This window comes from Lagopus leucura, unplaced genomic scaffold (assembly GCF_019238085.1).
Source record: "Lagopus leucura isolate 7727_CA_CO unplaced genomic scaffold, USGS_WTPT01 Super-Scaffold_100157, whole genome shotgun sequence".
NCBI lineage: Eukaryota > Metazoa > Chordata > Aves > Galliformes > Phasianidae > Lagopus > Lagopus leucura.
This window is the reverse complement of record NW_024962334.1, coordinates 5,280,932-5,405,430: the sequence shown is the minus strand read 5'-3', so window position 1 is coordinate 5,405,430 and position 124,499 is coordinate 5,280,932. Positions and strand designations below refer to the sequence as shown.

Below are 124,499 nucleotides of genomic sequence, written 5' to 3'. Positions count from 1 at the left end.
AGGGAAGGGAAGGGAAGGGAAGGGAAGGGAAGGGAAGGGAAGGGAAGGGAAGGGAAGGGAAGGGAAGGGAAGGAACATGTGCAGAGACTTGGACACAACAGGATAGATAAATACCCAGTGCTAACTGTGATCTCCTTTCGTAAGGTGATCATTTCATATTCCAAGGGAGTGTCTCCCATCTTCAGCCAGTCACTCCCTGCTCCTGACAGATGATATACTGATGTTTATTTGTCCTGTTTCAGAGCCTCAAGTGAGTATTTTACATCCCCTTTTCTTTTCATGGTTTTTTTCAGTGTGTCAGCCATGTACATAAACAGGTCCTGAGGGACCCATTACCAAAAGCAACACTGAGAATAACTCCATTCTTGCATCTCATTTCACACTTTTAGTAGCAACCAGAAAGCATCCCCTTTGGGGAAAGGGTGACTGTTTCCTTTGGGAGTGCTGGCAGTGCTGGCAATGCTGCCTAAGCCCTCATTCAGATCAGAAGCCTAACTGTTTCATTGCATCTCTATCAGGAATGGAGGCTGAAACTTTACCCATCCCCAAGCTCATTTCTCACCACCACCCAAGCTATTTTCCATTAGTTGTCAGGAACTAATATTGAAGTACATGCAATGAAGGAGACTTATATGTCCTTCAGATCCCAAACCCTTGATCTCAGCGCCTGCTCCAGGATCACATTTGTTCACGGGGTGCACACATGCACTGCTGCCTTGTCCTCTGCACTCATGTAAATTCAGACTGGGCTCTGTTCTGTTCCACCTGCTTTGCTTTGGGTTTTTTGGCCTGATCCTGCCATACTGCTCAAGGCAGAGGACACCCCAGTCTGCTGGCAAGCAGCAGGTGTATCTCAGGTATACCTTTCCTGGCTCAGATGTTGCATGTAAGCAAAATGGAAGTGTTTATGGTCAAATCCTTTTCTTTAGGACATATCTAATGCTTTATTTATTTATTTATTTATTTATTTATTTATTTATTATTTTTCACCTCCCATTTACATCGTTTATGTGCTTATCAAGAAGGTACATCACCACATGTTCCTTCACTGCTCTACTCAGGCACCATTAGGCCTCACTGTCTTTGGGACTTGAAAGCCATACAAAACCGATTTGGCAAAAGGCAGAACCAGCTATGTGATTTGAGTGGGAGGAATTAAAACTCAGCATCGGCAGGGGGGCACCTTGCCAGCTGGCCTCTAAATCTGTACATGTAGATCCCTTGTTTGTCCGACCAGATTGCGTGTTCTAAAGGCTTTGGGGTTTTCTTTAATTGGGTAAAGAGCATCATGAATGCGTAAGATCTCGTGAAATTCGCAGTTACATGCGATTCCAGGTAATCTCACTGCTCTTTCCAGCCTCAAATGCAAGACAGTAATCCCACTGATGACGGGACAGAGCTGTGTGCTCTGCAGCTCACCTCGCCGGGGAGCAGCCTTGGAGATATCTATATGCTTTCTAAGCTCTGTTGTGTAGATTCATGTTTTGCTACAGAGATAAATTGGAAACTATTCTCCAGACCTCAGTGCTAGGAAGATTTTCTCCTTGCCTATTATTAGCACTCTGCTTTTGCAGCAAGCACTCAATATGCACAGTTTTAAAGGACTTCAAAGTGTCATCGGGAACCAAGTGATATGTATGTTAAAGAGGGTTTAATGGAGCTGCAGTCACCGTAGCACAGCAACTTTTTATAGCAAGTTTCTACAGCGTTAAGAAAAACATCCTGCAGATTTCAGCAGGGCTGGCATATGGATAAGATACTTTGCACTATGATTTTTGTTTATCTGCTATTAAAAATAGCAGAAAGAGAGAGCCGCTCTGAACAGTGCTATCTATATGAGGAATGATAAGCAGGAACTGTAAAGCTCAGGCAACAGCTATTACCCCTACTTAAAGTTTGTTTGTTTGTTTGCTTGTTTGTTTGTTTGCCTAGAAAAGGAAAAACATGCATTTGCAAGTGGATTAGAATAAAGAATGAATGTGCCACAATATGCATTTACAATGATGCTTTTAATAGTCTTTTTATTTTCCGGAGCCACTACATTACAGAACCATGGATGATGAGACAAATTCTGCTTCCCAGAGCTGAGGCAGACTTTCAAGGACCCACTCCCAAGACAAAATAGGTGGGATTCCCACAGAGGGGAAGCTGTAAGAAGCAGTTCGCAAAATAAACATGTTAAACACTGGAGCTGACGTGATCCCACTGGGGTCACACTGATCCGCAGGAATAGCTGAGGGTTTTATGGGGAATTATTGATTTTAAAGTCAAGAAAATACTGATTTATATTGTCTATATTTCCTTCACAGCACCATTCATGATCCTGCTTTAATTACACACAAGAAGCACACTTTCATGCTGGACAACACAGGCTCCTCACAGCATCTCAGCACATCTGAGTGAAGCCTTCCCACACCCGGGAGACCATGATCATCTGGGACAGGGAGCAGCTGGCAGCAGTTTCTTTGCAGCAACCCAAACGAAGTGGGGAAGCCTTTAGCTGTGGGAGTGGTCAGGGTGTCCCCATCCCTGGCGAGGTCAGGGATGCACATTGAGGCAGCTGCGCCCATTCCAGATGTGCCACTCACTCGGCTTCCGCTGTTCCCATCCCACTGGCAGCTGCCCGCCCATCCCCTGGCTCAGTCTCCACCGCCTGCAGCCTCTTTCTTCTTTTTTTTCTCTATTTTATTTTTATCCCATCTGCCCAAATGGAAACCCTGCTCTAAAGGAACAGAAGGAGATCTTCTTCTTTTCTTTTTCATTTATCTGAACGGAGGAAGGCTGGGGGGAAGGGTTTTGTCGGCTTTTTCTTTATGCAACACGAGTTGCTCAGGGGAGTGTCTTGCGTTATTAATGCTGAGTGGCTCCGGCAGCTACTGTGGTTTAAGGTCGTTAGTCACTCGCTGCAGGCGCGCCGTGCAGAGCTGCTCACAGCACCCTCCTGGTCCCACCAGGCCAGTAGGTTGGGAACAGCTGCAACGGGGTCAGTGGGGCACGGGGGGAGCTGGGGGCTGTGGTCAGCATCTAACCAGGGTCATGGGGTGAGCACGGATGCTCCTTGGAGCAGCCCTGCACCAGCTCTTACCCACAGAGGAGCAATGAGGATGCAGGATGCTCTCCGTGCATTAGAGCAATGCAGGCCTGCTTGCGCTCTGCTTTTCTGATTGTTGTTTTTCTGTTGCTTTCCTTAGGATGAGGGCCTCTAGGCAGGTATTTCCGAACTGGTTCTGCATCCTCTGGCTGCCATTCCTGCTGAGGGCTATCTCCTGCTCCCCGCTGCCCGCTGCAGAGCTCCCACCGCCCGCTGCGCTCCCCTCCGGGCTGTCCCAGGGACAGACCTGTGTCGGTATGTACAGGCTGTCTGTCCTGCTGGCTGTTCTTTTGTTACTGCACCGGTGAGCAGAGAACTGCTGCACACATCATAAATCACTCCGTTATCTGCTCCTGTGGCTGTACTGCAAAACACTCAGTGTTGTTGGTGAAATAATCGTTCGGGATGTTGCAAGGCCAGCATGGGGCCTGGAACTACTTTATGATTTTGTTTTTGAGTGACTGCTTCCCAAAGTTCATGTTTTTTGCTCTGCTGAGAGAGGAACGCTGAATGATCTGGCTTTGGTGTTCCCAGGGAGCTGGGAAGCAGTTCTCAGTACTGCTGGTGAGAGGATGTGTTGTCCCCCAGCTCATGTAGAGTCTGCGTGGTTATTCCCAGTCCTAGGAAATACTATTAAGGATAGCTGGCCCTCTTGGCTATGGAGCAAGGCCTGAGTGGTAACTGCCAAAGGTGCTCACCTGCTGCTAATGAAGTTTTCCAGGGACCTGGCAGTAAGGCTGGTCCCTGTCCTGGGCAATGGGGCCACATGGGGTGGGTGCCTGCAAAGGGGCACTGAGGTGATCCCATCTCCAGCCATGGCCTTGCTGGTAGCCACCAAAGCTGACAGGGTGCTTCTCCTCTTCTGGTGAGGGTGTGCAGCTGGACTTTCCACATACTCCCAGGTGGAACTGTGGGGTGCATTTTCATAGAATCATAGAACTGTCTGAGTTGGAAGGGATCTTTAAAGGTCATTTAGTCCTAGTCCCCTGCAATGAACAGGGACATCTACAGCTAGATCAGGCTGCTCAGAGCCTGGTCCAGCCACTATAGTTTTGGCAACTCTCTCTACTGTAGGTAGTGTTACAAGCAGTTAGGACATCATGCATTCTCACTGCTTTTGCCAAATGTATTCCCAAAGCAAAGCTGGTCATACCAATGCCAGCACAAGTGTGGATATCTGTGCATCAGAAATGCTGTAGGTGTGATTCTCAGTTCCCAGAGGGATGTACTGCCTTGCATTTATTATGTGCACAAATGTACAGAGCATAGCCACCATTTAACTTTATGATTCAATATTCTACTTCATCTTCTTTTAGCTTTTGAGCCATGTTAGTGCTGTAAACAGAAATTGTGTTGCCTTAGATGGCAATATTTCAACCAATACTTCAATCAGTATTTCAACCAATATTTCAATCAAAAGTATTTTCTCTGTGTCAATTAGGACAGTTAGATGTAACAACTCTAAGCTTGATTGAAACGGGACTTTGACACACAACCACGTCATTCACAGTGCAGATTTCAGTGGTGAGGAAGTGAGCCAAGTCACACTGCAGAGGCTGCTCAAGTCAGCCCTTGGTCACCAGATGGAAAATGAAAGCAATGGCAAAAAGCAGAAATGGCCATCAGGATAACTGCTGGGGCAGGCAATGAGAGGGAAGTGGTACTTCATAATGCTGTGCTTTGAATGAAACAGGGAAGGCAGGGAGCATGCTTTCGCATAGCTTTTTTACAGCTGAATATTGAGGGGTAGCATTGATTCTGGCTGCTGGTTCAGTGCAGCCCTCCTCTGCATGGAAACGAAGGTGAGATGCGCTCATCACAAGGAGAATGAGTGCAATTTCCTTTCAGCAGCCCAACCACAGAGCATTCTAGCCTTGCCTTTCTGTCTGGGAAGACATCAGACGAGAGCCATGGGAACTTCCCCTGACTTTTCGGCCATGTAGATCTAAGCAGCATTTATAACATTAGACTTGCCTGCTGTGAAGCATACAGGAGGTTTTCTTGAAGACATGAACTCTCTCAAGCAGGTTAAAGTTTGGTCAGGGGACTAATGTTTTGAAGGCATTTGCCTCAGGTTTTTAAGGGAAATGAGGTGTCTGCATATGAAACAGTCATTTCTGAGCACTGCTATGCATATGTGACCTGCATGCTGGAGATTGCTATATAGCAGCTGATGCTGGTTAGAAAATAGATGGTCTTTCAGTAACAAAACACAGGAAATATTTTCTGCCATATCTTTCCACTAAAAATAGCATCCTTCTGGAAGAAATAACATGGAAATGATATGATGGGGGAGCAAAGTGCAATTTTGGTGTGCCCGCTGAGCGCATTATAGCTTGGTGATGTCCTTTTCATGCTCCCCTTGCCTGCAGTACTCCCTTATAGGCAACGTCTATCTGCCCCAGTAGGTTCTGGTCATACTGGAAACACACCTAGGTCATTTTTGCTGCAATTTCTTGAAAAATGTGGCTGCTTCATTCAAATAAAGTTTTTTTCACAACTGGTTTGCTGTAAAAATGAAGCAATTGGAAAGTGTTCCCACCTAGAAAGGGACTTAATGCTTCTCCTTGTAGAATTAAGGAAAAGAGGAGGAAAGAATCTAGCGATAAACATCTTGATCACGGGATCACTTTCAGTACCTAAACAGTTCCTTACCATTTCCTACATGCTTTTAAATAGATGCTAGATAGTGGAGCTTCCACATGGGCTTTCTTTGGCCCTGCTTTTGGAAAAGACTTCCCAGCACCTGGCAGTCTCTTTTCTTCAACCATGAAAGCTGCCTCCTGTCTCCCCAGGTGGGGGAAATGCTTCCCTTCTGCATACAGTGAAATCAGCCAGGCTCTCTCCCAGGTTTTTTGCAGGCTTTGTGTGCAATACATTCTTCTGCTTCATCCCTATGGTAAATGAAAGGGCTTTGGTAAGTTTTCCTGTATGCAAATACCCATGGAGCTGCTGTTTCTCTTTGTGCATTGACAGTTGAGTAATGGTCATTGCACAGCTCTGGGAGCTGGATCATAGATTTGGCTGTGGTTTCTAGGTTTGTTACTAACCAGCAGTATAGCTTAGGGGATTTCTTCAGAACAAGAAACCTTTTTGCTGGGAGTAGCCTGAGAATATCAGTGGGGCATCTAGATGACAAGATGCTGTGTATTTCTGTCTCAAGAATTAAGTATGAATGAGCACTTTGAACAGCCATACCTTTGACTTTCCCCAAGTTAAGTGAGGAAAATACTGTCCATTTCACAGGGCAAGTACATATTCCAAGACAGTGCAGTAACCCCAGTAACTAGAAACAGCAATGTTAATATTTCATTGTATGTAAGGTCTTCATTGAGGTATTTCTGAAAGACTGTTAAAGGTTTTATTCTCCATCCAAACTGTGAAAGATCCCTTAAGGGGTCTCTGCAAATTGACCAGTACTCCAGCAAAGGCAGCTTCATCCATAAGTGTCTGAAGCAACCTGAGGAGAGGCAAAAGCTGTCCTAGAAAAAAAAGTGAGACATGGAAAGACAGGAAGGAGCTGCTGTGTTCATTTCTTCAAAATGGTGAAAAAAAGGAAAACTGAGTAAATATAGGTCAGTTAGTTAAACATCAATACCTGGAAAAATCGTGTGATAGTTAATCCATTTTTGTTCAGATTCTTTTCAAAAGTAAATAAGAGAGATTTCTCAAGGAGGAACAGTGTCAGACCAGCCTACTTGTCTTTGATGATGAGATAACGTCATGTAGATAGGAAGAAGCAGCAGATGCTATAGCTTGACTTAAGCAAGGCTCCTGGCACCACCTCAACACTCATCTAGTGGCTGAGAGTTATGTGGCACTGATCGCTGAGGGCATGACAAAACTGGTAGGTGGCCTTCAGAGATAACTGCACATGACTCACTCTTTGAGTGGAAAGATGTACAAAATCAGGTCTTTGTTAGTCTTCAACTTGGAATGTAGTATCATTCCCTATTTTCATTAGCCTGGATGATAGTGTGCTGTTAAATTGGTAACTCATAAAACACTGAGAATCATAGAATCATTGAATCATAGAATGGTTTGGGTTGGAAGGGACCTTAAAGGGACCCATCCAGTTCCAATGGCCCGCTGTGGGCACGTTGCCACCCACTGGATTGGGCTGCCCCATCCAACCTGGCCTTGAGCACCTCTGGGGATGGGGCAAGCACAGTGTAGGGCAGGATTAGACTCAAAACAAACGTGGAGTAGTTGCCTCTCGAAAAGACCATTTCCACATGGGTGTGTTGAAGGCATTTTGGGACAAGTAGTCAGTGCCACATAGAGCAGATGGGAAAGTCCCCAGGGAGGATCAGCTGGGCTTGTAGCAGCACAACAACGGCATGCTGTCAGGAAGAGCACTCGCCCTGCAGACACCCAGATGTGCAAACTGGAGTTAGCTCATGAGATGTGAAGTAACCTGCTGCCTTTCCCAGTGCTGACAATTCTCTGAGGAATTTCTGTGTGACAAGAGGTTCAGAGAAAGATAAGCATAAGCTATAAAGTATGACTGAATAAACTGAAGTTAATTAGTCTGGAGAAGAAAAACTTGAGAAAGGATTTGATATCTGCCCTCAAAATTATTAAAGGGGCCATCTATCCTATCTACAGATAGACTTATGCTGTCTGTAACAGAAACAGCAAGAAATAACAGAAATAAACACTATTCAGACTAGGGAAGGGACACCACAGATCACTGCTAGGACAGAGGTATGTGCTGGATGGCCTCTTCCCAGCCAGCTCTCCTGGCTTTTTGTCTGTCTTGCAGTGCTGTGACTGCAAGCATTATTTGCAAATAGCAGTTTATTTAATTCCTCCCAGCAGCAGACTGCTCTCTTCCTTTTGCTGATTATCTTTGGCTGCCCTTTTGGAACAAAGTGATCAGACAGGGAGAGCTCAAGGTACCCAGGCAGCAGTACATCTCTGCCAGCAAACTGGGATCCTGTGAATCAGCAGCCAGGGAAGCAGGGTCTCTGTGCTCAATATAATGTCATTCTGAGTAGCCTCTGTAGGTCACCCCTGTCATTCGTCCATGAGAACGTAATTCCTAATGTATGAGGAAGCATGCTCTTGAAACATATTTCTAGTTCTTGTCACACTAACAAATACGTGGTATGGAGCTGCCAGTTTCTGCCTGTGCTTACAGCTGTAATGTACAGCTCAGTGAGCCCTGTCAAAAGGCCGTGCATCAACACAGCACCACAACGTGATGCAGTCTGAAAGTCTGAGATCAGATACACTAGGGCTCTGTTCACTTTGCTGACAGTGCTCAGTTAACACAGCAGCAAAACTCAGTCTGATGATCAGCAATAAACAGCAAATTTCACCACAGCTTTTTCTTTGTTTTTTTTTCCCTATGGCTTTAGATAGAAAAATCCCAGGTATGAGTAGTGCAGTAAACACGAAAGCCACTCTGAAAACAGAAATATTTCCTACAGGGATTTGTATTTTTCAACAGCTGATGGTAAAAATTTCATTTTCAAGGTCAGCCCACATCTTACTGAAAATTTATGACTGTGAAATGCAAACACAGATCGCAGTGAGGTTTGCCTCACGTTCCTAACTACCTGTAGGCATGTGTGTGTGCAAATCACACTCATGGATGTGCATATGCATCAGGCATGGTGTGTTTTACATCACCAATACTTGCTTTTAAGCTCAATCTCATTTGTCTTTGATAGCCTTATTTATTAGTATCGATTGTCTGATCAGTTGCTGAATGCCACTCCTGTTCACACGTTCGCCCTATACAGAGCTTCAAAACAACCTGCTTACATTTCAGGCAATCATTTTAAATGCTTTTAGGAACTGTACACTTAAAACAAGTTCTGTGCATCCAGAATCTTGAAATGGACAATTCTGTGCAATCAGGGTGAGACTATGCTTGTGCTTGAAGAGCTTATGGTTTGTTGGACAAGGAAACAGTAGCAGAGATAGCGAGTCCCTCTGCCACTATCCTTGCTTCAGCAAATTTTTAATACCCTTCCTTGATTTGGAAACGAAAAAATATGTTAATTGTGTATACATACACACTTTTCCTACTAATTAGTGTAAAAAGCATTTCCATTGCAGGTGCCTGGGGTTATAGATTTTGTTAAAGAGGGTTCTTTAAAGTGTAATGACAGAAACATTAGGGATACATTTGGCTGGCAGGTATGGATACCGGAGTCTTCCACAGATGAAAATTGAATTTTTTGTACCAGCACATGCAGAACTGTATACAACCATAACAGACACCTCACAGGGTGTCTTAAGGAAGTAGTAACAAATGAACAGAGCTCTGAACCTCGGGCCTGAAACGTCTCACTGCTGCAGCATGAACTGCATGAGCAAAAAAATGCTAACTGATATTAAACTTAAAATACTGCTATATTGACATTAACATTTTAAAAAAATGTTAGCCAGTATTCTACGTGTAATTTTATGCCCAGTGACAGGTACAGTAGTACTGTACCTTTGAACATTTCCAGGATATTTCATGAACTTGGCAAAATTTAGGGCAAAGAAGTTCTTGTACATGCCAATATACTTGAATATAATTATATTCCATCACACTGCTATCTCTGTGAAATACAGAAATGCTAGCTTCAAATGGCATAAGAAAAATGGCATCAGAAAAAGACTGAATTTAAAAACTTGTATACTCAGATCCCTTTCTCAAAGCAACAAATTATTCAGATGCAGGGAAAACAACGGTCCCACCTTTGCATAAGCAGTTGCACCTGTTGAACTCACAATTTCCATGCTGGAAAAAAAATCTTGACATTACAGTGGGTTTTTCTTTGATGGCATCACCGCAGCGTTCAGAAGCAGAAGGCAAAGCAGATACTGGGAAGTATTAGAAAAGGTACATATCGTGAAAAACAAATCTTTCCTGTTTTGAAATATTGCATACCCATGGTCTGCCTGTACTTTGTGCAGTTCTGGCCCCCACCTCAGGGGAGAAAACAGTAGACATGTTGATTTTTTGCTTGCTCCCGATATAAACACTCTTATTTTCAAACAAGAATGTCTTGTTCTGTGTTGAACTGTGAAGAACGGGGCAGGCAACCACAGTCTGAAAAGCAGGGTTTGTGGAGAGCTATCTGTGCCCCAGGCCACTTTCCTTGGCTTATTTCTTCCTTGTGGTACAGCTAATTTGTGGATGTGGAATGGCGATGTGGCTGGAGGCACGAGAAAGGGCCCCAGCACCCATCAACGTGAACAAAAAGTGGCAAAGAAGGATGCTCCAGGTGCCAGAAATCCCATGTAACAGGACAAAAATATCTACAAATCTGCAATGTGGAGTGGCAACTCTCAATGTCCAGGCACTCCTTTACATCCACAGGTATCATTCTAAGTACAGATCTTTTCAAACATGCAGCAGAAGTGGATTAAGTTTAATAGTCTGCTCAAACTGCCAGGGGCTCCAGGGCTAGGAAGTGAATCTCTAGCTCTGACTTTATTACTGGGGTATGAATTTCTCCCAAGCCTATTGGAAATGTCATTTTATTATTACATGCTACTCTGAAATACGTGAGGACAAGCGCTTCCTGACATGGGCTTCCAGACTCTGCTTCTGAGCAAAATGGTTGTGGTTTTCTCTTATCTCTTCAGAAATTAATAGCAGATAGGACAAAACATCACTAAAAGAGACAAGCATTTTATTAGTTCCAGAGTCTAGTTTCTAATGGCTGGTAGGCATCATACCACCAATGAATTTCTTCCTCTGCCTGACAAGGTATTGAAACCTATTATTACAGTGCAACAGCAAAGTCAATTTCTTGAGACTTGTTTCTAAAGCAAATCACATGCAATCACGAAAAAAATGCAGAGCTTTTTTTAACCTTTAATTTGGAAGCTTATCTAGATTGCCTTCAATGTGCCCTGCTCATGATGAGAAATAAATCACACGTAAATAGCTGCTTAATTAAAAGCAAGCAGCCATTGCTAAAGGCTGTCCAAATCTGGAAGTGTTTTTTCTACTGATTTCAGAGTATTCAAAAGTTTATAATCTTACTTAGAAGTGATCATAGATAGTTATAGCAGTGAGATTCCCCCAGCTGAAGGCAGCTGTCCTTTTCAGCTATTTTCCATTTTTAGCCAACATGATTTAGACCTGTTAGAGGTAAGATAACTTGTTAGTATTTCTGATAATTATCATATTTTTCAGGGATATTTTTGTTGATTTTTTGGGGGGGGAGAGGGGGAGGTGTTGGTGCAGAATAGTGGCTTCTTGTGCTGCAGCCAAGCATCAATTATTTCCCTGCCACTGAATCCAAGAAGAAGTTGATCTACATGATGAAAAATAGAGATTTCTAGCAGGAGCAAGGATCAACTTCCAATGTGACTGTACCTATAGCCAAACACAAGAATCAATTATCCTAGAAAATAAATTACTAACTGGAGGTAACATGTTTTTATCCCCAAACTAGCACCGAGGCTGAGGACGCCTCTAATTGTCCCGCTGAAAATCAGTCATGTCTTTCTCTGTCTAATTGTCTTGACAAGATCTGTGTTTCATCTGGAGCAAGTGCATTTGGGAGAGCATTCAAACGATCACGGTGGGGCCAGTGGGTGTCTGCAACACAGAGAGGGTAACAGCACCCTCTGTGTGACAGTGAAGACTGGTTTATGAGAGCAAACGCCCTGGGGTTCAGCTCTGTGGGTTTTTCGGAGCTGCCAGGCTGTTATTATTGTTATTTATATTCATGTAGCATCCAGTAGCCCAAGGCACTGTGTTAAGTACTTCAGCATCTCAGCGATGACTCTGTTAATTCTCAGGCAAAGCAAATCTCCCTTTGGGCCTGGTTCAGTAGGCACAGAAGGGTCTGACTGGCTTAATAACGTGAAAAATTTCCATTTAATCACCAAGAGACCTCTCCCTCAGTAGGGTTACCTGAAAGATTGTTTTTGTGATTAAGAATTCTGTTTCTGTTTGGCAAAGCTGAATTAAAAATAGCTATTTTTCCTCCCTTCTGCCATGCTTTGACAAACATGAGAGAGAAACTCTCTTACATCTTCAGCGGAGTCTGTTTTTTGTATTCCAGAGGAAAGTGAAGCACTGGGGGTATTTTTATCCTCAGGATAATTTTAGGGATTGTGAACACAGTCTGTAGCACCATGCAGCTGTGCATCCATCAGCTCCTTTCCCTGTGCTCACCCCAGCAGAGGAGAGAAGACCTGGCTGTGACCATGTCTGACAAAGCAGAGATTAACCTCTTTGCATCCCCGCCAGGAGGCCAAGTACTGCCATGTTTGTCTTTCTGCTTGGACTCCTTTCTGTCTTTCTGACTTCTAGACAGCCAGATATTTTGACCTTGATAATAGAATGAAGGAGCACATGGAAGGAGTATGTGTGTTTTGTTGTTAAGGCACCATTCTGGTCGGTTAGTTTTTTTCTGAGCCTCCAGCCTCATGAATAAAACAAACAGTAAGAAGGCAGGGGAAGGGTAATTTTGTTTATATGTAGGCTGTTTGCCTGTGTTAATAACATGGCCTTGTAAACACCAGAAAAGGCAGCCCTTTTACAGGTGCTTACAGTGTGTCTGAGGGACCTGCACCACCATCTCAACACTAAGTGGTGGAGCTGGAACACTGCGGCTATGCCCATGTTACCATCACAAATAAGCCAAGGTCTGTTTTCTATCTCTGGAGCCATTGCAGGACTTGTTTTCCAGTCATACAGTTGAAGTTTTTTGAGAACCACTGTGTTTTAATCAACTGTTAATTCTTTGGACTAGCTTCTGTTTTGAAGGTGGAGAGAGAAGAGTGAATGATTTGTTTCAGGGTTTTCTCTTGGTGCCAGCAGTCTCCATATACTCATCTTTTCTTCTAGAATGACTAGAGGTAATGGCTTTTAGCATGCCTTATCAATCACTCTGCAGAGGACTTTGGGTGAGAGTTCTATTTAATAAGTATGGAGAAGTGGGCTGTTATCCCAGCAGAAGAGGTGGCAAGTTCACTGTAATTTCCACTGGATTACTGTAGTTGGTGTAGGAAAAGTATTAGACAATTCAAAGATATTGGTCTTACAGCAAGTTCCAATGGTATTGCTTCATCTTTTATTTGTCACTTGGTTCATAGGAGCATCAAAGTTTTTTTTGTATAGAAGAATGTCAGTTTGATTTAATAGCACATAGGCAGGGGTACTTGGAAGGAATGTAATAGCTCACATTGAGGAGTCGTGCCAGTCTAGAAGCCTCAACATTAATGCTCCTGAGCTCTGCAAAAAGATGCATCTGTATCCACATCCAAACCTTGCAGCTCACCTTCATTTCTAGACTGCCTCAGAGCAAATTCTGAGAACTTAGATTTCTTGTAGCTGAGAAGTGGGATTTTTTTAAGCTTTGATAGCTCTCTGTGAGCTCCGAATGGTACAAGAGGTACATCCAGCACAGACATGAGGGTTGCTAAGAGGACAGAGTTCCTCTGATGTTGGTATCCATTCTGTATAACTCACAGGTTTTGACTAAAGACAGAAATTTTCAAATATTTCCCCCCAAGCTCTCATCTACTGTGGAGCATCCTAAGGTATGAAATGCCCAGCAATGCCCCAAGTTCTCCTATTGCACGAGGTGCTTCCCTACATACTAGAGATAACCTCATTCACTCTGTTTATTTGTTTGTTTGAAGGATGTGTGCTTGTGGTCTCTGTGATTGAACAGCTTGCACAGTGGCACAACAGTACAGTAAAGGCAGCCGTGGAGAGACTGTGCAACTACATACCTGGTAAGTATCAAATAATGTGCCATATGTTTCATTGGTGCTGCCGTACTTCTCTGTTAATTAAAAATTCACACATTGAGACTGAAAAAGCCCTCACCACATCTCATGCGGCACCTAAAATTAACGTGGCTGAAAGATAGCCAGGTGCTTTCTGCAGGAAAGATGTAGCTGCTGCAGAGCTGGGATTTCATCCCAGAGTTACAGTGGATGGGGTTGTGTGAAGCCCAGAAGCCTGTGAGCCCCCTTTCCCCTGCTCTTTGTCTCCACTTTGTCTCTTTGTCAGCAGCTTTGCTGCATGTCCAGACACTCCTCTTCCTTGTCAATACGGGTCTTTATATCAACTGAGGAGATGAAAAGGCTTTCAATGGGGACAGGAAGCCATTATTGTAAAATCATTAAAATTATCTGAGGTTGACAGTGATGCGAATGGAAAAGTAAGTGATGAGAAAAATTTCAAAAGTGAAAGCTATTCCATATGAGCAAATGTGGACTCCCCCTTTTCTGCCTTGTATTTTATCAGCCCAAAGGAGCCTAGCTGTCCAAGCACACGTCTCTAAATAGAGAACAGTCTGAATACCAAAATAGCTTTGTGCTTCACAGACTCTTCCTACAACTGCTTAAGTAGCTAGATCTCACGTTCATTATATCGTTTTAGCTTTACGAATGCAGAAGGGTGGCTTTATGATTCTTCATTATACAGCCTTTTATATAGGCCTTCATGAATTGTATCTCTGAGAACCATATTACTATACAGACCTCAGCATCACGGAAGATGCATGCAGAATATTAATTCCTTTCTTTCCAAGACATTATTTTCTGAGATAGGATGGAGCAGGAAGGAAATTGCTGGAATTCATTCATTGACAGAATGATGCTTATCTGATCTCTATTCCATAAGTAGTATCCTTGGTGTTTTAAATTACTGGCACATCACCATGAAGTTGCAATTAGAAGCAGGGATCCTGCTGTTAAAATACAATTTTCCTCTTTAAAATATGACATGCTAGATCTACGATCATGATTCACTCCATGGACCTTGTTCAGCTGTTGTACAAGGATATTTCTTTTCAGCTGCCATTCTTTACACACATAAAATCCTATTATCCCTCTAGTTAAATCTGTATAATCCAGTTACCTTTTATGAGATGCGTGGATACACCCAATAGAAAAAAACTGACCCTGAACATGAAAGGAGTGAAAAATCCTAGGGATTGTGCAGGAGCTACAGTGTAACCCAATTTATCCTCCCCCAGGAGGTGAACCCCACATCCCAGCAGCACTCTGCAGCTTCCTCTTACTCCCTGGAACAAAAGGAGGTCTTTGGATCCTCATGAGGAGCAGCCTATTAAATCAGGCAGTGCCATTTCTGCTGAAGGAACCGTTTCATTATTTGACACATGCCTACAATTGCTTGCAAGACTGACTGTGACAAATCGATGACAATGAGGCTTTTCCTAAGGACAAAAAAGAGAATGAACGCTTTTTTTTTTTTAATGGGCCTCCTATTGTTTTACTTGCGATAAGAGGGGTTGTATCAGACTGCAGTGAAGTCACACATTGTTTAAAACCAAAAATATTTAAAGAAAAAGAGAGAAATTCAGTATCGGTCAGTCCCATTTAGTCCCATAGATTGTGCAGAAAACACAGTCATGTTCTTGTATGGAAATGTTTGCCACGGCTGTGATCAGAGAGACAATAAAGCACAGCAGCATTATGAATGAAGGCAGCTCTGGAGTAGACAGAAATGCCACATCTGGGGAAGTGAGCAGTATTTGTGAGGTACAAAATGCTGTTAGCAAGAATGCATATCTGTCTTGATTCTGCCTGTCTATCTGATAGACAAGATGTGCCCAGTTCCTTAGACGTGCTTTGAGATGGTCTGTCTCAGCACAGCCTCCGAGTCAGGCTCTGCTTCTGTAAGCCACTGCTGTGCAAACACCTTAGCTCAAGTGGAAATGGCAACGTGATTAATGCCATCTTTCCTGCAAATATTTGTCTCCTGGGTTTCAGCCAGCATTTGTGTTTCTAGGACTACGAATAGAGAAAAAATCGTGTAAGAAGAGGGCAATTAGGGGACCTCTTGCCTGAAATAGGGCAAAAGGAAACATTCTCACTTCTGGTCATGCACTTCAAAGCTTTCCTCTAAACTTAAAGTGTTTAGTTAGAATTAAGTTCTTATCTTGGCCCTGAACGCTCACCATAATTATCATCATAATCTCTCTCTCTCTCTTTTCCCCTCCTTTGTCACTTGCACAGCTTCTTCCCACCAGAGCTTTCTCTCTGCACTGTCTTGCATGTGTTCAGCAGGCAAGATGTTTGTGGGTGCCAAAACATGGGGGGTGTCCTACAAACACTGCTTATGGCTTCTGTCTGTTTTGGCATTGGCATCTTCTAAGATGACTCTGCTTGCCCAATATTTTATGTATTTGCCACTCTCACCACCCACTTTTATCCCTGCATCAGGCAGTTGGAAGCCCAACTTCCCCCGCACACCAGCAAACCAGCACACAGAAGTCCCTGCTGGGGATGAGCTGGGGAAGCAACCACCCTCTGTTGGCTGCAACAGGGAGCCAGGAGCTTCCTTCAAGGCTTGCTCCAAGATTCAGACACCAGACCGAAGGCAGCACTAGTGGTGCCTGCAATGCTTTCCCTTTAGGCGAACAAGAATCCAATCTAATTCCCAAAGACCAATTTTTAACTCATACATTTCTCCTGAAAAGCGGATAGAGAGGAATTATGGCAGAGGTGGCTAAGAGATGAAGCTAATAGCTTGATTGAAGTAAAATATATGGTATGAGAAAATCATCTACTGCAGCTACAGGAGCTGCCTGCAACACAGAGTGGGAGGTTGGTGGAGTATCACGCTTCCTTTTGGCCGTTCCCTTTTTCTCTGGGGTGAGAGCAGCCTGGCCATGGAGGTGTGAGAGAAAGCAAAGTCCTAGGAATTCTCCCAGGGAATTTGGTAGCTGCCAGTTTTGTGGGTGCAATTCTGCCTCTTGGCATCTTCCAAGGCCCAGCACTGCACCTTCTCTGCAGGGCAAGTGCAGCTCTTCCCTTGCATAAAATCTCAGAGCCACTGAGGCAGGCCAAGCAGAAGCATGAAGTCCTTCATCACTTGCTACACTCCATTTATTTCTTTTCTTTCTTCTCACAAGCCTACCTCCATTTGAGCAGCTCAAAACATGCTGTGGCATGCATGATTTCTTTCAGCTTTCACATGAGACAATATTCAGAACACTTAGCAAATGCCAGTTATCCATGCTCTCAGTCTTTCCCAACTACTTGCCTAAAGCTAGAGGAGAGCTTCACATCCCAGCCTAGGTTAGAAATTCAGGTTTCCCTTCTCTGATGCTATGCTGAAATCTCAGACGTACATGCATTTATCTCAGATAAATCAGCATTCACCTGAAGTTGCTCCTGCTGTGTTCTGACAGTTATAAAATGAGTTTCACTGATCTGAGTCACTTAAAAAATGTATGTTTTCTAGAAAAACTGCAAGGTTTCTGTTACGTCCTTGCTGAAGTGTATGGACCACACATAGCTGAACTGTAAGTACCGCTGTGTTTTCTCAAGCTTTGCTTTAGTTCATGCTTCGGAAGTATGGATGTATTATCAGACTGAAGTTCAGGGTTCTCATTCAGAAAATCACATGGTTTCTAAAGCCAGGATGCCAGCTTGGCATTTGGCACAGCTCTCTCTGAGTGAATAAATGCAGCCTGCCACCGTGACCACTTCCATGCGACATTTGCCTCTCAGATCAGGCCCACCTGATGTAATTACCTTTTGAAATTCAGCTCTTCTGGTGGAGAGAGGAATTTGAATAACTCATGTGCACGAGGCAGCCCTGACACGGTCCCACTGTGTTAATACTTGTCTCTGGCTTTCCCTTTTACCTTTAATCAAGCTTTCTAATTGTCAGCCCCTACATGCTCCCAGCCCTGACCTTGATACACGCTGCTGGGGAAGGCTGTTAGGTAATGTTGGTGATTAAAGAAATAACATGTAGGCCACTTTATGTCCTTTGAAAGTTCTTAGTTTAATTAACAGAGCTGTTGCTGCACCTTTTTCCTCCCTCGGGTTTTTATTTTTATTTTTATAACTAGCCAAGGGACTGCAAAGTGCTTACAGGACTAAGAAGTGCTATAATCCAACATTTTAATTTAATTCTTCATCAGCCCAGAAGTGCATCCCAAAAAAGAAGGAAACAGCCCTAGCACTTGTGCTTGGTGATTAAATGCTAAGGATCTTTGAAGGCTTTCTGGTTATTTTCCTGAGTTAATGACTGAAGATGTGTGCCAAATTGCATATGTATTAACTTTAACCTTTAAGTCTTTGTCAGGCTTGTGATTGATTAAAAAATGCAGCTTAACACATTTGATTCAGGTCCTGCACATCAAGTGCAGTGCTTTTTCATCATCCTGGTATCCAATTCTACATGCTGAGTAGGATGCTATGACAGAAAGTCATTTGAGTCTGACAACATGCTGAGCAGGGGCTATGGACCATGGCAAAGCATGCTGAGGTTATCTGGTAGTGCTGGGGAGATTTAGCTTCCCATGGAAATTTCTCCTGCTTCCAAATACCTAGAAGAATGTGTTGGTCTCTGTTTTAACACCATTTCCTTCAGCATAGACAGGGAAATGAATGCCGATGTGGTCTGCCATTCCTTGAGGCTGTGCAAACAGGATCCAGGACAACCCCTTTGTCATCTCTACCCTGCTCCCAAGGTGAGTTACTTTTCAACTTCTTTCAAAGCTGCAGGCTGTGGATGGCCCCTCAGGCTGGGAGCAAGCATGCAGAGGTTCCCAGGCCATGTGAGTTTTTTGGGAAAAACAACAGCATTCAGAAAGTGGACACTTTCAGGCAGTGTCTGTTTAAGCAGAAGGTACACAGCATACTGTTTGATGTATCGGCAACGTGGTTGCTGGAGAGTGGGAATAACAGGGCCAGGCTCCCTTGTGCCAGCCTGAGCCAGAGAGAAAGAATATACAAGTATCTCATTTTCTCCAGACTTTATTGTTAAGCAGACAAATAACTCCCAACCCAAAGCTCAACAGCAGTTCACCTACAGCCCCGTGTTACCACGGCACAACATGTTATCCTTCATCTCTGTGACAACATACATAGGGCCAAGCTTCCCATGCAGATGGGGGTTATTTGACTTGGCTTGGTCTGCCATGGGAGAGGGTTAAGCTAACTTGCATGGCCTTTGGCCACGGGCTGGAAACAGGCAGTTAGCAAGGCTTTGGGGATGTACTCGTTACACCATGGTAACTTAATTGCCTGTCAGACTATATTAATTCAATAAAGGTGTCTAAACAGGTATACTTGGTTTTGGGGGTAACAGCTATTGTTTTCAATGCCCATGCAGACACCCTGCACAGAAACCTGTGATCAATAATGGCTGTATGGCAATGTCAAAAAGCAAGTGATTCATTGTGGCATCTACTTTTTGGAAATATTTTCCTTGCATCTTGGTAATGTCTCACTTGATTTCTAAAGGTTGGCACAAGATGTTTTACACAGAGCCTCATCCAGTACCTGGTAAAGTCAGTGGGTTTTAATGGGTTCATCTCCAGATTGGATTTAGCTCTCCTGGTATTAAGAGCTGCAAATATACCTGCCTTCCAAGAATGACAGTATCTTTTATTTTACAAGAAGCATGTGCCCCATGTGACTATGCTCCATGATAGTCACAGTGGAGGTATCTGGGTGTGCAACCAGATCAGGGATCAGGGAAGAAGATGAGTGCAGGAGAAAAGAGGGCCCACACCTATCTATCTCTACCAGGACACTGCCCAAACGTCATCTGACCTCTTCTTTCAGAAATTCTGCATCTGAACTTGTGGAAGGGTTTATAGATCCTTCCACCTTTCCCGAGCACACCAGAGCTACCCACTGGAGGTGCTCTCTTAGTGATGGCCAGGTCTTTCCTCACTTTTGTTTGCCTCTGGCACTTTCAGCCCTGGTAGTTGCATGAATTTTTTCTTTTCCTTCACTTGCAATAGCAGCGGAGGCCCTGTCAGTGACTGTGGGGCCTCATAGTTTGCTGTTTTATTTTAATTAGGAGTGCTGAAGGTGGAGGTGAGAGGCCGTCAGGCTTGCCAGTGTTGCAAAGCACCCAGAGGACAGCTGTGGGAGTGGTGGCTGCATTTTCACCACAGTACAAGCCCCAGACACAGATTTTCATGTGGGCTTCCTTTCCAAAGTGAAGGAATAAAGAGTAGAGACCAACCCGCGCCTGGCTTCTCTATTAAAGAAAATGATTACTGTGCTCAGACTTCAACCTCCATTTTAGCACCTCTTGTATCACAGACAGCACAGGGAGATGGGAGGAGAAGAGCGCTGCCCCAGATTCATGCTCAAGTGGTTGATAAATTGCCCACAGTAGCTCTGTGACAAGTCGTACTGAGTGAAGATGAATTATGGGTGAAAAAAATTAATATACGGTTAGAGACAGAGATGCATAAAATGCAGTTTACCTCACATTTGCTCCTGCGGTTTGTAATTTGATCGATCACTTCAGTTATATGAGCCTGCAAATGTTGGCTCAGTCCCCTGCCAAGTGTTTGGACAAGACTTAAATACTAATGACTATTTTGTTCGACCGTATCGATTTTCAGGTACTTCGTTTATTCATTTAGACTTTTGGATGCACATTTTCCCAGAATTATTATTGTGTTTGTACTGGCAAAGAGACTGATATATAAAAGCAGAATGGTTTGCCCTTACAAACCCGTATGATGTATTTTTCATTGTCTTTAAGTGGCATATATCAGTACAGAGCTGCTTTTTCAGTCAGTCGTTTTTGCTCATTCTCTGTAAGGTTGCTGTAGTGAGATCATGTGTACCAAAGAAGAGCCAAGGCTTCAGAGACCCAGCAGGTTACCTGCACGATTTAAGTGTGGCACACCAAGTATATGCAATATGCTCTATATTACATATTTTCCCTGTCTCTGACAAACTACTCAAAATCAATATGCTTTGTGGCTTAACATATATCAGCACAGGACAGATCTAATGTTGGCTCCAGTACAGCCAATGGCTACAGTTATCCAAGCTACCTGGCTTAGGATGACTAGATATTGCTTTAGGAAAACAAATTTGTTGGCAGACATTCTGCACCGAGGCTCATGGCAAGGGTGCATAAGAAATCACCACAAGAAAATGACAGAAATAGGACAAGGGGTTCAGGCTGCTGAGCTCCTTTTCCAGCTCTTGGGAGAGAGCAGGTTTGCAGGAGGTTCATCTCAGTCTCAATCTCGGATGTTTTAAGCCAGTCAGCCTGTTCAGTTAAATGGAAATACTTTAATTGATTTTATTGGGCCAAAATAATGGCTTGACTTCAGGACTGGCATCCTGCTGCCACCAATCTCTTTAACAATCACTGTTGGAAGGAGCATTTACTGTTATTTCTGCCTTTTGGAGGACCTATTCTGCTCCTCATCACTTCTCTGTTCCATGTTATTAGAGGCCTTCTGGCTGCAGGCTTCAGCTTAATTGCAACTAGCAGGATTTTACTGGGAGTCATCTTGTATGAGCAAAGATACATGTATTTATGCTAATGTCATTTTATCTTACCAAAGTAAGCTTCATAGGCACAAGCACTGATGCTGGCTCCCGTCCCTGATACCATCAAGCCTTTCACTGACTTTGTGTGAAACCAGAACCGCGTTCTTCATGGATATTACAGTGGGAACTCTTAGGAATGAGCCTGGACTTGCCTGAGTGCTGTGGTTGAGATTCTGGATGGCATAAACTGACTGAACGTTTTGATCATGCGTATGGAAATGTTGAGTCCTGGCCTGAGCCACTGATTGCTCACCTGAGGCAAGCACTGAGTCAGCCATGGGAGCACAGGTGAAGGCGATTCAGCTGTGTGATGAAGGGTGGAGCCTGGCTGCACCTCTCCTAGACCCATTGAAGGGCTGACTGCCAGTGGGGAAGGGTCTCTTGTTGGAGGACCCTTGTTTTGGAGTTTTTCTGTGAGCCTAGGACATGGGTGAGCATTTCATTTTTGATTATGTCTTTCCACCACGGTGATCTTTCTAACTACGAGACCTGTAAAATACCAGCCTAACTACACTGCTCTGCTAACTGTACATTTGTTGTTTGTGCATCATGTTACAGAGCAAGCGCACCAGTGTTAACAAAAGTGTTATTTCTAGAGAACAAGGACTAAAACTAAGGTGTTTCACACAGTTGAATGTGTGCCTCTGGAATCCTTAGGGGACAGCCTGAGCAAATTTGACCCAATGAAGCAAAGCTATGAGAGTCCAAGTCCAAAAGAATGAAGTGGAGTAAAATAGAACCCAGAGTCCTTGCCCAGGGAGAAGAAAGAACCAAGCCAAGCCTGGCATGTTTTAGAGCAGGGCTTGCAGGGAAGGTCCCTATTTTGGGCCCAGAGCATGTATCGTATGGTTTGGCTGTCCTGTGTGCTCCTCGTGATTCCCCTAAGGACTTTACTTTGCACCTGTGGGTCTCCACCTGTAATACTGTGTCCCAGCCCCCAGTGCCCCCAGCACAAAAAGGATACAGAGCTATTGGAGCAGGTCCAGAAGAGAGGGCCGGTGTCGGTAGGCCTCTCCTATTAAGAAAGGCTGAGGGAGCTGGGCTTATTCAGTTTAGAGAAGAGAAGGCTCTAGGGAGACCTTCCAGTACTTGAAGGGAACTTATAAGCAGGAGGGGGAGTGACTTTTTACATGATCTGATAGTGATAGAACAAAGGGCAATGGTTTTAAAGTAAGTGAGTTTTAGGTTAGGAAGAAATTTTCTAGTCAGATGGCAGTGAGGCATTGGCGAAGGATGCCCAGAGAAGCTGTAGATGCCTCATGCCTGGGAGGAGTTCAAGACCAGGTTAGCTGGGGCCCTGGGCAGCCTGATCTGATGGGTGGCCCTGTCTATGGCAGGAGGTTGGTTGCTCGTGCACTGCTGCTGTGAGCAAGAAAGGGTCCTCCTCTCCTGCTCAGCAGAAGAGGACTGACAAATCTTACCTTGTTGGAAATTCTTCATGTGTCATATGCAAATTTAAAGCCATTTTGCTCATCTAAACCTTGAGATATTATATTGGAGAAATAATAGCACTTGGAAACATAAGCAGTATGCAGATGCAAGATGCATGTTTGGTTTAGAACTTGCCCAGTGGGAAGAGAACAGGAAATGTTATCTTGGTTCCTTCCTAGCATCTCTCATTTATTGTTTGCAACGTGTCCAGATTTTTATGAGATTATCAACACAAATGCATAATATATGCAAGTATCTATATATGTAAACACGTAGACACCTCTGTTCCTTGTTTCTTGTTCTTATTCTTCCTTATCTCTTTATATTAACTACAAATTTTTGAGCCTTGAATCTCTCAATTAATTTGCTTTGACTGCCTCAATCAATTACAACGAGATGCTAAATTTTATCCCCAGTAAAAAATGTTGATAACAATTCATTGAAATGCAATTATATGCTGCTTTAATATCCCAAGCTGGTATATGCACTGTTCAGGAAGGTGCTGTGACTTAAGGGATACTTTCTGCCTTTTTCCAAACACGTTAGTACTTCAGGCTGGGCATTGTCAGAACAATTTGTTCTTACTAACCATGTTGATCAGAAGCAAGGTACTAATGTACTCGTTACATACCAGTGGGATTTCTCTTTCCATGTGAAACATTTTCAAAAGTAGATTTAAATACATATAATTCTATATAAAAATAATATGTATAGTATATAATAGATACATATATTATGAGTGTGGACTTCAGGCATCCCCAGCGCGTTTATATTTAAGCAGTCATGAAAGCCCATGGAACAGAAGCAGTTATTTCTTCTGAAAGAGGGCAAATGAGCAATATTTTCAGCCTTGCTTGAGGTCAATTATTTCCAGAATAAAGAGCTAGCCTTCCTAGAATCCAAATAGAAGACTTACCTTTGAGTTATTATTCTCTCCTTTGCATGTTCCCACATGCCAACTATTCCCCTGCTGGCAAGTATAGCCCCCAGATGTACAACATCAAATGTTGCCTTTATGCCTGGCACAGTATGTCAGACTGGCATTGCAAATCTATTCCCTGACCATCTAATGAATGGTTTGTTTTTCTGCAGAGCTCGTGGAGCAGTCAGTGCTCTGCAGCTCACGTGCTGCATTCAGGATATGAATCTCAGCTCTTAAACTGATCTGGACTTTCTCTCAGGAAATAAATGATGCCCTGGGGCAAAATAAATGAACTCTCGCCACTGGAGCTTCATATGGGGTGATCAGATAATTGATTGTTCATCCAATAAAAAGTAGCTGATGATGATGATGACCTACATCATTTTTGTGCTATGACTGATATTAAAAAAAAAAAAAAAAGTTTAAAATGGGAAAGAAAAATTTGTAATTTACTATGATGCTGATCTGTTTGGTTTTTTTGTGTGTGTTTTGTTCTTACTCTCCTAGGTGGGGTTGAGTGCTGCAATACGGAAAGCAAAAAGGATTTTGAAGAATTCCAAGGACCTGGTAAGATATTGGTGGTGTTGTGGTGTTTTACAATGTATTTGCTTACTGGGAGTGAGTCCTCACTCACTTTGCCCAGTCGTGAGCCATCTTGATCATCATAGAGTTGGATGGCTGAATCACTCCTACCATGCTCCTCAAGTGAGACTAGAAAGAACAGAGAAATAACAGAAACAAAATGTGAAATAAAGGGAGAACAGATAAAACCTAATGGAAAATGCAGACTAGTTGAGTAGGGATAATTGTTGATATCTAACCAAGATATTCATGGAGCAGCTGACATCATAGTGCAGATCCACACTGGAATACCTGCTTTACCTGCTGTAAAAAGTACAATAGTATAGATACTTTGTTTAGATTTTTTACAGGGCAGGGATTTCCCCACTCATCCTTTCCCTGTGCCCTTCCTCCTAGAGATGTTCTTCCTTCAAACTTCTTGATTTATTTATCATTGCTGGGCCTCAGCTCCTCCTTGTCTCATGCATCCTCCATATCCCTAGCCATCCCTGCTTTGCCCTTGTAGACGTGTAGGAGGAAGCCTCATGAACGAAGTTGCTGTCTCAGAGCACAGAGAGTACCCTTGGGGGTTGTCTGAAATTCAAGCAAAAGCCTAAATGCAAATTCTGCTTGTTTTTTTTTTGTTTTTTTTTTTTTTTCCCTTTATGTCCCTCTTAAGTTGAAAGCTGGGGTTGGAAATCTTCCACCTCCACCAGTTTTCAGATTTACAGTGGATCTCTACTCAGTTGCAGAGAAGGGAAGGGTAGCTTTTATTCTGCTGGGTTCACTTATGAGCTCAGCCATGGAGTTTGCTTCCAGTTGTCTTCAGGCATTTAATTCAGAGCAAATGTTTTTGCTGTTTGTGAAGAAATTATTGATATTGCTTCTTCCTGAACCCTCACTGTGATGCTACTCTCAAAAGTGAAAATGAAGGTGCCTAATTAGCCTTTGGGCAATTGCCAAATTGTGAAGCCAGGGAAATAAACAATGCGCTGGAGAGATGGGTCTCAGCTCCTACAGAACAGCAACCAGCAGGATCTTATTCATTTTCCTCCCTATTCAGTGCTGTTCTCCTGATAGCCTGAGATTTCCTCTCAAATTACATGCAATACCCAATTCCCTTCCCAGGGTGCAAGCCCACAGTCTAATGCTTGCAGAAAGACTCTCTGAGTGAAGGAGGTCCTCTCTGTTAGACTGAGCTCCAGAGGAGCAGGTGTGGGATGGAGAGGGATTGATGAGCAACTGCTGTCTCTTAGGATGCAGAGCTCTTTACCTCCCTTGCATGGGCTTTACAAACTGAAATGAGGAGTCTGATCCTTTTATTTCTTTTCCTCCTGTTTGCACATCACGATGTGTCCCTTGTGTGGCAAGCCATACCTGACCTCCACAGAACATGGCATGTCCTTTTGAGGTCTCCAAAGTAGGTTGGCATGGTTGGCAACAGTCCTCGGTGCAGTGGGGTCTCTTTCCAATGTATCAGTGCTCTACCATGAATTCAAATCGGCTACACAAAGCTCCTGTACCTCCTCATCCTCCATCACTATGCCCTTGGCTTCTTTCAGCCCTGAATTGCCTGTTCATCAATGAAAAGGGCACTTAGGAACTACCCTGGCTAAGAGCAGCAAGACCCCGTTATACCTGGCTTTCTCCAGTCAGTGGATTTCTAAGCCTGCACGAGGCCATATCAAATTAAAACAAGTATCACCTCAGTGGTTGCACTTTGGCAGTTATATCTAGTGTGTGTCTTGTAATGATACTTTAAGAAAAACATATTAAAGGCAGAAAACTAATAATAGCAACACTTCTAGGGGCATAACAGGACCTCTTTAAAGTTTTGACCTATGTTGGAGGGAGACAGCAAGTTATCTTTTTTTCCTCATAGCCACCATTTTGGGTGCCTTTGCTTTGTGGTGTGTTCGGAGAAAGAACTCCCCAGCCTTCTGGAGAGGTTCTTGCATGTTAACTGCCCCCATCTTGGCTCAGCTACTGTGCATGACTGAGTATAAGACAGAGGTGATTAAAGCTGGTGCTAAGGAGATTGCAAGGTCTGCCTGGCTGACAGGGGATTGTATTTACTGAGCATTTCTTAGGGTTGCTGTGGGTTTGGGAAAAAGAGCAGGTATCTTCCAGATGTGGAAATGTGGTGAAAAATACTAAACCCAAAATATCGAGTAAGCTTCTCCATTCACTAAATGTAGTAAGCCATCTGTGAGCAACTCATTTAAACCCAGCACCAACAAACATCAGGGGCTTTTTCTTTGTTTTCATAAAACCAATTAAAATAATTACTGGAATGTCATTATGGAACGCTAACAAGCCATGAATTAAATATTATTGGTTGTTATGAGCATTTCTAGCACTAACTTTTCTTATGAATGGCGAGGCATCTTTGAGTAACAGCAGAAGAAAAAATTACTTCAGCAGAAGAGAGTTGTGCCTTTAGTATTTAATGAGAGTAAGCTGTATGTGTGCAATCTAGTAGCCACTACATGTTGCCTATAACTCACATCCCTGCAGCAGGAGAAGCAGAAAGCCACAGAAAGGAGACAGAGGGCTGCAAGGTAGAGCAGGGCACGAACCAGTCTCCTGCCCACTAACTGCTGCAATCATGGCATGGCTCTGCTGGGAAGATGCCTGCAATTCCAACCAGAGCTGAGCAGTGTGCTGGGGCTGCAGGCCTGCCTTCTTTTGAAGCTCATGAAGCTCCAGTGGGCAGCACTTTTCACAACGAGCTGAGAAAAATGCAGGAAAGGTTTTATTCTATTTGCAGCAAATGATAAACTTTAAATGAAGTCTGAAAGCAGAATAAAAGAAGACCTGCTTTATTAACTTATTTCTTGGAAAATTTTGTCTTTCTGGCACAGTTTGGACTCCGGGTGCCTTAACTTCAAAGGCTTTGCGTGCTGTGATTTAGGCTGAAGTAAGAAGCCAACAGCTTAGATGAAGACAGCACAAATCTTAGCACAATGGAAAGTTTTCAGAGCCTCCAGTGCTTTTGCAGGCAGCATTGAGATTAGTCCCACATGGAGGAGGTGGGGAGAATGTTGTATTTTTTTTTTTTTTAATCCTTTCCAGGAAGCTGTACAGAGGTCTGCAAAGCTTTTGGTCCCCAGTGCAATGCCAGCTTTGCCATATGAGTCTGACAGAACTGGGGAGAGTTAGCTGGGGATTTTTTTTGTTAGTTTTTTTGCAGGTTTCTTGTTTCTTGGCTCCCTAATTTTTCTCCTTTTGTTTCTTTGATTTCTCTGTGGTGTCCATCAGAGAGTGCATTGTCACTGCCCTACTTCCAGCGCTGCAAAGCTTCTACAAGCACAGCACAACTTTTTTTTTTCCATCTTCTGCTCCTGCTGGTGGTGCAAGCATTACCTACTGTCTTTACACTGGGGGCTTCCTCATCTCTTCAGTACTCCCTTCCCTCCATGTTGAAATCCTAGCTGTGACTTTCTGCTGAGGATGGCCTCTGCTCTTACTGCTGTGTAGCTTGTCTCCATTGCACCTTGCAATGCCCTAGCCCAAAGCAAAAGCCTGCCTTCACAAGAGCTGTGGGGCAGTGCCCAACACACTGATGAAACCCTGCCTCACTGCCCTTCAGCAACCTCTAGGAGTTGCAGAATCACAGAATGGCCAGGGTTGGAAGGGACCTCAAGGATCATGAATCTCCAACCCCCTGCCACATGCAGGGCCACCAACCTCCCCATTTAATACCAGACCAGGCTGCCCAGGGCCCCATCCAACCTGGCCTTGAACACCTCCAGGGATGGGGCATCCACAGCCTCTTTGGGCAGCTGTTCCAGCACCTCACCACTCTCATAGTAAAGAACTTCCTCCTGACATCCAACCTAAATCTTCCCTCCCTCAACTTAAAACCATTTCCCCTCATTCTGGGAGTTCTCCATCACTCAGAGCTTTGCATGCTATGGTTGCTGCCCTTTGTGGTGATTAATAGCTATTTCTTGTCCTCTCCCAAGGTGTACACAGTACTTACCTTCTGTTTTATGTGAGGTTGGGGGCTGTAATCTCATTAGTGAGAGGCTATCTTACTTTTCTTCTGTGTAAGTAAAGTGTGTAACATGAGGGAGTTGGTCCAAGGACAGAGGAGCTATAGCAAAGCTCCCCACCAAGTGTGCAGAAGTCACCTTTTTAGCCTGCAGTGTGCGTTGCTTTCACTAGTTCTGTGCTAAGTACAAGATACTGTCGTGTTTATTCGAGATGAGAATAGGTGATCTTACAAAGAGTGGAAAAAAAAATAACTTTGGTGCATGACAGGAGGCAGTTTGATGAGAGCTTCTTCCTTCCTTTCAATTTTACAGCTCTCTGAAAGTAAATGTATTTGGTTTAGAAAATGTTCAGTTGTAATCCCCAAGTTGACTGCTGCGTCAGGTCTAAATCCTCAAATCCTCTGGCATGTGGCATCTTTAATGGAGTTGTTGGTGTTTTCAGATGCTGGTGGGCAGAAAATACATGGTTTAGCTCTGGACTTGACTGACACAGTGTCTCTATGAACTAATGTATTCATCTTTTTTCATTTTCTTGCCCTCCAGAAAAGGACCATGGGGTTCCCAAATGTATGTGCGTTTCCTCTTCTGGCGGACCTGTGTGAGAGGATTAAATAGTATGTATAAAGTTTTCAGCCCTTCCCCAGAAACAGAGTGTGGTACATCTGTTTCTTTCAAAGGAGAAAAATAATCCTCACCTTTTAACAAATCTCCCTGTACTTCACTGCTGTTTCTTTCCTTCCTAAAACCACTGCCCAGGCAGTGCGCGTGGAAGCTGCGTAGAGTTTTCAGGTGGGTGAGATTGCTCGGAGGGATGCCTGTGCTTTTGCAGTACTTAAAATATTTGTGTGCATTCAGCAGGTCCAAGAGGACAAACGTGCTCTGTCACAGAACGGAGCTCTCTGCTACACAGTGGTATGACACCTTAGGAGGTGCTGGCTTTTTCCTGAGATTTCTGGAGTCCCAGAGACATCTCCATTGTGTTGCTCAGTGCCAAAACCCATATTCTGCCAGGCTTCAGGCAAACTAGGGATATGTGAAGAATAGGAACGAAGCAGTGCTTGCAAGTGTAGGAAACTCGCTAAGTATTTAAGAAAACTGGGTGGTTAATGGACAGGAAGAACAGCTTAGCGTCATTGCTAACTTTGAGGCAGAGCCTTGAAAGGCTGAGGATATTAGACAGGTCATTTCTTCAGAATCTGACTTTTACCCAATAAAATAAACATGTGTTTGTGTATCTACAACTTGGTATGGAAACTGCAAGTCTCTAGGCTAAACGTAACAGAAGATGTGGTGTAAAGTCTTCTGGGATGCTCATGAGAATGAGTACATGCCATTTGTTTTTGAGAGAGGAAGAAGGTTTCCACCAGCTAAGACTCCATTCTGCAGCTCTTCTGCAGGTAGAATATTGCTGCCACTATTTCCTGTCTGGCAGATTTATAAGATGTGCCACGCTGAGTGTGGTGTTCACTTCCAAAAGTGATAGTTACTTCTACCACTGATGTGGTGCCCCAGTTTGTGCTGGAGGCTGAGGGTTTGCTATTGCAGTCTCACGCTAGTCCCTCAGTCAGCAGATATTGAAGGAGGTCAGAATTTGCTCCTGTAGGCAGAGTCACTTTGAAATACAAGCAGAGAACTAAAATTGAGCATGGATCTGCAAACAACATGCCAGCTGTTTTCTGTTCTGAACGCTACACTTCTCCTTCTGAATAGGTTTCCTTTCTTATGTTAACGCTGCATTTGTTGTTTTTGTTTTTCATAGTGTCCTAGGAAGTAAACTGCCTTTTGAAGATTTTGATGGAGATAAATTTAGTACTTTCCCAGTAAGCAAAACCTTTCCTTCGGTACAATAATCCCTTAATACTGAGAACGTCAGTGGGTTTCGTCACGCTTTCGGCAGAGCCTTATTAATTCATGTGAGAATGGTATAGAAGGGAAGCAGAGAAAAAGTTTGTTGTAAAAGACTTGTTTGCTTCTGGATGAAATCACAGTCATTCATTTATGGCAGCTGATGCAGATGCACACGTGGAGCTGTGCTCCCAGCAGAAGCAAATTGCTCTGCTGCTAAGTGGTCTGTTTACTGAATTTAGAAGAGGTAAAGGACCAACACGTTAAGAAAAAAAAAAATAATGCCCAGCTTATTTCTTCACCAAAGTGTGCAAGGTGTCATTTATTAAAGCTCAGTAAAAGCCGCCCTGAAATGCAACTCATTTACTGGGCTTTATTCCTGCACTTGGTGTTAGATTCTCATTTTAGATATTTTAAGTTAAAAGCACCAGAGTAACGAGTGTTCTATCTGCGTGTTCCTCCTGCCTTGTAGACGCTGAGGGGCTATCACTGGCGCGGCAGAGACTGTGATGACAAAAACACCACCGTGTACCCTGGCAGACGGTAAAGCTTTTAATTATTTCAGATAATTTAGTTGCTTGTAACAATTGTGGCTCTGTAAAGGACAAGCTCCATATTTGTTTTTAGGCAATCTGTGAGAGGGCACAGCGTTTCTCATTGCCTTTGAGTGAGGTGCCCTTCCGCGCAGGAAGGAAATTCTAATTATTTTACATTCTTCATGGAAAATAGCACAAAGCTTCTGATTTCCTCCCCTTCTTTCCCTTATTTTCTGTAACACTGTATAACCCTTTCTAATTCTGTTTTAGTCCTGATAACTGGGATGCGAAAAGCGACTCTAACTGCAATGGCATATGGGTAAGTAAATGAAGTTACATCTTAGAATTCCCTCCTGATTGCTTTTTCTCTTTTTTTTTTTTCTCCTCCTTTTGAAATAGTCCATAAATGTTGGGGTTTTACTATTCTGGTTTATTAACTGGTTTGGATTATTCCGTTTCTTTACTTCCTCAAATAAAATTGCATTTATTAAAAAACAAGGGAACACAGAGGAAGCAGTTATGAGTGTTTGTTTATTGATGATTATGATTATTTAAATTATAGCTATTATAATTAATTGAAATGTACGTAAACTTATTAGAATAATTTAGTGCAAGGTGTCATTATTACCATGCAGTGCTTCCGGCAGGCAAACATTCAAGACCTAAATTCTAAGCTTCCATTTTGTGTTACCATTTTTCGAGCACTGGATAGAGACGTTCATCTGCCCTTTCCCTCCTTTAACAGGGCCTGGATCCAAAAGATGGAATTCCCTACGAGGAAAAGTTCTGCAAAGGTGAGGCTTTAAAGCTGGTACAAGGAACAATGTCTATTTTGTGTTCATTTTGTATTTTAGTGTTTTTCTAATCATTGTCAATGTAGGGGGATGACAGTTCTCCCCTGTCTTCATGAGCAAGGCAAAATGGTGCATGTTCTTTTTCCTTTTTTGTAATCATGTAGATGTTGCTCTGCAAGCCTTGCTCTCCATGCTCTGCCTCCTTACTCTATAAGGAGGGCTTTACGTGCTGGGAGCATTTCATGCCATTAACCAAGTGTGTTAATTAGGTGCGGACTCTCAGGGGGTGGTGCTGCTGGGAGACTCGGCTGGCGCTCATTTCCACATCCCACCTGAGTGGATGACTGTCACGCAGATGTCCGCGGTGAGAAACTGCACCTGGCCTGCCAAAATCACTGCTTGCTTTCCCCCTGCTTTTGTAATGTGTCCTGGATTGTTTTCCCTCATCTGTGGCATACGTGTAATAGGACAGGGGGCTCCAGTGCGCAGATTCTGTAGCTTGTTGCACAAATACGTCTGCAGGCATGTAGGGATCACCAGGGGTTTGCACTGGACTTGTCCTAAAGGGAACAGTTTCTGTAATGAGTGCAGAGCATCACTAGCACACTGATATCTGTCTTTAGGCAGCGCTTCTATTTTTTTTAACAGACATATAATTCACGTAGCTCTGAATTACACCGAGATTCAGCTCTTGCAGGTCACTAATTTGAATGAGACAACAGGAGAAAAGGTCATCTAAGCAAGCAGTAATTAGAAGGGGGGGATAAATTTGCAGGCATGCTCCTGTCCTTCGTTGCTGTGTGCTTCCACAAGCTGCTGCAGCTCCCTGGCCTGTGTCACGTCCTCTGCACATCTCCTCCATCCCTGCAGATCTCCCACTACTCCTCCACTGACCTCTGTGCAATATGAAAAATTTCTGGAGAACCACCTTTGTCCTGAAACTTCTGCAGTTATTGTGCTTTTGTAGGTCCGTAGGTCTGAGAGTTCCATGCGTTTTTCCCTCTTCTGCTCCCAGAGCTGAGCTGATTTAAATGTTGCCAATTAGCTGTTGTTTTTCTTTGTTAAACGTTTATGAGCAATTATTAGATGAATGACACTGATGACAAAGTTGATGATGAGCATAATAAATTAGCACTAATGGTAATTGAGATTATCTTGTCTAATAAAGATGGTAATAACACTGATGGTGATGATGATTCTGGCAGTAACGCTGGTGGCAGAGCTATGCAGGCAAGAACAGTTTTAGACTACGTCAGCATTTTATTGCTACTGACATGAGGGTTTAGAAAGTGTTTCTCTGCTAGCTAGATGGCATGCTGAGGCACAAGTATCAGGGCCTGGTGCTGGAGTGCAGATGATGTTCAGGTTGCCTGTTGTTACTGTCTGGTGCCTGTGGAGCAACTTGCGTGGTCCTCTCTATGTAAAGTAGAGAATTGATGTTCTCAGAACTGAACTCCAGCTCCATGATGTGCTGGAAAGAGCAAGGGCTGGTTGGAAAGGGAGAAATGGTTCTTCTCCCATAGAGTCACTCACTGCCTCAAGTTGTATCGGGGGAGACTTAGACTGCAGATCAGGAAGAATTTATTCATGGAAGGGAGTGGTCAGGCACTGGAATGGGCTGTCCAGAGAGGTGGTGAAATCCCCATCCCTGGAGGTGTTTATGAGACATGTGGATGTGGTGCTTAGGGACGTGGCTTAGTGGTGGAACTGGTTGTGTTTTGAGATGGTTGGACCTGGTGATCTTATGGGTCTTTTCCAACATAAATGATTCCATTATTCTAAGTCAGAGCATGAGCCCTGCACTGGGGGAACAAGGACGAAGGCACATTCACTCTGGCCTTTCATAGTCATTCCATTCACCCATAGTGTAGGAAATAAAAGGAATTAAGGGATTGCTGGAACTGAAGAAGCTAAATACAACCGTATTCAAGCATTTCTACTGAACAAACATACAACAGATATATTGATGCAGAGATAGAGTTCAGTGCTGTGAACTAACAAGTGTTTAAACACTAGCAGTGCTAAAATGTTTAATTAGCAGCTACCCCTAACTAAGGAAAGTGTCACCTGTGAATGAAATTACTAGTAAAAAACACTTGGAGCTAATTCAGAAGTTGATGCTGCTTATCCCTCTTTGTTGCTGCCTATTCCTCTTTCTTGCCTTTCTACATCTTACTCTGTCTGTATGTAGAAAGCCTGTAGCAGCAGCTTACCTTGCTTCGGGGTCAAGAAAGTGCAATATGTTTCTTGAGAAATAGTGTTACATCCTGTTGGTAAATGTCCTTCCTGTGTAGGTCTAATTACGAAGTGAAAAACAGTCATTTTGAGCTTTTAAAAGTTCTGGATGTTTCTGCAAAGGGAGAGAAGAATAAAAGCATGTGTAGTTGCATGCTACCTGAGAACTTTGCAGAGAGATACCTGACCAAGAAATATCCCTTCTTTCCTCTCATCTTCCTTTCCTCGTCTCTCTCTCCCTCTTTCAAATGCAAAAATGAAAAGGTTAAAACAGTAGGCCATGTTTCTCCATTCCTGTAAAAGCCAAAAAATAGCAGTGTGCTCTGGGGCTGGTCACAATATGCATTTCATGGCCAGCAGGCACTTTCTTTATGCTCTCTTCCTTGTGAAGAATTTCTGAGCACACCTAGGGCTGGTTCTGTGACTAGAGAGGGTGCAGAGGGTCTAAATCGTGCTCTCACAGAACCATCCATAATTTTGGGACCACAGCAAGAAGAACCTGACATCTGGGCTCTGCAAGGAGGGGAAAGTGCATTGACTTTGTCTACCTGCTGCCAATCTTAAGGCATTTCACTCAGATTCTGACAAAATTTCTTTGATAGGACATGTTGGAAAATTAGTTGATAAAATGGTTTCTTTTGTAGTCAATAGTAGAGGGAGTTCAAAGCTTTAATTTCCATTTCAATGGTGATTCAGTCCTCTACATAGAATTCCAAGTAGGGCTTTTCCCCCCCAAGAGTTTTACTACTTTCCAAGGAAAACGTTATGTGCCTCTTAACTCAAATTCACGAAATTCAGTTTTTTATTACCTCACCAATTTTCTGTATTTTACATATTTATTTTGTATGCTTTATATATTTAATGTATTTCATATTTATCCTTACATGTGTTCGCATACACATATGCAAGGGTAAAGTAAAATTTACACTTTAACAACTCTGTGGGCCCTCTTGTTAATCAGCACCACATCAGCAGCAGCTGTTAATTCCTGCGTTAGAGCTAATTATGTGGGGAAATAATTTTAGAGGAGAGGTGCTGAGAATTCAGTTAAGAGGCTCGGCAGCTCTGGTGCTTTGTCTGATTATGCTACCATGCCAAGGAGCAGCAAAGTTGAGTGAGGAAAGAATGAGAATATTAAAGAGAAACTTCTACACTGAGGTGGGCTCAGATTGTCATTCAGATCATTGGATGACCAGCAGAGGGTGGCCAGAAGATGAGCACCTGGTTTAGGCTGAACAATTTGGAATTCAGATCCTTGCTCTATCTTCTCAAAGACTGCTGCTGGGAAGCAGCTGTATGAGAAGATGTTATATATTGGACTTTGTATTTCTCCGTCCAGCTGGGAAGTTATAGTCATGTTTTGTGGATGTTCCTCCCACTAAATTCATTGTGGAAGGTGTCCATTGAAAGCTTCTGCTCAGATAAGCACGTTATTTCTAATCCCTAAGCACCCCAAGTAGAAGAATTACAGGAAAGGAGTTATTCAACTGTACAAAGGATTATTTTGGCTTCCTTCTTGTCAACCGGTCTTAGGTCTGCCAGCCCTTTCTCCTTTCTTCAGCAAGAACGGAGCTGAACGTTCATTCCTTAGACATAAAAATTCTGACACTAAAAATTAAGTGTAATGCAGCAGGCCTGCTTTTCATGAGGTTTAACAAAGCAGAAGGAACACTGTTGGTTTTGTCTGAGGTGGATGTTTTTTCGTGGAATTTTAATGTTCAAAACACTGGTGTGTCTAGCCATGGATATTGCACTCCTGCTGCTCTGTCCATCTGCTTGTAATTGACTTCCAAATAGCTACTAAATGCAGCATTTTTCTGTTATATGTCTGGGATAGGAGCTCACTTTTAAATCTCATTTCAGAAAACATTTTATCTGGAGATAAAAGCAGTCTATTTACAAAGGAGCTGGAGTTATCCTCTCTAGGAAGATGAATTTAAAAGCTCTTGAATCTCTATTTCATGCTAAATAAAGACGAAAATAAATCCCTCATCCATCTATCTGTAGTTCAGTAAATGTCTATTTGCCCACAAACGCAGTATCTTTGCATATCTCGTTTAAGTAACAAGCTACTGCTGCATATTTCCAACGAAAATATAAAAAGCAACATTTCTTTACATTTGAGTTCAGGAACATTTACCCTCTCACTTTTTTTTTTTTTTTTTTTTTTTTCAGCCCCAATAGAAATAACAGCAATTTGATCTGTGAAAATCTTATTCAAAACATGTTCTAGCTTCTCTGTAAATCTGGTGAGTTGCAGCCAAGTTTCTCCCAGCTAGCATTAAAATTACATGCTGTATTTTGGAGAAATAAGGTGATAATGTTTCTAATTTCACATTTATAGCCCTTGCAACTTTGCATGCCACTCATGATTCATGAAAAGATGGGATGTTTCCTCCTCAGGAGCTCTAAGCTTATTTTCATAATAAGAACATTGTCTCAGGTGTGTAGTGCTGTCAAGAGGAACTTTACACTGCTAAAATGACTATAAAAACAAATACCTGATTTTCCTTCAGATAAAGGGGTACTTCAGCACTTTCACAACTTCTGCATCTAAATAGCTCTGTTATCATTAAGTTTCTGGTGCCCTTTTGTGGTCTGATTTTGAAAATATCTTGCCTTAGCAACACTGAGCATTCTTCCATTTAATTTGAATTTTAATTAAAAATCTGAATGATTTTGTCCAGCATGGCTCAGTGTGTCTTTAGCATCAGCCTTGGCTTTGCAGTGCAAGAGGAAGAGGAGGGTTTGGGGAGGTATGCTTCAAGCTAAGACACATCTAGGAGGTGTAAAGGTTCCTTTGAATCAAGACCCATCTAGGGCATTTGAGACTAAAATACAGCATTTGAAGCTAGCATGGAATAACTTTCTAATCATTCTCTGCTAAAATCTGGCACATAGGCTGAAGCATGGTTTCTCAGCCAGAATAGGCTGAGTGAATGGTATTTAAACAGGGCTGTGCTGAGAGGAGTTTTAAGCTAAAAGTCAATGTAGATCCAACTCTACTGTGGGCCACATTTGCATCTGAGACTAAGCAAAAGGCAGTCTGTTAGGCTGTGCTTTCCAAATTGCAGCTCTGCAAGTTCAAGGTCTAGCATTCATCTGAAATTAACTGCTCATCTCCACCTTTCAGTCCTGAAACATCTTCAAAAGTCTGACTTAAATACTTTGCTGGAGCGATGTCAATGCCAAACCTATCTACAGTTTTCAAATGCAGCTATAATTCTGGGCTCAAATGTTCCTTTCCAGAGCAATTTGCAACTTAATTAGATTCTGGCTAATTCATATTTAAGCTAAGATTGCAGGGGAAAAACAGTTAAAAATTATTAAGGGCTTTGTCCAATGAAAACATTATTCTGGAGTGATAGTATGAAAAAATGGTAGACAGAAAAATACAGAAAAATGTCTTGGTTATAGAAAAATACATTTGGACTCTATACGGTGTATGATGTGTTTGATAAAAAATCATATCTATAGCTTGTCCTATATTGTTACTTCTTTCAATATTTCTGTTGTCTTCACAGCCAATCTAAGGGAGATAAGTGCAGCAAATGACCAAGTTGAGCTTAGCCCCTTGATCAAGTGTCTGCTTGCAAATAAAGCTATTGCTTTTTAGGGTGAGCGGTTCAGAAGTTCCTTCCCATCTTTAAAATATACACATGTGCATATATGCAGCTACAGGCAAGAGCACACACACACAAATATATATATATATTTATATATATATTATATGAGAGATTATATGAGAGATTATATATATAAATATATTTATATATATATATATATATATGAGAGAAAAGCCACTGAAAGCTGTTAAGCCAGACCCATTTTCACCTTGGTAACTAATGCAGAGCCTCCATAAGTAGGTCAGATAGGCTGTTACATGCTTTATGCTGGCATCTGCCATGCATTAGGCTGCATTGAGCTCAGCTTCAGGATTTCATTCCCTCTTGCCCCCCCTTTCTTGCCTCTCCTCCTCTTTTCCTCCCAGCCTCTTACATATAAAGCCCATAATCGTATACTCAAGTAAAGCTCCTATTCACTTAAATGATAATTTTGTGGGAATAAAGACTTTTTGAGACACTGAGAATAGCTTTCAGTTAACTCTGACCCTGTTGGAGAACGAATTTCTGCCTGCTTGCAGTTGATAGCTGTGATGGTTTAAGGAAACCCCTACAACTGATTTAAAAGAAAATGAAGCTAATAAATTACATAGATTAAACCAGCCTGTAAGTTCTCTTATTTTATGTTTTGACCTTCTTTGGTTATTGCTATTTTCGTCAGCGGTTTTTTCAGTTTGAGCATGTTGAATTTATACATTTGTCTTTGTGAGCCCAGCCCAGTCTGGGATAAGCTGCAAATTTACTCCATATTCTCGTCCTTCTGCAGTAGCACAGTTTCTGGAGGCCATTTTTCTCTTTCATCACTTTTTGCACTGTCACAAATCGAAAGGTAGACAAACAGGGTACTTCATTTTGAGTGTGTGACCACACAGAGGCAGACATTTTAAAAATAAATAAACTGAGGACAAAGACCAGCAGAAGAACAAGACATTTGCATTGTAGAGTTTTTTAGGGACTGGATGCTCACAGCTCGTGCTGCTGGAGATTGCAAGGGAGCTTGGAGTGAGTTCAGCATCATCCTTGCCTTCCCGTCCATCTGCCAGAGAGACTGTGGACAAAGCACTGCCATCTCTTCCTTTGTCCGGGTGTACTCACCTTTGGAAAGGCAGCAAACAGCTGTTATCTTGGTTGTGTCCATCTGCAACATGTGATGCAACTCAGGAAGAGCTTTGGAATCCTCCAGAATCAAAGAGTTGGTAGATGCAACTCAGACATCTCTGAATGCCCCTGGTTCTGCTTCTCCCTTCTCTGCCTCTTGGTATGTCCATTGTGCAAGAGGCAGCTTCTTAAATAATTACTACTATAACCATCATTGTAATTGCTGTGTTTTTTGTCTGTAAAGGTGAAATTAAGTTGATTTAAAAATTTCTTTTTCAGAAATCGTTTGCTAATCTCCCCATGGCTTTCACCGATGAGCTTGACTGGCCCCAGTTCTCGGAGATCACTGGGTTCCTAAACTCCACCATTGGGTAAGCTAATGGACAGGGAGGAGAAGCCATAGTGAGCCTCGAAAGCAACAAAAAAGCAGTGCTTGGAAGAAAAGACAAAAAATGCTGGACAGATGGGTTTCTAAAATCAAGGTCACCCTCTGATCTGGCAACGTGTTAAAAACCTGAAGTAAATGTACACTTCTCAGTCACCTAGCCCAGTCTTCCTGAAATTCTGTGTGCTTTTAGAGCTGATCAAATTATAGCTTGTGAGGAAAATAATAAAAGGAAGACGTTAAAAAAATGAAATCTGGCTTTTTTGAAACTTCCAAAGCTGTGAGAAGAAAAAAATAGATAAGAATAACAAAGATCAGCGTTTTCCTTTCTTTTTGCACCCTTTTCTCCTGTTTTATTTTTGTTCTTGAAACAGTAGAATAAGTGATAACCTGTGGTTATTTTGATGGTATTTCTTTTTCTGCAGGTGGGGCAGTCTTTTTTCCGTGTGCTTTTTTTTTTTTTCCTCCATCTAGTAGAAAGCAGCAAAAGAATAGTTTGGAAAATTATATGACTTCATTTGCTTTGTTGAATTTCTTCTTTTGAATGGGGAAGACTGCTGGGATAGATGGAGGAAAGAAGTCTAAGTCTCAGAAGGGAAGGAACACAAAGTGCAAAGTGCAAACATGATAAAAACTCCTTGGAATGTCTGCATTTTGAATTGTTAAATTTAAAAAATAGATATATTTTCTTCAATCATCTTTCTGACCAGCATAAGAGGCTCATGTCTCTTGCCAGAGCTGAAGGATATAATTCATCAGCAGTGCCTTGTTTTGCCTGGGTTCAGGCAAATGTTTTTTAGTTTATATATCAAAGGTAGGTCGTGAATCCAATGAAATGCCAAACCAAGCAGAGGCCAAACCAACAGAAGCCTTCTACCAAAAGAACTTATAAATTGACACAATATATTCTTTTCCAGGAAAAATATCTGTTGTGCCATGCAGCTGTACTTTTTTTCTGCCTGTGCACAAACTGGGCTCCCTCAACTACCTGCACAGGATACATGTTTAAAGGTTCTGTATCACTTCACGAGCTAACAGAGAAAATCTATGCAGCCTCCTCTTTCATGACTACCAGCAAAACCAGCCTTTACAAATCGATTACAACATCAGGCTAATCAGAACTCAGCATTTAACTGGGTGGCAAAAGATCTGAAGTTAGAAACAGACCAGAGCTTAGCAGCGACCCTGTGCCAGCAATAGGCCTTGGATCAGCATTGAGTTTTCAGTCTGTTTTTTAAATCTCTTCCATGTCTGGAAAGCAAAAAAGGACTGCTTAGGATTTCAGTGCAGTTTTCAGAGAAGCAGCTCAAAATCTCCCAACGCAATGGCTGAGTTTGCAGGGACCAGCAGGCAATGTGCTTTGGGAGAGCACCGCTTGCAGAAAGGCTTCTATTCTCTCTCCAGGCCTGCAGAAATAGAGTCGCAAACAAATATGGCCTAGGCCCAACCTTCCTACCCCCAATCAGTGAGGATGTACATCACTGATGAGCTGAGGAGTGTCTGCTATAGCCAAGAAGTTTTGTTTGCTTCCCCTCATCCCCCCACTGCTATGCTGAAAGGCAGAGATCTCCTGCATTCCTGGTGCAGCCAATTGCATGGTTAATGGTTGGTGTTATCAAGTGTGTCTATGTAGGTAGTTACTTTTTATTGCTGATTTCAACACTTACTATTGTTTTATGTTCTTCTGCATTCACCTCAATTGACTGTTCTTGAGCCATGATATTGCAATTACCTGAAAACTTCACTATCTAAGTTCAAATACAAGATCAACATCCCCAGTAACAGTGACTAGGTAACTGTGACTCAGAGCATGACATTCTCATCAGCTTCTGCTGGCTTTGTTATCCTTTTCATTGCATTTTCATTTTTCTCAACAGTGCAGGATAAAACTGATCAAAATCAAGGCAGAAGTGGTTTTCAGATCAATCCACCTAAGATTTATGTCTCTGGGAATGAATGCCCTGCCAATTTTTTTTCCTTTTTTTTCACTGTTCCACAGCTGACTATTGAAAAGCCAATTAGTGAGCAATCAACAGGATTGTTTTGATAAAAAACATATAACGAATAGGTTCTTAAGGACCTTGTCTGAAAGATCAGGATAAAAGAATCCAAAATGAACATTCCAAAGAAACTCACCATCCATTTATAGCTTCCCAGAGAATATTCAGTCTTCCATTTTAGGCCACGTTCTTCAAAATAATATAATTTTATGACCACAAAAAAGAGAAACGGTAGAATTGACTTATATTTTCTGCTGGTGAACAGAGTTGTTGATGTCAAGAACATACTTCTTTTTATAGCATTTGATGTTTTCATTCACATCATACGAGCCTAGCAGCTCACATATTCTTAATTTGTTTCAGAGGCTGGACAGACTCTCTGTATCTACGTTTACGCAGGAGAAATCGCTGCAATCACCGAGACCTACAGAACATTTCCCAGAATGGTACGTTAAGATTTTTTAACCTTTAAAAAGAAATCCTATTAGTATGGTGCTTGAGGTGACTTTCATAAGCATCTTTTGGAAACTAAGAGAAAACCCTTCCTAATCACCTACATGTCTTGTGGAAAAATAGAGACCAGCACTTACTTAACTCAGCATCTATCCTTGATCACTTCTATCTGCACTTTTATGAAACACTTTGCTGATATTTTTCCTTTGTGTGTCCAGTTGAGTTACACTCATTTGACAGTTTTGTTGTTTTTTTTTTTTAACTTGTGGGGCTGTTAGTAAAGCTTCCAGTATTAGAGATGTATCTTCTACCCAGCTGTCTATTTCCATTAGAAGTTTAAGGAACGTGTAGTTTCAGAGCACCCTTTAAGGATGCAAATGAAGCCTACTTAACTGTGTATTAAATGACCATTTTTATACTATTAACAGTACTTTGAGGTCAAGTTGCATGCTTTAATAGTGAAGGACAATGAGAAGAGTGTTCATGCTATTTCATGTGCAGAGACATGAAGTGATTTACAAGCCATCTCAGACTATTGCAGAGCTGGGAATTAAACTCATCTACCTCAACACCTGCGTGGTACTGTAGCTCCTAGGCTGTTCTTACCTAATGTAGCAGTTAAATTCTGTAGGCAGCAATGATTTTTTCATATATCCCTGCTGGAAATATGTTTTGAGTAAATCATTATTCTGTAAGCATTGTTACATGGAGAAATTTGTTGTTATTTTGCTTCTAAGGACCTAAAGAGTCAAAATATCCCCCTAGTTTTGTTGCTTGTAAACAGTGTCTCAAGGGTGAAGTGCTGACTGCAGCTTAGGTAGAGAAAGAAAGTGTATGGGCACTGGAAGCAAGGTCAGGCAATGTGGGAGTACTACAAAGATGCTGCTTGCTATTGCAGGGGAAGGTAAATGCAGTCAAAACTCAATTAGAGTTGAGGCTGGCCAGTAGTGTGAGGGACAACAAAAAGGACTTTTTAAAACATGGTAACAGAGAAAAAAGGACCAAAGATAACATTATTGTGTTACTTGATGAGGATGGTCACCTCGCAAATAGGGATGCAGGCAAAGCACAGATGTATAATTCTTCATCTTCCACACTGATGGTGGGATCTGGGATCATGACTGTGGTAACTATAAACTTGCAGCCAACCCTGAAATTATGTTAGACTTGCTGCTGCATCTGGATGGGGCCTGATAGGATTCATCTCAGCATGCTCAAAGAGCTGGCTGATGTCACTGTGAGACCTCTCTCAAGTATTTTTCAATAGTCTTGGGAACCTGGAAAAGTCTCAGTTGACTGGAAGCTGATAAACATCCCAATTTTCAAAAGGGACAAGAAAAGGAGGTCCTGATAATTACAGGCCTGTCCGTTTCACTTCAGTGCCTGCTGGAATTGTAGCAATTATTATTCTGAGAGTTACTGAAAAACACCTCGTTGACATTGTTGGTCACAGCCAACATGGATTCATGATGGGAAAGTCCTGTTTAATGAAGTGAATCTCCTTTTATGGCAAGGTTACCCATCTATTTGACCAAGGGAAGCCAGTAGATGTAATATTTTTGGATTTCAGTTAAGCTTTTTGAAAATGCTTCTCACAATATCTTTCCAGACAAAATGTCCAGCGAAGAGTAGGCTAAGCATAATGCAGTGGGTGAACAAGTGGCTGACGGATCAGGCTCAAAGGGTCATAGTGAAGTTACATCAGGCTGGTGGCAAGGCTCTAGTGAGATTTCCCAGGGCTCCATTTTAGTGTTTTAATCTGGACGCAGTGCTCGAATGCATGTTATTTAAGTTTACAGATGATACTGATTTGGGAGGAGCTGTCGACTCCTTCAAGGGAACAGCTTGATGTTAAAACACCTTAGTAGAGATTAAAAGGGATTACGGTTCTGGTGTGAACACCACAAAGAGGGAAGAATGGTTCAAACTAAAGGACACTTCTGGTGCAAGTAGGTTTTTCATTAGTTATACTATTGTTTGTGGTGGGATCTTTAAAAAAGGTCAGTACCTAAGAGTGAAAACCTTAAATAGGCCTCAAAACAGAACAGTGGGGGTGAAAGGAAACTATGAATTGCTTCAAAATGGAGTTTGATTACATCTGTTATAATCAAATTATGTTTGTGCTTTCTTGAAGGGACACAGCAATCTGCCTTTGAAATTAAGGTTTATTATGTTAGCTATTTTGCATTGGGCTAAATGATGTTCCCAGCAGTACGTTTAAAAGATACTTGATTATTCTGTTATTATCGCATTCTGTTTGCATTGTGTTCAATTAGTTTTAATGCTTCAGAAATCTGGCTGCAGAAATGAGGGAAAAATTGTTCTCCTTGGGTGGATAATTTAGTTTAAGGGATATTTCCCCTCACTGACCTGAGTCCTGATGGCCATACATGAGGAGCACCTCTGTCCCTAATGCTACCTAGAAACTTGCTAAATGCCCCCAGCCCTAACAGCCAGTTGTCTCACTGGGTGGAATAAGTTCCTCAACAGGCAGCATGAGACAAGGCTTCCCTTGAAAATTCAGGTGGGCTTTTCCCTTGGAGAAGTTCCCCTTGGATGCCATCACCTTTGTCACTGGCAATGCCTCTGTATGCTTTCCTACCATTTGATGCCTGTGGGATGTTTCAGAGACTTTCGGTCTTTTTGGCAGTGATTTTGGTGTCATGGTTGCCTACAGGTACTCCTGACCTACTCACCTGGCATTTGTAGTTGGTGGCATTCATGGTCACTGTCCCTCAGATAACTTTTTGGGCGAGGGAATAAAAAAAGGCCAAATTAGAGGAGGCCAACCATTCTCATTTATAGTGAATTAACCTCAATGTCTGATAACCTATCACCTTGTTTTCCTCTGTTTAAGTTAATAGATGTGCCTTCCTTTTTTCTATCTTCCCAATTACCTCACAAACTTAAAAAATAAAAATAAAAAATAAAAAAGAGAGATCTCATTGTATGCACCATTCCTTTTTATACTTCTCTCTCTCATACTTACACTGCAGACTCCTGCATGATACAAAAGGAGAGGAGCCTGTGACAAGGCAAAAGGATGTGAAGAAAATTGAGAAGGGAATTTAAAAAGGAGGAAAATTACCAAAGCGATAGAAAAATCTCAGGGGATCATCCCTTGGTATCTTCTCTTAATCATCACAGTGAACACAATATTGTAAAAGGTTTGCTCTTCTTGCCTTGTTCAGCATAATAGTTCCACAGAATGTGAGGATTTAAATTGGCACTGCTGGTATCAGTGAAGATAAAACTGACCACCAGCTTGACTGAGCACCAGCTGGGGGAACTTATCCTTCTCCATAACCAGTGCTGACCCAGAGAGATGCAATGAAAGAAAGAAATTCTGGAGGTGTGGGCCGACTGTGGATGCACAGCAATCTGCTCTCACTCCTAATCAATGTTCTCCATCAACATTTTAATTTCTTCATTCATCCTTTCCAGTATGATTTTGGTGTCTCGACTTCTGGCATCTTCACACGTGCTTGCAAATCCATAGGTTATTGCTGGGTTTTGACTGACTAAGGTTGATCCTAAGATGTGAGAATTGGGCCTGGAAGCTCAGACATGGAGCTCGAATGTGTCCCAGCACATGTAGAAACCCCTTTGATAGAAGCATCCTGTTCTGTACAATGATTTGCTCAAATATTCCAAAGTATCACTAAGTAAATATGGAGAAAGTGAACACCCTCATTTCTGAAGAATTTCTAAATAATTACAGAACAATTCTGTGATTCTCATCTGTGTTTTCCATGAGATACTTGGACATTGTACACTGTTAAAGATGGTGGTTATATTGTGTATGACTTTGCTACTCATAGTCTGATCTGTCTCTTTGGGATTTTTGCCTTCGATGAGAAAAAATCAGCCACGTTAACACATGCCATGGCTCTCTGAGCAATCAATGTACCTCATGGTGACTTTGAAACCAGTTTAGAAAGAATCATGGTTTTGTGGAGTTTTTAGATTTTGGCTGTCTTAGAAATTCTACTGTGCTCACAGTTCACTTGGGGGAAATCAGAAACTATTTTTCTTTTACACGACTGCATTTCTAATTGCTTTCACAGCATAAGGGAGCAAAAGATGAGAAAGCAGAAGCCTTTCTTAGCCATGCAGCACTTTCAGTGCTATCTGGACCCAGACTCTATCTGTGCAGGTCCACACTGCACATTGTCAGCCATACAAGGGCTTGAGCAAGCAAACCAAGCAAAGCACACCTTAGAAGAATTTCAAGGCTTGTGAAACTTGGGGTTGTGGAAGTAAAACCAACCCTGACTCCTCACCAAAAGTGCCACCAGTCTGAAAATGTTTGGAAAGCAACTAAGGGGAGGTGAGGAGAGGTCCAGGAGGAGACGGCAGGCATTCTGCAATGCAGGGGTAACAGAAGTTCAAACACTCATTCTGCCTGATTTCTTTCTTCTCTCTTGAATGTTTTCTTCAGAAATTGCAACCTAGATTATAAAAACTTCCTTAATAACTCAGTTTTCTCATAAGAAAATGCTCTCTATGAAAGCCCTTCATTTTCTCAGTCTTTTGACTCGGTCTATAAGCGTGCTGAGCTGCTTTTCACTATTTACACTCATGGAGGTAGCACCTACCCAAGAAGAGCCTCTTAGCTTTTGCAAATACATCTTTAATTTCCAGAGATCCCAATTAATTTATTTGCACTAGCACTCAGTTCAGGGAGTCATGCGGCAGAGCGGCTTAACAGAGAGATGCTGAATTCTTGCTGAAAGGATATTAAGCAGAAAAAAACCAGACAGCTAGTGGTTTTTCTGTTCCAAGCCGTGTTTTGTAAGGATTGTGTGGAGCTCTTATTCTGCTGAAAAGGGCTTCTCAACAGGAGAAGTGGATTTTGCTTGGACTAGCAACCCTCGAGAGAGAGAGAGCAGAGAGAGACATTCATTTTTAGCCTGGAAGAACTGGATTATTTAAAACATAAAGGATTTTGTGATATATGCAGTTGGCGATAGTAACAAAGACACTTCTATTCAAATGCAAAGTGTATTATTGCTACCTTAGGGGTTTATCTCTTAGATCTTTTCACAACACCAGTCCAGCGGAGATTTAATGATGTTCTGCCCACAACTTTCCCCCCGCAAACCACGGGAGGACCGGATTTGCTCCTCAAAGCAAGCTTCAAGGCAGTATGCAGAAAAAAGGAGAGAGCAGGGAGGAGCTGAGCGGAGTGTGATACAAGAAGAGGGAGAAAAGAGGAGAGAAAGTGAAAATGCGACAAAATAAAGGCCAGTACAATGCACAGGGCCTTCTCTTCTGAAGTTCATGTTCCTGAATCATGCTGTGGGTGAGCTGCTTGCTGTCACAGTCCCGGTCCAATCCTGAACAAAGCACCATGCTTCTCCTGGCTGCTTTTTTGCTGCCACTCTTGTTGTGCAGGTGACAGAGTTTGACTTGTGTGCTGCAGACAGCTGGGATGCATACACTTTCTAGCAAGGCCTGGTTGAAAGTTTTATGCATAAAAGCTCTCTTGATTGGGAAATGCTTTTCTTATTCAAGGCATTAATGAAATGCAGTATACCTTTACAGATGCTTAGGTTTAGCTAGTTCTTTTCCTAGAGGAGGAAAACGTTGCACCCAACCATTTGGGTGAATTGCTAATGAAATGCAGAGCTTTTATGGAGCATTGCAGCTGGCCTAATACTATTTTTCATAAGTCTGCCACTGGTGGCAGCAGCGATGCAAACACCCCAACATTGGTGCCTAGTGCTGTAGCAAAGCAGAGAGTCTTTGCAGAATATTTCCCACTGCCAGCTGCCCCTCCAGAAGTGCACAATCTCACAGGCATCCTGTGTTGTATCTGCCAATCCTGCTGCAGGCGTCCTGGGTACCCTGGGATGTCAAAAATGGCTCTTGGTGCCTATGTTTAGGACCTGAATCACTCCCAATGTGACATAGCTGTGAGACACTTAGGAGAGTGAGAACAGTTCCTCTTGCAGTTTATAGGAAAAGTTAAAAGTAGATCAACTGTTGACAAGTCAGGTTGGCTGGTTTACAAGAGACTACTATGTTCAACAGATGGGAAGAAGCTGCCAGATCTAGATTAAAAGCCAGATCCAAACAACCCAACACTTGTAAGTGTCTGACTTTCTACGGTCTGATGTGTGAACTCAGGTGAGAGTCAGCAGGTACTGGATGCAGCTTTACTTCCTAATGCTGGCGCACAAGAAGGTTGCAGAGGCACTTGCTGCTGCCATTTTATTTTTAACACTTCTACATTCTTAGAAATGTGCAGTGAATTGGGTTTTGCTTTTCCCTTTATTTGTCCCTGTAATGATTTTTTTTTACTGTTCCTCTTATTCCCGCTGCATGTGATCAGGTGGTTCTTCACGAAATCTCCTCGGTTTAATAAAAAGGTGAGTGTTTGATGGGATTCTGAATGCTGACTGCAGGTACAGAAGTGTGTGTGGGATCCTACACCCTCAAATGGAAGCAGTAGGGCCCTTCAGCGAATGCATTATCCACAAGTGCCTCGAGAAGCACAACTTCACCAGGCCACTGTGCTCCGAAGTGCTGTCTGTTTCCTCTACAGTACCAGCATTCATTAAGAGAGGAAAAACTCTTAAAATGTGGATGTCACCAACTCCAAGGCCTTAATCTTAAGCCAGTGGGGCATTTCCATGGATTTCAGGAAAAGGTTGAGCTTTGCCTTGTATCTATCCTATGGATCTCACTGACCACATTGCTCCTGATTAGTAGCAATGAATTAGAATTAGTAGCAATTAGTAGCAATGTGATGGACGTGGGCATGCCTGGAGTATTATCCCTGTATGGATAGAATTGAGTAGCTACCGGACATGGAGAGGAAGAATCATTCCTTTTCAGATGAATTTGATGGCTATGGAATGGTTGGGTTTGGTTTAGGGTTAGGGTCAGGCTTAGGGTTAGCCTTCTCTACACTGATGCACTTCACTCCTGAAAGATTTACAGTTCTCCCCTGCAGAAAAAAAAAAAAAAAAAAAAAAAAAAAGCAAACATTAATGAATCATTCCTCTGTCTTGCTGAATTTCAAGCCACATCCTAATTTGATATTGTGCTCAATCCCATCCATAAATGCAGTTGTCAGCCACACATACAGTTTTGTCCCATCTCTAATTAAAAACTTCACAGCTTGATTTATGTCTTTGCCCTGAAATGAAACTGCTTGATTTGGCTTCTGAATAGTACAGAGATACAAAGCCAGCAAGAGGGGCAGTGAAAGAGAAAAATCCATAAGGGGTGAAATGAGGAAAAAATTAATGTGAGAACCTTGATTAAAATATAAAATTACAGAAAAGAAAAAACAAAACAAAACAAAACAAAACCTAGAATGATAGCCATCTGAGCATTGGCAAAATCTGAACAAACTACTTCCAAACATGAACTCATGCAGCATGTGATTCAGGCTCTGAGGATGTATTGCCCACTAATATGCTGCTGATTTACCTTTCAGCTTGGCCAGAAACCAACTGTTGGACAATCCAGCCATAGTTATCTATGCTACAATTGGGAATGACGTCTGCAATGGGTAAGGTGGAAATCAAGCTAGTTTTTATATGGCCATAAATTTGGTTCTTTAGACTATTCCTTGCTGCTTTGACATTTTATTCTCTTTGCTTTAGGCTTCCCCTCAGTGATGTTCTGCTTTGCTGTTGTTGCTTGGTCTTTGCTTCACTCTCATTTTTCTGCTGAAAATACTGGTTATCACCTTATCTGCATCTATCGTTGCTGCCTACCAGCCCTTACTTAGAGCTCTTCTGTCTTTTTTTTACTGATAAAATGACCAAAGGCAATGCTTGAAGTTGACTATTTCTTATATAGCAAATGAAGGATTCCAACAGGAGGAAAAAGAATAGCATTTATGAGCATGTGTACCCATTTTGCCCAGTGTGCCATCTCCCACCAGATGGGGTAGTGAGCCATGCCTACCTTTTGTGAAGAGCCACAATATGGTCTCCTGTCAAGGTCGATTTCCATGCTGCCTATGCTGCACACTGCCTGCAGGCTTTGTTGTGCTCTCCTGATGGCTTTTTTTTTTTTCTTTCTGGCTTTGCTCACATCACAAGCTCAGCAGGAGAATGAACTGAAGCTTTCCAAACTAATGATTCTGGCACTACCCATTATGAACGCTCACAGGGTTGCCCAGAGGTCATTGTTTTAATACTTCTCTTCCTCCCTTAGTGACAAAACTACAGCCCAGAAAGTTCACACTTGCAAGCAGGCCAGTGCGCAGCACACCCAAACACCAGCTTTGTTTTTGCAAGTGGTCTAAAAGGGCACTCTGTCTATCTAACATCATCTTCACCATGATGGATCTTCAGATTTCCTTTTAAGCCAGTCTCACAGTTTGACCTGGCAGGCAGCTAAGCACCACACAGCTGTTCACTTGCTGTGGTATGCTGGAGAGAACTGGGAAGTGCAAGAATTCACTGGGTTGGGGCAGGACAGTTTAATAAGCAAGAGTTGGAAGCGAAAGGAAGGGAAGGGAAGGAGAGCTAACAAAAATCTCCAGTAACAACAAAAAGAATGCGCAACACAGGTGATGCCCGAAACAATTGCTCACCACCTGCTAATGCCCAGCCAATCTCTCCAAGCAGCAGCTGCTCCCCAAACCCTACTTTTATTGCTGATCATGAACTCATGTAGTATTGGTCAGCCTTTTGGCTGGTTTAGGTCAGCTGCTCTAAACTGTCCCCTCCCAGCTCCTTGTTCCCCCCAGCATGAAAAGCTGAAACGTCCTTGGCCCTGTGCAGCACTGCTCAGCAACAACTGAAACATTGCTGTGTTATCAACATAATTCTCATTTAAGTCCAAAACACAGCACTGAAAATTATCTCAGCTGAAACCACAACAGCCAAAGATGTGAATCTGATTTAGGCTGATACTTTCAAACACATGTTTTAATATGTGATCGTTGCCTTCCCAGAGGAGCCCTCCCTAATACCTCTAGAACAAGTTGGGGTTTTCCCCTTCCACCTCCCAAGCTGACGGCGTTCCCATGCTCTTCTCTGTCACCCAGTAATCCCCTTCTCCCAACATATCTAGTTTAAAGCCTTGCTAACCTGCAGGCAACACATCTCCCTGTGGGACGGATCCTTGGTTCCCCTATGAAAGGATATGATGACAGCCCTTCCTGATTGACACTGCAGCAATACAGGGAGCAGTCTGATTAGCCCCGGGCAATCTCTCCTGTGTGGGTGGACCTTCACCCACATCCACATCCCCCTGTCCCTCCAGCTCCAGAGCCTCATACCTGCTATGTAAGGGCACCTGGGAAGGTGGACAGGCTGAGAGGCAGTCTGCTTGTTGCCTTGAACAGGGACTTCTTTCCATCCCTCACTGTCTCTGAGGTCACCCCCTCCCATCTGACTGGCAGAGGGTAGATGATCCCTTGAAAGTTTGCTTGAAGAGCATCTCTCCCTTGCCTTTCCTGTAGTGATGGCAGAGTGCTACTCCAAAACAAACTGGAAGAAGAACTCCTCGAGAGCAGCCCAGCAAAGGAAGACTTGGGGTCCTGGTGGGAGAGAATCAGGCCATGAGGCAGCAGTGTGCGCCTGCAGCCCGGAAGGCCAGCTGTGTTCTGGGCTGCATGAAAAAGGGGCGGCCAGCAGGAAAGGGAGGTGATCGTCCCCCTCTGCTCGGCTCTTGTGAGGCCCCATCTGCAGCGCTGCGTCCAGGCCTGGGGCCCCCAGCACAGGAAGGATGTGGAGCTCTGGGAGCGGGGCCAGAGGAGGCACTGAGATGAGCAGAGGGCTGGAGCAGCTCTGCTGTGAGGAAAGGTTGAGGGAACTGGGCTTGTTCAGCTTGGAGAAGGCTCTCGGGAGACCTCATGGTGGCCTTCCAGTACTTGAAGGGAGCATATAAACAGGAGGGGGAACGGCTGTTTACAAGATGGAGAGTGATAGGACAAGGGGAACGGTTTTAACTGAGACAGGGGAGGTTTAGGTTGGATATTAAGAGGAAGTTTTTCACCCAGAGGGTGGGGAGGCACTGGAACAGGTTGCCCAAGGAGGCTGTGGATGCCCCATCCCTGCAGGCATTCAAGGCCAGGCTGGATGTGGCTCTGGGCAGCCTGGGCTGCTGGTTGGCGACCTGCACATAGCAGGGGGTTGGAACTGGATGAGCATTGTGCTCCTTTTCAATCCAGGCCATTCTGTGATTCTATGATTCTATGATGCACACACATGGAAGACCTTCCAACGCTTTTGAGGGCTCATCTGCAGGCTATATAATAAAGCTGGCACTATTATGAAGGCTGTCATTAACACATCCCCATTTCAGTGGTCTCAAGCTTTGCTTAACAGCATGTGCTTGGGTTAGAACTTGGCATGTTGGGTGCTGTGCTCCAGACAGGGATGGACAAGAACCAGGCAGGGCTCTCTCTGTCCTTACAGTGCCCAGGAGCCATCTTGATATGTCTTCTCCCAGGCTTGGCCCAGGCTCTGCTGAGCATGTATTCCAGCTCTGCTAAAGTCACTGCTTTTCCCTGTGATTTAGTCCTCATTCTGCAGGTTAATCCTCTCACTTCCCCTGCCCCTAGCACAGCTTTCTATTCTTGCCTGAAGGAAAAAAAGAAGCTCTCCACAAGTTTAATTGATTTCAACTTTATGTCATCCATTTGTATGTTACAAAACTGCATTTGTTACTGCTTTGTCGTGGTGCCCATTACCTGCCAGAGACACTTTTGTCTGCTCTGATTTTCTTTGCTGTCTGTTTTCCTCCACAACATTCAAGCATCAAAAGAGATGCTGGCTGTGTTGATCCCTGTGACTCCAGTAAAGGAAATACTGCAGCTGATATGGAAACATCAAGCTTCCACTGGATGGGATGGGGAGCACAGCAGGATTTTTTTGTCATCTGGTCACTCTATGGTCTGATAATGCCCAAAGCATCCAGAATGTGCAGCATCCAGAATGCCTGGCTATAAGCCACAAACTAGACAAATGAAAACCTGTTCAGGACATCTTTGAAGAGCAGTAATTTTTGTCTTTCTGGCCATCTGGAAGTGTTTGAGCTTCAGACGAGAGAGTCGTGCTGAGCACACTGGAGACACAATTCTTGGCCAAGGTGTGGTTAAAATGCCCACTTTCGTGTGAAGGGCAGGGCAACGAGTTACTTGGATTCTTGTAAAGGAGGAAGGTAATGAAACTGAGTGTGTGGTGTATGCTCCCAGTAATGTCCACAATCTGAAAATAATGAGCACCACCAATTGCAGACACCACGCTGTCTCTGCACCTTTTGATTGCACTTGGGGCATGGCAACCTTCTCCAGCCTCTCTTTCCCAGCTTTGAAATTACAACTTCTGCAGCAAACACAAGGGTGACAGTGGCCAAACATGTTTTGAGGAGAGCTGGAAAAGCATTGTCCAGATTGCATGAGGCTTTCTCTATGTGGAACCTGTGGTGTTGAGACATCCACGAGCTGCATGTGTCCATTCATTGTGCATTTGTGTACTGTATGGAAGCAGGGAGCTTTCCCTAAAATAGCCTGATCCAATGCAAGCAGCCAAGCAGAGGTTCCAGAGGTTTTAATTTCAAAGCCTGGCACAGAGAAGAAATGTAAAGAAATGCATGGAAACACCTGCGTGGCTTCAGTGGGGAATGACAAGAGAACATGGAGCTATGAATGTCTTATCAATTTTATCTCCCTCTGCTGTATTTGCTTACCATAGTGACCCTACATCAGCTCAGTATTTTGAAATCAAGTTCTGCAACACTTGCAGGTGAAAATGAAATAATTTAAGGGCAAAACTACAGCCTTATCTCAAAAGTACTTGGTTTGGGTGGCTGTCACAAACGTGAACCTAAATCTTAATGCTGTTTTTCACTTCTCTCTAACCAGAAATTCTCAGAAACTGCAGAAGCACATACTGCACTAAGATCAACATCTAGGCCCAGGAAACTTGTCTAATTATTATCTTGCAGGCAAAATGTAGCTTAGCAAGGAATCCCAGATCCTTAACGGAAGAGCATGGCACTGCCACATAGGACTCAGTCCTCCCCACAGTGCAGCCGTTTCCAGTGCCTCAAAGCAAAACACCAGAGGTTGTGGAGGCTTCTGCTTTTGCAGGGCACTCACCAGCAAAGCAATCCTGCCTGATCTCCCAACGGTTTAGTCATCCCCATCTTGAGCTTGCCCTGCTCTTACTCATTGGGAAGCCGTATTGGCTATATGTGGCTCATGGACTTTGACAGGGAAGGTCTCCAAGCCCCTGTACCACGTGGAAGGCTTAGGGGTGCTCTTCAGATAAAGGATTCCAGGAAAAGGCCTTTCTTTCTGAAAGCTTTGGTCAAGCTGAGCTGCATTTTCACAACAGACCAGCGTCATCTCCCCAGCCCTTGGGAGATTACCTGCCTGGAGACACCTCCATCCACCTGTTGATATGAGGCAGTAGCACTCAGGAGAGATCAGGCGATCATTCTTTATATAATGCAGTGGTTGTTTTATTAATACAACAAGAGCAGTTTTCTCTAGGAAGCCTGGGGGAGTTTGGCTTGTTTGTTTTTCTTGTGTAAGTTGGAATTTATTTCAACTTCAGAGGTCACTCCACAAAACAAGACTGCGCACCCGCCTTTTGTTTGTTAATTTCTGCATTGCTCATTATTACGGCAATAGCAACAAGAGTCTAAAGAGCATCACGTCACTTCTATAAGGTTTTGTTCAGCTAACCTAATATGGAAGAACAGAAAACAAGAAAGCACTGCTATTGCATGTGCCTGTTTGTAGGCCCAGCAGTGCCTGACACGATGCCCTGTTTGCACCCTCTTCTACAGGAACCAGGACACGCTGGCTCACATGACCACCCCCAAAGAAATGTTCTCCAACGTCATGCAAGCTCTGCGATACCTGGACTCCCGGCTTCCAAACGGCAGCCACGTGATTCTGACAGGCTTGGTGGATGGCCGCTTTCTCTGGGATAATCTACACAACAGATATCATCCTCTGGGTAAATATGAGATGCTGTGGGGTCCTCTTGGTTATCATTCACTCATGTTTCCTTCTCTCCCTGAGTAATTTGTGAAATATCGGCATATTTCAAGTAAGCCTAAGTAGTGGAGATCTGGAAAGTATGAACTTGCCTGTGCAGTTGGATAGTCACCCCCAGCATGGAATAGAGCATCTAGAGGGCAGATCCCTAAACATATGATCCCCAAACCCATTCAGCCCCAAACCATGCTCAACACAAAATGTGGAGGTGGAAACAAGCTGGGCACTTGGTGAACAACTCCAGTCTCTGATTGATGGATGTCTTGGTAAAACTAGGTGTGGACCAGGGCAGGATTAAGCCAAGGAGTTGCAAAAGACTGAGTAGATACTAGAGAAATAAATTTTCCACAAGCACTCGGGTGACTGCCACCTCCTATTCTGCACATAGGTGTGACCACTGAAGCTTCACACCACATAGGCATGTTCTGAGGCTTTCTCTCAAGCAAAGTTGCCCTTAGGTGCCTTGAGATAATGTTTGTTCTTATTATCCCACTGTCAATAAAGAAAAACCACAAAATATTTCATCCAGGTAGCAAAGCAAGTTTTTATCGAAATACCATTAACAAAAATCATAAAACCATGACATTTTTACACGTAGCAAAAGTATGTTTGGTGTTCTCCATTCAAGTGTAGGTATGAGGAACTGTAGAGGAACCAGGCCAAAAGTATGTTCCTTCTGATCTTTGGGTAAAGAAATCTTTCCTGCATCTGAATAAGTAAGAAGTTGTTGCCATATCAGTCTTCATCAGTAAAGGGAGAGAAGAGAAGGTAAATCACTTCAGTGAGCTGGTAGATTATATCTTCAAATGATTTTTGCTATTTGAGCTTTCACGTGGCTTTGATTTCCCCAAGTTCCGTCATTACCCATAGGCCCCATAGTTTCTGCTTGATATACTGCCTGGTCATTTTGCCCCTCAAAAGTACATTCCTTTTCTCGGGAAGTCTGAAGTCTCCATTTCTACTGTTCTTCTATAATCCTCCCCTTCTACTCTGCCCATGTGAGGCCACATTCAGACTATTGTGTCCAGTTCTGGGCTTCCCAGTTCAGAAAAGACAGGAATCTCCTAGAAGGAGTCCAGCGAAGGGCCACAAAGATGATAAAGTGCCTGGAGCATCTCCCCTGTGAGGAACGACTGAGTAACCTGGATCTGTTCAGCCTGGGGAAAAGAAGACTGAGAGGGGAATCTGATTAATGTTTAGAAACATCTAAATGGAGGTGGGAGGCAAATGGATGAAGCCAGGCTCTTCTTGATGGTGTGTAGTGACAGGACAAGGAGTTATAAACTTGAACATAGGAAGTTCCATACCTATGCCTATACAACCTATTATAGGGAACCTGCTTTAGCAGGGGGTTGGACTTGGTGATCTCTGGAAGCCCCTTCCAACCCCTGTGATTCTGTGATCATCACCTTTTCCCAAATTAGCACTGTACTACTATCAAGTGAAAACATAACGAAAAAAAAAGGAAACCCCCGTTCCTTCTAGCTCAGGGGGAGATAATAACTCTTCAGTCACACAAATGCACTTCTGTGCTTGAGTGCATGTTTATCACAGGGGCGGCTCCTCTACTGGGTGTCTAATTATCAAAGATAACACGTAGCATTGTTGGCACAAGGCAAACCAGGAGCGATTAGCTATAGGGCCAGTTGGCAATTTTTCAGAGGGCTTCAATCACCTCAGAGGGAACCAATTAATCCTCAGCAACATGTTTTGCAGCAAGACATCACTTCTGGCAGATCTTCCAACAGGTTGTGAGGAGGTTTCCCTGCTTGGCAGCCCATCAGGCTCCGCCAGCAGTCATCCTGGCTTTCTGACAAAATACCCACCTGGTCTCATGTAGACCAAACCCATCGGCTGCGGTAGCCATTTGCACCCCAGGCCCCACAAAAGCCCTTGTCAGGACCTGGCATTTGGGACTGTGTGGGTCCGGGACATTCCCACCTGCCCTTGATGTTTGAGCTCTCCTGCTGTTGTTCCCTGACTGTAGGATGAGAGAAGGAGCCACACCTGTGCCATGTTGCTCCTACAAAGCAGCCCGAGGAGCCCATTCCATTTGAGTGCTGTCATGCTCTGTAGTTCCTAGAACAGCAATGAAAAATCTGGGGATGCGTGGAGCCACAAAGCAAAGTCATGGCAGTACCTGTGGCCACTGGGCATGCAGAGCTTCCCTCTCTGTGTTTTGCAGGGCAGCTGAACAAAGACGTCACCTACAGCCAGCTGTACACTTTCCTCAACTGCCTTCAGGTAAGGTCTCCCTTAGGAGCATCCCTGCCCTCTCCTCTCATTTGCTTGCCACTGACCCCCTGCCTCCCCTGTCCACCCAGGTGAGCCCCTGCAGCGGCTGGCTGACTGCCAATGAGACCCTCAGGAACCTGACCTCAGAGGTAAGGAGAAAAGGTACCTCTGAGTTTGATGTGCAGGTCCGCCCTCTTGCCCAGAGAGTCTTCCAGTCTGCCCTACCCCTGAATCTTGCATAGAATCCTAGAATTATTTACCCTGGAAAAGATCTCCAAGACCAGCAAGTCCAACTGTCCACCTGACCTACAAAGACCCACCACTGACCGTGTCCCTTAGTGCCACATCAACGAGTCTCATTAATACCTCCAGGGGTGGGGACTCCACTATCTGCCAGGTGAGCCAGTTCCAATGTTGAACACCCTCTCCGTGATGAAATTCTTCCTAAATACCAGGTGTCTTGTGTTATACAACCAGATGTTTTCACTGAAAAAGCACAAGATGCCCTTAAATCATTTCACAACAGCCAGAGCAGATAAAAATACATCATTGGAATGCAGAGCAACTAAAAGAATATGCAATGTCTCCATATCGAGAGAAAGCTTAAACAGAAACTATGTACCGATCTCTTTCATTTTGCTTTAGTCTTATATGACTGCTGTGATGCTGGACTAAACCTGGTATCCCAAATGCAAGACATCAGAACACTTTTTCTTCCATAAATGTGGGTGACAAGATGTGGCATTTTCTGTGCCCATCCTTTCAAGTATCCTGCAGGCTCTCAGAGCATAGCACAGCTAACCTGTGTTCATCCCGTGATCCTTCAGCTGTCCAAATTCATTCTTGAGAGACGTGATCTCTCTGAGGTCCCCATGATCTCCATGAGACAAAAACATTCAGGGTCTTGCTCTTTGAGAAGAAATTCTTTGATAAGGAAACTGCTCACAGGCCATTGCTCCTGGTGGCATGGCCAACAAAAAATATGGCTTTAATTTTGCCAGGTTTTACATATGTTTTGCACTGTATGCTCCACCCCTCTTCACTTCTGAAGCACATTCCTAAATCTTTGCAGGACTGCACCTTATTTAACACCAGCACTACAGAACGTACAGGGCACGTAACAGCTGTTACATGCCCTGTTTCCTAAATACTGTTAAGTATTTAGGAAACAGCCTGGCTAGCTGAGCATTAATACCATTGATACAGCAGCAGGGAGATAATGGGAAAGGAAAACATTGAGCCTGTGTAGAAAGTTTCAGTCTTCCTTAAGAGGAATTGGGCTGCTACTCATCAAGAGGACCCTGAAATGGGAGGGCCTGAATAGTTATACAGGGGCAGGGCCACTGCCAAAAGAAATTTCTGGTAAAGTAGCTATGTGTCATGTTAGTCTTATTATCTGAGTTGGTGCAATCTGCAATGACATAAGGCATTGACTTTTCACTGCATTGCTTGATTTTTGCAGAGAGCCTTACAACTTTCCAATGTCCTGAAAGAAATCAGCAGAACTCAGAAGTTTGCCAACTTTGATGTTTTCTACATGGATTTCCCACTGAAACAAAGTAAGTGGCTTTTCCCTCTCCTCTCTCAAGTGGTGCTAACCCATCCCAATGTGTTAGCTCTGTAGCAAGGGCAGGTTTTCTCAGTCAGTTTTCCTCCCTGAGAAATGCAGCCACCTTCCCTGCCGCCAAAAGCATCTCCCTCAGCAGGAACTAGCTTCTGCCCTGTGTTTCCTTCCGCACCAAAATACCACTCTACACTGACTTGAGGGACTTGCAACACTCACCCTTACGTGATCTTAAGTGACACTATGTAAGCACATCCCCTGAATCACTTTCTTCTGCTGCTGACACAGTACAAACAGAACTTACAGCACCACATATCATGAGGAAAGCAGAAGCACTCCTGACAAATCAGTGGTAGGAACAGTCTTGTCACCTCCCTGCGGGCAATGGGGTCATTGCCATACACTCTCTAGCCACTTTTTCCCCAGGGTGACTTGTCCCCATCCCTCGGCCCACAGGACAGGAACTCCAATTTGGCCATCTTGGGGCCTCCTCAATATCATGGACTTTTAGATTCCATATACAGCGCGTAATAATTAAATAAAAAAATTGGATCTGCATTCTCTTATTTTTGTATTCACCAAGAGGTCCTGCTTGAAAAATTATGCCTGAGGACCATATGTTCCTTTTTTTTTTAATGGCATTTTAAATCTCAGAACGTAGACAGCTAGAAGAGCCGTGAAGGGACAGAAGCAGCTGGCAATACTTCAAAGTGTACATCTCCAACACCTCTCCCAGTCAGCGTCTGCCCATCCTCGGTAGCACAAAGCTGCTGAGGCACCCAGGACTATTGCAAAAGTCTCAGCCGGAGCCAAAACCCATCAAACTCACAAATTTATTTTATTCTCCATGACCCAGTTCTGGGAGCTGGGCTGGGTCTCACGCAGAGCACACAGAGGAGGAGGTAAAGCTTAGGATGGGATTTTTTCCATCCAAAACTGAAACTCAAAGATGCTGACCCCTTTGTCAAGCTAGATATCATAGCAAAGAGTTTCAAGGTGGCCAAGTTTTTGCTAATTAATATTTAACAAGACGTTGGGATTTGAAACAAACTACCTGCTGGGTAGGCAAATTACTTTAATAAGTTGAACTGATAACTTTAGGTAATTTATTTGCTTTCGCAAAAAGAAACACAAGATATAATTTGCTGTTCTTGATTACACTGCATTAAATAAACGAGGCAAACGAACACACATGCACATACAAACACCACCTCTGACAGACACCCTGCAAAGTTTCCTGCAGCTCTGGAGCTGGCGATGTGCGCTTCCATCAGTAAACCTGTCAGCTCATGGATGCACTCAGAAGCGAGCTGAGGCTGCTGACCTACTTTCTGCTCTCCTCCTGAAGCAAGTGCAAATCCTCCCCTAGGCTCCCCAGGCATCAAATATTTAGCAGTGGTTGCAATGCTGTGATGAGGACAAGAGTTCTAAGCGGGCATGTGCTGATATCTACACAACCGCTCCCAGCTTTCTTGGATGGAGCCTTCTTGGGTGTAGAGCACTTATTGGAGATTTAGGCGGGCATTCAAGTTGCTTTTGGCTTAAGAACTTAGTGGTTATGTAAAGAAGTAGTGCATTAACAAGGGCTGGTTTTGGCTTCTCCTGGAGTGGATGTGAGCAAGCTCTGGCCTAGCCTAGCCTAGGAGATAGGCATATTTTAAGGCAACCTCTGGATGCTCGCAGTTGGTCTAAGAACAGCTCTAGGATTTTCAGAGGTCAAGTATAATAACAGACTAAACTGACCTTTGTTGCCAGAAATTTTGCTCACCTTACTTACCTGCTGTTTCTGGCACTGGAAGGGGAGTCTGTCTAAAGCACAACACAACACACAGCCTCATACCCAATGTAAGACGTCATCTGTAAGGGGCTGGCCAAGCTCACACCATGTGTGTTGTGTGTGAACCCAGTCCCTGCTGTAACATAAGATGAGCATTTCAATGTGCCCAACATTTTTGAAAGAAGCTTCCGAGTCCTGTTCTGCAAAACAAGTCACTTTGCTGTTGAATAAAGCATCACAATTACATTTCTTTAGTTAAAGCAGGAATGCTGCCAATCTATGAATTCAGGGCCAGAATGAGGATCCGGGCATCACTTCTTGCCACAGCAGCCAGAGGCCATGCTGGTAATTCTAGGTCAAAACTGTAGCACTTGAAAGGAGAATACTTTTCTCCTGACAGGATGCCCACTAGGCACTCTATTAGGAATTCTTAATCTGTCATTATAAAATAAATGATCAAATTTACAGTCTGTTAATGTTATATCCACTGGTCCCACGTTTGATTGCTACGGCCCTTTTGAAGAAGGCAAGCTTTTTGCTTCTCTAATGGCTCACAGTAGAGCATCATTTGCAACGACTGTTGTGCTTATGTAATTCAAAAGGTTATTTTGTTGGAGTTGAAAAAGGCCATTTGGAAGAAATGTAACTGAAAGTGACATCCCATTCCTGCAGACATCAGCCCCTGTGAATACTGTGCTACCATCTCTTTCTCTAAAAAGCCCTGTTTTCTGTAGCTTTTCCTTTCATAGTTGTATTTCCTGCTCTGCTGAAGCTGCAACTAAAGTGGAAAATACAAAAGTATTGAATCACTATTAAATAACTTATAGCTTCACTCACTACAGCACTGGTCTTACTGGAGGGAAAGAGAATTGTTTTACAGTCATTTACGTTCACAGCACTTCCTTGCTTAAATATTTCAGATTTTAAAAAACAACAATAAAATCTTAAATACTGCCCCAAGGAGATGGAGATTGTATGCAGTAATGGCTCTGACAACTTTATGTAAATTATCATAATCTTCACTCAGCGTTGCTGTGAGCTTAAAAGTACTGTGGGCATTTGGAGGAGGACGGGGGGGGTCTTATCTCAGTGCAATGCAGTAACCCTTCCTCTTTTGTGCTCTGCAGCAGCCGAAGAGTGGCACAGGATGGGCGGTGAGCCCTGGCAGCTGATCGAGCCAGTGGATGGCTTCCATCCCAGCCAGGTAAAATCCTGAGGCAATGGCAGGGAGTGGTGTGGAGAGCGGGATGCCAGCGTCTGCCTGCGGTGTCTGGTTGTCCTGCAGAGGGGAGGGTGGACTGTGGGATTTCTCTTTTATAAGAGATGCTGGTTCAGTCCCTGCCCCTAACCATGACCATGACCATGATGCTGGCCCTGCCTATGCCCATGTCCGTGTCCCTTTGCCAAGCTCCTCGTCCATGTTCGTGCCTCTGTATCCCACATCCTCATCCTCCAAGGCCACAGATCCCCCTAGCATATCCCAGATCAAAGCGTTCATTTTGAAGCTATACATGTAAATTGGTTTATGCTCTACGGCTATGTATTGTGAAAAACTTCTCTCCCCATTTCTTTGCCTCTAAGGAGGGGTGGCAAGAGAAGGTTTGCAGTCAGAAGTGGATGAAAGGAGAGGAGAAATAGCAGCTCAACCGAAACCCCATGCTTGGGCTCACTGGTCTTGTGCTAGGTTTGCCTAGTTTCCATCATGTTTGCTTTTGGAGTACTCCTTTCTGAACCCATACAATGTTTTTAAGAGCAATCAGCTCTTAAATCCCGTGACCAACTACAACAAAGCAATTCTTTTTTTTTTCTATAGCTTCAGGTTTCAAACACACACTTATTTGGAAACAGATACATACTTGAAATTCGAAAAGTGAAGCAAAAGAGTGCCCCATCTTCCCAATACCACCCTGCGTAGAGCTGTATGACTGCCCCTCAAATGACAATACCTCATAGCTGCTTCCCATGCTCAAAAGAATTTAGGGGGGGGATTTATGATGGAAGACAACACCCCACATACGTTCACTCCCACCTACCACCAAATAATCCAATGCAATGCTAATAGAAAAAAAAACCCTAGGAAAGAGTGGAGGAGCTTTGGGCACACATTCCAAGAACTGCATTCCAAACTGCATTTCTGCAGCTTCCCCACTAACTGTCTCTTCAGCCATGGAGAGCTGCGTGGGGAAATCCAAAGCCAAAATAAGTGTTTCCCTTGATATCCTTTACATCTGTGATGATCAGGTGAAGCAAAATGGTCTCTAGCACACCCTTGCCATGCCACAAAATCTTCCTGTTTCCAAAGGGACTCTTTCACATCAGCATTAGTGCCTGCTTGGCTACCAGGCACTGCCACAAGATAGCTGCAGGGAAATACAAATTTGCAGCCTGAGGACGTGGGGAAAGCGTGCCTAGATTTTTCACTGCAGGCCTTTTGAAAGGAAGCAATTAGAGAAAACTTGGCAAATGAAACGGGTGTGAAAACAGCGATGAAATCAACCCCGTTTCCAACCATGCCATCTGGGGAAACAGCATTGAGAGAGTCTGGAGGTGAGCAGATAAGCTATTTGTGGCTGTTCGACACCTTAACCTGAGGGTGTACATGGCCACCAGCAAGAGACCACCACAGGAGCCAGGCTCTCCAGGTCACAGCTTTTCCAACATGCTCCTGTCTACATCCTGCACCACAGCACAGCATGGAGCCCAGCAGGCATTTGCCTTGAAGGGAACCTTCCCAAGCCAGAAGAAAATGACAGAAGGGCATGGAAGGGCAGCTGCAAGCCTACGCACATCCAACTGCTGCCATATTTTCTCCCCTCAGGCCCAGCATCCTACTGTCATTACTATCTCCCTCTCCTGCTGTTAGGATGACATTAATGCTTTTATAGGTATGTTTTCCCATACAGTCAAGGTGCCAGCTGTAGATATGCCTCACTTCAAGTGAGTTATTTCCCTTCTAGGATTTATTAATTAGCCTTATCCAAACATCCACCACTTTAAATCCATTTTTCTTTTTCCTGCTATTATACACAAGCCTGTTATCAACACAGCACTATTTGGGCTGAGACACAGCACTCTGCTCTGAACGAACGGCTCTCGCAGTACAAAGCAGGGGAAGTTTGAGCACAGCATGATTTTTAAGAGTTAGCTTGAGAGAGATGACAAACAACTCGCTCACTCCTCATACAAGTTTTATTTAAGGTTGGACTTCATGCCAGCCTCTGGCCAGGTACAATTTTAACACCACTTAATGCTGCCTAGCACAAGAGAGTTGATACCCCGCGGCTTGCCAAGGGATTGAAGTCTCTTACCTCCATCTCTGCAGCAATTCCTCACTCATCATGTACAGCTCAGCAAATAAATATGACAAATAAGTCCTTGCCTGGGCAATTTTGCTGCATTTTTCTCAAAGCAGATCTCAAAGCATTAGAGTAATATTCACAAATATTTGAAGTGAGCAGCACTCCGAGGAAAGCGTATGCGTTTTAGCTGTTGCTAGAGGGACACCATGATTGATCCCCAGTGGTAGTGAAACTCCTTTGGGCAGGAGAAGTCTGAGCTCTGCCCCCGAGTTTCACTTGCCCCTTATCTGCTATCTCATTAATGACAGAAAACCATAACTCAGTGGTATAACCAGGTGTATCTGATAGAGCATTGGTCCAACTATACAGGAAGAGAGTGGAAGAGAATTGCATCCTTCCAAAAGCCACATACAAATCATTGCAGAGAGAAGCAAGAGGAAAAAAAGAAAAAAGACTATGATACATATGTCCCATCAGAGCTACTATGTTTTCTCATGCATTGACAAAGGCTAGGTTAGGACACTTCAATTAAATAGTGTCCATAGAGAGTAACTGATTCTTAAAAATCCTTAAAAGAAGGGAAAAACACCAAGCACTCATTTGTTTAGCCCAGCCAAGAATTGTGTCCTATCAAAGTGTTCCTGGGGGACAAAGGGCATTTTCCTGTGTGTTTTCATTAAGCTGCAAAGTTGAAAGTTCTTGGCATAATCCTCTATGGCAGGTTTCAAAGCTGAAATTGTGCTCTGCAGATTTTGCATCTTTTATTTATTTTTTAACCAAAACTCACAGATCAAGCTGTAAGGGGACAAAAATCACACCTTTTAACACCTAAAATCAGGGCACGTAACTCAGTCCTCTCAAGATCCCTCTAGAGTAATCTCTGAGACAGTGATCCCTCAGGTCCTGCTCAGTTGCCCTTGGAAGAAATCCGACTTTCTCTTCCCCATTGACTACAGGGGGAGCCCGGGGAGTTTTTCAGCATCTCTTCCATTCTACAAATCTCGCTGCAAACCATCCTGAGTGCCAGATGGTTTCAAGGACATTGCTTCTTTCTGGAACAGCTGATTGCTTTGTTTGTATGGAACAGCCATGCATTTCAACAGGATCCTGTATAAATTGCTTCATTTCTTGCTTTTACGAAGTTACCACAGAGAATGTGAAAGCCCTGAGCATCACAAACTGTAAACTGAAATGCTTGGAAGAGTCTTAATGGTTATGTACAGGCAGGAAAGCACAGCTTGATTGTGATTAGATTCTCCCTTTTTTCCTTCTTTAAATCTGAGCAAAACACATTATAGCCAGGAAAAAAAGTTAAAAAAAAAAAGGGAAAAGCCAGCACAGCACATTTCAGATTAGTTGTGTATTTACACTTTGCTGAGAAGCGTTTCCCATCCAAGAAAGACATCCAAAAGCTGCTAACACAGAACAGCTACCTCCCAGTCACGGTCACCCAGGGCTACACAAGGCATGGGCAGTATTTGCTTTAAAGGTTGATTAGGATTTGTCAGCCACATAGAAAACCATCATCATCACAGACCACGTGACTTGTAGCTGGTCTCAAAGCACAAGATGTTTGGGATTGAAAAAGGGCCTACAATTTCTCTCATTGTGAGGCCCTCTGTGCCTCACTGCTTGTCCAGGGTAAATTATCCAAACCATCCGCACCACACAGACTGCAGTCTGAGCAAGACCTGCACAATTTAGGGCATTCTGAGTGCATTTGTCTTCAACTGCAGCCAACAGCAGCCTGAACACCCCTCCTGTGATACTTTTTCAGAGGGTGCATCATGAAAAGACAGTGTTTCTTCTTTCAAAAGCAAACAAAATCACTAAGCATAGGGAAGGCTTAGGGTTGGAGACTCCCATGCTGGGACAGATCCCTCTGACGCAGACAGGTCTCAGCCACCTTGAGGCTTAGGGTGTCCCAGAAGAACTCTTTGGTCACTTTTAGGAATTGCCCCAAGAAAAGACACCGTGTTACACAATTTCTCCTATCCCTCTCCCCTACGAAACATCCCTGCCTAATGAGGTCGCAACCAACGAGAATCTAAGAGCTTCTACCCCACAGGTGCGGCTCTTTGTACACGAGCTCTGAATAAAAGAAAGTTTTCTTCTCCTGGCTTCTCCAGGCCCACCGTTACTTCAAAAGTACAGCAGTACAAAGAAGTGCATAAAACTCCCCCAAAGGCTCCAGCCTGTTCCCAAATGTTGAAACTGTAGTTCAAACACTTTGGTTCTATGAACCCACCTTGGCCCTTAAACAAAACGGCTTTGTTAGCCCTGTTTAAGTCTCGTAGTTAATGTCAGCATGAGCTTTAGGGTTGAAAGTAAAGTTACCATACAATTGTAGAAGTTAAAACAAAAAATGCATTTAGCAAAGTGTAAAAACTTGTTTAAAGGCGAATCAGGCTGTCTCCTCTTTCCCTTCCTCCTGCCCTTGATGTTTTTCACCCTAGCAATACAGTAGAAACAATTTCTCTCCAGTGAATAACTTCTAGGGCAAACACTCCATGAAAGGCAGAGCAATTCTGGCAGCGAGGAGAAGAGCTATTTTACCACTTCCAGCAGCTCTCCTGGGAAAAGGCTCTGTGAACTCAGAGAATCAGAGGCGGTTGGTTTTGAACCTGGACATAATTAGACCTCTTTCTCCCAGCACCTAGGGTTTCCTTATAGGATATCAGAGTGAATAGTTATTAGAAGTATCAGAGGAACTCGAGAGCTTGAATTCCTTTGGACTGGCAAGAGATTTATGTATATCCAAGCAGTGCTTTTGATAAACTTTCATAATTGTTAGGAGTCAGCTCCTATGGCTTTTGAATAGAAGTCTGTTGGGCAGACACCATAGGTGTCAGGAAACCATTGGAGACCTTATTATCTATTTTCCTGTAACTGACAAAAGAATTTGCAAAGACATAAGACAACACATTTTTAATAGAAGGTGGAACTTCATGCTTGCAAAATGCATCCTAAAAAAGATTTAATATAGTAATTTACATCTTAAAGAAACTTTGGGAGGTCATATCTTTGTTTTCACTTTATTGGAAAGGAGCATGTGTTGATAAATCTAGTTCTCACACTGGTCAGGGAGGTACAGATACGCAATCTTTATTTTATATTCACTGTGGAACCAGCTGGATTGAACTTCTCTTTGAGGTTACAGTCCATCGTGTTTAGTCTGGAGAAGAGGCAGCTCAGGGGAGACTTCATTGCTAATTGCTTTGTTGCTGAAACAAGAGGGTTGCAAAGCAGGGGTCAGCCTCTTCCCCCAGGTAACAGTGCCAGGATGAGAGGAAAAGGCCTCAAGTTGTGGCAGGGGAGGTTCAGTTGGGGTATTAGGAAATATTTTTCGACAGAAAGACTGGTAATGCATTAGAACAGGCTGCCAGGGAGGTGGTAGTGGCACCGTTCATGAACCTATTGGGGTTGGGTTGACTTTTGGACTAGATGGTCTTTTCCAGTTTTAATGATTCTATGTGAATATAGAGCAGAGTCTTCTTTGTGGTGGGGACTGCTAAGTGCTGGTTGTAGAGACACAAGAAATTGACAGTACTATTTGTGATGTTTGCAGATTGCTGCAGCCCTGGGAACAAGTGTTACCTGGCAGAAGGCACTACACGAATGGCCTCAAGTGCTTGGAAAGGAGAATCCATTTAATGATCAGATTGAAGCTATATTCAAAGATCAAGGTGGACACTGATTCTCAGTTTGACAAAGCCAGGTCTTACGGTGATGCTTCCGAGTACATTCCAGGAAACAGAGTTATTAGAGACCAAAAAACAGAAAGAAAAAGAAAAAAAGAGGAAGCAAGTTTTCAGAGCCAAGCTCTTCTGTTGTTCAAAATAGCTGTGCTAACTTCAGCACCGTTGGCTGTTTGTACAACTGCATTCTTTTCAGCAGTGCATCTCAAACTGCAAAGTCATCCACCTGCACAAGTAGGCAAGTCTTTCTGTAGAGCTTCAGAAATTAAAAAATCCAAGGATACCTGCCAGCTAGACCATTTATTGTGCTGGTTTGCAAATCCAGAAGATTTTTTCAACATAGAGCAAACCTCGTTGTTTTTTCTTACAGAACATCATCTCTGGCCTTTCCATTTGTACTGTTTTAACAACCAATCTGATCCCAAAAGGACAGGGGGGCACCTGGGTCATTTTGTTACTATGAATTGTGTAATTGTCCTGACTGTTAGTACATTATTTAGCTGCTATTTGCTTATTAAAGTGTGCCAGGAGTAACAAGGGACTAGGAATTAGATTTGCCTGGCAGCATTAGGTCAGCCTGAGCACATGTTCTCTTCCCCACCATTAACAAGCTGGTAACCTTACAACCTTCAGTGTATTTAACACAGATTTTTAAAGCTCTAACACATCTTCACTCTTCTGCTTCATAATAAACACAAGATGTTCTCTCCTGCTTGTTATGTAGGCATGCCCTCAGGAATTACCAAAGGTAACAGGCAGCTCTTATCTGCTCTACTTAATAAATAGGATTGAAGACTGAGGAATAAAAGTGGTCTTTATACCAGCTCACCCAGGAAAAAGAAAAGAGAAAGAATGAACTTGCTACCACAACAACAAAATATCCAATCAATCAAAATTAGAGACAGCTTCACTGATTGCATAAAGTTGTACTGATTACACAGGGAAAATCATGGTAAATAGAAAGTGCTAGCATGGCATGACTGCACCCATCAGTTAGCCAAAGTTCGGGTGTACTTGGTCTGCTTTTTGTTCTGACAGTGTCCTCTGCATAAGGCTATGCCAGCTGTGACCCAGCCCTGATGCTGCTCAACGAACTAGATGAGGTGGCCTGGCTGTGCATGGACCTGAGCACTCTGGCTGTGTCTGCACAAGATGCATCAACTCAGCAGACTGAATAGGCAGACAAGAACTTGAAAACGTTATAGACCATCTTCTGTTTGGGTTTTTTTAGTCAATGCAACACCATTTATTATGGGACTTATGGGACAACTGTTAACATTTATGAAAATATTCTAGTTACCTGTTCTAGGAAATCAAGAGGAAATAAGTTCTTTAACTGAATTATACTTACTATTATTAGTATATATAATAGTATAATTATTATTATTATTACTTACATTATTATGCTCCAATTCATTCAAGGCATTTAGGTGTTGTCAAAATATTCACTGTCTCCCAAGAAACAGTTTGAACCCATCCTTCCTCACACATGCTTCTGCTATCAAGCGTTAGAGGTGGGAAAAGGAAATTTGCCTGCCTGCAGTACGAAAGCTCTCTGCCAAAGAGAATAGTGTTCAGTGTCTATGTGCCAAGCCAGCCTCCCTACCTTCCACTAAAAGCACCACCAGGACAAAATCAAGTGCATCCACCTCTGGTTTTGCTGTAGATCACATACAATAGGACAATACCTATGGAACTGTGTCAGATAATTTCCTGTACACCCATAAGGAAATGAAGCAATTAAAAAGGGGGAAGAGAACAGCATGTGTTTAGAAGCCAGATTTTCAGGCAATCTCACTACAAATCACTATGTTTCATTTTAGGTTAGGTTTTAATAATGTCAATTAGGAGTTATAAAAGCTAGTGAAAATCAAGTTTCCTCAATTAAAAAAGATTCATTGCCCAGAGCAAAGCGTTTTCCATTTGTAGAATTTCTTATTAGTAAACATCATGAAATTGCGAACCACAGAAAAAGCCTTCTTACAAAATTAGACCATCCTCTCAATCAAGAGAGACCTGAAACCTCCAAAGGCAAATCTCAAAGCTCTCAGATTTGCCCTAGCAGCGTTACTGTGTGCTTGATGCAGTCCTTGAGGGACGCCATAAAATGGGCTCGCCCTTGGCTGCAGGCCCTGAACAAACCTCATCCTCACTCCTCAGCACAAAGTCTGCAGTTCAGCATTAAAATCAGGCTGGATGCAAAGATTGGATTTTTAGCTAAGGCACTATTTGCAAATATAGAGGAGGGGTGTTAAGCCTATATTTGTATCTCTGTTATTTAAAAAAATATTTCAACAGCTGAAGATCTACATCCGCGACCATCAAACACTGGTAACTGAACACCATATATTTAAATAGCTGATTCTGACAAAGCTTAATTAATCTAAAGCAGCAGCAAACGATGAATTGTACTCTCTTCCCTTAATTTAACTGTTCTGATGCTTAGATTGGTTTATGATGAATGTTATTAGTAATTCCATTCGTATTTTACATGAACTTAATGCTTTGTCATCTGAGTTACTTTTAAGAGAAAGAACTGCATCTGTATCTACCAGGAGCTATTTGAATGCCATCGGTCTGGCTTCTTCCCTTTGGAAGGGACTACTAAATACAAGAAAGTTCCAACCTGTAGGACAGACAGCTCTTACCCTTCAGTGACATTTGTCTGAATCTTTTCAAACCCTGGAGCTGTATTTGGCTTTCCACTTCAGCAAAAAGAGAGATAAAATCCTAAAGGCCCTGCATGATCTACACAGAAGAAAGAGCACAATCACTTTCTAGTTTTAAGTATAAAAATTTAAGTAGAATGATTGCTCTTGTGTTTCTGCTTTCAACATTCATCAAGGCTTCAATGCACCAACAGCCAAAATAACATAGAAACTTACTCCCCTCACACCAGCATTTTCCTTGCTCCCTCATGCCTACCTTGCAATGCCCAGAAAACAGACCACCACTGAGAAAGAAATGTCACTGCTCACCTCTAGAAGAGCCAGGGAAGTCTGATAGAAGATTCATCTGATAGAAGGTTCACAGCAACATGGTTCAAGAGCATAACTGGAGGCTTTTTGCTAAGCTTGTGTCACATGCTTCTGCCTGCAGTAGTACAGATGACCATCACTTGCAGCTCGTGCTTGGAACTCACCATCAAGGCCAGCTTTTCTATCTTGTATAAACTGTAACAGGTGACAAATTTCCTTGTTGAGAATATTTTTCAGCTTAGGCAATGAACAAATACTAGTTTCTATGGTGGTTAATAGTCCTTTTAACCTAAATAAAAGTATGCCACTTACCTCTATGTTTATAGACTCTTGCTTCACATCTAATGATTTTTATTAACATCTTCTTGGAAGAATAAGGTAAATGGATGGTCTACCTTGTATCCACGGATTAAATTTATGTTGTATTGCTACTCTGCTGTCAAGTCTCCACCATAAGAGAAAAGAACCATTTCTCCTTGTTGCACTCAAACTGCTGGTCTCTAGCAGCCTCTACATCCAGACGTATCATTCCAACCAGTTCATGGTAACTGCCCATCAATAATTTGGTCTCCCTTTGCAAAACTCAATGCTAGGTACCCCTAGCATCTTCCCAAATGAGGGCTTCAGGATACATACACTGAACAGAATCCTTTCCCAAACATTGTGTGCAGTCGATCTTCTCTTCTTTAACCTACAAACTGGTGCCTCAAATGCACAGATGACATTAGAAGTAGTTACATAGCGTTTTATTTTCTTTATTTTAAAAGGATAAAATAAATCTCAATACGTAATTTGGAAATATTTAAAGACATTGGAAAAAAGAAAAGTAGATTTAAAAGCAAAAGTACAGTACAAAAGGCAGTTTAAGATAACAGAATTTAGTGTTTCAAGTGTGAAAATACAACAGCTAAACAAGTATTCCACTACTGCGTTTGTAATAGTGGGGTAATCAGATAGTATTTCACTAAGAACAGTGAAAAGCTGTGAAAATAGCAGATTTTAACTGAGTAGTTTTGGCATTTTATGATGGGTCTGTAGTACTGTTTTTATATGCAATTACAGACATTTATGGCAGGAGGAAGACCCATACTTTCTGCCAGAGCATTAGTTGGTAGATAGCAGCTTTATAGTGTCTTACAGGAAAAGCTATTTTACAACCTATTCCTGGCCCTCAAATGGAGTGGAATTCAAGCTTGTACAAATTGTGAGGTCCAGGAAATACCGACGTACACAACACTAAGGCTAAAATTTATTTTTAATATAGCAGTCCTAACAAAAATATTCAAGACCTTTCATTTCTATCAAAGTGCAATATACTGCATACATAATTCCACACCTGTAAACAACATAGTATACATGTCATACACTTATCCATACCAGGTTGTACGAGAAACAACAAAAATATTTAAAACAGAAGAAGCATGAGTATTGTGAATATCTCCTGTTCTGACCACAAGGATATTGTGCAAGCAAGAAACGCCTATATTGCATGCTTTAGAATGAAGTTACTATTAAATTTCATGCCTGATCATTATGAAAAAAGCCTCCAACATTAAAGTCCCTGCTTCAGCACCTTTCTTCTCAGAGAACTCTGAACTACTCATTCAGGGAGCTGAGATAGCTAATAAGCTTGTGTTTTCACTAGCTCCCCCCTGGCCCTGAGCCCTGAAGTGTGATTTCCTGCAATAATTTAGTTTTTTCAAGAAGAGAATGTACTTAGCTAAAAACACATCCCAAAAGTTATATAAATATTTAGCATATTTAGAAACAGCTAATTGTTTCCTACTATACTCAAAAGCTATGAAATAAGTTCTAAAATCCTTAAAGGGAGACAAAAATACTGCATAACAGCCCTATATAAAGGTATGTAATCTCTCAGATTTAAAGCTTAAGTGATCCAGATGACTTTCCATAGATTTTTTTTTTAATTTTTCTTTTCCTTTTTAGTTCACACTGCCTTTTGCATAGGTGTTCTCTTCATGTTCTCCTTCCTGTGGTTAAAGCTTTCCAATTGGTTTGTAGCAAGCATCAGGTTGCCACATACGAAGGTCAACAAGAACTTGATTCAGCTTTTGCATCCAAAGGTTACGTTCTTCCTTAGTATCAGCAGATAGCCAATTCCTAAAAAGCAAAGAACTCAATGAATTAGATATTTCCCCCCCTCTTCTACATAGAGATTCAGAAAAAGGTCAAGCTTATCTACAGAATCCCAAATAGCAAAGGAAAAAATGAAATCAAGTATTCCAGAATTCTGTTAAGTTCCAATAAACTACCTGGCATTTCTACTTTTAAGAACAGAGAGAACTCAGCATTTCCAGAAGGTTGAAGCCTGATAATAAGACAAAACAGGACTAGAAGTGAACAAAGTTTAAGTGTGACCCCCAAAATCTAAACATTTAAATGAGTGCTGCATCAGCGTGCCAAAACTGTAAAGCTATATTAAAACCATGACATGAGGCAAGACCATCCCTCCCTTTCCATAAACTACACGAGGTTCATGATTTTATCCACTTACTTTGTAACACACAGCGTGTCTCTGCATTGGCTGACAAGAGTCTCTTTATCATCTTCCCTCTGAGGACGGACAGTTATTAGTTCAAAAGTGTTGGGTCGTGCACAGAACTCCCTGTTGACAGGCTCAATCTGACGAGTTGTGCAGTTAGCCAAGTTTATCCGGCCCAAAGGATGCTGAAAGTCAAGTTCACTCATCAGTAAAGAACACTGCTATGATCGATCATGTTTTAACTGTTTTTGTTTTGTTTTGTTTTTAAATGAAATCTCTCCCCCAATAAATAGAAGTATTCTACTTTGCACATTGAAAAGAGCCATAGGTGAGGAAAAGCACAGACAATGGAATACACACTTCCATATCCAATACAGTTAACAAATTTATCCCTCAAAGGCTTAGACTTTAGAAAGATATATTCACACTTTTTCAAGAGAAGCTTTGTTTTTAAACTCTCATTCTTCATAACTTCGTAAACTTCATAAATTCTAGAGAACTTCATAATAAAGTCTAAACTGATTGAGCAAATGCTATCAAAGCCTGCAGACAGCAAGAACTTGAAGGATGCTTGCATCATTCCTGTCAGAGTCTATGAGCATAAGGATTCATCTTTAAACATGCAACTAATGCACTAAGCTGCAGAGTCCAGCTGCTTTAGCTCCCTCTGTAGTTAATGGCAGCCACTTTTAAAGAGCATTTCAACTGTCAAGGTGGTTATTCTTTGTTACTGTCTACAGAGAGAGGTTCAGCTGTACACCTAAAGTTAGTTACAGACCTCTGTTCCACTTCATCACACCTGCAGAATACATCACAGTACAGCAACATCACAAGCAGCTCTCGAGCAGGAGAAAAGCTTGCTTTTTAATGGGAACATTCACTAAACATGGATAGTTGATATAATTTAGGTTACTGGAAAAAGGATAGCTCCATTTCAACTAAAATTAAGAAAGAATTTATCCATCAGAATGGGTATTCCCAACATGCAATGCTTATTTTAAACAAAATGTCTTCATTTAAAGCAATAATTGCCCAACACTGATACTTCTGACGTATGTCCACCATGCATGATAGAACAGCCATAAGGCAGTTAAAGAGATTTTACCATTACTGTAGACAGTAGTCAGGTATATTCTCTTATATACCTGTATCATTCTTTTAGTATATCTGCCACTGTAAGAAAGAAATCTAGAACATTTTCAAGAACGGAACAGTCTGGAAGGCAAACCAAAGCAGCTTTGGTGGACTAAAGGAGAGTAAGAACTTTTTTCCTTGATCATATCAATTTTCAGCTTTTTTTAAAAAACATTATTATTGCATTATAGTAAACAGATTATATTCCTCTCTCCTGGCAAGGAAACAGAGTACACTGATATATTTTGGCAAATATCAGCATTTGGTCTTCCTTTGTTAGCTGGAAAGAAACTAAATTCAGGCATCTGGGCTGGCATAGAAGATCCATAAGAACCAAAGTTTGTCACAGTCTGGGGAGAAGAAGTGCTGTGCCAACAAACAACTATTTAATGGAAAATTGCTTAAGTGAGTCAGAAAAACCTTCTTGAAAGCAGTCCTTATGGTAACTAGAAATGTTTCAGGGCATATTGCAGGAAAGGCTAAGGAGACAAGGTTCACCTTCGTGACAGATGAACCTCTCTGATTTGGCTCATTAGCCAGACAATAACAAAGGTTTATGTGAGAACCACTTAAAAGCATCAGTTCCAGCTATAAAAGAGAGATCCAAGAAAGCAGCAACTGCAAACAACATAGTCCATAATTACAGCCATGCTTACACAGTATAGAAAGATTGTCCAATCTCACTCTTCTCTATATTGAGTGCTAAAGTCAACGTTTAGTCTAAAATTTAGGGCAACTGGATACAGCCTGCTTATTAACCTGTACAAAGTTGGTCAATTTCAATTAAATAGCCTCCGCATTACTCATCTGACAAATACAGTAGGAAGTTTTAAGGCTAAAAGGGTAACTGAATACAGATTTTCTACTACTTTTCCCCTTCCCCAACAGATAAAACAGTCAGTTTCTACTTTTGCTCTTGTTTATGTCACATTTATGAAGACAAGCCTTCTCCATTCCCCAAGGAAGCTCTAGAAGTTTGCATCTCATGCTCTGTATGTAGTTACCTGAAACCTTAACTATCAGTTATCAAAAAAGATCAGCAAATAGCATGAAGTATTACAGAACTTTACAATCTTGAGCCTTATGACCAGTACTACCTTCCGTTTCTCATCATCTGGGTACGTCCAGTAGGATATACAGTTTCCAGCAAGCACACACCACCGCCTGTGCCAAGCTCCAAACCCACTGACATCTTCAAACATAGTCTTGTAAAAAAGAAAAAACAAGTGTTAACGTTACACTGTCAGTTTGGTCTGTACTCAACTATTTTTTCCTGCAGAATGGTTCTGCAAATAAAACCCTTCACTGCAGTAAACTTACATAGGAGAAAATACCTACTGGGAGAGATTTCTAATATATACTTATTTACCAGATAGGCTGGAGCTTTTTGACCAAAATGCACCCATCACTGCTATTGCAAATGACTAGATTTTTTAATATTGACAATGTTAAACATTCCCTTTATTTTCAGATAATGGAGGGTAACACATAAAAGACACTTTCTCAAAGGTTCACAAGCCACGTACCAGTATAGCACAAGCTATTGTGGCTATGTATTTAAATCATCTTGACTTACATGTTAGGATCACAAAGTTTATATCTGGCTATTCCACAGGCTACACTCAGGAGGCCCACATGGTTTCAAAGAAACTAAAAAATAATCTTAAATATTTTTTTTTGACAGTTTATTTTATAGGACACAGGATTATGCTTCTTTCAGGGCCCATTTCCTTAGTATTACAATGGAAAGTTCACTGTCTCCCTTCTCTCCCTGATTCATCATGAACTTGTACAAAACATTTTCTTCCAATTAACTTTCGTATGTTGTTTTTACATATTATAATTTAGATTACACATTTTTAATAAGGCAGGGAGTTTCCAAACCTTCACTTTGGAAAAAAAAAAAAAAAAGATGCATGCACTGTTCTCCAGGTTTTACATGCAACAGAAGTGTTTCAAAAGCAGCATACAAAACGGGATATCAAACACTACAAGCACGCAAAATGTTTGCATCTGAACAGACTTCATTAAGGAGACAGAATTGCTTGAAAAAAATTATGAAAACACTAGAATAAAGATAGTTCAATGGCTTGCTGAAGCGTTTTCATAACATATTCACTGCCATCTGCTGGATACAATCTCAACAACTCCATCTGTTAGACCCAAGCGTATTTTCCAAAGCCCAGCTTCAGAGAGAGAACTGCTTAAGGTGTCTCTAAAAAGTAGCTTAAGTCTGTGAAGTCAGTGAAGTAAGCATCTTTTGCTAGAGATAATCTGTTCATACCAGGGCAAAATAAAATCCAAGATGTCTCCTAAGAGCTTCTGACAGTGAAATTAGAATCTTGTCTTATGTCACATACAAATTATAGCAAAAGAAGTTGAATTGAAGTTTGGAAAACAAGCAAACTGTTAATAAGAAAAATGTATACAAGTTAAAAAATGAATGAAAGGGAACAATAGTAAAGACAGCTTTAACTTAGAAGACAAAAGAAAGGCTTTGGGGTTTGACTCAGGAAGAACAAATATAGTCAGCTAAGTTTTACTATCATCACAAATACATATGTAAAGTTACAGCAGTGAAGTGAGTATATTTAGTAAGACTTGCTGTTTCCAAGGAAGGAATTTGAAGTGAATGCTTTACCAAGAACCCTTTTTCCTCCACAGAAGAGTCCACTTGGCATTTTAACCTTAGATATATGTGACCTTCCAAAGGAGACAAAACAGGAACCTGCAAAAGGGTAAAACAATTAGTCATCTAATTTTGACACTCTCCAGCCTCTGCTCTAGAACTCAAGCAAGCCACCTGCACCAGCATGTTAGCATTGTCTTGTTCGTAGGACCTCCAGCCAGAAAACAGTGGTCAGCCTCAAGCAACACAGTAATGATCACTGATTGTTTCAAGTTCATTGAGAAGGTTTGAGAGACTTTTTGCTTATTAGCTTACTCAGGATGTACACATGAGCATGCTTCTATCTAGAAGCAACAGGCAACCCAAGCACTGTTATAAACAACACATGGCAGCAGTCCACAGCCTGCAAGCTTGTGCCTCAGTTTGACATTAAGCTGCTTAGAAAACATCAAAGTGAGCTCAAAAAGGATTGGTAGTTGGATGCTATAAGCACTGTTCGTAGATACGGATGTAATTGTGACTACACAGATAAATATTTGTACAAAAAAGCCTAGAAGGGGAAAAGTAATGAAAGCAGTTTTTCCTGAATGGCATTCAAGTCGCTGAAGACCTGTGCGAAGTCATCTTTAACAAGATTCCAAACCCCACCTTCAGCCACTGAGGAAAGGAGATTAACTATTGTACCAGAGGCTGGCTGAGGGTAGCTCAGTTTCCAAGGAGCTTGAAGAAGAGCTTGCAATAAAAATTAACTTTGGACTTCCCCCAGCCTCTCCATGCATAGCATCCCAATTGCAATGAGTGCTCCTGTCACTACTATAAAAAAAAAAAATAATGTACAAAAAAAAAAATATCACAGTCCTTGCTTTTTCTACAAGCAAAAAGAGAAGTTGCTAATTAAAATAAAGAATTTGCAGGGCACTCCACCTATAGTATATTGTTGCTATCGGGACAAAAAGTAGTGTAATACTATTTCATGTCAGACAGAAGCACTTTGGAGATTCTGAGAACCATATTAGTAAAGAGCTGTGTGACAATAAAGCAAAAAGGTTGTCTAACAAACCAAACTTCTCAGTTATGCAGAGTGTACAGTACTAGTAGTAAACTTCAAAAGGTCTCAGAACATCCTCCTATTCATATAATAAGAGAATGTTATATTCCAGTCAGCAATGCATCCCTTTCAAGACAAAGTGGAGAAGGAGCTGGGGGGAGGGGGAAAAGAGGGAGGGGAAAAGCAATCTGTTGAATAAACAGCTAAAATGAGGAGTCCCTGACTAGGCCAGCTTGCATTCTGGTGTGGTCATTCAGGTATCTGCCATAAGAAGCAGCTGGTTTGCTGTAACAGAAGATTATCTGCAGAGAATTTCATGATAACTCTCAAGTCACTAAATTTATCACTTCCTTAATTTTGAGAAAAGAAAAACATTTTTTTTTTTCTGAAATTCAAGCAGAGTTAGCTACATAATGCTACTTTCAGAAATAAGGAGCAATTCAGTACATTTCAGTGTATTTCAGTACATTATTCTAATTCCTAGAAACCTAATAATGCATGCACCAAGCAAAATATTTCAATTGCAAATTTGTGTACAGGCAGGAACTTCACTTTTTGAGTACTTCCACAATTTTCATCCTCTTTAAAAAGGATTTAATTTGACAAAAATTAGAACTGCTCACAATGACAGTAAGTTGAGTTAAAGCAATATTTAGGTTGCTAGTGTCTTTTTCCACGGCCCCTCATCAGCAGAGTAGCTGATTTTACATTTCATGCAGTTCATCAAGAATTTGGCTTAAATTTCCTGACTAGCAGTCTTTAAGAAGCATCAATTTGATTCAAAGCCTCCCTCTAGTGATCTAGAAAGACAAGACACCCTAGTTAAGGAAAGCCCTAAATGTTTTAAATAAACAAATTCTGGCAGCATCCTCAGCACTGTACAATACAAGGAGTAGAACTCTGGTTTTAAAGGCTCCTAGCATTTTGTTACATTTACTTATAAGCTCTCATAAGCATTTTTTTTTTTTCCTAAAAAGAATTTTCAAACCATGCAGAAGGCAGACATATAAGCAACATGCACTAGGAAGCCAGACTCCTCTTTAGTGATAAACTAAGCAATCATAGCAACCTTGTCCCGGAACATATAGCTCAACAGTTCTCTTTCCTCCCCTTCAAAATTCATCTATGGAAAAAAGAAATATGCTCAGCATTGTGAGAGTTTAAAAAAAAAAAAAAAAGAAAGAAACCTTAAGAAATAAAAGAGGGTGTGGGGAACAGTTATACAGGAATTGATTTTTGTTCTTTCTAGTTTTAGAAATGCATATAAAATGACAGGAACGAAAACCGAAACCCGCTGAGTTAGTGGTTGATTTCATATTAGGAATATCTGGAGTAAGTTTATAAGCAGATGTTTAATACAGTCAAAGGCCAAGGTAAAAATGGAAGCCTGCAGACATCATAATTTCACAAAAGCTTTCCAACAAAAAGGGGGATTCTAGTTCACAGCTGTTCAAGTTATGCACCTGGAAGCATTTAACTAAACCATGTTTTCCCTAGAAATCTAGGTGAACACTGTGCTTGTACTCATCCAGCCCAGTGTTCCACCCTAAAGATGAATGTAAAAAGGTTCAAATCCAGATTGTCAAATAGAAATTAAAAGCTGTTTCCCCTTGTTCTCAGAACAAGGGATTTCCAACGACTAAACTACGTGCCAAATAAGATTTAAGCATAGCTCTTATTAAGAAGAATATTTATGCTGAAGGCTCAAAGTCAGTACTTCTATGTAGAAGCAGTGCCATTCAACTGTAAGTTCTCAGTTTCAAAAAAGGAATCTGAATCTATACATAGAAGGTAAACCTTCTGAAAAATCAATCTGAGATTGTTCTGAGATTGTTTTTAAGCTTGTGCACAAACCACTACTCTTACAATCTCATCTCGTCAGAAGCTCTTGTTGCAATACTACTTTCATCACAATATGGTAGTTAGAATTCTAAGAGAATTTGATACTGCTGTTTGGACAGATAAAATTGCAATTCAGTGCCAGCATAAACTGTAGTAGCTTGTGAATTAACTCAAGATAGTTTTAGGACAGCTGCTGGCATTAACCTAAAACTATTTTAATGTTCAAGGTGTTACAAAGTTACCAATGAATGCAAGAATGTAGTTTTTCTAACTTGTAATGGCAAGAGCCAATAAAGTTATTTGGACAAAGGACTGAGAATATAAAACTTGGTAATAGCTCTTGCAAAAAATATTGCTTGTTTCTAAAAGGTTAGTTGGGCCATGAAAGGACATTCATACTCTTATCTGAATTCATACTGAGGTTTTAAAATCATTTCATTATAGTCATCATCATTACAACACAGTACCTTATTTATCTATTCAGTAATAAGCTGTTGATTAGCATAAGACATAAAAGCAACAAACAGCATGAAGTCTGTGTACACAAAGATGTCAACTGTATACATCAGTTTTGTCAGGGACAGCAATCAGTAACCAAATAGGACATTAGCTTTGCATAACCACACTATGCACTGATCTTACAGAAAAAACACCTATCACGATAGCATGCCTTTCTTTCTGATGCACCTTAAATTGATGTTTCAGTCATTTGAAGCTAATATCAGTAAAACCACCTGTGTTCATACATACACGTGTATATAATTTTTGGCCTAGATTTTCTACAACTGCAACTTTACCTGGGAACAGTAAACTCATTCTTTTTTCTAGTGGTATGTGATTACCTTACAAAGACAGTAATCTCCATTACCTTCTCCAGTGCGAATTTGGTATGTCCTACAGAAGACAATGACAGCTTGTGGGATCCAACAAGGATGAAGTTAGTAGTGCGCACAGCATTAGGGCCCCCTGGACTGGCCATGGCTGTGGAGAAAAGGTCAAGCCAAGCTGTAACACTACACACAACCAAGTAGCTCTAAGGTGTAAGCACGCTCTATCTGTACTGCTGTGCAAATGCTCTACTTGATACACCAGAAGCTCTCTGCAGCGCAGCCCAGGCATACATTCAGACAATCTTTGTACACTCAATTCCTCCTCTCCAGGATCCTTTCTTTTGGTCAAAGGCTTTGAAGTGTTCGCAGAGGATGAGATACATTATCTTAAAAGGCCTCAGGGGAAAAAAGAGCATACTAGGGCATACTGCAAAGCACATATGACCTGCAGTAGGAACTTCAGACATTAAAGAGATTTGAAGTGACAACACTGCAGTTTTCAGAACTTGACCAACTATTTCTCTGCGCTGTATCAACAGAAGCAAGCCTTGTAGCTCAGGCACAGGAATGAGATTAGCTGCAGCAGTTTTGTAGACATTTCAGAGGTTGCTCATAAACTTATTATTGCTGCAGCTTGTACTAAGGCTATCTCAACTACCTCATGCAAGTGTATAATGCATTTCAGAGATGTCAGAGAAACTGAGATGCTGCTATCCTTCTTGCCAAGCATCAGAAACAAATATAAATATAATAAATAAATAAATACAAATATAATATGGCAGCCAGAGGCTTGGATGGGTACACTCTTGGCTGGGTAAGGAGCTGGCTGGAGGGCCGGGCACAGAGAGTGGTGGTGAATGGAGTTAAATCCAGCTGGCGACCGGTCGTGAGTGGTGTTCCGCAGGGGTCGGTGCTGGGGCCTGTCCTCTTCAATATCTTTATTGATGACCTCGATGAGGGCATCAAGTGCACCCTCAGTAAATTCGCAGATGACACCAAATTGGCTGGAAGTGTGGATCTGCCTGGGGGTAGCGAGGCCCTACAGAGGGATCTGGACAGGCTGGAGAGCTGGGCTGGAGCCAATGGGATGAGTTTCAACAAGGCCAAATGCCGGGTCCTGCACTTCGGCCACAACAACCCCAGGCGACGCTACAGGCTTGGGGCGGTGTGGCTGGAGGACTGCGTAGAGGAAATGGACCTGGGGGTATTGATTGATGCTCGGCTGAACATGAGCCGACAGTGTGCCCAGGTGGCCAAGAAGGCCAATGGCATCCTGGCTTGCATCAGAAACAGTGTTGCAAGCAGGAGCAGAGAGGTGATTGTTCCCCTATATTCAGCACTCGTGAGGCCGCACCTGGAGTACTGTGTCCAGTTTTGGGCCCCTCACTGCAAGAAAGATATTGAGGCCCTGGAACGTGTTCAAAGAAGGGCAACAAAGCTGGTGAGGGGTCTGGAACACAGGGCTGATGAGGAGAGGCTGAAGGAGCTGGGAATGTTCAGCCTGGAGAAGAGGAGGCTCAGGGGAGACCTCATTGCTCTCTATAACTTCCTGAAGGGAGGTTGTAGTGAGCTGGGGGTCGGCCTCTGCTCTCGTGTCATTAGTGATAGGACCAGGGGGAATGGTTTCAAGCTACGGCAGAGGAGATTCAGGCTGGACATGAGGAAGTATTACTTTTCAGAAAGGGTGGTCAGGCACTGGAATGGACTGCCCAGGGAGGTGGTGGAATCACCGAGCCTGGGGGTGTTCAAGGAAAGACTGGATGTTGTGTTGAGGGACATGGTTTAGTAGGAGCTATTGGGAATAGGTGAACGGTTGGACTGGGTGATCTTTTAGGTCTTTTCCAACCTTAGTGATTCTATGATTCTATGATTCTATGATATTGCTAAAACACAGAGAAGCAAAATTCCAGGATCTGAGCATATATTTAAGAATTTCCAAGTTTATTCTATATTAGTCTGATATCAAAACAATTTAAGTCTCAATTTGTTTGAGTTCATCTTGACAGAAGGAATTTTAACCACAGGCATTAGATACAAGACATTAACTTTAATGCTGCAAAGAGAGCTTCCACTAATCATAACTCAGATATGCCAATGGTAACTGACATCTTCTCTTTATTACACGCAATTTTTATATTGCAAATATTATTTATTGATACACTGCTTTTGATAGTAATGCTGCTTATTTATCTTGGTATAAGATGCTTAGATTTTGCTTACCTGGAGTAAGAAGGGTGCTTTTCTAGAAAGAGAAAAACAAAAGCTTAGTGAGAAAATAGTTGGAGAATTTCTACAGAAGACTGAGCTAGGTTACAGAGAAACTAGTTTTGAAGTTTTCACATTCTTAAAAACAACTAGAAAATGAATCCAAAAAAAGTATATACTACCTATATTTTCAGCATTATTTATTTAGAGCTGTCACCAGTTTTTCAGCTTTCTTGAGCTGATGCTGAAGAGTTTGGTAGAAATCTGCACCATTACAGTTTCAAGTAAGGGACATAAAAGCCTGATGCAGATACAGGCTCGTATGTGGAAATACAGCCTCTGAAAGCTATGCACAGAGTTTGTTACAGTATTACATTCATACTTACAGAGGTAATAGATGTTAATAATCTCTTTGGAGTGATAACCTGCAAAAGAACACAAGAAAATGAATGCACTTGGATTTCAAGCTACTCTAACTGTTCATTACATTGCCATGAAAATTATATCTTAAGACTTAGCATTTAAATTAACTTTAAATAGATGCTAGCTCTTGTTATAAGTCCTTGTTTATTGAACACAGACTCAATGCAACAGCTTGGAACGCATAGCATGCACTTGAAAAAGCAATCCTAATAGACATTTTTCCTTCCTGTAATAAGTAAATGCAACTTGTTAACAATAGATGACAATAGCACAAGTATAGAGCCATTCAATGTCCAGCTTGTTGTATATTACCTCTATTTTCATGTGAAATATCAAAGTTTTAAAAGAAGTAGTTCACTAAAATTAGAATTATATATATGTGTCTGTTCTTGAACTTGAAAGATGAAAGCAGGTACAAGATGCCATTAGCCCTGTGTCAGCAAGAGTGCCACAAAAGCATTTAGTACTTAGTGAAGGTTCCTGTAAAATACTGCACAAGAAAGCAATATCCTGGACTGCTTAACTGGTCTTATTTGGGGATACCACAAGAGTATGTTTTCACTATGCAAAATGAAGATATAGACTTTCTTAAAAAAAAAAATCTCCATTTTCTCTGGTATGGGATTTTAGAATGTATCCCATTACTTTTGAAAGACACTCAAGTTCTTCACATTTTTTTTGCAGACAGATATCTCTAAAAGAAGGAAATAGGACCTAAAACAGGCAATCAATGCACACCCAACTGCTGGAATGGCAAATGAAAAACACCACAAGCCACTGGCACGTTGAGGGCTAACAAAGCCTTAATAAACACAAACACCTGAAACATGTACATTATTTATGCTTAAATGCTTACTTCTAAGAGATTGTTAAAATAACATTTGCTTTAAAAATAAGCAACTATTGCTTTTACTTAATATTAGGAAGAAAAGCATTATAGATGATCAATAGAGCGTTAGGACCAACAGAACTGCAGGGTAGGGCATACTGACTTGTGGATTTTGTGTGAATTGGAGAATAAGAGCACTAAATCACTACCAGAGGCAACCATGTATTAAATATATATCTTTCTATATTTTGCAGAACAATTAAGAATCTTTCTTCACTTTGTCCCCCAGTGTATTTTAAACCCTAAGTGCTGCAAGCCCAAACCACTGAAACCTGCAGGACTGCATAACCCAGCTGTTACTGCAGATCTTCTTACAAAGAAGAAGAGTAAAAGCAAGAAACAGACTGTTTAAAACTATTAGTCAGTTCTTCCTGAAAACTACAGTCTTAGTGTACCCTCTTGATGCACAACACGTGAATTTTGTGTTCCATTTACCTTAGATTTATTTGCCTTTTTCTTTTTATCAGTGCCTGGAGCTTCTTTTCTCTGCACCTACGAGGCAAAAAGGTATTAAGAAAGTACAACACATCATTTTCCCTTGCACATCCTCTTGACACAGACCAATACATACCAAACTGTAGACTTCTATATTTATTTCAAAGTCATTTGATACATCATGCCTAAAAAGGATGAATGGGAAAAACACGTTAAGCCACAGACTGCTGGAAAAGATGTTTTTTTCTTTGTTTTTTGCTGTTGTTTCTCATTACTACTTCCCTCCTCCTCCTCCTGACCCCTCAAATTCACCAAGGAATAGCTAAGAACACCCAGACTCTACTCAAAAGAATCTTAGCCATGGTGCTAATAGCTAGTATTTCTTATTTGTAAACATTAGGTTGTCCCTGAAGGTCTGAACTCCTTTCATTTCTACAACAGCACTCCCCAGTGCAAGCAAGCAGTGTTGCTATTCTAAAGATCTCAGCATGTTACTACCCAAAGTTCCTTTCTAGAGCTCCATGAAAGAAAGTAGAGAGAAGGCAGGGGGTAGATAGAATACATCTACCATTTCTCAGAACATACTCTTCAGTCTGCTGCTCAAACATTTCTAGAATAGATTACTTTTGCAGTAATTAGCCTGAAGTGAAAACTACATTAACTCAGTTTTTCAAGTCCAACACATTTTCAAAGACTTAACAAATCAAACATCCATTTGAACTCACATCTTTTTAGCTAACAGTAATTTCAGTTTGAACAATCCTCTCTCGTTTTCCGCCCTCCCCATCAAGACACCAAAACCAAATAGCTGCATGAAGTGTTAGTTGCTGCAAAGAACTCTCAGGAAAAGTAATTCATCTGTCACTACAGTTAATCCAGGAGAGAGCCATAGGAAAAGCAACAAATTAGCTTATGGTATAGATCTAGATTACTCTCTTAAGAAGTACATTGTGGCTATTTCTTATAATAAGATGATCTCACTCAATTTGTTTGCAGAATAAGGCAAATACAAAGATTTTCAGTGATATTTTTATATATGCTCCACCAGAGATAGTTCCAAAATAGTATTTTGTACTTATACTTACATCGTAAATGTTGTAGTAAAAGTAAGTGCATCTCCATTCAGGGAGCTGGCAGTACTTGCTAAGGGAGTTGCAACCATGTTTTCTGCTCCAGATCTCAGAATTATCACATAGTAGTAGTTTGCTGCTTCTGTAAATACATTTCAGATGTGCATTTTCTTTATTCAAGAGTTGTTCAAGTATCTCAAAGTCCTCCAGTATTGCATTACTACTAAGTGTGCCTGTTTCATCCAATTTAAACACTTGTGTTGGTCAAGATGTGCTTACAAACTTAATCTGAACACAAATTGTTTTTCCGTGGTATCCATTGGTAGAATCATCTCCACGGAAATCACAACTGCATTAGTGTCTGGAACTTTTCAGGTCAGACCTGATACTACCCAGCCTTCAGAATAACTGGCCTAGAGTCCATTGATTTGTAGCTTTTATATTTGATGCTTTCTTCAGAAATAAAAAAGTGGTTTATAGAGTTTGTTCTGGTGCAAATGCTGCACTACCAGAACATATTCTCTATTGCACGGAGTATTTAGAACCATAGACTCGCTCAGGTTGGAAAAAACCTCATAGATCAAGTCCAACCACAACATTAACCATACTACCCTAACAGGAATTACTGGCAAAAACTAAGTAATTCTGTATTAAACAAGCTTATAAAATGAGAAATCTGTTTACATGGATCTCTCTCAAACAATCACAACACGTCAAGATATTAAATTATGTCAGGTGCTTCCATTTATATTCTTGGCAATACAAACATTTTATGTCCTTCCTAATATACATTTGAATATATTAAAAACTTAGTTTACATTTTGCAATACAGTTAAGAAAGAAAAAAAGAAAGGCTACATACGCATTCATTAATAGTAGTTTTGGAAAAGATATTAAGAACTGTTCAGTAACTTTTGCTCTTACGTTTTAGTGAGGTACAAAGGAAGAACCTGTCACAATTATCCAGCTACAATGAAATTTTGTGACAGTTTAAAAACAGCACTGGTTACTGTGGGCTTGTAGATTCTTGTAAACAATCATTTGAGAAAGGAACTTATGTTCCTGGCTGTCTCTAGGCCTACAGAGATATTGCCAGATTCTATTCTAGAGCAAAAGAAACAACTTGACAATAATGCCTTAATGATTTAAATATAACAGCTTAATAGATGCCTGGTGTTTATATACAGAACTACAGAATTGCTCAGGTTGGAGAAGACCTTCAAGATCACCAAGTCCAACTACAACCTAACCATACTGCCTGAACTCTAACAAACCTGAGCACCACATCCAGACAGTTTTTATGATTGAGGCGTTGATGGAACGTAAAAAAAAAGTAGTGATGCAGAAGTGATGCTATTACCATTTTAGAACACCACAAAGGTCAGAATTTATTTAGTACTAGACTTGCATCCATACAAAAAGTCTAGGGAGGAAGAGGTAGACCTGAGACAAAATTTTACTTCCTTCCCAACAAAGTTACAGAGAACCATGGAAACATTTATTCTAAGATTGGCCTGGGAAAGTCACACAAGTTTCCTGAACATCACAGGTACGAAAAAGGATGCTGCTAAAAAAGACCAAGGAAACAGCAAAAGCCAACGAGGAGAAAACTAAACAGATGTATTTAGTGAGGGAGGGAGAACAGCAAAACAGCAAGGGAAGGGGCATAACTTCTAGTTGCTATTTTTACCTGGTTTTTGAACTGTACCACACACAAAGTCTGCTTTTAGAGGTAGACGCATTTCTGAAATAGAAACAGATCCCCTGGATGGAGCGAAGTCAGAAGACGCTGACGCAGCTTTATTTCTTCTAAGAGGTCCCTCAATCTTCAGTTTATTTAATTCTTCCAATAAAGCAGTTCTCTTCTCAGCTGCGTAAAGAAATTAATGAATAAAAGTTGTAATTAGGTAAAAATACTACTAAACATGAGCGTTGAGATGCTGTGATTTTAATTTTGGGTTTGGTTGGTTTTGGTTTGTTATAGTTTTGCTTTTTTTGCCATAAGTATGTAAAATGCAATGTAAGCATTAATCAACTTTAAGAATAGTAAAAATATCTGGGACAAGGAAAGTACCAAAAAGTATCCCTGCCTACTGGAGAAGGCAAAACAGAACAGATGTTATCTTCTCCTGTTTTCCAAAAGGAAGAACTGTAAATAAGCAAGTATAAAGTAATACTATAAATTAATTGCAGGAGCATATCACAAATCTTCATAAGGTGTTCAAGCTGTAAAGAATCGGACTTAAATCTAAAAACCTACTTGCAAGGAGAAGTAGTCTCTCTGCTTCTGCTTCCTCTTGTGACCCTTTTCCATGTTCCTCATCAAAACAGCAGTTCAGGGCTTGGCTGGCTTGGTAAATCACTGTCTGCTGCATGTTGATCTCATTGTTCAGCTCCTAGAGTAAATTAGACAAATAGTAAGCTATGGAACATCTTGCAGTTCAATTTTATTTCTACAAGAGAATACTCCAGCACAACTTTTTCTACCTCAAAGGGAATTTAAATGTAATATGGAATGAATGACTACAGTGTCTGTATGCTCCACATCCAGTCTAGCTTTCCCTTTACCACTGGAAGCAGCAGCTAACCAGAAATTCAGCAGTACACATGATGAGGCAGCATCAAAGATCAAAATGTTGTTTACCAAGAGTGTGGTTGCAAATCCTGTCAAATTCAGTAGGAGAAACGAAATATAGCTCTCCATATCCTATTCAAAACAACATCTTGTGTCCACAAGACAGTTATAGCATGACCCAAATCAGAAGATGTGTTGGTACAATGTGACTTGAGCTACTACATACTGTTAAATGTTTATGTTAGAACTGCAAAATCAGTTTATGTAGTGTATTAACATGTGGTCATCTGCAGGGTGAACTTAGGCATAGGAATAGAAAAACTATTTTTAAAAGCATATTAGATACCTGCATTTTCTTTTTGATATTGACTTGATCACATGGACCATTCTTTTTCATTTCCAGTTTGGAAGCAACATCTTCTTTGCGAACAATGACTTGCTTTATTGAAGGACGATCTGTTTCTTTGAATCTTTGAGATCTATATGCATCAACACTTAAAACAGAAAACTGGGTTAAAAAGTGTTTTCCATGCATATCAAGCTTTACTTATTCACACACTTATTTACACGTACGTACATCATTCATTAATGCTTTCCATCTTGACATTGAAATAAAAGCACTCTTTGATACATTTTAAGTTCAGGCGATGTGAGGATGGCATAGAGGCAGCCTTTGGTAAAGGCTGACAGTTCCAAAAAGAAAAACTACTTTTGTAGTTTAAGAAAAAAGAAAAGCCATGGCACATTCTTAGTTTGTGCACTTAGGACAATCTTTGAGTTTATTACCTATATGGGAGGCTGCGATCTTCTGACAGAGAGCTCATGCTGTCTCCAGATTCTGCCCTGGGGACTTTAGTCCTTTGGAACTTCTCAGACTTTTGACTTACATCACTGACACTGCTATCCTCACCAACTGACTTACTAGGAGAGACAAAGACCTGGCAAGAAGACGATGTTGGATCATGAGTAACACAGACAGATGTTTGAAATACATTTTCTCTTGTATTTGCTTGTTTTGAGATTACATATAAGCAGTAAATTCAGAGGGAGCTGAATATTATTTAGCAGACTGTTTACAAATATTTTCTAGAACACAGAACAAGCTATTTATTTTTAAAAACACCAACAGATCACTTTACTCCAGAATATTTCACCCTTAGCTTTCAAACCAGCACCGTTAAATAATTACTTCAGATTTTCACAGGTAACTGCTTCAATAAACACACATACACAACTACAAGCCCAGTGCAAGTAACAGATTTATATATTAAAATTGGATTTTACAGGAACTTGTTTCATGTAGCATCTGACATGCAGTGTTATTTCTAGAGGCAAAAAGTAAAAACTTCAGAAACTTTACCTCATTAAGTTTCCATTAGCAAAATGTTTTTCGCAACTTCAGGATTTGACCAGGTATCACAACACACTAAGATATAACACTGTTCACAACCAAATGGAACAACTTTCTACACTGAAGTCATCCTTCCCCATCTCCCAAGAGCTCTCACCTCTGGACCAACTGATTCCACTAGAGGGGTTAACAGAGACATTGATGAAATATTGAGTGACTCTTCCTGCTCATCATCATCACTTTCACCCTCCAGGCTCATGCTCATTTCCTTCTTCAGCTTTTCTATGTCTGGACCATCCTCTTGAAGAATTTCAAAAATTTCATTTATCACTTTCGAGCTATTCATTTCATCACCAGCCTTCATTTCACCTTCACATTCTTCATCTGAAAGGTGATGTTTTATAAATATTAGTAGCATTTAAATTAAATGTTTCTTTATAGAACAAGACTAAAGAGTTGACAGAGAAGCCATCCACTTTTGTTTTTCAAGTAATGTTAATTAAGAAGTGTTTATTATAGTCAGGCATGTGAGAAACCTGAAGTATACTTCCATCCTTACTTTAATATACTTTTACCCCACGTTCTGCATAAGTGATACAGGGAGGCAATACAAAGAGACGTGTCAGACAAGTTACAACATTTCAGCTTATGCAAGTCTGAAACTGCAGTCTCCCACAGAGCAGCCATTTCTCTCCTTTCCCAATCAAGTTTAGTATCAGTTTTAATATTTCTTGAAGACTTAACATTCAGAGAAGAATTATAAATAAAAGCTTCCTGATTTGTTTGATATAAACCCAATTACAAAGCAAACACACGAGTGTCAGTGGATACATAGTGAATGCATTATTCAGTCTTGAAGGATATTAACACTGCTGGACAAGTGAGAACAGATAGCTAAGCAAATAAAATGCATCTAAATCAATACAAACCATCTGGTTTCTCAGCAAGTTGTTCAAGTTTTGACACAGGCATCGCTTCTACAGGACTCTTCGGCTGAGTGACCATCAGAGAACTGGATTTATCAGTCTCTTCACATTTAGGAGCACCTAAGAATTTTATAAAAAAAAGTCAATGAAGATATGCTATACCTCCAATTTTATTTACTTTTTTCTTAGCATTGTGTTTCAGTAGATTGTTAATACAGCTGACAATTTACAAAAACACTGCAGAACGCAGCCATTTGAGCAAAAAGTGAAATTAAACAGAAAACACAACATCCAAGCCAAGAGAAGAGTATCCTGCATTTGTAGAAGCCCATTTGAGAGTCTGTTTGCCTGTGAAGTGTAAAAGGAGCATTTAACAAAGTTCATTCTGCTTTCATAGAATTGAAGGCTCTCCCAACCCCTAAATATTAGATGGGATGTCACAGGTATAACAAATCCTTTCACATCCCCTACTGTAAGAACTGATACAAGGGGATACTGAAGAAGGAAGTGTTGGTGTAAGTTTGGTAAACTCAGGTACAGTATAAATGAAATCTGTAGCTGATTGTTTTCACACACTCACTCTAAAATCAGCATACAAAATACAAAACATTGGTAAACCTACTGAGAAACAATGGCAATCTGTCTTGCCAATCAAGTAGCAAAGTATTATATGAGAAAATGTAGACAAATCAGCAACCACATAAGAGTGTACATAGGTCCAGTTCTAAACAAGGGTACTACTAATCTCTTTGACCATTTATGAATGCTACAGTCCTGCATTAGCCACAAGCAAAAAACAAATTCTCACCTGAAGATTCTACACTGGGAGATTCTTCTGGCCTGTCTCCTGCTGGTGTGTCTTCTGCTGATCCAGAAGTAGTATCTGAACGAGGAGAACGTTTTGGACTACCCTGAGATGGGCCATCCTGTTAAAACCAAAAACAGGACATTCAGGTGGTAACATTCAAAGTGACTAAAAAAAGCTTAGCTACCTATCCAATATGAAGGAGGATTCTATTTATGCAAGAATGTCAGCTGAAGTTCCAAGTTGAAATGGTTGTAAGAAGAGTTTTTAGAAGTTGGTGGGGGATTGGGAAGGAGAAAGAATATTCATACATAAGAAATAAGTATGCTTATTTGTTAGATAACACTATAGGAAGTAACACAATAACCATCATCAAAAACTAAATCAATCAGCTCAAGTCAGTATCATTTGTAACTGATTCTATAGAAAAAAAACCAATACTTCATTAACAATCATATGAGCTACGTGAGAAGCAGTCTTGTGTAGCCTAGGTATTTACAAACCTTAGATTCCCATCTTTTACCTACATTTGTGCAAAAATACCCATGTTCCGAACACATTAAAGCAATTCACACATCTTCCAATGCATGCAGCTAACATATTACCATTTTAGCTTCTGGAAGTTTTCTCTTAGAACTTTCACTTCTCTCTGCACTCCACAGATTGCCCCTATCAAATCGGCCACGAATGCATGCAAGTTCTCGTTCACGTTCCTACGCAAATAAAGGGGAATAGGAGAAGAGTTCAGAGTTTTAAGACATCAAGACATTGCAAACTTGTCAGGTAGGGAAAGAACAGTAAGAATCTTTCCTGAGCTTATAAGCAAGCTACAAATTTAGCAAGTCATACCTGCTTAAGCTGAAGCGCTAAAGTGGCAGTAGAGGAATTTTCATTTTGTTTGAGAAGCTTTTCCTGGATTGTCCTTGTGTTTGGGGTGACGATGGGCGTTCTGAACCCCGCAGTATTCGTGGAAGGACTGCGTGCACTGTTCTCTTGACAGCGCTCTCCAAAACGTTCCAGGAAGGGCTTAATTCCTGATCCCCCTACAAGAACAATTCTTTTGCTTTAAAAGAAGCTCTCAAACAGAGAAGTTACACTGCAGTTTTAGATCTCACTGGAGGTTCTTAATGAAGCAATTAAGATGCTCCTTTACAACTTACTGTTACACTCTATACAAACTTCACCTGAAGTGCAAATCACTGCTGTAATGGAACACAGAAGATATTAAAGCTGTAAATCAGAGCAAACAGATGCCCTCCTCTTTACAAAGACCACACGTGACCCTGCTCATTATTCCAATTGGTTTGTTTTTTAAACATTTCTCACTTGCATCTTTCATCTAAATGAGCATTCTAGCACCCAAGGGAGATACAGTGTTAGGAATCCACCTTACTTTACTGTTAAAAAGTAAGATACTATGCATCTACATGGCTTTCAAGAGTGGAAGCACTTCTTTTTGGTTTCTAACGTATTCAGGCTTTTTTTTTTTTTAACATCTATTGGATATATACCTTAGTCAACAATTTGAAATACACTTTCAATAGCCTGTCATCAACTGATGTTAATAGTTCTGTCTGAAAAGTATGCTGTTAGATTGGTTTTGCTCTCAGGAGTTACTAAAAATACATTCAGGAAATACTCTTGCAAAATATGAAAGCCATACAATTTACAATTATCACAGACTTCTTCAACGAAGTTAGAGCAAGAAATAAGCATTACACAACGTTATTGTAACTTAACTAGCATGTAGTTTTCAACATAGGTGATTTCAGTGACAATTCCTCAAACTCACTGAAGCTGAAGAACAGCTTACCTGGTGTTGTGGGTTTATCCTTAGGTTCAGGTTGCACATGTGTTCCTTTGACTGTCTCTTCTTTGGACTGAACCGACTGAGACAAAGTTGATTGTACCGTCTGTGTGCGTTTCTCAGTCTTCTGAGGGCTGCAGGGATTCTTTATTAGCTGTTGTGACACTTCAGATTCCTCACAAGCAGGAACAGTACTGCTTGAGGACTGTGTTATAAAATTATTTGGATCCTTAAGAGAAAAAGGTAGAATGTTAAGCTGAGACTGTACAATGTTAGTCGTTCTCTCCAGAGGAAAAAAAAAAATTAAAACTTTATGCAGAACATACTACAAAATGAATTCCACCAGAACAGAAAGGACTGACAACCATTACTATGAGCTATTTACAGCATCTTGATTAAATGTTTCAAATTCCTTCAGTATTGGGATCAATGTGTTTTTGTCAGATACATCAGGTAGCTTCCCACATTTCCCTAAACCAGATAGGGCACACAGATTATTGCCATTTAGCAAGTGGCATAAATGGAACAGTAAGCATTTGTTACTAATAATTTCAGCATTTTGATTCCATTGTTATTCAGAGTTTCAGTCAGCTGAGAAATCAGTCAGAGTAAAATCCAAAAGGGTTGTCACTTTAAGGAATGTCTTTCCAATAATCAAAAGACAGCAATCAATTACTTTGACTTCAACATCTACAAGACTTATTTATACATTCATCTTCAAGTCTCAAGGACTTCTAAACTGTTTCAGGTCTGTTGCTTAAAAAAAGAACACGTTTTTATCAAATAAAAAATAGTAAGTGAACTAAGATTACTCACACCAAATCTTTAAATTTGTTACCAACATTCAGGTTTTTAAACCGGTATGAATTAACGCTTCTCCCCCCCAGAACTCAAATCAATCCTTAATCAGCAACTAATCAGACACTCACCGCTATCTTTGAGTTTGCTGGTTTATTAATAGAAGCCTCAACAAGCCTTTGAGAACAGGATGCAGCTTCCTGCTTTACACTGCTACTATTGATTCCAGCAGATGCTCCACTTGTAGTGGACAATTTGGATAAACAAGTAGTGCCAGGCTGTTCTTGTGCATTGTTTTGCTTTGCAGATGGATGACTTAGGTCATCTTCCCAGGAGCCAATTGTAGCTGCAAGGTTAGCCAAACGGCCCCTTCTCCCAATAGGGGTACTGCTTGCCAGATCATTAGTTGCCCGCTTAGGTGGAGAAACAGACAGGTCCTTTGACTGGAGGGGAGACAGACGAGCACATTCAGAGGGATCTGGAAAAGAGAACACAGTCTTCTTAATAAAATACATTGAGATACCTTTGAATTTTGCTCCGTTGTGAGTTTATCAAGTTAGATGTTCCGAAGGCACTGAGCCTGATCAAGTGAAATTAAAGGCAACACTGTCTTGACCAAGTACTTTACTAGGTTGACATCACTGTAGTGGTGAGCAATGCTTCACACTAAAAGGCACACATAGCACTCTGTTACAGTCAGTTTACTCATTTTAGGCTATGTCCAGTGCTGCCTACAAAACTTCCGTACAAAAACATTCACATTGTCTCACAAAAAAACTGTCTGCTAGCACACCCTATCATCAATGCAAATGCTGAATAATATTGCTGCTTTTCTGTAAGAACACATACCCTCACTATCCCAGCAGCGTCGCTGTTCTGCCAGTTTCTGCATACGTGTTTTGACTGAAAGAGTTGCAGGAGTTTCTGACTTGGTGCTTGTTTTTCCTTTCTCAAAAGGTTGAGCCGGTGAAGCCTTGTTACACACAGTTCCATGCAACTCCGAATTCATCACAGGAGAATGGTGGCTTGGGGAACTGGAAGGAACAGGCTGTGTATTCTCTGTAGTGGAAGCTTGGGTTTCTATATTATTGGAGCAGCGTCTCTTTGATGGCGATGGTTTAGTACTAGGTTTCACTGTACAAGTCAGAGTAGTCAAGCAAATTAGTATTCTAACAGTCTCAAACATCCTCAGTACAAAACTGCAGTGCAAAGTTATGATGTACGAATAACCCGTCCTTTTCTATTTCCACCAATTACAAGGCATTAAGTAATCATCTTTAACAAGCTTACTAATCATTAAGAGCATCTGCTCTCAGATAAAGGTAAACATTATCCACACCCAGTCTTAGCAGACTGGGTAAATGCACCCATTGCTATTTACTTTAGGATAAACACTGAGAGGTTTTCACAAGCCATCGTAAAAACAAGGAAAAAAAAATGGAACAGAACCAACATGTATGTAGGATACCTTCTTCATCAGGAAGAGGTGCCTGGTTACCAGTCTCTGACAAAGGCTCTCTGACCCTCTTGGTCTGCGCTGCAAGTCTCGCTGCCATGGCTGGCCGCTCAGCCATTTTCTTCTGCAGGTTCTCCCTCCTGGCACGGGTTCGTTCGAGCAGTTTCTGAGTAATTCAATCACAGATCACTATACACTTCAGTGTGTTAACAGTAACAGTTCAAAATCAAAATATTTCAAGTTTTTCTGTAACGAGCATGTACCAAAAGGGACAATAACATAAACGTATAATGATGACTACACTGAGACAAATGTGTCTCTCAGATGTTGATAACTGACCTACTGTAATGCACTGCTATGGAAATAGTTAAAGCTTGATTTTCTGTTTGGTTACCACCTTCTACTCCTGAAAACAGGATAAACATGTTTTCTACACCACCATCTATTTGGTTTTTCTGTCTTCCCCCTTTCTCTCACTGCAGTAACTCCTGAACTCCATACTTCTATTTGACCATTGCAATACACACATCTCCCCTATTTTCAGGAAGTTAGATCAAAGATAGCTCACAGGGCAGCAAATTCCAAGCTACCTTCTTGCTATCTGGCTGGTTAGTTCATGTTTGCAGGGTATCTGAAGATTGTTTTGCCTGCTGGACAGATAACAGGTTCCAGCATTTCTTTCAAAGGGACGTCGATTCCAGTCTTATCATCTAGACACAGACCGTCAAGGAAATTGCTGAAACAGTGAAGTTTGAGACATCTACTTTTATATCAAAAACCAGAAGGAGCTACCCAACAGATTACAAAGTTCCAGTCGTTGGCTTCTTAAGGAAATCACACTAGAGAGACATAAGCAATGACAAAAATAGAGGGAAAAAATATATCTAGAGCCTGAAGTATTCAGAAACACTTAAAAGTAATAATATTTCTTCCCTGAATCACCACATGATAATCTTCAGTTAGCAAGTCTGACTTGTGGGCTCCTGACCTGTTGCTGAAGAACATGTTCAAGACACCCAGTTGTCACTGACCTTTTATTTATAAAAAAAAAATTTAGTGATCCCAAAGTGTCCATAAGAAAAATAACTCTACAAATTAAATCCATGTTGTTAAAGTACAAAAAAAGTAGCTACTGCAGCATCAAAACCAAAAGTGAACTTTGGTTCTGCAAGATTAAGTTGTGGGGAACTGATGTCTTAATTGTCCGAACAGAGATGATTTATCACCATCTTGTACAGGAAAACAAAACATGTGAGGAGGTGTCAAGTAACCTTCTGATATTCCCTAACTTTTGGGAATTTGAATAGTATAATCACATTGCACATGAAATAGCTGTTTCAGTGAATGTTTTACACTACTGGAGGGAGATTCGTTATAGCATCCATGTTTGAAGTAACATCTTTTTAATGCTGCATTTGTAAATCAAGACCACAGTTTAACCACATGTGAAGAACACTTCATTCTTACTTTGATCAATATTTTAAGGTGCTTTGAAACAAACAAGAAAAAATTGTGCTATTGAACTAATGACCTCTAAAGGGAAGCACATAAACTGCACTTGTTTGGTACCACATAAATTATGGTGAGAACTGTACCAGCCATTATCTGGCCTGTCACATAGCAATTAAATACACATTGCACATTTTTAACTGTCTAAGGCTGAAGTCTCAAACAATGTTTCATTGTAGGGCAACACAAGACAAATGGAATGTCAGTCCCAACGATTCTCTGTCAAAGTATAAATGCTGCTTCTCTAACTTCCATGCAAGAGAAGTTAGGGGGAAAAATATTTTTAAAAGGGACACACAAAGTGCCTGGAATGCCTTCTCCATAAGATGGATCCCAGTTGTTTCCACAGGCCAGTTTCCTTATTCCAATCTCCAAAAGGTAGAGCTATAACGCATTCAGATAATAATACACTCATAAGTCCCTTACCCATTTTAAGTTCATCTGTGTAACTGTTCTTTTGCAAATTCAAGTGCACTAAGACAGTATTCCTACAGTTCTATTCAAATGCAGTCACATTCCTTTCTGTTTTGTTAGTCCAGTGAGAGGGAGCTTCAGTTGTTACAAATAGGATGTCATTTCACAGGAATGCATGCCTCCGTTGTTGAGCTCCAACTCCTACTGGCTTTTTCCATGCAACCGCCTTAATTCAAACCGCTGTTACACACGATGAGTCAGCCAGCTACCAGAACTCGAGGCTTAATCTTAAGCTCATCATAGGTGTTCGTTCCTAATAGTACATTCTCCACACATTCCAGTAACAGGCAACATTTCAGAGTAGGACAGGCTTGTTTCATTTTATGTAGGAAGTTGAAAACAACTAAGCTGTACTTAGAGGATCATGGCTTGTGTGCAAGAGCACATTATAAAATCACAAAACACCTTCCTGCTTTAAATGTTGGTGGATAGTCTTGCTTTAAAAGTAGTACGTGTTAAGTTACGTACAGAAGCCGTACCTAGCAACCTTAGAGAAGACTGCTCACAGGCTCATGAGTGATTACAAGAACTTGCTGCTGCTACCCTGCTTTAGTAGCAGAATGTTGCAGAAGGAGCAAGTTTCTGTGACACCGAAACAACAACTAACTTCAAATTTCATGTATGCAAACCTTTCTCTGAGCAACTCTGTCACTTCTTTTTGGTCATCTGCCACACTAGGAAACAGTACTGTGCTCTACAATAAGTACTGCACAGTATAAATAACCTGGACTATTCCTAACTCTCTGTACTACCAAACACAGGCTTCTATGCAACAAAGTGAATTACACAATCAACTACCAACTAAGAGCCACAAGCATGCTCACTGTGATTCTAAAATAGGACTCCACCATCTCCTCAGTGGACCATATTAACAATTTGGCTGACACCCAACAGGTCATTAGATTTTGCTTGTAAAATTAATTAAAAACCATTATTTTTGAACTGTTTCATTTGAAAGCATTGAACACACTGAAGCTTGCAGCAGCATCTATTAATTGAGACGAAGCATTTTTATTCTAAGGCCAAGTGATCGGCAAACAGCTTTGGCCAGGTAACGCTTGCATTAACACTGCCATACCTAAGCAACGTTTATAATGCCTCACCAGTTCCCTACAAACAACAGAACAGTTGTTTACAAATATAACCTGAAAATAGCTAAACTAATAAAACTGATACTTAAAAGAAATAAAAATTAGGACATGAATACTTTAAAGCAGGTAATAATAAAGCTTCCTTATAAAAAGTCCTTTTTGAGAAAAGTTATCAAATCAAAATTCTGATGCAGTGGTCAGATTCTTATACAGCAGGGGAACGTCCTCCACAGCATAAGCATTCCTGGCAAAGCAATACCTCTCAGGCACTCTGCAACACCAGCAAATACTTGAATGAAGTTTACACTAAGGAGTGGCCCCTGAGTTGGTCACAGCTTTTCAAAGTCAGTTAACTACACAAAGGGTGTGTTGAGATTGGAATATTTCCCAGCATGCAAAACCATTTTAAACTCGATCCAGTATTCTGGACTTGCAGTTTTGTTTAAGACTAGTCTCATCATGTCACCCACTACCAATTAAGGAAGGAGATTTTAGATGTTTACACTTAGCAAGCCTTACATGGGAGCAGCATTAATCTGCCTTGACACATGCAAATCAGTATCTTACGTGTGATTTCTTTAAGTTGGACCTTGCAACCCTCCCCTGCTGAGGGCACCCGATTTATTTACAGGATGCCTATTAGAAATACAGATTATTCTTTCCTCCAAAGCAATGTACTTGATAAAGATTTTTTATCTCTTTTTATGATTAGATTTGTGGGTGGTTTTTTTTTGTTTTGTTTTGTTTTTAATTAATTAATTCAGGCTTTGGTTAAACAGGGCATGCATTAAGAAGAGCACAGCCAGCAGGTCAAAGGAGGCGATCCTCTGTCTACCCTGCCCTGAAGAGACCACATCTGGAATACTGTGTCCAGTTCTGGGCTGCCCAGCTCAAAAGACAGAAATCTCCTTGAAAGAGTCCAGCAGAGAGTAAGAAAGATAATAAAGGGCATGGAGCCACCTCACTTATGAGAAAAGGAAGAGAGACCTGAGTCTGTTGAGCTGAGAGAAGACTGAGAGGGGATCTGATCAGTGTTTATAAATATCTGAAGTGCAAGAGGCAATTAGATGAAGCCAGACACTTTCCAGTGAAGCACAGCGGTAGGACAAGGAACAATGGCCAAGAACTGGAACAGAAGAAGTTTTACACAAATAGACAGAACTTCTTTATAGTGTGGGTGACAGGACACAGGAACAGGCTGCCCAGAGAGGCCGTGGAGTCTCCTTCTTCAGAGATACTCAAGACCCATCTGGACGCCTACCTGTGTGACCTCTGCAGGAACCTGCTTCAGCGGGGGGGGGTTGGACTCCACGATCTCCAGAGGACCCTTCCAACCTCTACCACTGTGTAGTGCTGTGTATTCAGAAGCATTCACTTGTATTGAGGTATTTCTGAAAGCCATCACAAACCAGCTCTGCAGCTTTATACCTATCTCACATGGAAGCAGAGTACAGCACAGCATCCTTAAGAAGCCTTCAGCCCTCATTCAAGCCAGCCAATTCTACTTGTGTCATTACAAGCCTGCCCCGTTAAAGAACAAAAACGCACATGGAAAAGAGCCTCCCTTCCACCAGCTCCTGCGTGAATAACCCCTCCGTCCTCCACAGCAATAAGGCGGAACGGAACAGAGGGCCGCTCGCAGCCTTTAGGAAAGCCTGAGAGAAGCCGTAAGGCAGCCCGGCTCCCCGCGGACCCTCCCCGACTTTCGCCCCCGGCCCTAAGGACTGAAGCTCTCCCCACCTCGGTGAACGGATCCATCGCCGCTACTCCGGCCGCCGCTCCCTCACGCCGCCCCGAGAAAAGCAAAAACCTCCACCCCAACCGCTCCGCGGATTTGAATTTCAGCGCCGCCTCGAGTGCGCATGCGCACGGAGTGCGCCACTCATTGGCTCTCCGACGCGGGGCGGGCGGGAGGGAGGCGGAGATTGACAAAAGCGCCACCCAATCCGACAGCGCACTGCCCTGCTCTCCCGCCCCCTGGCAGTTCTTCGTTTGTCCGCCCCAGAAGACCTGAGTGCGGGGATGTGGGAAATTCATCTGCTTTCCAGCCTAACACGCTTGCACTCCAGCCCAGGCCTGAATCACGCACACTCTTAACTGTTACTCATTATAAAATCTCCCCAGTGCCTTATCTGCAAACAGCGTGGCACCTACATGCAGCAGAATTCAAAAATGCAGTGTTAAGTAGTCAGAAAAAATCTTCACAATGGGACACTGCTGCCAGCAGAAGCCCTCACGTGGCTCTCAGATGCCTCAGCAGCCTGAGATGTGGGCTCAGAACTTACACTGGGCTCACAACTTGTAATGGGCTCCAAACTCGGCTCAGAATGTGCTCATGTGCTGGGCTGCATGCTGGGACTTACCAGATGAAACCCATCGTGAGACTCCTATTTAGTCTCTGAGCCTGCCTTTATAGTGACAAGAAAGGATGGGCTTTGTTTCCTTCAAGATAAACTAGGTAACGCAATCACTGGGAAACTATAGAAACATTCCTTTAATGGAGCAGTAGAAAATCAATGCAGGCAACCACCAGAGAAGTGCTGTGAACTGAAAAATAAAGGACTCATTTCTCTTTCCTGCCATCCAAAAAGAAGAAAAGTCACGTGCAGTCTGAGCCCTTTGTAAATAGAAAATAAATATTTTTAATAAAAAATAAAAATAGCTATTGCAATTTAAACATGAATTTGTGCTTGATGTGGGGATCTATAAGATGTGTATATAGCAGTTCCTGTTGCCTTTGGTCGTTTCTAAACGTGTCTCCATCCACTGCTGTCATTGCTCTAATGGCAGGGCAATGCCATTAGAGCTGATGCTCTGCCTCAGGGCCTTCTCTGGGCAGTCAAAATAGCGTGAGCTGCGCTGTTGTAATCCAGAACAATCTCATCTGCTATGTAATATTAAAAAAGAAGGAAACAGACATGTTTTATTCTGTAAAAGAAGTTTCCCATAAAAATTATTTCTATAAGGTTTATTCCATAAAATGAAATTAAGATTCTTAGGAGTATATAATTGCTTACAAGGTCAATGCAACGTGCGTGTGATAAATTTCCTTTCCTTTTGGTCTCCTCAGAGTTAATGATTACTGCATCATTTTGACCCAGACTCAGTGAGGCCCTGCTAGAAATAAATAAAAGCAGTAATTTTCTCAGCTTCTCAGGGATTATGTCTGTCTTCCAGAAAAGCGAGGCACAATAAACGTAATATTCCTATGCCATTCTAAAGAGCCCAGAGAGGTTGGTCTTTCTCAGGACTGGTGCTGCAGAGTGGCTGCAAGGTCCATAGCCTTCAGAGTTGTGGAGGACAAAGCAATTAAACTTCCAATTGGGGTTATTTTTTTGTCCTAAGAATTCAGTAGAACCATTGGCAAGTTGCAATGAGGGGAAAAAATAAAATAAAATCAACTGATGTTTTGCAATCTGAAAGCATAAAAAGAGAGGGAGAAAAAGAAAAGAATGCCATGTTGAAATCAGCAGGACAATGGGCCAGCTCTGCCTACTAAACAGATTTGTGTTTTATGCCAGCTCTCAGCATTTGAAAACCATGACTCACACCCTTCACTGTCTCCTCACCCACATTATATAGTTTAAGATTTCTTCTTGCTGAGGTTAAGCTAATGAAGAATAATCCCTTCTGTAACAATAAATAACACAAAGTGCTTCCGGAATGTTTTTTTGCTGGCTTGCAGTTTTCATGGGAATTGGAGGCATGGACACAGAAGCCAGTCATTTGGCTTTTAATGGGACAATAAAACATCTTTATTTTCCCAATTATTCTTCCACATTTTTTAAGCATACTGATTGTTTTCAGGGATGTCTTTTCTTTCAGAGGGTTACAGACCGTTTCATTAAATTTTTTTGCATACTTTTTAACTAATAAGGAGAGTTGTAGCCAAAGATTTTGTAGATTTGGCTTCTTTACAACACAAAAATAATCACAAATGTAAGATAATGAAGAAAAAATTGTGGTCTCTGATCCCATTCAACATCATAGAATCACAGAATGGCTGAAGTGGCAAGGGACCTCTGGGTCCATCTTGTCCAACTCATGCTCCAGCAGGGCCACCCAGAGTAGGGTGCCCAGGCCCACATCCAGGCAGCTTTTCTTCAAGGAGGCGACTCCATGGCTTCTGGGCAGGCTGTGCCAGTGCTCTGTCACCCACACAGCACTGAAGTGCTTCCTGGTGTTCAGAGGAGGCTCCTGTGCTCCACTTTGTGCCCACTGCTTCTTGTCCTAGCTTCCCATCTTTGCAGCCTCCAATCAGGTATTTCTGCACATGGATGAGATTCCCCTAAGTCTCCTCTTCTCTAGGCTGCACATTCCCAGCTCTCTAAGGAGAGGTGCTTCTTGTTAAATATCCTACTTTTCCAGGACATATGGCCTGGAAAACAGTGATTTCCCTTCCAAGCAGCAAGAAAAAGAGTTGGTCTGTAGTATAGCAAAATATATATTGTAGTGTAGCAAAACACAGCAGTGTGGGCTGATCTCTTGTTTTTGAGAGATGCTCTCATCAGATCCAGAAGGGTCTCTGCAGAAGAGATCCTCGGTGGCAATGTTTTAACTTACACATAGATGCTAGGGCATACTTAACTTTATCATGCATTAAGCATGCATTAAGAAGCATGTAATGCTGTTCTGTTGCACAAAGTGGCAGTATTAATGAGGAAGGGTAGAAGGGTATGGGTTTTTTTAATGTTTTTTTTGTGTTTGTTTGTTTGTATTTTCCCTTCAGAAAACAGGTTTCAGTGACAAAATGGTTACTATTGCAGGAAAGACATGCTCCTCACTCGCTTGTTCCCCCACCTGCCATACTGTATTGGCAGCATTACTTTTGAAGATAGTTTCATAAAGTGCCTTGGTCTAGCAGGTGTTCTTTGATGCCTTTATGGCACACACCACTTCATGGGCACAGATAAAGGCCAAGCTGCTTTGGGGACTTTCGTGCCTCCCTATGCATTACATGGCATGGAGCTAACTTGGCTTTCCCTGGAGTTAAATGCACGAAGTGCTGCTTTTTGCTTCTCTAGTGACTTCCACAAGCAGAATTGCTTCCACAAGAGGGAGTTTCTTTTCAGAGCATCCCCAGGCTTGCTCTCACAATGCTCGGTGACTTGGAGAATCAAATTCTAGAATCCACATAAAGTTATAAATCAGGTATTATTATAATTATGCTTATTACGGTGCTGGGAGCACTGGGGATATTTGCACCATAATCGCTTCAAACACCGCATGATTCAGAGTCCACTGTATTTCCACAGGTAGTACACATTCATCAATCACACGTGAGACAATTAACATATGCACTCCCATCTCAGGTAGTGATTTATGAGGTCTTCAATCTTCTATTCCATGGTCTTTTCTACCATCTAGCATCCTTCTAGCATCATGACAGTCCAACTGATGGTTTTCTACTTCATCCAGTGATCTTCCTCGCTTGTCTTGTACATGAACTTTCTTCACAGCCGCATGCTCAGTAGAATTACCAAAATCATAACATCTGCTCACTCAGCACTCGGCCATTCTTTCTGGACATCTGCTTGTCCTTGGATAGAGATAAATTTGGCAACCTGTCTTTTAATGATATATGCTGGGGTGCAGAAGATAAAGAGGACAGAGGGGAGTATCTTGATGCCTGCCTGTTGCATCCCAGCCTAATCCCAGAGTGAGACAATTTGGCTTTGTGTGGAGGCCCTGGCTTTCATTATTTTGTTTCTTTTGCAAAGGGTCTCTATCAAAACAGAATAGCCTTACAGCATGTTTTCTAGTCTATAGTACCACATCCATACCATTTGCAACATCTAAAAGCTATTGCAGTTTTGCAAGCAGCTATTTCTTAAAAAACAAGTTACAAAATACTTTGTGCTCTACTTCTTCAAATCTCGTCCTTGGCTTTTTGGCCCAGGTTTTGCTGCAGGCTCTGTCAGGAGGCAGGCGTGTCTCCTGCTGTGCTGCTGGTACCATAGCTGAAGGTGCTCCTCAGGCCATTGCACACTGGTAGCTGCTGCCTGGTCAGAAGCTGCGGCCCATCTCTCAGCCCATGTGCCTTTCAGGAGGCTGAGGAAGCTGGGCTGCTTCCTGGGAGCTGGGAGAGCTCAACGTCCTGCTGCTCCAGCTTCCATCCAAGGTGCTGCTACCAAGGCCTGGCTTGACTTGTCCTGCAGGGCTTTCTGTGGCACTCTGCTGCCTGCAGGAGGCACTTCCAAAGGCGTGTTACTAGCACAAAGATGCCCTGAGCTGTTAGCATGGCTTTCTCCCCTTATCCTCTCTCTGCCACCACATAGCCTGGCGTGGGCCATGACTCTTTTTCTTCATTGCTGTTATCCTAAGCAGCTCTAATCTAACTGGCCAAAGAAGTGCCATCCCCGCTTTGCATATGGAGAACTGAAGGTTAGCCTTGGTCTGAGGGCTTCTCCTGTTGGGCATCACTCAGCATTATACGCTGAATCAGATGCTGCTGACAACAAGGCACCAGCAGGTAGAGCTGGGAAATACTCCATTCCTCTTTGATGCAGCTTTCTACTTGATGATACCAAGGATTTCTGTGAAACCCTTGTGATGCTGAGGGCTTTTTCTCCCCTTTGAGGAAGGTGTGGGTTCTTTTATGAAACAGCCCGAATACAGGACAGCAGATGTAGTTCTGAAGAAGGTGGATGAGCAGTACCAGAAGTATAAGTTTTTGGAACTTCATCTTGCTCAGAAGAAACACAGGTAAGTTATGCTTCTGCAGGAAAATGAGAAATGTGTGGCACGATTCTAACTTTTTGTAATACAGTCGAGTTAATTTCAATATAATAAGAAGTACAGAGTTGGCTTTAAGAGAGCTAGTACTGGCACTAGTACTAGTACTTTTAGGATAAAGAAACAGCTTTCCTTTTCTTCTTCCTGAGGATCATGTGCAACAAGAAATGGCATTACTGCTGATTTGGTAGGGAGCCTCTAAGGCCAAAAGTCCTGCACTTCTTTTGCTTTGCATGCTGCGGTTTTTATCTCTGTTTTTGCAGAGGTTTCCCTCTGCCCCATGGGGACCAGAAATACCAGACCAGAAATTGTCTTATATGAGTTGACTGTTGTTTTTATTTGCTCTTTCCTTTCTATCTAATTCCTCTGGAGAAAAAAAAAAAAAAAAAAAGAGATATTCTGTGCTGTAGTAGCATGTCCACACTAGAGGGTGTTACTTAGACAGGATTTTAGGATGAGTTTTGCTTTGAAAATCTGTTTATCTCTGTTTGGGAAAGGGAAAAAAAAAACACAACCCATATCTGAAATAAATAGCAGCAGATGCAATGGGGATAAATTCCATTGAAATGTGAAGAAACACTACAAAAATGTAATGGTGATATTTTCCCTCACAAGGCTACTCACAAGGGACACTGGTAATGTAGTCATCTCTGCTTCAGTAGAAACTACAAATATAGCTACTTTGAGGATGTGTTAGAGAGGATTAAATATACCTGATATTTTAGACTGCTTGTACTTCAAATCTATTTTGACAGAGAAGACGTTAACTGAAGGAATATGAAAATGAGTTCATAGCTCCTTTTGTGTGAGAGGGAAAGCGTTTGGTGGTTCCAAATCCTAGTCTCTGTTGGAGACATGTAACTCGTATGCCCATGCTTTCTTTTGTATTTCCCCATCACTGACCCCTGGGCTTGAAGTCCTTGCCCTGTCACCTCCCATCTCAGCCTAGTGGATGTGCTCTGCTCACTGTGTCTGGGTGCCATGGGACTGCACCATTTCTATCACAGTGAATCTTGGCGTCTGACTCACACCATGATAAGGGGGTTACCCAGAGGATTTCCAAAACCAGAGATGAAATGGAGGAGAATAAAGTCTGAAGGCAACTTTGTCATGCCTTCTGCATCTCCCAAGCTTGAACAGTAAATACTTCCATCAGCTGAATGAACAGGAACCACTTTAAAGGGATTCTTCACAATGGAGCAAATAACTCAAAACTGGTTACAGTGGGAAGAAAAAAGAAGCAAAATTAACCATAAATCATGGAGGAACCTGCAAAGTAAAGCCTGGTAGCAGTGCCAGGCATGTACCTGGTATCTGCAAAAAGAAAGTGGGCTTACACCCTGGGATCTGCCATCACTGAGCCCAGTACTTTTCCTTGCAAACAAGACTCCCAGAAGACCACCTTCTCCAGGACAGGCAAAGACCCTCCTTCTCTATTGATCTGTCCTAGATGATAGGGTTTAGAGGTCCCATGAAGTGAAATGTTTTGATGAAAAAACATCTCACTGCTCTTTCCCCATCTGCTCACCACTGATGCTAACTGCAAAGGGTCTCCTCTTGTCCACAGAATGGGCTCCAGCTCCAGGAGACTGCTGACCTCCATTCAGCCAAGCACGATAGAGCCTCATCTATTGCTGCACAAATTACGTCTTGCAAAAATGCTCTCATATTCAGGCTGTCTTATGTCTTCTGTTATTGAGCCTCCTTGGCATAAAGCAGGAACAAATTCAGTGGATAAATCAATGTGAATAATGTAGCTGCACCAAGCTGTGTGCTGCAAGGTATCTTAAAATAGCAGTCCCATTGAACAGGAGCATTTGTATGTGTAACAGCTCTCTACAAACACGTGTCACAGTTGCCATGTACTAGAAATGAAAGATGCAGCTGCAGTCAGCTGGCAATGTCAGACGTTTCAGTAGGAGTTTCTAGAAAGAGTACAGATGGGAGGGTGGTCAGCTGGTGAAGTTGCATGATCAGAAGATGTGCCGCCAGTGAAGTCATTAGGTTTGGAGAGGGGAGGCTGACCTTGCCCTTATTTGGCACAGCTCAAAACTGCCAAATTACACTCAGTTCTTTAAGGACTCAGCTTTCCCAGTTCCTCCATGATTCTTTTTTGTTAGCACAGAGAGGTTGAAGAAAGATATGTGCACGAATGTGACATGTGAGAGTAGAACAAAATAGAACAGACATTAGTGTGTGTGTATATACACACATATATTTAATATATATACAAGAAATGCACATATGCACATATATACATTTATATGTTACATATACTTGAGTTTTTCAGTGTTATCTTCTCATGGGCTCAGAGAGGAATGAAATGCTCTCCCAGATTCTACAAGCATGCTAAAGAGATAACTGATGCTTTTACTCCTATAAGGAATTCAAGGTGGTACTGTTGGCCAGGTAAATATGCTGGAATTGTCTCTGAAATAAATGCTGTGTTGAAGTTGAGCTTCAAAAAATGCACAAGCTAGCTTGAATTCTGTCTCCTAACAATGAACAAATGACATCCAGATAGAGATTGAATTCATATTGTGGAACTGGGTTATTTAAGATTATTATTACTTAAACCACAGCATGGCTCTTGTCACTACCTTACTGTTTATCCCCATGTCCCTTTGCCTTGCAGCAGTGCAGTTCATGACAGCTGCATGTCACAACGATTAGAGGTACATTAAATGTATTATATATATAGCATTTTTTTCCTATTGAGATACTTAACAGTGTTTTTGTTGACTGAGCTTTCCAGGTGATGCTGGTAATCACCAAATGTGACAAAGCTTGCTCAGAGCCAAAGAAGAACACAAGGGCAGCTGGCATTTTAGCTTCCCTCCTCTGTGCCTTCTGCTGCTGCTTTTGTCATCCTCCTGCTAGAGCCAGAAGCTAGAATGACCTAATGAAACCTTCAAGCCATCCGGAGAAGCAAAAAGGCTGGAAAAGTAAAAAGAAAAAAGCTGGAGGCAGCAGATTCAGGGGTGAGTGACTGCCCAAGCACTCAGTGAAAAATGGCTCACCGGCATCAGGGAGAAGGGGACAGGACATGGAAAATATGGAGGGGGCAAGCCCTGGAGGGAGCAAGGAGAGGGAGGTCAGCATATAACTCACGTTACAACCTGGAGTTAACACTTCCATTGCTGTGCCTTCCAAGCATAAGTATCATTTAAGATGATAATTGGGAATCTAAGAAGCAAAAAGAACTGCTGTTGTGACAAAGTGATATCTTGCCTTCATATTGCAGCAGCCATCCACCGTTTCTTTATCTGCTGTGCGGATTATTTCCACTGCTTGAACCAATTTACTAATGGATATTTTTTCCTGTAATTCTCGTATGTCACAAGCAACATGCAACTGATTAGTGACAACTTTATCTAGCTATATTTAAAACTGTTCAGCTCCTGTGATCTGAGAGTTGGCAACAAGCCTGTGGGTGCCTTTTTCAAGCTCCTTTTCTAGCTGCGCTAGCAAAGAGGTTCTTTTAGGTGAAACTTGGGCACGTTGACAGAGCATGCACCATCGCTCTTCCTGAAGGAATTCAAGCTAAAGAGGATGCTGGGTGTGACAGCGAGGTATGGCTGCATGTCAGTGACAGCGAAAAATGGAACCTCAGTGTCCTCATAGCTGGTTTTGGAGCTTCAGCCTTGTTATAGATTGCTTGAGGAGTCCCTGTCCTCATGTGTCAGGTAGGACTGAGTAGAATACGTGCTTTCATATCTCTGTTCCTTAGTTTTCTTTGTAAAAAGAAGCCGGAACTATCAGATAAGCAGTCTGTGTGGCTGGACCACCCTTCAGGCAGACGGCTGTGTGTGCACGTGAAGAGTACCAAGAAGCTGAGTCTGGCAGGGTGGAAAAAAAAGGGGGATCCCGGATGGGACAGAAACAGGGCTTCTCAGCAGCATCAGCGCACTGTGGGTTTCCCAGCCTTACGGGTTGACGCCACGGGGAGAAGCTACAAGTATTCTGTTTGGGGGGTGACCTCTCGTACTACAACTCCCAGCGTGCACCTCGGCACTCCCGCGCGGGGCACGCGGGGCTGTAGCGGCGCGCGGCACGCTGGGACTTGTAGTCGGCAGCTGAGGGCGGGCGCTCCGCCGGGGCGGCTGCTGCCGGCTGGCCCAGGGGCGGCCGGGCGGGCCTTGGGACGGCGGAGCGCCATGCTGGAATCCATCCGCGTCACCGGTGAGTACCGCTGCCGGGGGTGCTGCCCTGGGGCTGGGGCTGGAGCTGAGGCGAGGCGGCGCCGCTTTCCCCGCTCCCGCCGCGGGAAACACGCAGGGTGGGCGATGTGAGGAGATATTTTTCCCGCGGCTCTTTTCCTCGGTTCAATTCGACCTGTCACAGAGAACCCATTACAGTCATCACCGACAGCCACGGGTCTGCTTCATTCGGGTGCCTGCTTGTTGCAGAATATTCTTCTGACAGCCCTCCTCAACCCTAAATCGTTGGATCTAATTAACTTCATGTGGCTTTTTAATCCGTTCCCGTTCCCTGAATACCTGAAATAAAGGTCTTTGTAATGTTACTGTACATTTGCAAGGTGTACCGGAGGAGGAGTGTTACTTGTTACAATCTTGTATTCTCATCTTTTGGACTTCACTGTTTGCTTACAGACAAATCACAAATTATTTGCTTGTTTATAAACCTGAAGATCCAAGCCCAGGTACTGGAAGCGTTTCCTCATTTTGAACAGATAAACTCAAATATATTCTAAAATGGTAGCGCAGAAGTGAAGAACAAAAGCAGCGACTGGGATGGTTACATTCCTAGGATAAGGGAACCTCTCCAATAACACCTTTGCTAAGCTCTGTAAGAAGCACACTTGGAGCTTGGACAGGATTTGTCCATTATACATATATAACCCCAGTGGCAGCTGCTCAAAAACCCCAGGAGCTCACTGTGCTTTATAGAGCGCATCTAGCTGAGCAGAGATTGATCCATGCCCACAGATATCTGCCATCGTTCACCTTGTGCCACCTATGGAACAAGTGTATTAGAAGCTTGTTGGGTAGTAGAGACTTAGTAGCCTAGGTAAAGAAGATTTTTTTTCTGCAATACTGTCCAAAATCTGGGGGAAAAAAATCTTTCATGCAGTTCTTACTACACATGCTATGAACACAGTAAAGTATTAGCTCGCTACTTCAAAAGGAAACCATCAGTATAACCTAGTTTCTGAATGTTATAAAATATAACATTTCTTCTAACAGCCTCTGACAAGATTAGGCAGAATGTGCAATGCCACAAGATCCAAAGCTAGTGAGTGGATAAGCAGCATGCAACTTAAGCAAGTAAAGTATTTCCTTCGTGCAGAATTATTATGAAATGTGTGGCACCCACATATGTGCTGTTGGCAGGTTTGGGGTGCATCCCTTCTCCAGTACCATCATGATGCTGGAATAGCTGCACATTCAGGAATGAAGGTATGCAGGAGTAAACAACAAAATCATGGTAGTGACAACAGAATCACGGCTGTAGTGTATTGTGTGTTTTGTATATTTGTGCCTGCAGTACAGACCTAGCCCAGTATTGAAAGCTCTAGCAGGTATCTTGTAAACGATGGGTTTTGGGATGGGGCAGGACCTGGTTCTGCTCTTGTGGGCAGGACGGAAAAGCACATCCTTGTCCCAGACAGGGTGGAACTGGTCCTGGTAACCCACCTCACAGGGCAGCAAAAACCAAACTCAGCTGATCAAAAAAGATGCAGAGCAGTGTCCTGACTTGACAAAGATGATGTTTCCACCGAGGAGGAGGATTTTCCATCTTTTGGTACCCTACCAATGCCAACTCATCTGTGCCTTCCTCCTCCTTTCTACATTACTGCTGTATCCTCCCAAATCCAGCTGGTTGTTGAGTTTATAATTCACCGGTATGTCCAAAATTCATGTTTTTGCAGCTCCTGTAGAGAGGAACAAGATTTAAATAGGTGAAAGTAAACGTGCTGAGAAGGTCTTTCCAGGAGAGACTGTGCTGATTTTGTTACTTGTTTCTCACAATTGATGGATTTGGGGCTTTATGACTTCTGATCCTGCCAGCTAGATCAATGGAGAGAATCTATGTGCAAACATTAGGTATTTTTAGGGAGTTCTCAAAGGTAGCTGGGAAATTTGGGCATGTGCTATTTGTTTTCTGCTGCATAGATGGAAATATAAAAAAGGACATGAGAATTTATACACCTCAGAGCAGCTTTATATAATCTATATAAAATTTATTTAAAATTCGCATACGTATTACAGAAGTATATACAATTTAAATCAAATGTATTTAAAATTTATATCAACTTTATATTAGTCATGTTTTAGATATTAGATGTTTATAAAAGTTATATGTATTTAAATACACATATTAGATAAACATAAAATTTACATCAAATTTATATATTTAGAACTTATATTAAGTTTGTATACAACCTATATAAGATGCAAATGAAATTTATGTAGAATGCATATAAAGTTCATATAAAATTAACATAAGATGTATATAAGAAGTAAAGAAAATTTATATATACATCATTGAATCACAAAGGTGGGAAAAGTGGGAAAAGACCTCCAAGATCATCCAGCCCAACCGTCCCCCTACCCACCAAGCCATGTCCCTTAGTAGTACACCTAAACTTTTCTTGTACACCTCCAGGGATGCTGACTGTACCACCTCCCAGTCCATTCCAGCACTTGATCATTCTTTCAGTGAATAAGTTTTTCCCAATATCCACCCTGAACCTCCCCTGGTGCAACTTATGGCCATTCCCTCTCATCCTGTCACTGGTTATTTCGGAGGAGAGGCTGACCCCCACCTCACCACAGCCTCTCTTCAGGAAGTTGTAGAGTGCAATGAGGTCTCCCCTGAGCCTCCTCCAGACCACCAATCCCAGCTCCCTCAGCTGCTCCTCATAAGATTTGTGCTCCAGACTCCTCACACCTTCACTGCTCTTCTCTTGACGCACTCCAGGGCCTCAATGTCTTGTAGTGAGGGGCCCAAAACTCGACAGTTTTCAAGGTACAGCCTCATCAGGGTTGAGTACAGAGGCACCATGGCTTCCCTGCTTCTGCTGGCAACACTGTTTCTAATACAAGGCAGGATGCTATTGGCCTTCTTGATCACCTGGGAACACTGTTGGCTCACGTTCAGGTGAGCGTTGACCAACACGTTCAGGTCAGTTTACAGTCTTCCAGCCACTCTGCCCTAAGCCTGTAGCACTGCCTGGGGTTGTTGTGGTCAAAGTGCAGGACTCGGTACTTGGCCTTGTTGAACTTCATCCCATTGGCTCCAGCCCAGTGATTCAGCCTGTGCAGATCTCTCTATGGGGCCTGCCTACCCCCAGGAAGACCAACACTTCCTGCCCACTTGATGTCATCTGCAAACTTACTGCAGGTGTACTTAATACCCACATCCAGGTCATTAATAAAGATATTGAACAAGACTCCAGTACTGACCTTTGGGGGACACCATTCATGACCAATGACCAGCTGGATTTAACTCCATTCACCAGCACTCCAGGCCAGGCTATCCAGCCAGTTTTTTGCCCAGCAAACAGCGTACTTGTCCAAACCATGGGCTGCCAGCTACTTCAGGAGAATACTGAGGGACACAGTGTCAAAATCTTTGCTGAAGTCCAGATAGACTACGTAAGGATCTTTTCCCTCATCCACCAGGCAGGTCGCTTGATCATAGAAGATGAGGTTGGCCAAGCAGGACCTGCCTTTCACAAACCCGTGCTGGTTGGGCCTTATCCAGGTTGTTCCACACACACTGTGTGATCTCACTCAAGATGATCTGTTCCACAACCTTCCCTGGCACCAAGGTCAGGCTGACAGGACCGTAGTTCCCTAGATCCTCCTTACAACCCTCCTTGTTGATGGGAGTCACATTAACAAGCTTCCCGTCCTCTGGAACCTCTCCCACTGACCAGGAACACTAATAGATGGTGGAAGACATCTTGGTAATCACACTACCAGCACCCTCAGGTGGATCCCATGCAGCCCCACAGGCTTATGACAGACCAGGTGGAGTAGCAGGTCTCTGACTGCTCCCACCTGAATCATGGAGGGTTAATTCTGCTCCCCATTCCAGACTTCCAGGTCAGGAGGTGGAATACCCCCAGAATAATTGATCTGACTTTTAAAAACAGGTGTAAAGAAGGCATTAAGAACCTCAGTGGTCTCATTCCCCACCACGTCCAGTAGATAACAGAGATTCTCCATAGCCCTCCTCTTCCTGATAATATATTTATTGAACAGTTTTCTGTTATCTTTATATTTTAGTGGCCACGTTGAGTTGAGTTCAGGGCTTTTGCCTTTCTGACTTTCTCCCTGTATATCCCAGCAGCTTCTTTGTATTCTCCCCAAGTTGCTCATCTCTTCTTCCACCAGAGGCAGACTCTCTTTTTCTCCTGGAGCCTCAGAAAAAGTTCCCAGTTCACCCATGCTGGTGTTGTTCCCTTCTGGCTCATCTTACAGCACAGGCAGACAGCCTGCTCTTCTAAGACTTCCTGAGGAGCAACCAGCCTTCCTGGTATTTATATTGCTTATATCAAATTAATATAAGGTGTATATGGTATGCATATCAGAAATAAAAAAAATTATATAAAGAGCATGGAAAGTGCATATAAGACATATTAGATGTATATATGATATATTCAAATTTATATCAGATTTTGATAAAATACTTGTAAGGTGTGTATAACATTTACGTAGGATTTATATAAAGCATATATAGAATTTATGTGAAATATGAAAGTTATGTATAATGTAGTTTATGTGATATATACAGTGTATATAGCTTATATGCATTTTAATCATTTTAAAAATCAAATTCATATAAATATATAAGATAGTGGCAATGTAAGGCTCACTGCTCTGCTCTTTGCAACTTCTGAGAATGGATCCAGAGGGATGGAGAAGCACTACTGCCCTTGATATCACATCATCCATCTGTGCTGTTTGAGATGTAGGCCTTGAATTCCCACCTACAGATTTCCCTCAGTAAGCAAAATCATATGTTCTGGACACAGAAATGTTAACTCCTTGCCTTTCGTGTATCCTTCTCAAGGATTCTCATCCTGTTATACTTAGCATAGCCCCAAAATCAATCTCCAACACTTGCCAAGAAATACTCAAGTGCAAACATGGTGTCCAAAAGCACCTCTCGCTACCTGGCAGCTGTTTGCAGATGGGAGCTCATCACACAGCCTCCTGGCTGTATGGCTGCTAACTCTCCTTGAGATGGTTCCTCCCCAGCCCACAGAACAGCGAGGCGAGCCAGGTGGGCTGGCTGTCACAACAGCAATGGCAGTGATCCCATAGCATCTGACCAAGGCACTCATTCCTGCACCAAGCTTTGGAACTGAATTCTCAAGCCTACTGCCAAAGAAGCAGTTACAAATACTTGCTTTAGCAGAAGAGAATCATCTTAACATTTCTACCTCTATCTTCTGCTAGAGAAGGGTCTTAGGCTGGTGTTCCTCGTCATCTCTTCACACAAACTGGACCTCTGTCTTCTTGCTTTTCAGAGTGTCTTCAAACAGCAGAACTGAGGGATGGAAGTTAACATTGCACTGGCAGCTTCAGAAGTGTGAAATACTTTGCCATGGAGCTTATGTTGAGAGGAAAACCTAATTTTCCTGTGAAAATAAAGCTGGAATTAAACTACTATTGATTTATTTTCCTGGGAGGCATTTAATGATCTCTTGCTAATATTCCATTCAGAGTATAATTACTGTACATGAAGTAATTACAGCTCTGCTATGTTTAACTATGGACTGAAGCTCAAATCCCTTCTTGGGGGCCTTTAATCAGGCTCTGACCATATCTCCTATTCTGTGAATCCTCTTACTTTAGATGCAGAAGTAAGCAGCATTTTTTTGTGGCAGGAAATATTTGTGCATTGACTTTGGGCTCACCCAGTGCTCCAGGAGGAACTCTCTGCTGAGGGAAGGCTGGAACCAGTGAAGAGGTCACATCTAATGAGCCAGCAGGAATGTTAAATGCAGTCTTAATGCTCAGTGCCTTTTGCATGCTGCAGGGACCTCCCTCCCATGTAGCCCCTGGCAAGGGTGAGAGCAGGAGGAGAGAGCTCCCTTGCTAAAGGAACCATATTTGCTCCTTCTGTACTGGTTTGCAATGCTGCTTCTCCTTAATGCTGGCTATTGTCGTAGGACAACTCTACTAGGAACTAGCTGAACACTTCTTTCATTTTTCAGTACCCCTTCGTAATACAGAGAGCACTTCACATATATGAAGCACTGAGGTCTTTAAAATTTACAGGGCTGTTTGCATGGTATAGCAAGCTGCCCTCTGCAGCTGGCCCACTGTAGTGTTCTCATCCTTTCTGAGAGGAAGTTCTGTCAATCAGATTTAGCAGATGAGACTACACCAGGCAGCTTCTATCACTGCACCAATCCCAGTGGAACATCACTGTGAACAGCACCCATTTATTCCTTTACTGTTTCTTATTTGCTAAGTTGTTTATCCATGCAAAAGCTTAAAAGTTTGAGAGTGCACATTCATAAAGCCACACACATAATCTCGTTTTAAACAAGTCAGTGGTTCAGCACAGGCAGGTCACTCTCAGACAAGATGTGTGTTTGTACATGGAGAGTTAAGCACAAATCACCTGTTTGACTTGGTATCACAAATCCATACAGAAGTGTTTAAAGGCCAGGCACTCAAACTTCTTCCATTTGTCTAGAAGTTAAGTTGAACATGATGTGACCATAGTTAAGCTGTGAATTTCATTTATGTTGTTGAATCTTTTAAGACGTGAAACAATCAAATTTGCTTTCAGCTTCTTTCTCTCCCCCCCCCATGAATGCAGAAAAACTTCACTGGCCTAAGCAAGAACTGTCTAAGAAATCAATCCTGAGTCCAGAAGAACATAAACTGAATGTCAATAATGAGAAGAGCCTCCAGCACCCATCTCCTGGGGTCCTTAAGGACATTTTTACAACGGGAACCAGTAGCTACAACGTCCTTCTGCAGAGCAAGGAAGAGAAGAAGCACCATGCTCAGAAGCAGTCACCTGCTCACAAGAAACACAGGAAAGCCACAAAGTGCTCCAGCACCTTGCGAAGCAACGAGCACCACAAAATCAAGGTCCCGCTGCCCTTGCTCAGCAGTGGGTGGTGCTGCTCAGACCAGCAGTCCTCTGTCCTCATCTCCAGCCCCATCTCTAATGGCGTGAAGCTTGCAAACAGCATCTCAGCTGCAGGGAATGGCATAGGACTGCCACCTCAACCCAGAAGCAGAGCTAAGAGGCACTGTAATCAGACAAAGCCAAAGCAGTCCCCATCATCAAAAAGCCATGGGAAAGAGGGAGATGATTCCAGCCGAAAGCAATGTTTGCTAACTGCAATCAAGCCTTCCAACGTGGAGAAAGAGAAAATGAAGTTCTTTAAGTCAGATTTCACATACAATCCTCAGTTTGAATATGAAAACCCTGCTTTGCCAAACGTTTTAGCTAAGCATAGCCAAGCATCTGACAGATTTCTTAAGCAGGTATGGTTACATTTTTTCTCCTTTTCTCCTATTTATTCCTTTCACATTTATAAAGATGGTATTTGCCTTTGTAGCAGGTGAAAGTTGCTCCTCTTTACCCTTCTCCTGTGTTGTTTGAAAAGTGCATCAGTGTTGAGTGCATAACATAATACAGCTGTCTTTTTGACCGGAAAATGAAAGCCTGCCTAATAGTTAAAAGATTCAATAGGCAGAAGACATTTCTCATAAATTATGTTCCATGTAAATCCAGTTAAGGCAAAAGAACTTTTTAGTCAATGAAGCAGAGTGTAGGACAGAAATAATACAAAGCATAAGGAGGCTTTAATAAACAGAGGGGAAAAAAGCAGTGCAGAAACGCTGCCAGTTCTCTTGGGTGACACAAAGACTGGGAGGAGATGGCAGTTATTTGATGTCACGGTTATTGACTATATTAAATATGTTGATTTTCCTTGTTTTAATTGCTTAAATTAATAATTTAATTACATTAAGCTAAATCATGCAGCAGATCACTGCTATGTCCTTGATCCTGACTGAAATCCCAGTCCAGAGATAGTTAAAAGAAACCCATGTTTTTCTCCCATAATATGCAGCCACAACAAAATCTAAAGAGATTTCTTCCTTTAACCTTCAGCTTACATAAAAAACACATTGCTTATCTATGCAAGAAAGAGCCCTTCTCCACTTCTTTGCTCCCTGTTTTTTTTATGAGAAAATCTTCCTAAACTATCATGTTTGACAAGCTTTTCTAAACAGGGCTTTGTGTTACAAGGAATGCAGTGCTTGAGAGGAAGTCTTCCCACTGGATGGGTTTCATTCATATGCAATATGAATATTTGGGTTCAAAAAACCCAAGTTCTTGATGACAAATGAATCCTGAATTAAATTACACTGAGTCCTAGTAATTGACCTTTACTTTTGAAAGATCTGACATTTATTTTCAAATCCAAGAAAGTACACTGGTAGTGTTACCCATCTGTTTGGTCACCATATTGAAAGACAGAGTCTGTATTATTATGCTTAAAAAAAAAAAAAAGAACTCTGTCAGGGTTTTATTAAGAAATTATTTTCTCTATAGGAGAAGAGCTGTTCTGTACTTAGAACTGAGCTCCCATTTTGCTGTGCTGTGGCTAACAAAGGTAATAACATCAACCATTTCAGCAAATCAACACTAATCTGCCAAACCACACCATTATGAAAATTCCTCCTTCTATATAATGAATTATTCCTCCATTTTTTGAAACTATTTTGTTGCAGAGTTTTTAGAAAAGCGTTTCTTGGAAGTTTCAGCTCCTAAAAATACTGAGGAAAATCCTGCACTTCATATTAATACCTAAAAAAAAAAGAAACCAAACCAGTTTTAGCACAGTTCCAAGCCCAGCAGGTGGCACTGCTTTCATTTACAGCTGGCTTTACAAATGCTCATCCCACACACAGGAATTTCATTTCCTACAAGTTTACTGTCCAGAAAAATGGCATGAATCAGAATTTCCACCAGTTCCCTAGCAGAAGGGCTGGGACTTCAGTTAAATGAGATCAAAACCTGACATTTTCAGAATTTTAAAGGATCTCTAAGGATTTCAAAGTTATTTTCACCCACAACTGTGTATCGCCTGCAGGACATGAAGACAGGCCATATTTTCCTGTCCTCCTTTCTGCTTTCATACAGAACTGTGGACCTGGTTAATGTAGCACTGCAGAAACATTTCTGGACAATGAATCACACTGCTTGCTCTATTAAATTAAAGAAAGACAAAGAACAGCAAGGACTTGCAAGCCATTAGCAGTTCTGCAGCGGGGATACACAGGCCTGTGAGCAGCCACATCTGTCCTCACGCCTTTAGTTGAATCAAAGAAAACTTTCAACATCAGGCATAGCCCAACTCTTTTAATAGCTGATTTTGCATAGTCATGCAGTAAACATTTTTTCATTAATACACTTGAAAATAGTCATTCTAACACCTCTTTCCAAACTTTGCTTTGTTTCTTTGTTTCTCACTTCCTTTTACATCAGTTTTTCTTCACAATGCAGATCTTTCATGAGTCACACAAAGTGTGCTCCTAGGGAAAAGAACCTGAGAAATAAAAAGCAGCATCCAGGCTTGTGGCTTTTCACTTTGATTGACACCTGTAATGTGCTTCAAGATCAGTGTAGCAGCTTCATGCTATAGCAGTGCTATGAAATTTCTTATTTGCTCTCCTTGCTCAAACCACTTGTCCCTCATTGTTTTTTTAGAAATCAACACTTAAGCCATGTGTTTTTGCACACATGCCATAGGTGGCAACACTTAGCCAGAAATAATTATCCCCCCAGACCACTTGCAGGGCACATGACTTAACATGAACCAAAATCAGCAGAGAAGATGCAATTTCAAGTAATCTGCCTGAGAACACTTCTATTCCTTGAGCTGTACAAAAAGGCAGGAAAGCTGCCTTTTAAATAAGTCATCATTTTGTTGAGTGAGTAATCCCTCCTGTGAAAGGGATACAGCCTTTTCCCTTTTAGGAATAAGAAAACAGCAGTTTTGAGTTAATAAATATTTCTGCCATGCTCTGTTTTCATTACACATGTACACATTAGTTAAGTGGAGCTGGAAAGCAAGTGACAAGACTTTCAACATGGTAACCCCTTGCAGTGTACAGGTCAGGTCACAGATGAGGTGTGCTGAACTCCCAAGAATGCATCACTGGCCCTAAGGAGCACTTAACTGAATCATGTCATTGTCTGCTACTAACTAAATACACTCCCAAAATAAGATTTGTAGATAAAGTATATGATTAACATGTGTACAATCAATAAGCATACAGAGGTTAAGCTTAGTATGATCAATAAGCATACAGAGGTTAGTCTTAGTAAGATTATCACAATGGAAAGATAATCAAAAATAAATGAAAATGCTCACCAGCATTATAGGCTCACAGTTAACTCCACAAGAGCAATCTCCAACAAGAGACCCTTCCCCAGTGGCAGCCAGCCCTTCAATGGGTCTAGGAGAGGTGCAGCCAGGCTCCACCCTTCATCACACAGCTGAATCGCCTTCACCTGTGCTCCCATGGCTGACTCAGTGCTCGCCTCAGGTGAGCAATCAGTGGCTCAGGCCGTGACTCAACAGTTCCCACACAACACACAACACACAACACACAACACACAACACACAACACACAACACACAACACGAGGCTGATGGTGTCACCTAAGTAGCACAGTTTTTAGGGTGGAAGAGGGCTCCTGGTGATATTGCTGTAGGGGCAGAAGTTTGTTTCAGGACACAATGTCATTTAAAAAAAGAAATGATGAGTATTTCATTAGGAATATTTCTGCCAGATCCAAATTAGTTTAAAAAAAAAAAAAGCCCACTTTATGGCTGTTAATAAGATCAATATGTTCAATGTGATACAGCCTACTGTTCCCCAAGCGTGCATCTGGGAGGTTTTTCCCCTCACTTCACATACAGACAAGCTGTGCAGGGCAGTAAGCAGTGGAGATCTGTCCCACAGATCTCAGCTCAGCCTGGCAGCTGAATGTGGGAAGCTGGCCCCTGGGTCACTGAGCCCATTTTCTAAGTTGGTTGCCTCAAACTATTAATGAGTGTGTCTTATCAGTACATACAATTACGATAGTTTCTGAGTGACTAAGTTATACTGCTACACATGGATGATTTGGGATTCAGAATACTCCTTGGCTATAAATAATTTCAAGAAGCCAACACTACCAAAACCTAAACCTGATGATTACACAGAATTTTGCTTTACTCTCATTAGTTCTGTTTCATTACTTCCATGATCATCAGCAGAATTTGTTGTGCAAGGGGTTCTTGTCTTGTAAATTATGTTTCTTTTAGCAGTGATGAAAGTGGTTCAGTGAGACACTTTAGATAGTAGTGAAAAGAACAGGGCTTATTTCTCCTAACCAGTGACCCAGGACAGTCAAATAGTTCTTTTGTTCTGGTCCTTTCCATATTGCTTGAGAATTTGTCTCTGTGAACAGTGGTGAGATGAGTAACTTGCTTTTCCTTACTAGGCCCAAAGGCCAGAAAATAAGTTCACTGTTGTGTGCTGGAAGGACCAAGAGCTGGCATCCTGTCCTATATTTTCCCAGCAAGTTCTTGCAACACTTGACTTTGAGTCATCTCAGAGACAGGAGTAGAAACCCGCATGAGGGGTTCTGTGTTGTACTCAGTGCCTGGGATGCTAAAAAGTCCCAAACCTTTTCCCTCTCACTTGAAGTGATTGTGGCAAGTGTCCAGATTGGCAGCATCACTGGGACAAGTCCTATCTGCCACCTCCCAGAGATTTGTGTTCTGGGAGAAGTGCATGTGTGGCAGCTCTCTCTGTTCTTTCAGTGCTTCAGGATTTGTTTTGCTTGAAACACAATCATGGGAGAAGGTGATAGTGGTGAGCACCCTTTAAGTAGTTTTGAAGAGAATACACGTTCAGCAAAGAGGAGGCTTAAGCTTCACGACTTTCTCAATGAATGTGACTTCAGACTCACAACATCTGTTTGCATGTGTCTGAACTGTCAGCATATGGGTTATTCCACATGGTAGGTGTAAGAGGAGGTACTCTTCTTCATGCATCCTACCCTTCCTTTGGAAGCTGCAACGCTTACCTGTGATTGAAGTGGAAGAGGACAGAGCTGAGTTTGGGGAGAACTCAGGAGGGCAACGTGAAGGCATGGAGCGAAGCAAAGATGCGGTCTCCTGACTCCCAAACTCCTGCCACCTCTCTTGGTGTGCCTGGGGTTCAGCACTGTGGAGTCTCTTTTATGGAGAGCCAAGCAGAAGGTCTCATGCATGTTCAATGTTTTTCTTGCTATTTGTTACGATTAGGTGGTTTTAGAAAGTTCATTGCACACCAACTCATGTCCAAACCAACATACAAAAGGCTGCACCTCGTAGTAGTGATTGATCTTTACAAACAGTAGTGAAAAAGAACTGATTACTAAAGTCTACACACCCTCCTCAAATATTCTTTTTTAAATGTGTTCTCATGTTGAGAAGAAACAGTGTTTGTCAGTCCTCTGCTTCCTCAAACCTGCTCTCGTCCATCAATTCTCCAGTACCCATCAGGACTCCCGAGCTGTCCTCTTTTCAAGAGGTATGGAAACTGGGCTGTATCACAGGGACAAGGTTGTGATTGTCCCTCTCCGTTCTGCCCTCGTGGGGCCCCACCGAGTATGTCAGCCAGGTCTGAGGCCCACAGCACAGGACAGAAATGGAATGTTGGATGGGTTCAGAGAAGGCCAAGATGATGATTGGCGAGCTAGAGAACCTCGCGGGTGAAGACTGGCTGAGAGAACTGGGTTGTTCAGCTAGGAGAGGAGAAGGCTTCAGTGGCACCTTATTAGCAGCCTTCTAGTTCCTAAAGGGGCCTACAGAAAACCTGCAGAGGGACTCTTTATTGGGGAGTATACTGATAGAGCAAGGGATGATGCTTTTAAACTGCAAGTGTAGATTTAGATTAGACACAAGGTAGACATTATTGGCTGTTGGCTATGGTGAGGCACTCAACAGGCTGCCCAAAGAAAATATGGATGCCTCACCCCTAGAAATGTTCAAGGCAAGGTTGGCTGGGGCCTTGGGCAACCTGGTCTAGTAGAAGATGTCCCTTCCTATGGTAGGAGATTGGAATTAAATGTAGGGAGGATGTGTGACGAGGCTCCTGCGGCAGCCTTTCTCTTCAGAGGTTTTGGTGCGATCAAAGCACCAAAATTCTTCTCCCATACTCCAGCACTGGCAGTGGTGCCAGTGTTCCTGCTTCTCTGCAGTAAAAAAATCTGTTGAAAAGACTTACTCTAGAAGAAAAGAAGGAACACAACAAGCTCACTTGTCCAAGTTTTAGTTTGGATGGAAGTTGGTCCTGTAAGTAGAGAACAGGAGCTGATTTCCAAGTCTTTTTGACTTTCTCCATGACTTCTTAACAGGGCATTGTTTGAAACCAACTAGAATTTAGTTGTTACTCTCACATGTTTCTCTTTCCATGTTGCCTGTTGACTGAGCAGGCTGCAGCTAGTGTGGTCAGGGAAACTGCAGGGCTTCAGACATACTAATAAATAAAACAATCCTCGTCTTGTTTTCTGGCCCAGAGGGCAAACGACAAGATGTGACTCATGTTCTTGTGGCTGAACACTCCACATACAAAATGCAGTGGCCTCGTTCCCACTTTTGTTGGGACAACATCCTACACAAGGACTGTAGGACCTCTCAGTCAAGGCCAGGTGTTGCCTGAAATTCCTTGCCTGTGACCTTCTGACAGCTAAGCTCAGTGGATGGACTCATTCCAGCTGTAGAGCGGATGCCCTGGCCTTATTGGATTTACTGGTAGAGGAAGATAGCCTGAATGATGGATACCAAAAGATGCCTTAAGATTCCTTAAAATGGAAATGACTAAATCCCGGCCTCTTTGAAGAATGACATACATCCCTGCATAGGTTTCTACACTAAACAACTTTCAGAGAATATGAAGCCAAACAGTCCTGCCCACAGGATTTACAGAATTTCAGATCACATTACTGAAAACTTTTGAGTGGAATTTCCATTCTATGCAACTGTACAAAGTACATTTGAATGAAGAAAGACCTATGTGAGCTGCCTGGGGAACTGCAGTCCCTGGCTTTGGCCTCATGGGAGGGCTTCAACTCAGGCCTGTGCTACAGCTCAGACTGGTGCAGCTCTATCACATCTTGCATCTTCATCTCTCTCATTTTTATAAAAGTCCTACTGAACACAGCAGGGTATTATTATTATTACTGTGAAGCTGACACAGTTGTGAAAGGCTTCAGACATCTTGTTTGAGACAGGTTGCCATGTGGGTTGAAGTTCATGTTCCAGTTGCTGTTAGTCTCCAGAAATATTATGCCTTTAGTAAGGGCTTCGTGTATTCCTTTTTTTTATACTTAAATTAGATACTGACGTTGCTCTGTTTGTCTGAAGTCATTTTAAAATGATATGTGATGTCATGACCTAACTGTTCACAGGAAAATTAATGATTTACTAACAAAGAAACATCTCTCGAGCCTTTATTTATGTTATGCCCCTGCATTTATACAAGACCTAGTGTATGAAGAAGTTACTGGGAAGTTAAGTCCCATTTACATCATAGTATACAGGTATGTAGGCCACAGGGGCCAGCTGCCAAAATGGATTGGGTTCTGGGAGGGAGGCTGGTGCCATGAGGCCTGGAGGAGGCACACAGTTCCCTGTGGCAGGACTTCATCCTGGGGTGCTGTGTTGGGCCATGGCCATCCCGAATCCACCACAGATGAGCCTAGAGCATGACAGCTCCAAGATCCTGCCAAGGCCTGAGGTTGGAGGTAGCACAGTGGCTGGAGAGCTAAAGCCACAAGGGAGGAGACGGGCTTCATCTCACAACATGGGGTGGTTTTATTGTGAGCCTTTTGTGCTGGAGTCCTGCTTGGGGGGAACATGCTGCTAACTTTATTCTTGGGAAAAAAAAATCAGAGCGGATCAGAAGGCCCTTCAAATGTAATATTAAGTATGAGAAGCAAGCAAAGAAATACTGAGCATTAAGTGCTGTATTTCTTCGTGTTGTGGTTTGATCCAGCAGGTGGCTCAGCACCATGCAGTCGTTTGCTCACTCCCCTTTCTTCCCAGTGGTATGGGGGAGAGAATTGAAAAAAACAAAGCAGAACTCATGGGTTGAGATACAGAAGGATACTAAGATACAGAAAAGGAAGAGGATAATAATTATGACTGTATATGTATGTGACTGTATGTAACAAGTGATGCAGAAGCAATTGCTCACCACCCCCAATTGATGCCCAGCTTCTTGAGCAGCAAAAGAGAGTGAGATGAACTCCCACCTCCTTGAGAACTCCTTCCACATGATGTCATATGGTATGGAACATCCCTTTGGCTAGTGTAAGTCAGCTGCCCTGATTCTGTCCACTCCCAGCCCTTTGTTAGTGTGAGCTGAGAATATAGAATGGCTTTGGCTCTCTACAGTACTGTTCAGCAATAACTAAAAACATCAGTGTGCTATCAACATTGGTTTTTTCCTAGACTCAAAACATGGCATCATACCAGACACTCTGAAGAAAACAATTCCATCACAGTTGAAACTAAGACACTTTGGCATTCATTCTGGTAATTCATCTTTCATCAAAGAGATACGTGACTACAAAAACATGCCATAAGTAGCACCTATGGCTTTTGTGACGGTTACTCAGAGTTGCTTAGTTTCAACTTGAAAAATACTAGAATGAGATTCTTAGTAGCTGTGAGAATCCTCTTTCTGCAGCTAGTAAGCCAGTCTGACAATGCCAGAATTACACAGCTGGAGACGAGCGTGTTATCAGTTTGGTGCATGGCTATAAATGTGTAGTGTAAAGAGATTCAGTCTGTAAGATTTCCACCATCATTATTAGTGGCATTTTCCTAGCAAGCACATTCATTCTTTAAAGTAATACCAGTCGTATTTTCTTTCTGATGTTCCTGGGAGCTTCTATTCTCCTATCTGTGAAAAAAAAGCAATTCCCTGTGGCTGAGTATTCTAAGTTACGTTTTCTTGTAAGGATGTGAAATAATGTATTGGGAAGTAGATTACTGGGAATGAGCGTTCCACAGCCCAGCAATGACATCTTCAACATGCAGAGTTCTGATCACTTCATAGGCATCGTGCTCTGCTTCTTGCCCACAGTGAGACCTTATTGCTCTCTACAACTCCTTGAAAGGAA

General features: G+C 42.0%; 3 protein-coding genes across 8 annotated transcripts in view; 2 read left to right on the top strand and 1 right to left on the bottom strand.

Annotated features, from left to right (window-relative positions):
* The first annotated feature begins 2,853 nt into the window (after positions 1 to 2,853).
* On the top strand, positions 2,854 to 68,153 carry AOAH (acyloxyacyl hydrolase). Of its 5 annotated transcripts, none has more exons than XM_042888579.1 (22): positions 2,854 to 3,041; positions 3,192 to 3,346; positions 13,703 to 13,798; positions 17,283 to 17,343; positions 18,423 to 18,522; positions 24,228 to 24,287; positions 28,823 to 28,893; positions 30,039 to 30,099; positions 30,597 to 30,667; positions 30,931 to 30,979; positions 31,406 to 31,454; positions 31,724 to 31,818; positions 38,690 to 38,781; positions 41,159 to 41,241; positions 47,586 to 47,622; positions 48,699 to 48,773; positions 54,020 to 54,192; positions 56,419 to 56,477; positions 56,558 to 56,617; positions 57,931 to 58,027; positions 60,937 to 61,013; positions 66,677 to 68,153. In XM_042888579.1, the coding sequence occupies exons 1-22, from the start codon at positions 2,854 to 2,856 to the stop codon at positions 66,803 to 66,805; spliced, it is 1,938 nt and encodes a 645-aa protein (XP_042744513.1). In that variant the 3' UTR covers positions 66,806 to 68,153. The 5 variants fall into 5 exon arrangements, with proteins under 5 accessions (XP_042744513.1, XP_042744512.1, XP_042744510.1 ...); XM_042888576.1 differs by having other exon boundaries at positions 2,897 to 2,958; XM_042888574.1 differs by having other exon boundaries at positions 2,906 to 2,983.
* A 2,450-nt stretch (positions 68,154 to 70,603) lies between these two features.
* On the bottom strand, positions 70,604 to 99,423 carry ANLN (anillin actin binding protein). Of its 2 annotated transcripts, XM_042888639.1 has the most exons (25): positions 99,325 to 99,423; positions 94,523 to 94,676; positions 93,904 to 94,188; positions 93,186 to 93,532; positions 92,263 to 92,485; positions 91,299 to 91,492; positions 91,055 to 91,162; positions 90,453 to 90,570; positions 89,648 to 89,764; positions 88,876 to 89,102; positions 88,154 to 88,305; positions 87,714 to 87,861; positions 87,053 to 87,188; positions 86,483 to 86,662; positions 84,808 to 84,934; positions 83,859 to 83,907; positions 83,723 to 83,779; positions 82,362 to 82,400; positions 81,991 to 82,012; positions 79,809 to 79,921; positions 78,168 to 78,221; positions 76,063 to 76,149; positions 74,519 to 74,626; positions 72,300 to 72,472; positions 70,604 to 71,905 (listed from the first exon to the last, which is right to left on the bottom strand). In XM_042888639.1, the coding sequence occupies exons 1-25, from the start codon at positions 99,340 to 99,342 to the stop codon at positions 71,782 to 71,784; spliced, it is 3,360 nt and encodes a 1,119-aa protein (XP_042744573.1). In that variant the 5' UTR covers positions 99,343 to 99,423; the 3' UTR covers positions 70,604 to 71,781. The 2 variants fall into 2 exon arrangements, with proteins under 2 accessions (XP_042744573.1, XP_042744574.1); XM_042888640.1 differs by lacking the exon at positions 78,168 to 78,221.
* A 9,003-nt stretch (positions 99,424 to 108,426) lies between these two features.
* Positions 108,427 to 124,499, top strand: part of KIAA0895 (KIAA0895 ortholog) — a 25,306-nt gene continuing 9,233 nt past the window's right edge. Inside the window, exons 1-2 of the mRNA XM_042889146.1 lie at positions 108,427 to 108,501; positions 115,129 to 115,808. Coding sequence (XP_042745080.1) covers positions 108,477 to 108,501; positions 115,129 to 115,808 — 705 coding nt within the window. The 5' untranslated portion in view covers positions 108,427 to 108,476. The remainder of the gene's footprint in view (positions 108,502 to 115,128; positions 115,809 to 124,499) is intronic.

What these genes read in the sequence shown, in the direction of transcription:
- AOAH (XM_042888579.1), top strand. Translation starts at nt 2,854, where the DNA reads ATGCTGAGTGGCTCCGGCAGCTACTGTGGTTTAAGGTCGTTAGTCACT. An exon ending in ACCGTGTACCCTGGCAGACG is followed by an intron (nt 30,668 to 30,930) that starts GTAAAGCTTTTA and finishes ATTCTGTTTTAG; the next exon opens with TCCTGATAACTGGGATGCGA. An exon ending in CTCCTCGGTTTAATAAAAAG is followed by an intron (nt 47,623 to 48,698) that starts GTGAGTGTTTGA and finishes TTTACCTTTCAG; the next exon opens with CTTGGCCAGAAACCAACTGT.
- ANLN (XM_042888639.1), bottom strand. An exon ending in ATATCAAAAAGAAAATGCAG is followed by an intron (nt 87,189 to 87,713) that starts GTATCTAATATG and finishes AATTTACTCTAG; the next exon opens with GAGCTGAACAATGAGATCAA. An exon ending in CAGATGATGAGAAACGGAAG is followed by an intron (nt 72,473 to 74,518) that starts GTAGTACTGGTC and finishes CTTGACTTTCAG; the next exon opens with CATCCTTTGGGCCGGATAAA.